This window comes from Halichoerus grypus, chromosome 7 (genome assembly GCF_964656455.1).
Source record: "Halichoerus grypus chromosome 7, mHalGry1.hap1.1, whole genome shotgun sequence".
NCBI classification, from domain to species: Eukaryota; Metazoa; Chordata; class Mammalia; order Carnivora; family Phocidae; genus Halichoerus; species Halichoerus grypus.
In genome coordinates this window covers 28121962-28266140 of record NC_135718.1, presented here as the reverse complement: position 1 = coordinate 28266140, position 144179 = coordinate 28121962, and the positions used below count along the sequence as shown (strand labels likewise).

At 39.4% G+C, this 144179-nt stretch overlaps 4 protein-coding genes, 1 long non-coding RNA gene, 1 other non-coding gene and 1 pseudogene across 17 annotated transcripts in view; 1 reads left to right on the top strand and 6 right to left on the bottom strand.

Annotated features, from left to right (window-relative positions):
- Window positions 1-12491, bottom strand: part of CPN1 (carboxypeptidase N subunit 1) — a 34397-nt gene extending 21906 nt beyond the window's left edge. Inside the window, exons 1-3 of one of the 2 annotated variants that reach the window (XM_078077247.1) lie at window positions 12420-12491; window positions 4360-4534; window positions 1-161 (exon numbers count right to left, since the gene is read on the bottom strand). The exon at window positions 1-161 is cut by the window's left edge and continues 36 nt beyond it. In XM_078077247.1, the coding sequence (XP_077933373.1) occupies window positions 1-132 (132 nt within the window). In that variant the 5' untranslated portion in view covers window positions 133-161; window positions 4360-4534; window positions 12420-12491. Of the gene's footprint in view, window positions 162-4359; window positions 4804-12419 lie in introns of those variants that run through there. The other variant, XM_036065104.2, reaches the window with a different exon arrangement.
- A 6967-nt stretch (window positions 12492-19458) lies between these two features.
- LOC118518333 (histone deacetylase 2 pseudogene) lies at window positions 19459-21087 on the bottom strand (annotated as a pseudogene).
- Window positions 21088-26920: 5833 nt separating this feature from the next.
- On the bottom strand, window positions 26921-65118 carry ERLIN1 (ER lipid raft associated 1). 3 transcript variants are annotated; one of them, XM_036065108.2, is made up of 12 exons: window positions 64972-65118; window positions 64564-64686; window positions 62784-62865; window positions 58671-58717; window positions 56450-56511; window positions 52932-53057; window positions 50359-50432; window positions 41950-42008; window positions 39975-40066; window positions 32527-32616; window positions 31402-31481; window positions 26921-29225 (listed from the first exon to the last, which is right to left on the bottom strand). In XM_036065108.2, exons 2-12 carry the CDS (start codon window positions 64674-64676, stop codon window positions 29004-29006), a joined length of 1047 nt encoding a protein of 348 aa, XP_035921001.1. In that variant the 5' UTR covers window positions 64677-64686; window positions 64972-65118; the 3' UTR covers window positions 26921-29003. The 3 variants fall into 3 exon arrangements, with proteins under 3 accessions (XP_035921001.1, XP_077933370.1, XP_077933371.1); XM_078077244.1 differs by lacking the exon at window positions 32527-32616; XM_078077245.1 differs by lacking the exons at window positions 62784-62865; window positions 64972-65118 and having other exon boundaries at window positions 64564-64681.
- Window positions 65119-65124: 6 nt separating this feature from the next.
- LOC118518342 (uncharacterized) lies at window positions 65125-66641 on the top strand. Its single transcript, XR_013449650.1, has 3 exons — window positions 65125-65223; window positions 65786-65853; window positions 66374-66641. It is a non-coding gene; the product is annotated as an uncharacterized LOC118518342 (long non-coding RNA).
- A 688-nt stretch (window positions 66642-67329) lies between these two features.
- Window positions 67330-114083, bottom strand: CHUK (component of inhibitor of nuclear factor kappa B kinase complex). 3 transcript variants are annotated; one of them, XM_036065093.2, is made up of 21 exons: window positions 113929-114083; window positions 107855-107949; window positions 105015-105129; window positions 104243-104312; window positions 103276-103364; window positions 102044-102133; window positions 101775-101899; window positions 101480-101587; window positions 100760-100895; window positions 88522-88716; window positions 87441-87543; window positions 84552-84675; window positions 84002-84153; window positions 81690-81751; window positions 80196-80305; window positions 79346-79395; window positions 73010-73106; window positions 72567-72714; window positions 71673-71806; window positions 69316-69415; window positions 67330-68551 (listed from the first exon to the last, which is right to left on the bottom strand). In XM_036065093.2, exons 1-21 carry the CDS (start codon window positions 114031-114033, stop codon window positions 68522-68524), a joined length of 2238 nt encoding a protein of 745 aa, XP_035920986.1. In that variant the 5' UTR covers window positions 114034-114083; the 3' UTR covers window positions 67330-68521. The 3 variants fall into 3 exon arrangements, 2 of the variants coding, with proteins under 2 accessions (XP_035920986.1, XP_035920988.1); XM_036065095.2 differs by having other exon boundaries at window positions 71690-71806; XR_013449649.1 differs by lacking the exon at window positions 67330-68551 and adding an exon at window positions 70618-70855.
- Window positions 114084-116530: 2447 nt separating this feature from the next.
- Window positions 116531-143952, bottom strand: CWF19L1 (CWF19 like cell cycle control factor 1). 7 transcript variants are annotated; one of them, XM_036065099.2, is made up of 15 exons: window positions 143789-143910; window positions 141204-141319; window positions 140924-141008; window positions 140014-140092; window positions 139160-139261; window positions 136372-136586; window positions 134125-134243; window positions 129963-130047; window positions 128613-128753; window positions 126948-127062; window positions 126105-126184; window positions 121783-121992; window positions 120832-120951; window positions 120276-120373; window positions 116531-116942 (listed from the first exon to the last, which is right to left on the bottom strand). In XM_036065099.2, exons 2-15 carry the CDS (start codon window positions 141206-141208, stop codon window positions 116798-116800), a joined length of 1599 nt encoding a protein of 532 aa, XP_035920992.1. In that variant the 5' UTR covers window positions 141209-141319; window positions 143789-143910; the 3' UTR covers window positions 116531-116797. The 7 variants fall into 7 exon arrangements, with proteins under 7 accessions (XP_035920992.1, XP_077933368.1, XP_035920990.1 ...); XM_078077242.1 differs by lacking the exon at window positions 141204-141319 and adding an exon at window positions 136684-136849 and having other exon boundaries at window positions 140014-140076; window positions 143789-143900; XM_078077240.1 differs by lacking the exon at window positions 141204-141319 and adding an exon at window positions 118796-118868 and having other exon boundaries at window positions 116807-116942; window positions 143789-143942.
- LOC118518349 (small nucleolar RNA SNORA12) lies at window positions 121160-121307 on the bottom strand. The gene has a single exon (XR_004908579.1). It is a non-coding gene; the product is annotated as a small nucleolar RNA SNORA12 (small nucleolar RNA).
- Window positions 143953-144179: the final 227 nt, after the last annotated feature.

Here is a 144179-nt window from a genome sequence, read left to right as displayed (position 1 = left end):
GGACGGCAGGATGTGCACGCGCGTGCCCTCCACCAGCCGCACGATGCGCTGGTTCCCGTTCCGGAACTCCTCGCACAGGAACTCGGCCAGCTGCAGCAGCAACTCGCGGCCCAGCACCTCGTTGCCGTGCATGTTTCCCACGTACTTGACTTCCGGCTCCACTGCAAGCGCGAGAAGAAGATGCAGGAAGAGAGAAGATGGGGAAAGCTTGCAAGTGCCAAGGACTCCTCACCGTGCAGAGGGACCTTTTCCCTCTTTCCCCGTAATGAATAAATGAAAATCTTACGCTTCTGCTGGGTCTTTTCCAGTGATTCCTGAGGCCCTTTTGGACAAATTGCAATGATAAATGCTACAGAAACCCATGCCCTGGAACCCCCACTGTGTTCATTACTTCTGATCTTCACAGAAAACCTGTGAAGAAGGCATGATTAGCCTCAGGAAGAGGGAGGAATGGAAGCAGCTGAGTAACTAGTTGTAGGTCACCTAGTTAATTACTAAGCTGGAGGCCCTAAGCCCAGGTGGTATCTATAGTAGCTTGGTACTTCTCAGAAACAACTCTTCTCAGGGTAAAAATGGTGTTTTCCCAAGACCTGCTTATATAAAGTCTAGGTTATGGCATAACAGTTCCCAAACATCCCAGTTCAAAACTTAATTTGCCTGGTACCAAGACAACTAAAATACATCTGAGAATGCCATGTCTTGAGGCACAGAGGAGGAAGGAGTGATTCTAGGCCTTCTCTTTGGCTGTGCTAACTGTTCAACTGCAGGAAGAACTGAGGGCAGGAAAAGAGCCTCTAGAACCACTTAAAGAAAATCATGCTTGCCTCCTTTTAAAAAGGAGAACAGCTCTTGCCACTTGATTTCTCCTCCACCCCACACTCTCCTGCTTCCATGACTTTTCTGATTCTGGACCTCTTCATCTCCACATTTCCAAATCCTCCTCACTGTCTTTCTAGGCTTAGTTCAAATGTCACTCACTCAGAGAAGGCATCTTGGGTTCTCCCTGCTGGGAGTGAACTTGTTATTGAACTTCCCTTTACTACTTAACATTTTCTACTCTGAGTTTTACCTAATTTTGCACATCTCCTGTTTCCTTTGCTAGACCTGGCCTTCGCAATGTATGCACATTTTCATTTTCCTTAGGATACAATCCACTGTATTTATCTTAGTATACCTACAGCAGTCTTTCCCAAAGGAATGTTTATAACCCACAAGGGTTGTGTAGTGAATTTTCTATACTGTGTATTTTTAAATCTTAGGGTATTTCTTTAATCTTAGATTATGTCTTTCTTATTTTTCTTGGCATTAAAATATCCCTTCTTTTAGGAAAGGATGGTGATAGCAGATGGCAGACAGTATTCTTCAACATCCTTGTTCAGCAAAATAAAACCTGGAAAATCTATGTTTGTCCCTTCCAATCTCTCTTATTTATTAAAACAATTTTTTTTAAAACTTAGGTGAAATCCAGGGGCGCCTGAGTGGTACAGTCGGTTAAGCGTCTGCCTTCGACTCAGGTCATGATCCCAGGGTCCTGGGATCAAGTCCAACATCGGGCTCCCTGCTCCGTGGGGAGTCTGCTTCTCCCTCTACCTTTCCCCCCTGCTCATGATCTCTCTCTCTCTCGGATAAATAAATAAAATCTTAAAAAAAAAAAAAAAAGGAGCCCTGATCCAATCAACCTTCTTAAAAACAAAACAAACAAACAAAAATCTTAGGTGAAATTCAAAAGTCTGGGAACCACTGCCCTATAGAACCCAGCATTATGTCTTGTACTTAAAGGTGCTCGATATAAAATTCTTTGTCCCCACTTTCCATTTATCCAGAATAAAACCACTTCTCATAACAACCCCTGCTATCATTTTGGTTCAAGCCCCATATGCTGACACCTGGTTTATTACAGGAAATCTCCTTCTCGAACCCCTTGCATCTGCCCACCTGTAAAATCTATTCTCCTGAGTCACTGGTCAGCAAGCTTTCTCTGTGCAGGGCCAGATTGTAAATACTTTGGGATCATGGGCTATATTGTCTCTGTCTAGCTACTCGACTCTTCCAGCAACAGCAGACAGTCAATACAAAAACAAATGGGCGGGGGTCTCTGGCTGGCTCAGTCAGTAGGGCATGCGATTCTTGATCTTGGGGCCATGAGTCCGAGCCCCACGTTGGTGTAGAGTTTACTTTAAAAAAAAGAAAATGGGCATAGCTGTGTTTCAGTGAAACTTTATTTACCTAAACAGGGGGCTGGCCCTCAGGCTACAGTTTGCTGACCCCCGTTCTGAGTGGTCTTTTACAAATGTATCCCTATTCTGAGTGCTCTTTTAAAAATCCTAAGTCAGATCATGTCATTCTTTTGCATAAAACCCTCCAGCGGCTTCTCACTTTACTCTAAAAGCCAAAATCTTTACAAAGGCTTATAAGGCACCACATGATCTCTTGCCCAGTAGCCCTATTCCCAACCATACAAGCTCTGACCTTGCTTTCCTGTTGTTCACCTTGCTGGAGCCATGGGGGCTTCCTTGCTGTTCCTCACCATGCCAAGCACACTCCTGCTCTTCCCTCTGTCTGCAAACATTTTCCTCCCCAATGATAGTACAGCATGCTCCATCACATCACCTCAAATGAGAAGCTTTTCCTAAACAGCAACAACCCCCTCCCCGGCATTGGCATTCTCTCTCTTTTCAAGGTTATTTTTCTCTATAGCATGTTTTTCCATCTGATTCAATATATATTCACTTAGTTACCCACTTGTTGCCAGTTTTACACTGATAGAATTAAGGCCCCTGAGGGAGGGGTCTTTGTTTTATTCTCTGTTTGTTGTATATTCAGAGTCTACAAAAGTGCTTGCAGATAGCGGCATCATCGGCAATATTTGTGGAATGAATAATGAATGTGTGAATGGATGAACAGCTGAAGTATAGGGCATCAGAGAAAAGAGAGATTAGTGAGGACTAGCATAGGATGAGAAAGCCTCAAGGAGGCCTTGAATGCTAGGCAGTGGAAGGGGGCATGGGAGTGAGGGCCTAACCCACAAGTATCCACAATGAACATACACCCCCAAAAGCATGGTGCTTTCAATGCAAGAGTGGCTTCAAAGCAAAGTCCTTATCCTCATTTAATGGCATAGATTTCCTTAAGCCAGCGCCGCCCCATCCTTGCCCTCCCCACTGGCCATGTAACATTCTGAAGCTGTCAGGGACAGAATCCACTGGGTGTGAGGTTGTCACCGAAGGATTTTAAGGAGGGCAGTGAGAGGATTATATCAGTATTTGGGAAAAGTATTCTGGCATCTGTGTGCTAAATGGAAGGGTTAGAGAGTGGTGGCAGGTAGGAGTTACAAGAGTCAGGAGCCTAGTGCAATGTTTTAGGCAGGTTGTAATGGTGTTTGGCTAGTGTGGGGGATGTGGAAGTGGAAAGGAAGAGAGAGATTTGAAGCTGACAAGATGAAGGAGGAACTGATATAATTTGGATGTCACAATTGCTGTAAGTAAAGAAGTGAGAAATTAGAAATAACTTAAATGTCTATAAATCAATGAAGAGTTACCTACAACCATGCAATGGAATATTATGCAGCCCAAAAATACGTTGTAGATGTACATTTATGGACACGGATACTATTTATAAAAGATGATGAGATGAGAAAAGCAGTTCTAGTATGATTCCATTTTTATTTAAAAAATATGTGTGTTGTGGGGTTGTTAAACATGCATACAAAAAAGTCTGGAAGGATATGCATCACTATGTTTAACAATGATCATCTGTGAGTGGTGGGATTATGAGTGAGTTTTGTTCTTGTTTCTTTATCTAATTTTTATTTCAATCTAAACACAGATTGCTTTTATAATAGAAACAAACTAACAAAAAGTAATCCAATGAATAAAACTAATACCCAAAACCTCAAGCTCTCTCCAGGTTCCCATACACTATCACGCTGTCATTCCCCAGAGAGATATCCCTAAACCTTTTGAGGTTTCCTGGCAGAATGAGAAGAGCTAATTGTTTCTGCTTGTGTTTCCTGAAGCACTGAATAAAGATAGCAAAATAGCACAGAAGAAAGAAGAGTTATGGGAGGGAAGGCAGGGGGATGGGGTGGGAGCAGGGAAGAAGACTCACCTTTTACCATGAAGGTCTTGAGCAAACAAAACCTCAAAAAGAAGAACAGACTAGAGCCTGAATTAGGGCTGCAGCTCCCCCAAAGCAAGGGCAATTTGAGGGCTAAGTAGGGAAAGACTTAGCACAGCTGGAGGAAGAGGTGATATTTTATAGGTGGAGGGGTCCATGGACTTCCTCAGAAACCACCCCAATTACTGGATTTGTAAGGGAAGGGTCCTGCCCCATCCACTCCAACAACTGCTCAGGGCTTACAGGGCTCGTGGATCCCAGGGTAGTCACTGAATTCCAGCACGTAGAGGTGTCTCCCCTTCACACTGCGCCCGATGCTGTACACCCGCGTGATGTAGGGGCATTCGTTGTGCACCTTGTACAGCGTCCGCACAAGCTCGTCATAGCGGTGGTGGCGGAAGGTCACCGGGGCAACCAACTTGAAGAGAAGGAGAAGATGGAAGGAGACTGAGAGCAGGCCTGACATCTTGCTGGGCTTTTTCAAAGAGACCTACTAAAATGGGCTCCACCTCTCCCAACAACTGTCAAAATCCAAGGGCCAAGAACCAGCTCTTCCTAGTTTCCCGCCAGTAAACACCAGTCTGACAGAACCTGGCAAGGAAATGCAGAACTGTCCCGTTCAGAGGGGAAATTATTTATGTAGCTCTGGAGCAGCCACACATCTCTCCTCCCCCATCACTCGGCTTCTCCTCATCCAGGGAAACCTTTTGAAAGGTTTTTGTACTCCCCCAGAATGGGTAGTTTCACTGATTCTGGCTTACTGATTAACTGGACTGTAAACAAGCTTCAATAAATAGTTGCTTATAACCCTTTGATTCCCAGAGAATTTTGAGAAACTTGGCCTGTGCTTATTCCCTATATTACAATTTAAGGAGATGTATTAATGAGAATTCTCTGTCCATTTCAATCAATCCCACACACAGCTGCCAGACTCTGAAGCACATCTCAGAGTCTTGTCCCTTTTCCCTCTCAAACATCTTTCAACAGATACCACTGAGAAAATGAAAAGATAAGCCACTGGTGGGGAGAAAACAATTGCAGTTCATAAATCTGATACTATACCCAGAACACATCAAGGACTCTTACAACACAATAATAAAACAAGCAATCCATTTCAAAAATGGGCGAAAGATTTGAATAGACATTTCACCAAAGTAGATATATGAATAGCTAATAAGCACATTTAAAGATGGTCACCATTATTGGTCAAAAGGAAATACAACATAAAACCACAATGAGAAATCACTTCATATCCACTAGAATGGCTACAATCAAAAAGTCACAATAACAAGTTTTGGTGAGAATAGGGAGAAACTGGAACCCTCCAATGGGAAAATAAATGTTGCAGCCACTAGAGAAAACAGTTTTCTTGCAGTTTCCTAAAAGGTTAAATATATACTTACTACATGACCCAGTAATTTCATCCCTATGTATCTACCCAAGAGAAATGAAAACATACATCCACACGAAAACCTGTACATGAATGTTCGTAGCAATATTATTCAAAACAGACAAAGTGGAAACATCCAAATGTCCATTAACTGGTGAATGGAGAAACAAAATACGGCGTAGCTGTAGAATAGGTATCATTTGACAATAAAGAGGAGTGGCATACTGATATATTGTGTAACATGGATGAACCTTAAAAGTATTATGCTCAGTGAAAGAAGTCAGATGCAAATGGCCACAAATTACATGATCCAATTCATATAAAATGTTTATAAGAGGCAAATGTATAGAGACACAGAGTAAATAAGAGGTTGCCTGGAGCTGGGAGCGGAAATGTAGTGACTCTAAGTGGGTAGAAGTTGTCTTTTTAAGGTGCTAGAACTGTTCTAAAATTAGATTGTACAACTCTGTAAATACACTAATTTACAGATTCATTGAATTGTATACATAAAGCAGGTGAATTTTTTGGTATATAAATTATATCTCAATAAAGCTGCTTTAAGAAAAAAGAAATAAAAATAATGAAGTAAGCCCCTCCTCCCAAAGTTAACTATAAATTTACCATACAACCCAATAATTCCACTCTGGGTACCTAGCCAAGAGAACAAAGACTTGCACGTGAGAATGTTTATGGCAGCCTACTCATAATAGCCAAAAGGTAGAAACTACCCAAATGTGCATCAGCTGGTGAATAGAGAAATCAAATGTGGTATATCCATATAATTGAACACTGCAGCATGGATGGGCTCCAAAGACACTATGCTAAGTGAAAGAAACCAACACGAAAAACCACATATAAAATGATTCTATTTCCATGAAATGTCCTGCAAAAGTAAACCTACAGAGACAGAAAGCAAACTAGTGATTGCGTGGGGTTGGGGATGGGAATGGGGATTCACTGTAAACAGGCATGAGGCATCTTGTTGGAGTGATGAGGAGGTTCTAAACTGGATGATGGTGATGATCACACAACTCAGTAAGTTTACTAGACATCATTGAGTTGTACATTTAAAACGGGTGAATTTTATGGCATATAAATTACACCTGTTTTCAAAGAACAAAGTTTCAGTGGATCTTCATATGGTATAGTGTAAAGTACAAATGCCTCAGCTTGGTTTTCAAGTCCTTCCTACCAGGCCCAGCTGTGACTTGCCATCCTGCCCCTCACCCCAGTGCAGCCTCACCACATGGCCTACTGTCTTCTGAGCATGCCCTCATTGCCTGCCTTCCTGCTTTAGCTCGTGCTGTTTCCCCAGGTAGCTTAACCCAGCTCCCAATCCTGGGTCTTCCTCACCTCCCCTTGCAATTGCTACTATAATCAGTCTTCGTATTTCCAATCCTTATTGCTTTGCCTATTATGCACTTATCACTGTGCTAGGTGCTCGGATATGCGGCAGCCCCACTGACACCCTGCTCCTGTTCTCTAGGATGGTTGTCAGCCTCGAACGCAGAGCCTGGCACAGGTGCACACTTGGTAAGTGAACGAACGAACAAACCCAATATTGACTTTTCCGCTTGCATCCTGCTGCTCTATCTCTAGCAAACTTTCCCAAGAGAATCTTATGCTTATATAACCTGTCAGTAAAGACCACTATTTCCTCTTAGATATGTTGGGTGAACACTATCTAGATAGGCCAGTCTAGCTCACACATAGTCCAGAGGGTTGGCCCAAGATAAGTACCAAATTCTTAGTATCACAGTGCTGCTGCCTTACACCCACTGCTAAAATCCTTAATAATTCTGATGAGATCCTGACACCCCAGGTCGTGAATCAAGAGAGAAGGCTGTGAAGGCATTACTAACGCTTTCACACATTAGGCCCTTTTTCTAGGACAACATCTACTGTGATTACTGGAGGTTTGGCTTGGCGGCCCTCAGAGAAGCCCAAATTGTTCCTCTGCAGAAGAATTGCCACTTCTCTGGCAAATGTGCCTTGAGTTATTATGGGGACCTCACTCATGCTAAACAGATGACCCCCCTTCTCTAGCAGAGGGATGTACCCGCCCCACCTGTTTGAACTTTGGGTTGTGGTAAACAGGGAATACCCCCTATATATCAGAGCTGGGGTTGACACTCCTTCCCTGGAATTCCACTTTGATACCCGAACATGTGCCCTAAAGCTGGAGTGCATGCAATGCCTCTCAAAATAACTAGAAGTGGAAGGAGCCTGTGTGTCAGGGGGATATGATATTTAAAAGTTTCCAGCTTTAATGAGATATAACTAACATAACATTGTGTGCATTTAAGATGTACAATGGAATGACTGGATACATGTATATGTTGCAAAATGATTACCACAATAGGGTCAGTTAACACTTCTGTCACCTCACTTAGTTATCTGTGTGTGTGCATGTAGTGAGAATATTTAAGATCTACTCTCTTTTCAAGTATATAATATAGTGTTGTTAACTACAGTCACCGTGCTGTACATTGGATCTCCCAAATTTATTCATCTTACAGCTGGGAGTTTGTGTCCTTTGACCAATATCTCATTTCACCCGTCCCCCAACCACTAGCAACCACCCTTCTACTTTCTGTTTCTATGAGTTTGGCTTTTTTAGGTTCCACATATAAGTGAGATCTACAGTATTTGTCTTTCTCTGTCTGACTTATTTCACTTAGCATGATGCATAAGGATATGATTTTTAAAAAAAGTTCAACTCCCTCTTAGGCCATTTGACCTTGGGCAAATTAATTAACTTCTCTAAACTTCAGTTTCCTTCTGTATAGGATGGAGAAGAAAAAGTTCCTTTCTCATGAGTTGGGTGGATCAGCTAAGATGATGCATGCAAGGCCTTTTGCACAGTACCTGGCACACTGCAAGGGCTCAGTGCATATTATTAGCAGTATTAATAGTAGTAGCAGCAGCATGAAGCATGTGTTCTGTGCTAGAGACCATGCTAGATGATGGCAGTATAATCCATTCATTCAACAAATATATACATAAGGTCTTTACTACTAAAGGCTAACAGCTTTACTATTATTATTTTTGATCTATTATTTTGATCTAGAATAAAACCAACCAAGACTCCTGCCCGTGGGGCGCTTACATTCTGGTGAAGTGACAATCAAGAGTGAAAAAGGCAGTCTCTATCCTCAAAGCTACAGATGAAAAAGCACAACACTGGGGGGAAAGTGATGGATGTAACCACTGGGGACCATTAAGCAGGGTCACCTAACTTAGCTTGGGAGGGTCAGGGACAGCATGTGGGAGTTGAACTAGATCAGAGGGTCCTGTCTCCCCCTGAGATAGGTGTAATAATGGCCCCCAAAGAGGTCCACATCCAAATCCCTGGGACCTGTGAGTATGTGATGTTATGTGGCAAGGCGCAATGAAGTTTACAGATGGAATTCAGATTGTTTATCAGCTGATCTTGAGATAGAGGGATTACCCAGGTAAAAGAGGAGGGCAGGAGCGTCAGAGCCATGGTGATGAGATGTGAGAAAAAGGGCGAATTTTAGGCATTTCCTTCTTCTGGGTTCTCAGTATCCTCAAAGCCGCCCCTGTCTGGACCAAGAAGTCTCCACTATTTTACAATTCTCCATTGCCCTACAGGGTACCAACTCGTTCCTTATATTTTCCACACAAAAGTCTGGGGAGGAGGGTGCAGTAATTCCCATTTCAGAGGAGGGATTTGCCCAGAGTCACATAACTAACTAGTGGGGGAGGGTCTGGACTCCACAACCCCCTGGCAGTGAGCCCAACACTCTACTCAACCAATTCCAGTGGATACATATATGCAGGAGAAGTAAGTTCCCACCAGGGAAATGTGAGCAAAGGAAGGAGTACATGAAAACTTGCAAAGGAGCAGGAAGAGGTAGAAGGATATTCACATCAAGTAGGGAGGTGGGAAGCAGTCATCCTTCTTCCTTATGTCACTCTTCCCTAGACCCTACACAAAGGAGAGAGGGAGTGGGGAAAGGGGGGAAGAAAGAGAGAGAGAAGGGGGAGGTTGTGGGTTCCCAACCCACACCTCCAGGTATCTTAGTTTTAAATTTTCTTTCTATCATGCAGCAGTAACTCTGAGTTTCTGCAGAGCAATCTCATCATTTAACCTGCTAAATAAATATTAGTGGGCTGGACCTATAGATGAACCACATGTCCAGATTCACATCAGCAACCACCCTCAGAGATTTGGGTTTTAAGTGTTATGAGAGAGCAGGGTGAAGAGAACCTGGCCAAGGGTGGAGAGTAAGGGAAGGCGATCCTCAGGAGAGACCAAGCCCCTTCCAATTCTCCTTGCTGGAATGTTCTTGCAGCTTGTGACCTGGGGACCTTCCCCTGATCACCTCATCTAAATAGGCCTCCCCTGGTTATACTTGGTCTTACCGCCCATTTATTTTAATCAGAGAATTTCATTTGTCTGTCTGTAATTATCTTGCTTATTTCTTTTCTTGTTTATTTATTTATTGGCTGTCTCCCCCAGTAGAAGGCAAACTCAGTGAAGGCCAAGACTAACTTATTTTACTGTTCACCATGTAATCCCTGGACAACGTGTTAGATAAATTAAAGAATGAAGGAAGTCAATAATGTATGAACTAAGATCTGAGATCTGAATGAGCAGATGTTGACCCAATAAAAATGGTGGAGTGTTTGGGGACGTTTTTGAGAGGGAAGAGCCCGTTATTTCCTTTTCATCCCAACCATGTGGAGTCTGCTAGGGTCTGTTCCTGGATTTCTTTTCTTTACCTGTGCTTACTCCCAGATGATCTCAGCCACAAATCCCAATATAAGCTGATGATTCTCACATTTAGGTCTCTTGCTCCTACTTCTCTGAACTCCAGAACTATATTTCCAACTGTCCACTTCCCATCTCCACTAGGATTTCTACTAGGCATTCCTGCCAAATAGCACCCACCCCCTCCAGTCTGTGAAGCCAGAGCAGAGCCTTACAGATACAAACTGTGTCTACAAATGCCTCCAAGTGATGGTGGGTCAACTGGATGAGGAGAAACCAGTCCTGCCCCCAGCACTCCCTTTCACCTTGCCCTGCTTAATATTTCCCCAAAGCACTTATTAACATCTGGCATACTGTGTATTTTTCTGTTTATTGTCTTCTCTCCCTGTAAGAATATAAACGCCTCATGGGTAGAGAATTGATCTCTTTTATTTTCTGATGTGTCTCTAACAACTAGAGCAGGGTCTGGATGTAGTAGGTTCCCCACAAATACTCACTGAGTGAGTGAATGATGGAATGATTCAATGTTCTTACTCACATAACCCCATCTGATCTTTACCTGAATCTTTCTTGGGGGACCATTATATCCCATTTACATATATGAGAACCCCTAACATTTAAATGATTTTCCCAGATCATATAACTTATGTTTGGCAAATCTGGAGATTAAATTAGCTTTCGGACTCCAGAGCTTTCTACAATGCCAGAACTATCACATTGGCCTGGTTACATTATGAAATGGCCTCCAATTTGGCTTCCTGTTCTTAAGGGTCCTTGAAAAGAATTCTCTTTTGAAATGTATTTATATGCTTATGTAAAAAGGAGATATACTTGTTATAAAAATGTAGACAACATAGAAAAGAATAAGGGTAAAAATAAGGTGCTACCCCCAAACCCCATCAACTAGGAATAACCACTGTTGGTGACAGTCAGTCCTATTGGGATGACTCAAAATCTGTTCCTTCTCTCCTCTGCCTCCTCCAACTGGCATATATTACCACGATTGACCCAATTTCTCAGGCCAAAACTTAGGACTCATCCATAATCCTTCTTTTTATCTCACTCCTCATGTCACCAAGTAATATGGACTCTGCTTTGAAATATATCTGGAAACTACTTCTCTCACCTTGACCACCATCATCCTAGGCTAGGCAACCATATATTTCTTGCTTGAATGATGACAATAGCTTCACCCTGTGTTTCTTGTTTGGATAATGACAATAGTCTCCTCGAATATTCTTGTTTCTATTTTTGCCCCACTAGTTTTATTAAATATACCATAGCCAGAGTTTGGGAAACATAAATCAAATTACTTTCTAACTCAAAACATTTCAGTGATTTCCCACTGTACTTAACATAAAAAATTCATACATGCCTAGTCAGCAACAGTAACAATGTCCTTTATATTCCTTGGACATACTAAGCTTATTTCTGCCCCAGGGCCTTTATACTTGCTGTTTTCCCTGCCTGGAATTCTCTTCTCCTACATCTTTGTGCGGCTTCTCCCTTTACATCATTTAAGTTCACGCTCAAATACCACCACTTTAGAGAGGCTGGCCCTGATCTTCCTACCTACCTAAACTAGTCCCTGGCCGCTTTGGAGTCAGAAGAAAAGAATTTCTTGTTGTTTTTTTTTTTTTTTAAGATTATTTAATTATTTATTTATTTAACAGAGAGAGAGAGCACAAACAGGGGGAGCAGAGGAGGGAGAGGGAGAAGCAGACTCCCTACTGAGCAGAGAGCCCGATGTGGGGCTCGATCCCAGGACTCTGAGATCATGACCTGAGCCGAAGGCAGACGCTTAACCAACTGAGCCACTCAGGCGGCCCCAGAATTTCTTCTTTGTAATACTTTCATTACCTAAAGGCATATTATGTAGTTAGTTGTTTCTTTTTTTGTTTGTTGTATGTACTACTAAGATGTAAGTTGTGTGAAGTCAGGATTACTGTCTTGTTTGTTTCCCTGCTTTTCCTCAATGCTTAGAATGATGCTTAGCACATACTAGGTGCTCAATAAATGTTTGTTAAATGAATTTGAAAATAGAAGGATAGATCAGTAATTGTATAAAAAAGGGGTTATAGACTTTATGCTTTTAAAAATAAAAATTACTATATTGAATATTTCTTATACTTAACAGAAAAAAAAAGTTGAAATAAAGCCAAAGGAATTGCTTACCTTTCAAAAAATGTCTCTTCATAAGATGAAATAATAGTTGCCAAACAATGGCTCTAAAGAAAAAGAAAAGCATAGAAATCATTAAGGGATGGTGATTGTTATGCTGTTAGGTTTTTCAACCACATATTTCACTTTCAGGTGGTACCTATTTAATCCATGCTGTGATAGATCTTTTTGTTTGTTCATTTATTCATTCAACAAAAATATATTGAATACTTCGTGTCAAGCTCTGGTATGGGGCTAGATAGTAAGACAGGCAAGATCCCAGTCTCATGGTCAGTGTGTGTGTGTGTGTGTGTGTGTGTGTGTGTGTGTATAAGAGGCAGAAAATAAACAGTGAATACCTAATGACTGAGACATTTTCAGGTTCTATTTATGAAGAAATAAACCAGTATGTGGTGATAGAGACTGGCCCAAGGTAGGCTAGGGTGGGTTGGGGTGGCTGATTTGGATTGGGGGTCAGACATGGCCTGTCTTGTGCAAGTGACAAATTTATTTGAGTTCTGCATCAGCAAAGGAGTCAGGGGAATCTCTGGGAACAGAGAGCAAGCAGTCAGGCAGATGCAGTGCCAGCTGGCTGGTCTGGGGACTGGAGAGCCGGCCAGTGCAGGAGCTTGGAGACCAAGGAGGCCACACACGTCTGAGAGGAGGGTAGGGAGGTGGCACATGCCTCGTTCATTTGGCAAGTAGTTCAGATTTTATTCCAAGAGTAAGGACAAGCTTTAAACAGAAGGATGGCATGAAGTGAGTGCTTCCTTCTCCTAAAAGCTCCTTTGCAGTCCAATGGCTCCAGATTTTTGTTAGTCACATTACTTGATGCTGTAAGATTTATATTCAGTTCTGTGTTCAATTCTCACAAGTGTTGAGCTGTCTTTTAGATTTAAAGTGGTATAGTGTTTATCATCATTGTTTAAAAACTGTGTCTTCTCTTTCTCACTTCCTCCTCCCTTGGTTTTCTTTCAGAAAAAAAAATAATTTTATTGTTTCCTATCATTACATATTAAAGAGCAAATCTGTAGAGACGAGAAAAGACCTCAACAGAAATATAATTTAAACATGAAAAAAGTTCTTTTTTCCAAGGTATTAGGTTGATACCTTTTCAAAGTGCATTTGTCTGGCCTTTGCAGTAACTTTTGTTTACTTGTCAAAGCCTGCCATAAAATCAAGCCTGTCGGTGTCTTGTCTATTCTACCATTCTTGCAATAGAGTCCTCATAAAAAGCCATGTACTGTTCGTGCTTCAAGGCTGTGCTGAGCTCTTTGTAATGGCTTTATTTTTCTCTCTTATTTTTCTTCTATAATTCTTCCTTCAGCCACCTCCCTGATATTCTGCCTTCCTGAATGCTTTTCTTTATATTCTGATTTTCCAGGAGTGTTCTCTGCCCCTCAACCCCCTACAGCCATTAGGATTAGATAGAAAAGTCCAACTGATTGTAACTTTACTTCTTTCTCAAGTGAATGGAGTTTGGAAGCAAGCAGTTCAAGACCATTGCGATCATCAAATGGCCCAGGCCCCTTCTAGTTTGTTGCTCTAGCAATCTTAGTTAACAGACATGCACCTTATGTGTGGACAGATGTTCCAACCCCACCATCATATTTACATTCCAGCCACTAGGAAGGAACCCACCTTCTTCCTTGAAAAGCAAACTTCCCACCCTCACACACTGCTGGTGGAAACAGATAAATGGGATGTGGTGTATACATGTTCAGCAAAAAAAAAAAAAAAATGAAGTACTAATACATGCTATAACATGGATGAACCTTGGAAACATTATGCTAAATGAAAGAAGCCAGTCACAGAAAACCTACATATTACATCACTCCATTTGTATGTGGTGTATGCATTATATCTCAATAAAACTGCTGAAACAATAAAAACAAAAGCAAATTTCCCAGTTTTACACATGGCTTCCACTTCCATCTCATAGGCTAGAAGGTAGTCACGTGGTCATGCCTATATGCAAGGGAAGCTGGTAAATGTAGTCTTTATCCCAGACAGCCATGAGCCCAGCTAAAAACCAAAAGTTCTGTTCCAATAAAAAGAGAGGACAGAGACTGCAGAACACTGATCATCTCTGACCCACCTTAGTCAGACCTTAGACCTTGTCAGTCTACCCACAGAGGGTCACTGGATGTACTTTCCAGGAACATGACACTTAATTTTAGGTAAATTGATCACTTTTCCAGAGTCTATGCAGGGATGTGTTGGCTTTGTGTGCTCACATATTTTAGATCAAAATTAATTTCATTTGGCAGTCATTCTTTATAGTTTTGTTTTATAACATTTTCCTTGTTTATTGAAAGTGGAAGGTGTTTTTAACTTTTTGCTTTCAGTTGGTTTCAAAAGTTGGAAGTGAATTCAAAATGCCCCTTTCCTACTATTTTTAACTCCAGTTTTTCAGGATAAATACTCTTGAATACATTTTTTTTTCTAAATGCAGCTCTTCTGGGATTTTGTAGAAGCTAAAGTCCTTCTGGGCTTTCCTCTACTTTTTGAATCCAGCCCAGCCCCCAGTGTTGGACTTTCAGTGCTCTCTAGAGACAGGCTGTTCTTCTCCAGATACACTCCCCTCCCACCTCACCTGCCACCCCCCACACACTGCTTGTCGGGTCTCACTTTTCAATAAAGGTTCTGTATAAGCTGTAGAGTGCTATGTATACATCGGCTGTATTTATTAATTTCTTACTGCCTGGATTAGAATGCTTTTCCCTTTTGCCTGTTCCTCAGGGACCTCAAATGCAACCCCTTTGAATCTAAACACAGCATTTCTTATCCCTTAGCCGCTCTTTTTGGGAAATGGCACCACCTGTTGCCCAAGTCGAAAACATGGGAGCCGTTCTGAATGCTCCCTTCTTACCCATTTGCCAAACGTACTCACTCACTGAGGCCTCTCCACTCTCTTTCCTGATGATCCTCACCACTGCCCTTGCTCTTCACCTCCACGGCCACCGCCTCGGTTCTGTTCTCAATCATCCTGGACTGGATCTGCCTTCCTGCCTTCCAAACCCCTCTGGCTGCACATGTCACACAGCAGCCAGCCCCATTTTTCTTCCGTGCAAACCACACCTAGTCTCCTGCTCGCCACTCCCGTCACTGTTCAGATCCTTTATTGGTTCTCCACTCTCCTCAGTTAAGTTCAAACCTCTTTGCCTGGCAAAAAGGCCCTCCAAGGCCTGGTGTTTACTGCCTGTCCCACATCAGATTGTCTCTCTTCCCCAATGTCTCTCCTTCCTGCTAACCATACCAAGCAACCCACAGTCTTGCAAAAGCCTCTGCGGTACTGCCCCCAATCTTTAAAAATTATGGTAAAATACACCAACAGAAAAGAGGTTGGGATCTCCTCTCTCTCCATCTGGAAGCTGACTCCTATTTGTGTTTCAAAACTAAGTTCAGGCATCATTTTCTCTAAACCTTTCCTTTCACTTACCCCTGGTCTGATTTCAGTGTCCTTCGTGTTTCCATAAAACTCTGTGCATACTTCTCTACAAACATAGCATGACGCCATAATTGTTGGCTTATTTGTTTGTTTTCCCTTAAGTCCATGGACAATATCTCATTTCTGGATTCCCAGTCCCACGCCTATACTTGAATTATGTAACAGAATTAAACAAATGTTGAAAAGCAATAACTAATAATGAACTATCTCCCCTGCATTTACATTTTGTTGACTTTAGAACAGGGCAGGAAATGACTAAGTGGAATTCCAGAAACCCAGGCTCTTCCATATGCCCCCACTAACCCTACTCCCAATAGGGCAATCATTGGTTCAGTGACATGTTGACTCAGACTGCCCTCCAGCCAGTGGAAAGCAGGCATAGCAAGGACTCTGAATCCGTTCTGTGTACCAGTATTGCCCAATTTGTCAATAGCCTGTACCTGTGTAATCCTCCTTGTTGGAGTAGAGTGGTTCTTTCTGAGTTTGAAAAAAACTAATGTAATGTGTGTTTACTGATATGACATCATATTAGGTATCAGGGTATTAGGCAGAAGGTTAACTGAAAAAGAGGAGCCTGACTCTAAGTGATCTGGTCAACTGGGATGAAGGGACTAATGTATGTCAAACTTTGAGCAGCCTGCTAACTGGACCAGTAACGGACCATGGGTCCAAATGTAGTAGGGGGCAACTATATTTTATTGATTATAAGGTGCTCTTATTTCACATTTTAATGTCTCTGAAACTGGAATGTATTTAAATTCAGAGAAACATAATATTATAATAAGAAGTATAAGAGAAATCCAATGTCACTATTATACCAGAGAAATATAATAACAAATATTAATTGATTGAATAGTGCCTAAGCCTGGAATTTCATACATTAATCCAGGAAACAGAGTGGGAAAAAACAATGAGTGGCTTACAAAGAATGTCTAAAAACTTAAATTTGCATTGACTATGGGAGATTTTTCAGTGACCTGAGAGTAAAAACCATCACTTATGAGCTCCTTCTAATTGTCAGAGAAAATACATACATTTCACTCATCCTCAACCTCCTAACCTTGGAAGGTAGGCGTTATTAATTCTACTTTTTAGTGAAGATTGAGAAAGTCTGGTCCTGCCCAAAGTCACATGGCTAGAATATGTCACAAACGACCAGATTTCAAAATCTGTTAGCTTTGTTTTATTCTATGGTCCCTCCTGAAGCAAGCACTAACCCTAAAGATAAAAATAATCGTTATCTAAGACTGGAAGAAAATTTTTTTCAGTTTGAGTAATTGGATCATCATTGAAGATCAAACCTATCCCTTCCATGTTAGAAACTAACAGAGAAGGTCGATAGGAAAGAGGCCTGAGCAAGCTTCTTGAGTTTGGCTTATAGGAGCCCTGAGAATGGAAATCCATGAGGGTTATTTCATCCCAAACAACCATAAATATGATGTTGAGTCCAGCTTCATGAAAAAATCAGAACTAGAACTGCCTACTCTGAATACAACGTTGGTACCAATTATGTAAAGGTCTGGAGACTTAAACTTTGACATCACTGAGACCAAAGGTATTTTGCCCTAAATCTTTCTCACTGTGATTGCAAATTTGTAGAATTACCTACTGTCTACCTGACAGGACCTATGCCTGGTATCAAATTTTTCTCTTATATCAACATCACTTCAGTCCAGCCAGAGTTCACCAACCCCCCTTGGAAACTCTAGATTAGACTGTTGACTCCCCAAAAGTGGCCCAATTCCTTCCAGTTCTGGTTGTGCCTGGTACTGGGATTTTTCCCTTCTCCTTATTGGCCTGTTCCAATTCTGTACTTCTGATTTTCCAGCATGCCTTCTGCTGGGATATTGTCTTGAACCTGAATCTTGACACTGCATGCCCTGAGGCAGGGTTTAGAAAATTACCTATGAAAGCCATGAAGTACTTACTAGCCATCATGCTTCTATTTTATCAGGACAATTTGTGCTAATTATTATTTTGCGCTTGTATATATATTCTTTTTTTAAAGAAGTTTTATTAAGATATAATTCACATACTATAAAATGCACCCATTTAAGTGTACAGTTCAGTGGTTTTTAGAAAACGAGTCGTACAGTCATCACCGCAATCTAATTTTAGAATATTATCATCACTCTGTTCCCCCTCCAACCCCCCCCCCCGGAGAAAACACTATGCTCATTTGCCATCACTTTCCAGCCCTAAGCAACCATGAATCCACTTTCTGTCTCTATAAATTTGCCTGTTATGGACATTTTACATAAATGGAATCATACAATATGTGATCTTTTGTGTCTGGCTTCTTTCATTTAGCATAATGTTTTCGAGGTTCATCCACATTGTAGCGTGTATCTGTACTTCTTTCCCTTTTAATGGCCAGATAATATTCCATTGTATGGCTCTTCTACATTTTGTTTATCCATTCACCAGTAGATAATAAACATTTGGGTTGTTTCCACTTTTTGGTTATTATGAATATCGCTATTATGAATACTCTTGTACAAGTTCTTGTGTGGACGTGTTTTATTTGTCCTGGGTATACACCTTGGAGTGAAATTGTTAGTCATATGGTAATTCTACACTTAGCACTTTGAGGAACTGCCAAACAGTTTTCCAAAGTGGCTGCACCATTTTACATTCCTAGCAGAAATTTATGAAGATTCTAACTTCTCCCTATTTTTGTAAGTACCTGTTCTTATCTTTATTTTAGCCATCCAAGTGGGTGTGAAGTGGTATCTCATTGTGGCTTTGATTTGCATTTCTCTGGTAACTAACGATCTTGAGAATATTTTCATTTGTTTATTGGATATTTGTATATCATCTTTGGAGAAATGTCTATTCAAGCCCTTTGCCCATTTTTAAATTGGTTGTCTTTAATTACTGAGTTACCAGAGTTCTTTATATATTCTGGGTACAAATCCCATATTGTATATGGTTTGCAAATATCTTTTCCCATTCTGTGGGTTGTCTCTTCACTTTTTTGATATTGTCCTTTGAAGCACAAAAGTTTAAAATTTTGATGAAATCTAATTTATGTTTTTGTTGTTGTTGTTGTTACTTGTGTTTTTGGTGTCATTTCAAGAACCTACTGCCTAACTCAAGGTCATGAAGATTTACTCCTGTTTTTTCTTCTAAGAGTTTTATAGTTTTAACTCTCACATTTAGGTCTATGAGCCACTTGGAGTTAATTTTTGTGTATGGTTTAAGGAAGAGGTCCAACTTCATTCTTTTGCATGTGAATATCCAGTTGTCCCAGCCCCATTTGTGGAAAAGACTATTCTTTCCCTATTAAGTTGTCTTGATACCTTTGTTGAAAATCAATTGACCATAAGTGTGAGGTTTTATTTCTGGATCTTCAACCTATATGTCTATCTATACACCAGTGTCACACAGTGTTAATTACTGTAGTTTTGTAGTTTGTTTTTTCTCCAACTACAATTTTTTTTTAATAAAGAGAATTACAAAACATGGAAAAATCAGCTCAGAAAGTCCACTTACTTCTTTAGTAGATCATTTTTTGACACAGTAACATGAATTTTAAATACTATTACATAAAGCATGATGGAGAAAAGAAATTTTGCTTTATAATTAGAAAAGTCACAATAAAACTTGCCAAGAAAAACAAAAACAAAAACAAGCCATTTTGAAAATAAACACAGTCCATGCCAAACTAGTATAAGATGAAGCCAGGAGTCTTCAAAAGGAAAAAACTTTCTTCCCAATATTTTCTCTCCTTTTTATGGTTTCTGAAATTGGGAGACTGTCAAATTCAAAGGTTGCTGAGCTGTTCTGATTTGGCTCTTTTGGTATCTGTTTTTTCACCACGCTTGTGCTTGGATTTATCTTCTTCCTTAACATCTACTTTTTTTGTCCTCAGTTTCCTTCCTGTCTTCTTCAGTTCTAGTTTTCTTTGCACTTTCCTTATGATAGCCATATTTCTAATGACCTCCTTTTCCTTCATCCTCAGAATCTGAGAAGCCCTTATCACAAGCTATCTGTTTATCTGGTATTCAAACAGAAATTCTCTTGTCTGAATCTTCTCCATCTTTATCTCCACTGTCTTCATGAACAGCATCTTCTGGAATAGTTTGTATCTGGATGCCAGGTACATGAGGTAGCATGTGTAAATTTTCAAAAAAATGCTGTTTTATCTTTTCTATATATTCCATAGTGTTCTGGTTTGTCATGTTTGAAGGACTAATATGTAGTTTGTAGTCTGGTCCAAAATACTAAAAGTAATCATTATATGGCCATTCACTGGGAACTTCACAATTGAGGGCAACTGCAGTTGTCCAATATCGAGCAACATTACATATTGTATGTCCAATATCGAGCAACATTACATATTGTCTATCCACCTCCCCCAAGCATCAGTAATGGCATATTGAAAGTTTTTACCACTTCTACACATTTAGCATGACCTTTGACTGTCAGCTTGAAGCAACCAAGTCTATCACCAGTGAGTCTGCACCACACTATGACACCACAGCACTAAGTTGATACATCTCTATCACTTTTAGGATAATAGGCTTACATAACTTCCCATGACTCATCATCTATACCATCTCTCACTGGAAAGTTGACAGCAGAGTATTTGCCTTTTTCTGTACCAATATCCCTAGAGTCTCCTGTTCCAGGTAAGTATTCCCCATATTTATGGAATAATAGTCATTAAATGATCTGCTGCTTAAAAGCTTCTTGAGTACCATCACCATGATGAATATCAATAATAATATATAAGACTCTGATGATACTTCAGTAATTCAAGGATGGCAAGTACAATATCATTAACACAACAGAATCCTATTCTTCTGATTTCTTAGTATGATGTAATCCTCCACCCCAGTTAACAGCCATGTTGGTTTGTTGTTGGTTTAACTTCACAGCCCCAAGCACCAGTTGAGAGCTTATAAAACACAGTCCATCAGACTCTGGACAATCATCTCCAACACTAAATTTCTGCATCTGCTTACTATACTCAGACATGTTATCTGGTCTTACTGAACGTAAACATTTGATGTATTCACCACTGTAGTATTTTGTCATTTCTTCAGCAGTGGTTTTATGGGACTGTATATTTCCATTTTTCTATATAAGCCATAATTTAGCAGCAAGTTACAGGTCATGAGGATTCTGAGGTTTCATGGGCTGACCCTGTCAATAATAATAATTTCCAGTATCACCATCATAGTAGTAGCTGACTTTCTTCTTGCCACCTCCCTTACACTAGGCCATGGACTCCCAGACCACAGCCAGCCCCCAGCTCTGGCTCCTTCTGCTCCTGCTGCTGGGCCTCAATCCAACTTGGGGGTGGCAGTGCCATAGAGAAGGGCAGGCTGGCAGATGGAGAGAAAAGGGTGATGGGAGGGCTCAAGAGCACCTAGTGTATACAGTAAAATATTGACTGATTATCTCTGTAGGGTAACATTTTCATTTTTTTGCTTTTTGCTTTTCTGCATTTTCCACTTTTTATGTTGAACACCTACTATCATTGTAATTAGAAGCAAAACATATCAACTGTTATTTTTGAAAATACTAACCAAATGATTGGGTGAGATAATAAGGGGGAAAAAATGTGTGCTGACCAATCCTGTTATTTTTATGAACTTATGGAAAATAGTAACTGGGAGCCAACCGTCTCCGGCACAGAGGCGAGGGTATATGGAGTTCTGAATTTCACAGAGGAAGAAAGAAGATAAAATGGCCAAGGTCTTTTTGATGGCCCCTGGCTCTAAGAATTAGAAAATTAATAATGGTTAATAGTTTACAAAAAAGAAAGGAACTTGTACATTTTGTTTTGGAAAGGTATTACAAAGGGGAGATCAACAAAAGTTTGCAGAAACAAATTCTTTTGTCATCTGGTAATACATGATATCTGATTTGGATTGACTTTCTTTGGTTTCTTTAAAAACCTGCATTGTACTCAATTACCAAACAAAATAGTTCCTGGATGACTTACCTGATCTTACTGGTGTACAGATTTAATCGTTTCATCCAGATTTGGAGAGTTCTAACAATTTGATTTGATTGACTTTGCTATCACCAGTGGATTACTTAGTTACGCCATAAATTCAGTGAAGCTAAAAATTGTCCAGAATGTGCACATGTATGACTTCGGTGGATTTATTTGTATTTACCATTGAAAAAAGGCACAAAGCATTCTGTTTACCTGAAGCTGCTATTTTTATCCAAAAAGTGTCCTGGATCAAACTTCTCTAGATTGGGAAACTCCTTGCAATTGAAAAAAACAGACAGTAATGCAATACAGTAGTGCCCTGGAACCAAGAAATGGGAGAGTAGAATGTTACTTTATCACACTTATCCTTGGTTCTTTAAAAAAAAAAAAAAAATCTAACACTCTTAATTATAGTGGATTGAATAGGACTGAGCACTCTTAAACTAGCCTCATGAGTGGTTGTCTAGTTATGGCTATTTTACACACACTCTCATACATTACCTTTTACTGAATAATAAGATGGTTGTCAGTGGGAAGAACAATATTATGGTCAATGTGCAATAATCAATTGTTGAAAAACTAGGGCTTGCAACCTATATTGTCTAGACAACGAACTTTACTGGAATTGCTGCCTCAAATCGGGAGCTTACATCTCACAATTTTTTTCTTTCTGAATCCAGATATGAATGAGAAAATGAGATATAAAATTGCTGAATCAAACCCTACTTCCCTCACTTATAAAATGGGGTGGGGGTAACCAAAACAGGCTTTCTTCTTTTTTTCCCAAAAGATCGTGAGGATTAAATGATAAAATAATAACGATAACCACAATTTATATTGGGGCCTTCACATTTACCTGATACTACACTTAGTTTTTTAGAAATCTCATTTAATCTTCACTTCAACCACATCCAGTAGGCTCTCTCTTTGTTCATATGGTATAAACAAGGAAACTGACATTCAGAAAGAAGAAATAATTTGAAGTTAGACTTTTAGCAAGTGGCATGGTTAAACCCGAACCAGGTTCTGATTATAAAGCATACCTACTATTTAAGTGAAAGCTTCCTTTTTCATTTTTACTTTATTTTGCATTTCCTTAAACATTACTTTACAATAATTGGAGTAGATAATACATGCACATGGTATAAAATATAAAAAAATGTACAAAAATGTGGAAAGTGAAAATGAATCTCTTCTTTTCCTATACTCTTTTGGTTTCCTTCTTGATATAATCACTGTTACCCACTTATGATATATCCTTTGGGAGATAGCTTACAGATTTAAAAAAAAAAAGACACATATATACATCCCCCACTATTTTCACACAAACAGCAGTATCCTATGGTGTTCTGTCACTTGCTTTGTATTCCACTTTATCGAAATAAGGGAATTTTAAAAATTCTTTGGAAATGAACATTCAGGGATCTTCCAGTCTTTAAATATCAAAAATACTGCTATGATGCATATTCTTACTTTGGGGGAGGTATTCATGAAGGATAAATTCCTAGTAGTGAAAGTGCTTTTTAAATTATGTTTTGAATTTTGATGAATACTGCCACATTGCCTTCCATAGAGGTATTTTACACTTTACAGTTTAACATTCTCTGTGCATATATTTGAGCCACCACGAATAAATTTTCGTGTAAGATGTGAGCTAGGGATATATATTTTTTCCAACTCCCCCAGAGTTTTCCGAACTCTATCGAATAATCCATATTTTCCCTCTGGGTTACAAGGAAAAACGCACCTTTATCATGTACTAAGTTTCCATATAAAGTTCAGTTTATTTTTATACTTTAATTGATCTATTAAAGCTATAGTACTCAGCTTCAATAACTGTGATTTTAAGATTTTATTTGAGAGAGAGACAGAGTGAGCAGGGGGAGGAGCAGAGGGAGAGGGACAAGCAGACTCCGCACTGAGCATGAAGATGGATATGGGGCTTGATTCCACGGCCCTGAGATCACGACCTGAGCAGAAATCACTACAAAAAACTTACTACATCCTCAATGCACATGAGTCGGACACTTAACCAACTGAGCCACCCAGGTGCTCCAATAACTGTGACTTTATATTTTAACATTAGGTAGGGCTATTGTGACTATTTTTTAAAAATTTTCCCTATCAAATTTGGGATGTTAGTTTAGTTCCAAAAAATACCTGGTTGATATTTTTGAGATTTCATAAATGTATAGATTGATTTGGGGATAATTGCTCTCTCTTCCTTCCCATAGAATAAGTTAATTTATTAAAAACCTTACATCCTCTCTTTAACAGCTTGAAGTTTTTTCTATAGATCTTGAAATTTCTTGTTTATTCCCAAGTATTTTATCCTGGTTTTTATTATCAAAAACTTGTCTTCATTATATTTTTTATTTTATATAGGGTAGCAATTGATTGTTTTAAAATAATAAATTTGTGGGGCACCTGGGTGTTGTTTAAGTGTCTGACTCTTGATTTCAGCTCAGGTCATGACCTCAGGGTCGTGAGATCGAGCCCCATGTTGGGCTCGTTGCTCAGCTTGGAGTCTGCTTGAGATTCTCTCCTTCTCTGCCCCTCTCCGTGCTCACGCTGTCTCTAAAGTAAATAAATAAAATCTTTAATAAATTTGTACCTAACCAGTGAATAATTCTATTTTTGCAATCATGTTCAGGAAATTTTCTTGTACTTTACAGGTACAATTGTTTCATCTACAAATTTGCCTTCTTTAAAATTTTTTCTTATCTCATTCCCTTTTTCTAATTCTAGTAATGGTAGATAGACTTTATTCCTGGTATTAATGGGGATCCTTTTAGTCTTTTATCAATTAGCCTGATTTAAGAAATGTTTTCTCTAAGGAGCTAGTCATCCATTCCCATTTTATTAAGGGTTTAACAAACTAAAAATGGATGTTAATTATCAAAACCATTTTCTATACAAATGAGACATCATGTGATTGTTCCCTAAATTCTATTTACATGGTGAATTTTTTTTTTATTTTTATTTTTTAGAGAGAGAGTGAGCTCAAGCATGTGCAAGCAGGGGCAGGGAGAGGCAGCAGGAGAGGGAGACAGAGAATCTTAAGCAGGCTCCATACCCAGTGCAGCGCCCGACAGCAGGCTCTCTCTCATGACGCTGAGATCATGACCTGAGCTGAAATGAAGAGACAGACACTTAACTGACTGAGCTATCCAGGCACCCCACATGGTTAATTTTACTAGATTTCCTAGTGTTAGACCATTCCCGTGTTCCTGATTATCTTCACTTGGTGGTGGTGTAGTATTTTTAATGTGATGCTAGACCATGTGTTAGTAGACTTTTGCACTGATATTTTTAAGATTGGTAGCTATTTGTTTTGTAGTGTTTTTGGTCAGGTTTGGCACCTTTTCCTCCTCTTCTATTCTTTATAACTGTTTAAATGTAAAACCCAACCCCTTAATCACTACAAAAAACTGACTACATCCTCAGTGTGCATGTCAATGTTCGGTAAATGCAAAGCGCTCTACAAATATTAACTGTTAGAAGCAGCAGTATCTCAAATGTCATGGTATGTGAGGTCCTGGAAGATAATTTGGGTTAAAGAAGGTTGACTGACACTTGATTACCTTATAGCTGCAGACACATTTTCTATCTCTTCCTCCTTTTTAAAATCCATAATGAAAAATAAGATTTCATGAGATTCTCATTATTGGAAATCACTGCCCCCTTTACACATTCTCTCTGAGAGTGGGAAGGGGCCTTGGCACCCTAGATCAGCCTCCCCCACTCTAGGAAGGCAGAAATGCACCCCAACAATCACCATGCAGAAATCATTACGCTAAGTGCATAAAAATATGTTGCTGAACCCACTGAAGAGCCCCGTGAGGATGTGTAAACAAGTTCAGAGATGTTAGGTAACTTCCCATGGTTACACATTAAGTCCTCACATAGACACTCTACCCTAACTTCTATGTCCTTTTTTCCCCACTACTCACTTTCCTGCATTTCACATTCATCCTTTTGTTCTTTCATGCAACAAAACTGACCAAAAACTCATATGGGCCAGGCATGAGCAATAGATACCAGCCCAAGAAAGAGCAGAATCACAGTCCCTACCCCTGGAGAGCTGAACATTTGTGAGGAAAGACATTAAATAGGTAAAGTGAGGTGTGTGAAATGTTCCAAGGCAGAAATGTGGAGTGCTCACCTGAGCCAACAGTTTAGGGTGACCTGTTTGAAGAAGTGAAGACTCATCAGGAGTTAGCAAAGGAAAGATGAAGTTATAAGGGGAAAAAAATTAGCCAGCTCAATGGAACAATATATATTAAGGGACATAGAGAAGGTACATTCAAGGACCCAGGCTGTAGAGGTCAGTGGGGGCCAGATCACAAAGAGCCTTCTATGCACACATCTGGGGCTTAATCACAAAGCAACCAGAGATCACAACTTCTAATTCACAAGATTCCTTTTTCACAGCAAGAGGCAGAAATTACTTAGTTCTAAATCACTTCATTTTAATACCCACCCAGACCTACAGGATAATTGGTTTGAATTAGTTAAATTTCCTTGGTCTGCAGCAGCAGACATAGGATACTATGGGGTTGGAGCCCATAGGAACCCAGTAAAGGGCTGCTTTCCCCAAAACTCCCAATTACCAAGCCCTGCTGTCCAACATCACTGTGAAATTGTTCCCCAGGAAAGAAAGGTTGAGAGCTGTGGAGAGCAGGTCCAGCCTTGGCTCTTGGACTAACATCTGAATTAGAGAAGTTAGTTACATCATACCACTGCCAGTTATAATTTGTACAATTTGTCCCTTCCGTCTGCCTCAGTAAAACCGCCCCACCTCCTCCCTTCTTAGACAGCCTCTGAAGGGCACAATGCTCCAGCCTCCCTCTTTCCTCCTCTGCTGCTGACCACATCCCACCAAGAATCAGAACATACCTTGTTAAATTCTGAGAGTCAGAAAGTGTTAACCCTGCTTTCAAAATTCTTATACCTGGGAAACAGTATTCTGAGAAGAGCGTAAGAAAAGCCTCTACAGTTGAGTTAAACTGTAAAATAAACTGGTTACCTAGTTGAAATGGGCAAGACAGCCTTAGGAACATGTTAAGACAACAGAAAATAATGGAGACAAAAGGAAAAAATACAAATCACTGATAGTAAAATAATTTTATTTGGTTTCTTTTTTTAAAAAAAGGTAGCAATTCACATATAAATTTAGACTTCAAGATTACAGTGTATATTTGCCAAAAGGAACATCCCTGCAGGAGGGATAGACTTAGAGCCTGAGCGAGCACTGGGAAGCACACTCCAAGGAGAGTTTAAGTGGAAGTAGTTTCTATACAACTTCACAACACTAGTTCCCTGTTCCTCAATTCTGCCACCAGGGGGCTTGTAAGAAAACCCACATCCATCACTTTGGGGCAACAGCTTTTAGCTCATGGGAATAGGAAACATCTCTAGGTATGAAAGCACAAAGGTCAATGACCCAAATTTCCCACAACAATCATTATCTATCTGCAGCAACAATACATGACAGATGAATAGTTTATTCTTATAGTTCAAAGGTTCTTTAAAGGGCTAGAGAACACAAGATCCATTCATAAAGAGAGTGTACACAATAAGCAAAAATTAAAAAAGGATTCTCTCCATTATTACAAATGCCTCTCTAGTATAAGGCCCAGGGAAAAGACCCACTCAAATTTGGGATTCCTTCCCCATAGAAAGTGTTTGGCACAACCCGCAAGCTGTCATGAGACTGACAGGACTGACAGCGGAAAGGTTTCTGGAAGTGGTCCCATGACTTCTCTGTCTGGCTTGACCACAGTATACATGAAAAGTGTCTTAAAAAGCTGCACACACTCAGGCCTAACTATGGGGCACACTGTTTCAGGAAAGCTAATCCGAAGGGAAAAAAGGCCCAGATGAAATAGGTCTCCCATAGCCACAGGCTAACTCATAACTCACTCTGTCATCCTCTCATGGGAGATTAAATCCCCTGGCTGCCCAGGAAGTCAGTCGAATCCTGACTTCCTAGGGAAGGTGAAAGCTGGAGAACAACTTTGATTTCAGCATCTCAGAGCCAGGTAAAAAAAAAAAAAAAAAAAAAAAAAGAAACAAAGATGACCAAAGATGCTGTTACTCTGTTCCACACTATGTAGGCTCCAGAAGAACAATATTGAGGAGAATCAGTGTGCTAGTAACCATGGCAGCCCTAGGACTTGGCCTTCAGGCAGAGGTACTGGGGCAAATAAATGTACCCCAAATCCAGTTTTAAAAATGAAAACTTCCTGCAATTATGATATAATACTGTGCAGTGAACAGCTGGGAAATTATATGCTGCTCCTCATTCTGGTTAAAGCCCTGCCCCGCTCTTGGCCAGCCAGAGCTGAGAGGTGACATATAAGGAATTGTCTGTGGCTAAAAACCAGGCACCTTCGTTATGAATGGCCTGGGGCAGTGACGCAGATAGTCATCATCCAATGGAGGGGAATGCAGGGCCCCAGAGCTTTGGTTCAAAGCAAAGGTTTCATCTCACCCAGAACTTCAAGCCAAGCTCTATCTCTGAGCCTACTAATGCAATAACTAGTAATTAGGAATCCCTGGTTGGGTGGCAAGGTACATATCCCAGCAGGCCACCAACTTGACTACAGGAAAACAAAAAGGTGCAAATAGTATCAAGTAAATGGTTGCTCAAGTGGAAGATCATTTCCTGGAGAACTTCAGTGGACTAGATGCTAATCACATGGATGAAGCTGGGACTGGACCCCAAAGAGAGAGCCTGGGCCCCAGGCGTAATCGGTCTTCTTTACACTTACCGCATCCTGGCCATCTTCTCTGACCTCCTATGTCTTGAATGGCTGAGCACACATTTCCCCGGGGACCAATGTAAACATTATTCAATAGATCTCAGCTTAGAAAAACACAGCTTGTTATATACTTAATGTCTCACATTCCAGTGCAGGCAGTATCTTAGCATCAGACTTTCCCTCATTCATGAGTACCAGTTCAGAAAGGAAGACACACAGGATACTTGATAAAACTGTGGCTGAAAAGACATTTGGGTGCCAGACAACTGGCTCTATCTTGCAATCGGCTGATAAACCAGGGCTACCACAGGAGAGGCAGAACAGACGGAGCACAGGTTCTCTGTGAATCTGAGGAGTCATATAACCATTGTTCCCACTTAACCCCTTGGGCCACGTTCTGATACGGGAGTACATTTCCACCACTTGCATCAACCTGTGCTCTCCTTGTTTTGGATGGGGCTCTCTCCAGAGGGTTCAAGAGTCTCCTCAGAGAGGAGAGAACTTTTTCTTCCAGTCCTAACATCTGAATATTTCGAAGCACAAGAGGAGTCCATGAACATGCTAGGGATGTTGCTGCCAAAGTAGATCTTACTGTTAGAAGCAATGGCCTGGTACCTTTTGAGCTCCAGATATTCCGGGGTCAATTTGTGCTGTGTGGGGGCAAACAAGAGCAAAGGAATCAGGACACTTTGGTCCAATAGTCATCTCTCTCTTTCCTTACACATTTTTCCTACTGCTCTTCTGAATCATTACTCAACTCTGAGTCATTGCCAATGACCTTCTCTCACTTTGACGTGTGGCTCTTACATTCACAGCTGTATTTTAGACTTGAAGTTCCTTAAACAAGCTCATGTCTTAATGCAGGGAGAAGCGTTCATTTTTTAATAAAAAAAGGATTGAGGAGGTGGGTTTTTGGGAACAATGATAACAACTAACATTTCTATAGTGACTTGGAGCCTATAAAATGCTGTCGTATCTACTTTCTTATTTCATCTAGCTGAGTTCAAACTGGAATCAGCCTGGAATCTCTGCAGGTTCTCTTAAGAGGTAAACAGGTCAATAGATGAGAGTGGCAGAGCTTCATAGGCGCTGGGCTCATAACCATCAACCATCTGTTATTCTGCTTCTCTTGACCACATTCTGAAAGTGGAAAAAGATCTCAAGAAATCACCTGGTCTGGCCTCATGCCTCTACCTAGAAGCTGGATGTGTAAACTGACTGTGATGGACACATGTTTGACAATCAAACAGTTCTTTCTCCCTGTCACAGTTTTGGATTTTTTTGTTTTTTTGTTTTTAATTTAAATCATGGTGCCATGATACATCCAACCAAAATCTCTCGAGGTTTGATCAAAATTTATTTCTAATATTCCCTGGAACATACTTCCCCCAAAGCCTCTTGGAACCTTCCCTAGTAATCCTTTCCTCATCTCAAGTCCCCAGCCTGTCCTCTAGGCCCTTCATAGCACCCCCAACACCTTCTACTCCCTGGGTCTACACTCTCTCTGCTGAAACACTGCCATCAAATCTGGTCACAGTGCATAACCAAATTACTTTCTAATGCCTTAGTAATATAGATCATGATCTGAATAGCATTTTTCAAAATGGCATAAAACTGCTGTCCCTTTCAGCATAAGGCTAACCTCAGTGACAAAGTCTTGATACTTGTGCCCAGCCAGCTTCTCCCATGACAGATTTGGATTGCTAGTTTTATACACAAGTTTCTCAACTTGTCTCCATCTTGACCAAATTCCATTCTGTTTCTATAGAGCTGTGTCTCTTGCAATATGCTAGATTTACTTCTAAATTTATATTGGATTTCAAAGTACTGACAATTCTCATTATATAAACCTATCATGTCTTATCATTTCTTCTGAACCCACAGTATGTTGTTCCTTTCGAAACTGAAAGAATTTAAGACCTGTCTATACCTTAAATCTTGACTCTAATCCTTTAAATCGCACCAAACACTGGCAACCTCTTTCTCAACTCTTTCAATGTTGTGATCTACTCTACAATTAATAATTTTATAAACCTTGGTCATATCCTTCCCTTCTCAGAATACCACAGGGGTTCTAGCTGCCTCTTCCTAATTCCTGCTAAGTAGGCCTACATTCTCTAAACCTAGACTGACCCGAGTCCCTATACAAACACTGTTCACCTGTATCACCCAACCTCCTTTCTCAAATTATCACACATAAAATTCCGCACAACTAGAATATTTTTAAATCCAGTTAACAAGCAGTACTCAGGGGCATTTGAAAACGTGTGTTGTGGGGAGCACTACTGATGCTTAGCAGGCAAGGGTCAGGGATGCAAAATAGCCCATAATGCATGGGACAGTCTTCAACAATGAAAAAGTATCCCATCTCATAATGCCAAGAAAGTTGCTGATGAGAAACACTAAATAAACTTAGCATTTATACAAAAAATTTACCTTACCTGGGAAGCAACTCTAAATGGACTTTACTCTTCTCCTGTTACTCCTGTCATTCCATGAGAAGACCCTCACCTTTCCTGATTACTGAGCCCTGATACGGCAGTACGGATAGATGATTTATGGTATCTGACTTGTGTTTATATATCTCCGTGCCTTTGTCCTAGCTCCCCACTTTTACAAGGAACTATACAAAGTTCTCTTCCCAATGAGTGTGCAATATGTCTTGATAAGTGATTGGCTATTTCCAGAGAGTGTGATGTCAAACTACCCTTCCTTGACACTGGATAGATCACCACTATCATATTAGAGCCCCACCCCCAACTCCAGCCCCAAAGAAAAGCAAAATCCCAAACACTATATTATAAGGAGTGGGTGAGAGCCAGTCACCTTGTTTGAGGTGGCATACTTGTGTGCAGCATAATACTCAGCATCTGCCTTTGCCTTCTCTCGGGCCAGGAATGCGGCATCTAGGAAACAAAATAGAGTCAGGGTGTTTAAAACAAAGGAAAGTTGTAATCTATTTCCTCAGCTGCGTTAAGAGTTCAGATTTTATGTTAAGTAGGGGTCTCTTTCTCCACTGCCTAATATTTTAATCACTTTATTTTTTTAAAGATTTTATTCTTTTTAAGTAATCTCTACACCCAATATGGGGCTCGAACTTACAACCCCGAGATCAAGTCACATGCTCCACTGACTGAACCAGCCAGGCACTTCTCAATCACTTAAAGGCATTTAACAACATTAGCAGTTTTCAAATCCCAGTCCCCAGATAGACTCTTCTCAAAGGGGAATACTCTTGTCAACGTCAAAGAACTCTCAGCTCATTTTCCACCTAATGCTGATCCTTCTTTCCTCTACCCCTCATCACTCAAAAAGCCTCACATCCTACCCAGGCTCTGGATTCAAGTAAAATAATGAAGTCTAGATATGAAAGCTCTGCTCTATTTATTGCACTGTCCCTACCCCCTCCAAATTTGATCCAGAATCAGTTAATGCAGAATGATAGGAAGCAGCAGTATACAAGCAAGAGGTTGAATGTCTGGTCTTCAAGACTGTGAGCCTAGAACATCAACATCTCACTCTATGAAATCAAGAAGTCTGAGAACCTCTATGAAAATTGGGGCTTTTTTTCCCCAGCTAATTTTTTTATTTTTTTGGTTGCCAGGTAGAAAAGAAACTGGTAGTGGTGGGTTTTTTTTTATCTTATTCGTTCTTTACAACTGGTTATGAGTAATTCTCATATTTTGTCTGCCTGAGAACAAAGTGGTAGCTAATAAGCCACAACTTTAGGACAAAAAATGAAAGGATGAGATACCTATAATCACAAACCAAACCAAGAGCTGAACATGTATTGACAATTTTTTAAAAATTTGTCTAGGGTCTGAGGGCAGCCACCTCCTCCAGACCAGATTATTCTGACTATGGCCCTCCCGCCTACCACAATCAAGAGCCTGATCTCTGAGGCAGACAGGCAGTTTGGGACAGTCAGAGCCTCTTTTCTCCCTGATGTACCTTCAATTTCAGAAATCCGCTTTTCAGTTTCTTTCTCCATCACCTTCTGCTGAAACCGAATTTTTGCCACCTGTGCAATCTTCTCCGCTTCTATAATTATACACAAAAGAAGACACATTCAAAAATATTTCTCGAGTTCCAGAAATACTTAGAATTAGCAGCACATTGTCTTAACATTTAATTATTTAGGTTTTTATGTGCTGTTTCATTAAGTTTTATCCACCCAGACTGTAAACTACTCAACAGAAAAAAGGGAATTTATTTCCTATTTCACTGTTCTGTTGACAGTGCTAGTTTTGTGGGAAAGGGGAATACAAAAGGTTCCATTCCTTCATAGGATTACACAGCAACGGTCCACAGGCTAATGGGAAAAATGATACTTCATGAAAGTACTCAGAACAAAAATAGAGCAACATAAATGCATGGTAACACAGAACAATCTTATAAAATGGCAGGAGAAAGAAAGAACAAGGAAGGTAAGTTAAACCAAGAAAGGCCTTCTGGAAGTAATCCTAAAGAAAATAATGGACATGACATAGGAGGACATGGCAGAAAGCATAAAGACAAGAAGAATGAATGAAGTCACAATGAAAAGGTGATTATGGAGGCAGGTGACAAGAGAAGACAACAAATAATTAGAATAGAAAGAAGGCTAGATGACTCCCATCCTCAGTAACAGGCTAAAGAATTTTATATACTCAGGATCAACTTGGTTGATGGTTAAGTTACCATCAGGGAAATAACAAGATGAAAATAATATCAGAGAAGTATAATTCTGACTGCTGTTGAACATAAAAGAGAAAGTTGGCTAATTCTTCTGGCACTGTAAAAACAAGTGTTGGGGATGAACAAGTTACCTGCAGCAGGAAAAACCAAACACCCTCAAGTAAACCAGTGGCCTAACCAAAGGATCCAGGACCAGGGAAGAAAGACTCTAATTACACTTTGAATTCAATCATTGCAATTCTTGAAGAACTTCCTCAATTCTCCTTTTCAGCCAAAGAGGGTTAGTATTTTAAGACATCTTATCTCTGACCCTTGGGGGAAGTGCACAGTAGAAAAAAAATTTCCAAGTGGCTTCTTATTTCCAGGAGATCCAGTATCCTTTAGCAACAACTCCGGCACATACTTTCCTATTTCCTCATTAGCATAAAATCAACCTATATCACACCACCCTCCAAATACACTACAATGTTCAACTGGACTAGAAACTTACCTATAAGCAGAAACTCAAGACAAAACTTGAATAACACTTAAGGCATCTGGAGCCTACAGCTAGGACCCAGAGAATGGTGTCTCAACATAGAGAAACTGTTGCAGTCATCCCATTTAACACTGCTCTCTGACGTACAGGGATAAACCAATAAAGAGCAAGAGTAGACTTACAGTTCTAGAAAAATGATGGAGAAGGCTGAGAAAACCCTTCAGCTAACAACACCTTAAAGTGCCAGACAAAATACAACTTTTTTTTTTTTTAATGCATGGCTAAGATCGTAAGAAAGGAGGAGAGCTCCTCAAGAGACATAAGCAAAGGGAGAGCTGAGAGCCAGTACAGTGGTGGCCTTGGTGGTGGTTATTAGACAAGTGAGGGAGAGGGACTTGGATTATTGCCCATGCAGGGCCAGGAGATGAGGCCTTGAGATGTTAGAACTGAGACTCCCGTATAAAATCGAGACCACTAGAGGGCTTCAACTCCAGGCTAAAAAACTCTACCCACCAGCCCAATGAGAAGTACGCTTTTCTCTACCTAGACACATCACAGTGAAATCGAAACACCCAAAAACATAGAGAAAAATCATAAAAGAAAAAGAAGAGGAAGCCAAACAAAAATTAAATAATACTGCCACAGGACAAAGAAAAGTAAGTTTTGTTGGGCTTAGAACCGTAGGCTAGATTACCATTCAAGAATGAAATAAAACCATTTCAGACCATAGAAGAATGATTAAGTATGTACTCCTTAACCTTCACTGAAAAAACAAAACAAAACAAAACAACAACAAACTAGCAGAAAAAAAAGAATGAACTGCCAAAAACAATGGAGAGGAAAAAATTAAGTAACACCTTATAAATCAAAATAGATGTTTACTCTAAGAATTGATGATAATGATAATAATTAATTGGGGAATAAAAAGAACATAAAACCAGAATACGAGGCAACAATATGTAAAACTGGGGGACAGTGATAAGAATTAAGGCTCTCTAAGGTTTTATTTAAGAGGATAGAAAGAATGATTAGCTTTAGACTTTGTCAAGTCAGGTATGCTTATTAACATTTTATAGGTATGACTGTACATTCTAGAAACAATATAAATCTTCTCATCAAGTAAAAGGAAGAAAAGAATAAAGAAAATCCAATCAATTCAATACCAATCAGAAAAGAGAAAAAAGAAGCAGAGGAAAAAATGCATGGTAAATAGCACAAAATTAAATGATACAAACAAATCCAAATACAGCGGTAACCACAATAAATATAAAAAGACTAAACTCACCAGTTAAAAGACAGATTCTCACATTGGATAAGATAACAAAATCCAGCTATATGCTGTTTACAAGAGACACACCTAAAACATAATGACATAGAAAAGTTGAAAGTAAAAGGATGGGAAAAGATACATCAAGAAAATAACTAACCAAGAGAAATCTGGCATAGCTATAATATCATTAGACAAAACAGATCTTAAGCTAAAAAGTGTGTCTGGAATAAAGAGGGTTATTACATAATAGGAGCAATTCTCCAGGGAGATATAACAATCCTGAATCTCTTAATGATACAGCCCTAAAATATATAAAGAAAAAAAAATTACAAGTCAACAAATCCACAGTCATAGTGGGAGATTTTAATTTTAACACACCTCTCTCAGTAGCTGATAGCTCAAGAAGGCAAAAATTAGAATACAGAAGATGTAAACAACACAATTCATAAGCCTGACCTAATGGATATATATATAGAGAAAACTGCATCTGACAAATAAAGAAAACACATTCAGTCTTTTCAAGCATACACAGAACATTTACCAAAAAAGTACCATGTATTGACAGGCCGCAAAGCAAATTTCAACAAATACTTAAGAATCCATGTAACAGATCATATTTTCTGACTATCATGCAATATTAGAAATCAACAATAAAGTGGTAGCCCCCTAAAAAACCATTCAATCTGAAAAAAATACTTTTAATACTTGATAAGTGAAAGGAGAAATCATAATGGGAATGTTTTTTAAAAACTAAAACTGAACACCAATAAACTACATTTCGAAACTTGTGAGATGTACCTAAGGCAGAACTTAGATGAAAATTTATAATCTTACATGTTTCCATCAGAAAAGACTGAAAACTAAAGAATTAAGTAACTCAAGAAGTTAGAAAAGAACCAATGAGAAAACTCAAAAAAGGCAGGAGAGAATAATAAGTGTAAATAATATAATTGAAAAGTAAGTGATAGTAGAATCAACGAAATCAAAATGCAGTTTTGTGAAAAGAAAGTATAACAGACCTCTGGGCAAAACTGATCCAGGAAAAGAGAAGGCACAAATAAACAATACTAGGAATGAAAAGGAGGCATGCATATTTGGTAGACAGTTTTAAAAATCAGAAGAAAATTCTGCAAATTTATGCTCCCAAATCTGAAATTTCAGATGACAATTTTCTAGAAAAATAAAACTGCCCAAACTTAAAGAAACAAATACCTGAAACTGACCTACAGTTGGTATACAAATTAAATCAGCAGGCTAAATGTTACCACAAAAAACAAACAAGCATACAAAAAAGCATAAACCCCACTAGACCAAGATGGTTTTTACAAGTGAGTTCCACCAAACCTACAAAGAGGAGATAATAACATATTTTATACAAAATGTTCCAGAACACAGAAAAAGAAGAAATGCTCTCCGACTCATTTTGAGGCTAGTATAACTGTGAAAAAACTAACAGTAACAGTACAATAAAAAAAAAAACTGTAAGCTGAAATGTATGAAATAAAAGTAAAAAAATAAATAAATAAAAGTAAAAATTTTAAAGAAATTATCAGCAAGACATAAAGAGAAACGTATTGGGGTGAATCTCCTACATCATGTTCAAGTGGGTTCATCCCAAGAAGGCAAAATAATTCAGTAAGAGAATCTATTAATATAATTCACCACATTAACAGCTTCAAAAAGAAAAATTATATGGTCATCTCAACAGATACAGAAAAAATTCTCAAAGTTTTAACAGCCATTCATGATAAAAACTCCCAGCAAGCAAGAAACAGAAAGAAACTTCATTAACCCAATAAAAATTAAGTACAGCAAACATCACTGGGACTATTTAAAGTTAGGGACAAGACAAGAATACCTGTCGCCATCTTTTCTTTTCAACACTGCACTGTAAATCAGAGCCTAAACCAGTAAGGTAAGAAGACTAAAAAGACGTGGAACTACAAAGAAAAAATCAGAACTGTCCTGATCTGAAGACAATGTGACTGCTCACACATGGGAAATTGGAGACTATTAGAAATAGCATTTTCAGCAAGACTGCTAAACAAACAAAATTAACAGCATACCTCTACAAAAGCAAAAACCAGTCAGAAAATGTGCCTTCAAAAAAGAGACTATTTGGTGCAGCTGGGTAGCTCAATCAGTTGAACGTCTGTCTGACTCTTGGTTTCTGCTCAGGACATGATCTTGTGATCTCAGGGTCGTGGGGTTGAGGCCTGTTTGGGACTCTGTGCTCAGCGGAGTCTGCTTGTCCTTCTTCCTCCCTCTCTGCCCCTTCCCCCGTGCTCATGCACGCACTCTCTCACTTTGTCTCTCTCTCTCGAATAAATGAATAAAATCTTAAAAAAAATAACCTATTTATAATAGCAAAAAACTTGAGGAATATATAGGAATAAAACTCTAAGAAAGAAAGTGCCAGAACTTTAAGAAGAAAATTTTAACACTTTTTTGAAAGGCATTTCTCATAAACGGAGAAATATAAACAGATTTATAAGTTTCAGTATCACAAATATTGTAATTCTCTCCAAATTGACATGTACAGATAATGTAATTCTAATCAAAACCTCACCACAGCATTTTATAGAACTTGAGCTGATTCTAAAATTTATATGGAGGAATGAAGAGCCTAGGATAGTCCAAGACAATTTTAGGAATAGTTAGGATTTGTTAAGAGGAATAATTAAGGAGAAACTTGCTCTCCCAGATAGCAAGATTTAACATAAAAAGTGACAGTAATTGAAACAAGGTAATTCTAGAGAAGGACAGACCAAGAAATTAAACCAGAGACCCTAGCAACAGAACAATTTATATACAGTATCCTGTTATAAGACAGATGTGGCATTAGAAATAAATAGAGGAAATAATGAACTTTTCAGTAGTCTAAAATAATTGGCTTGCTACTTGGAAAAAATAAGCTAAATTCCAATGTCACACTAAACCCTAAAATAAATTCCAAATGGATTCAATATCTAAATATGACAAGCAAAACCGTAAAACTTTTAGAATAAAATTATTACTTTGAGGTTGGGAAAGAACTCTTAAATGGGATAGAAAAAGCACAAATCAGAATGGAAAAGACTGATGAATATGATTACATGAAAATTAAATATATATGAATGTCAAAGACATCATAAAGTTCAAAGACAGGCCACAAAGTAAGAGAAGATATTGTAATGCATAAATCTGGGAAAGGATTAATATCCAGAAGATATAAAGAACTACAAATCAGCTCAAAAAAAGTAACTGAACAATGGGCTAACAGTATACTATAACAGGCAATTCACATACAGAAAAAGAGAAACCTGAATGACCAATAAACAATATTGAACTTTCCTAGTAATCAGAGAAATACAAACTGAAATTATGTGATATGTGTCCACCATCACACTGACATAAATTTTAAAAGGTCTAATAACTCTAAGAATTGAAGAGGATATGCAGAAATGGGAATTCAGTAAGGCAACAAAGGAATGGGAACGCAGACCCTACTGAAGAGAAGGTAAGATGGTAGAATCACTTTGCAGAGCAATTTGGCAATACTGAATGTTATAAATTTGAAGATGTATGTACCCTATGACCCAGCAATTCTACTTTGAGATACGTATTCCAGAGCAATGCTTCTCAAACTACCTATGGGAAAGCAACCTCTCCCCTTATTTGTATTTCAGTCTGTTAAGAAGCAATATTTTATAAATTATAATAAAAATTACTAGGAAAAATATTAGAAACAAAAACACAGGCTCCAGTTTTTTATTATTAGACTCAACAGACATAAAATTACTGTGTAATACTGTAAAAACTTCTAAGCACTCATTCTCAATTTCTGTAGTCACCTCATTATGGATCAGAAACAAAAAGCTGGTGATACAGGGCACTGACTGACACTACATGCTGAGTAGCACTACCACAGAAAACTCTGAATGTGTGTACAAAGAGACATGGATACGCAGCACTGTTCATAATATGGAAAAACTAGAAACTACCTAACTCTTCAACAGTAATCTATCGGAATGAACTGAGGTTCACTCACAGAATGAATGCACAGCAGTTAAAAATTAACTAAATCTACACATTATCAGTATGAATAAAACTCAAACAATGTTGGTAAAATAAAGGCAAGTTGTGGAATAAAAGGTAAGAGTTTGATATCATTTTTATGGTTTAAGACAATTCTATGAATTGTTTATTGTTACATATTTACAGTTACAGTATAAAAGTATGGACAGAAAGATCTGCATAAAAACTTTAAAATAGAAGCTACTCAGAGAAGGGAGGTCAAGAAATAGGACCAGGTAAGGGTACACAGGAGGCTTCAAATGGATAAATCTATTCTTAAAAGAAAATATGATCTGAAGAAATGTGGCAAATATTAAGCCTTAATTTTACTATTCTCTGTGCATTCCTGCATATTTGAAATAGTCAATGAAGCACTTCTTAAATTTTCAGCATCCCAAGGAACAAATGACTGAGAGCCTAAGAGGGCAGTCCAATATACAGTATCCTGGAATGTGAGGGAAATCACTGTGATTCAAAATAAGCTATAAGCAATCCTACCCTACTGTCGGAGAGGACATCTATCCATCCAGATAAAACTCGGTGCATGTCAACAGCAAGGATGCATACTATAATCCTGAGCTTTGGCCAAAAAACTTCCCTATTCTTAAACTGTATGAACAAAACTCTACCACACAGAGGCTAGAGTTGCCCAAAAACCCTATCCATTTTTCTTGTCCTTGAAAAAGCAGTAGCGGCCAAAGACATGGTGGAGAGCCAAAGCACTTCATTAAGTACTGGCACCATCTAGTTTTAAAGGCTGTAGGACATCTGAATATACAAAAGAGTTTCTAGAATTCTCCACCATGTATGATACAATCTTATTTGATCCCATCAATCCAGAGTCAGACTGACAAAGAACAGGACAAACTCATAACACATGTACTTAGAGACATCCATTTCAGAAAGAAATCCAAGTACCTATAACAGCCTTTTTCCTCTCTGTCTCAGCTTCTTTCTCCACAACCTTTTGTTTCTGTGCAGCTATAAGAAGCTTTGTCTTTTCAGCCTCCCTGTGAAGCAAAATATTATAAAAATTAGAAATGATGTGCAGTCACAGGCAGTAAATCTAACTCTATGGTGGGTCAAAGAACCATTTGCAACACAAACTTTCTGATCCATTAAGGTGCCTAGAGAGGTGTTACCCCATTTTACTTATAATGAATCTGAGGCTGAAAGGTTAAATGATTTGCCCAAAGTCACCCAGATATAGGAATCAATTTATACATTTGAATTTCAGTCTGACCTTTTCCTCTAATTGTATCATGGAAAGGCCTGTGATCTGCAAGTACCTAGAGTATATAAATGCTTCCTTTGTTGTTAGGCTTCCAGCTAGCCCATATAGCACCTGGCCAATTAGCAAAATGCAACACCCTCTGGGCAGATGCAGTCCCTCAGGTGCATAGCCTGGTAAGAAGAATGGAGCTAGATTTCAGCCCCTCCTCAGGCAGACACTCTTGTGCAGTTACCCTATTTGTTGTATGGGAGATATAATTAGGTGGCAGTTATTAGGTGGTGAACTGGGGCTCAATGTAAGGAAGAAATTTTCTAAGAATCTGAGCTTTCTAATAATGGAAATGGCTGGCCTATCACTAAGCATGTACAAGTGGTTACTGGGCAACCACAGGGCAGAAAAGGTATAAAAAAAGATTACTATTACGTGGGTGGGAGGTTAGACCTCAAGGTGGCTTTTAAATTTGGGATTCCAATAGTCTACAAAATTAGGAAAGATCTAGATTTATCTGAAAAGTAACTCCAACAGTTCCCCCAAAACATTTCCCCCCAAAGATCTCTCCTTTCTTCCTGCCAAAATTGGTAAAGACACAAAATGCCATTCTGGATACTAGGAGTTATTTGAGGGCAGAGAACATATAGTCTTCATGTTTCCATCACTAGAAGCTATCATATTGAAAGCCTAAGACATCTTGAGCCTTCAATCAAAAAATGTTTTTATACAAATGGATCAGATCCATGATCTATCCAGCCTGGCACTCTATGCTGTAGTTTTAAAAGAGGAGTTCCTTTTCTACAAATGAAAAGGGAAAATAAAATTCTGCATAACAGAAGATAGAGACGGGAACAGTAAGGACTCAGTAGTAAATCACCCCAGGAAGAAGTATTATTATTTCTTGGACCCCCTATACTTATACAATCTGTTGTATTCCTGACTTTTGCTAAGTTATTTTTCCAGCATTTCATATTTTTCCACTTAAAATACTAGCCAAATTTCCTAAAGACTTTTGTTTCTTTTCAGTACCTGTCATACAAGAATAATACTGCCATTTCAACCACAGTTGGTAGTCCCCTAACCCATGTTCTTCAGAACACTAAGAAATTAATTTCATGTCAAGCAAGTAACTTCTCATTCCCAGTCAGCCCTGGACCCAAAAAAGAGAAGACTACCAGGAGTCAATTCAGGCAAAGCTTCCCAGAAGCAAATTATAAAGATCCAGGTGTAATTTTAGAGTCACTCACATATAATGGAAAACCAAACTTTATACCAGTAAGGTGTCTATTCTTACCACTGTAACACAGTGACACAATATAGGCACTCTCTTCAACCTTAGCAGCTAGTACTCCCTCCTCTATTCATACTTAATTCAAGATATTCATGTCCAAATTATAGCTCCTTAGCCTTCCAACAACAGTTCTACAGCAAATTGCATCCTTAGCCACTAACACTGCTCCTGAAATGTTCATATATAAAGAAAAACCTAAGAATAATCTAGTGAATTAAAACACAAGAATAGATAAATTATCAGAATTAAAGTATGGAAAATAGATATAAACCCCACCCCAGAGTGTAACATCTCACATGTAAGTTTCCTCTACACTGGTATATTAATATGTAGACAGCCCTAAATAAAAATTTTGGGATCCCAAGCATATTACTCACATTAACTCAAAATTTCTTCTTATGGCTTCTGGGATTTTAGGTTTTGTAACACGCACAGCCTGAAAAATAAAAGTGAAAAGCCAAAATATATTTGAAAAATAAATCTTCAAACTAAATCTTCTACAGAAAAGCTCCTCAAATGAAACTAATGAAACAACTATGACATAGCTGCCTACTAACATGTGTGGAGATTCCACTAGAAAATCTATTCTTCATGCCATCACACCAAGAATCAAATATATGCTGCTTCTTGTTTCCTTAAAAAATGCTTGCCTAGGGGAAAAAAAAATCACCCTATCCCCTACAGAAATAAACTCCTTTAGGGAAAAGGTTCTCCCTTAAAAGACCTCTACAAAGCTCTTCAGTTGGATACTTTTGTTTCCTTTTCAAGCCTGCAAACCAAAGAAACAGAAGGAAGGCAAAATTCCAAGATTTAAAATTGTAAAGTAGGAAACAGTAAAAACAAAAATAAAAGCAAACAAAGTTCAGGTCAGTATATGCAACTTAATACAATAAATGTATTTACTACTTCCTAAACCTGCAATCACTCAGTACTGACTATACATAAACAGCCCAAAGTTTAAGGAAAACAAATACCAGTTAATAGATTACATTCTTTCTTCCTAGAATCTCACTTAGAACAAAGTCTACTAGTCTTTGTAGATACTGTTTACTAGACACTTTGTTTCCCTAACCATAGTGTACTTTGACATTAATTAAGATTATCTACTCAGGAAGTGCAGCCTTTTGAAGGCTAATCTACATCAGGCAACTGATCTCTCAAAAGCTTTTGATTTAACTAGTTAAACATCACTCACCCCCGACCTATACTGCAAACACACACAAAACACTGCTGATCTGAAGACAGTTTTAGTTTCTCTTCAAAAATTGGCTAAACTTTTAAGCAACAAAGCCTTTAAGCACATAACCTTTTTATTTAATTCAATTAACATACAGTATATTAGTTTCAGAAGCAGAGTGCAGTGATTCCTCAGTCTATATAATACACAGTGCTCATTACATCATGTGCCCTCCTTAATGTCCATCACCCAATTATCCCATCCCCCCCCCAACGCCCCCCCCACCACCTTCAGCAACCCTCAGTTTGTTTCCTATGATTAAGAGTCTCTTAAGGTTTGTCTCCCTCTCTGGTTTCGTCTTGTTTTATTTTTCCTTCCCTGCTCATGCTCTTTCTCAAGCATATAACCTTCTTTTAAGGCTTTTGAAAGAAGACTTTTAAGCAACACAGACTTCCCTACATGAAAGAGAATGGTCAAATCTGTAAAGATTTTGAGAACTAGCATAACTAAATACAAGTAGTGAAATGGAATAAGAAGCTGGGGACTGTAGTGAAAAAACTCACTATATGCTGAAGTTGAGGCATGTGAGGACATAAGGAACAACTCATGGAGGTATCCAGAAGACAAAAATTTATAACCAGCATTTGTGAAAGATGCCAGATTTCACTATGTGACTACCAGAAATACAGATGACTTCCAATATGTTTTAATATGATTCAGAAGGAAACACTGTCATTTTGCATTTAATTAAGAGACTGGCCATATTTCTTTTTAGTCTTATTTTTTTAAAAAGCATAAAATAGGACTGTTTTCTGAAGACTTCTATCTTGCTGTATGAAGCTGAAGAACATACTACATGCTTGCCAATCTTGGGAATCTCAGAATTTTCAAATATGTGTAAAATAAGCACCTACTGTAACAGATAATGTAAGTTACATCATAACAGATTTAAAAAGTAAAATGACGAGGCGCCTGGGTGGCTCAGTTGGTTAAGCGGCTGCCTTTGGCTCACATCATGATCCCGGGGTCCTGGGATTGAGTCCCACATCAGGCTCCCTGCTCGGTGGGGAGCCTGCTTCTCCCTCTGCCTCTGCCCCCTGCTCATGCTCTCTTTCTCACTCACTCTCTCAAATAAAATCTTTTTTTTTTTTAAAGATTTTATTTATTTGAGAGAGAGAATGAGACAGAGAGAGCATGAGAGGGGGGAGGATCAGAGGGAGAAGCAGACTCCCTGCTGAGCAGGGAGTCCGATGCAGGACTCGATCCAGGGACTCCAGGATCATGACCTGAGCCGAAGGCAGTCGCTTAACCAACTGAGCCACCCAGGCGCCCTCTCAAATAAAATCTTAAAAAAATAAATAAAATGACAACATATCCAAAAACAATGGCCAAAATACACACACACACACACACAGAGTGGAGAGAGGGGAAAAAAAGCTGATGAATATATTTGAAAGTGACCGCCGGGTTATAAGCATATATTTTAAATGGAAAGCCAGCATATAACATAGTCACTCTCTTTAATAACATAGGGAAAAAATATCAAGGATGCATATTTTCACCATTCAAATTTGCCACAGTAGTTGTTCAAGAAAAATGGAGTATAAACACAGAGAAGAGCAAAATTAAAATACTGATTGTTTCAGAGAATGTTTATTCAACAAGTATTAACTGGGTGCCTATCTGTGGCCAAGTGCTGTTTGTTCTAGGCACTATGGATACAGCAATGAACAAGGCAAGACTGCTCTCATGGAATTGAAAATTTTAAAGGGAGTAAATACAATAGATAACAAAAAGCAAATAAATGAGTAAGAAACTGAGAAAGGGGAACCCTCCTACACTGTTGGTGGGAATGCAAGCTGGTGCAGTCACTCTGGAAAACAGTATGGAGGTTCTTCAAAAAATTGAAAATAGAGCTACCATACGATCCAGCAATTGCACTACTGGGTATTTACCTCAAAGATACAAATGTAGGGATCCGAAGGGGTACGTGCACCCCGATGTTTATAGCAGCAATGTCCACAATAGCCAAACTGTGGAAAGAGCCAAGATGTCCATTGACAGATGAATGGATAAAGAAGATGTGGTACATATATATACAATGGAATATTATGCAGCCATCAAAAGGAATGAAATCTTGTCATTTGCAACGACGTGGATGGAACTGGAGGGTATTATGCTGAGCGAAATAAGTCAATCAGAAAAAGACATGTATCATATGATCTCACTGATATGAGGAATTCTTAATCTCAGGAAACAAACTGAGGGTTGCTGGAGTGGTGGGGGGTGGGAGGCATGGGGTGGCTGGGTGATAGACACTGGGGAGGGTATGGCTATGGTGAGCGCTGTGAATTGTGTAAGAGTGATGAATCACAGACCTGTACCTCTGAAACAAATAATACATTATATGTTAAAAAAAAAAAAAAAAAGAAGAAGAAGATAGCAGGAGGGGAAGAATGAAGGGGGGGAAATCGGAGGGGGAGATGAACCATGAGAGACTGTGGACTCTGAAAAACAAACTGAGGGTTCTAGAGGGGAGGGGGGGTGGGAGGATGGGTTAGCCTGGTGATGGGTATTAGAGAGGGCACGTTCTGCATGGAGCACTGGGTGTTATACGCAAACAACGAATCATGGAACACTACATCAAAAACTAATGATGTAAGGTATGGTGATTAACATAATAAAAAAAAATGTAAAAAAAAAGAGTAAGAAACTTTCAGATAGTTATGAGTGTTATGTGAAGAATTTAAAATAGGATGATTTGGAGACTGGAAAATGGTTACAGAGGGGAAAATCAAGATTTTTACTTTGGCATAATTATATAAAAAATCTAAGGAAATTCATAAAGTTGCAGTCAAGCAAGATAAATTAGCTCTAAAAGATCTATTGTATAACACTTTACCTACAGTCAATAATAATGTACTGTGCACCTAAAAATTTAAAAGGATAGATTTCATGTTAAATGTTTATACCACATACACAACAAAAAATCCAAGCAAATTAACCCAAAAAATTTATTAGAAACAGTGAATTCAGCAAACTAGTAGCTCCACAATAAATTCACCAAGAATCATTTGCATTCCTCAATGATTATACAAAAAAAGACTACATATTTAATAGCATTAAAACTCAGTAAATCCATGAGTATTAACTTAATTTGAGATATGAATTTCTCACCTGGTCAGAAATTCTAAAAGACACAAAAATGGTATGATTAAGTAAAGCCATAAACTATGTTCCCAATTTTATTTATTTTCTTTTTTTTAAATATATTTTTAAAGGATTTTATTTATTTATTTGAGAGAGAGAGAGAATGAGAGAGAGCACATGAGAGGGGGGAGGATCAGAGGGAGAAGCAGACTCCCTGCCGAGCAGGGAGCCCGATGCGGGACTCCATCCAGGGACTCCAGGATCATGACCTGAGCCGAAGGCAGTCGCTGAACCAACTGAGCCACCCAGGCTCCCACTATGTTCCCAATTTTAAACTTATGTGCCAATTTAGGTACCTGATATAGCTTGAAAATATCAATAATGAAAACTCATCTGGAATAATAAGCTGGCAGAAATACATCTTACCAGATTTTAAAAGTGAATAAAAAGTTGATTATCATAAACATATAGTAATGTGTTAAAAAAGGAAGGCTGACAAATAGACCAGAAGTTCTAAAAATGCATTTCAGCTCTCGTAAGAAACTTTTATGGCAAGACTAAAGCAAGCAAAACAATGGAGATCTTGATCTACCAGTTTAAAAACATTATGAAGTGACACGTTTTTCATTCAGTAATTGTTTTTATAAAAACAACAAGTAAATGTAACTAAATTTAAAAGATCCTTCTCACTGCTATGCAGAAAATGATGTGGATGAAGATAAAAGTCAAACTGGGGCAACATGGTAGGAGACTACTGTTGGAAGTCCAGGCAAGAAACGGTGGCTTGGCTTAGGGAGGCAGCAGTGAAGATGGAGGAACAGTTTTACATGGATTTTGGTGGTAAAATCAGCAGGATATGGGGTCCAATTAGATGTTAAGGGTGAGAGGGTTGTTAAAGATGCCTCCCTCACATCTAGATTTGTCTGGAGGGAAGGAGGTGTCATTTACTAACAAGAAGGAAAAAATAAGAGAAGATTTGATGAGAAAAGACTAAGGGCTCAATAACTAATGAAGGAATAGGAAACAAAAAGATCAATGGAACAAAGTCCAAGAAACACTATATATACTATATAATGGGATTTAGCATACAAAAGAAATGGCATTTCAAATAAGGGAGATGGGGACATAAATTATTCCATAATTCTTTTTACTACCAAGTTGGGGGCTGGGGAATTAGAGCCTACCTCACAACTGACATCAAAATGGATTCCAGATGAATTAAAGATTTAAATCTAAAAACACAACTGTAAAGGGGTGCTTTGGTGGCACAGTCAGTTAAGCATCCCGACTCTTGGTTTCCGCTCAGGTCATGATCTCAGGGTCATGAAATCAAGCCTGGGGTTGGGCTCCACGCTCAGCACACTCTGCTTAAGTTTCTCTCTTCCTCTCCCTTTCCCCCCGCATTCTCCCCCTCCCCAACCGCCCAGCCCACATACTCTTTCTCACCCTCTCTTTAAAATAAATGAATCTTAAAAAATAAAAACACAACTGTAAAAGCAGAGAAAAATGTTGTAATTTCCAATTTAACTTAAATTTCCATATTTTAAAGTAGTGAAAGTGGCTTAAAGCTTGCAAACACTGCAAAACACCATAAAGAAAAGATACTAAAATTTCTACGTAAGTTTAGAACTTCAGAATTGCTAGGGGGAAAAAGACATTAAATGGTAAAGAAAAAACTAGGAGAAAATGCTTCCCATACATTTAAGAGTTGTAATAATTAACATATTAAAAATAGTTTATTTATTATTTAAATGAGAAAAAAATAAATTATTAAAAAATGAGCAAATACAACAAACAACTCACAAATGTAATACAAATGGCCATTGAATGTCCTAGGGCATTCAATCTCAATAATTAATACAAAATACCAGATTAATTTCCCTAAAAGGATTAAGAGAGTCAGCATGCATCTGTTAATTATCTGGGTACAATCACAAAATCAAATGGGTAGGAAACTATAGCTCACCAACACTGCTGATGAGAGAATCTAAGATGCTAAAATTTTTCTGAAAGGCCGTATTTGGCAGTATTTATCAAAAAGCCTCCAAATGGGGCATACACTTTGACTCCTCAATACATTTAAGAATATATTTTAAGGGAAGGATTTAAAAAGATGTATGTATAAGCTTGTCACTGCAACATGTGTGTAACAGTGAAAACTGGAAGCCACAGATTAATTAAAGAAAAACATTAAAAGTGATGATGTAGTGAATCTGTATTTTTGACTTGAAAAGATGCTTATATATACTGTTAGGGAAAAAAGCAGCTATGGTACAATCCCACTTTAGTTTAACATTGTTTATACCTGTAAACAAGCATATGCTCCTCTAGATTAAGAAGAGTCTAGAAAGATAAAACAAACTCTTATCTCTGCATGGTACGATTACTAGTGAATTTCATTTTGTTTTTCATCTTTTTCCCAATATCTAATTTTTTTTACAACATATAGAACACGTGTGTATAAAAATATTCAGAATATACAAAATACTACTACAAATCAGTAAAAAAAAGTAAAACAACACAACAGAAAAGGGGGCGAAAGACTATGAATGAGCAGTTGACAAAGTACAAAATGGCCAAAAAAAAAAAGATGCTCACCCTCATTAATACTAAAGAAATGCAAATCAAAGAGAGAGAGCAAAAATTAGCATGTCTCACTGCTTCAAATGCTGGTGAGGTTTATGGAGAAACAAGTATTCACATATATTGCTGATAAAAATACAGATTTGTGCAGGTTTTTGAAAGATAATTTGTACATACAAGGAGATGTGCCAAGAATATTCCTACCCTATTGTTTATTAATGGAAAAAAATTGGAAACAACAGAGAGATGATTGTGTAATATAAGGCAAAGAATTGTAGGCAGCTGTTAAGAATGAGCTACGTCTCCCAAGTAATAACGTGAGCAGAATCTAAGAATCTGTGACATTCACATTTATCATCTTTTTTTTTTTTTTTAAGATTTTATTTATTTATCTGACAGAGAGAGACACAGCAAGAGAGGGAACACAAGCAGGGGGAGTGGGAGAGGGAGAAGCAGGCTTCCAGCTGAGCAGGGATCCCGATGCGGGACTTGATCCCAGAACCCTGGGATCATGACCTGAGCTAAAGGCAGACACTTAACGACTGAGCCACCAAGGCGCCCCACATTTATTATCTTTAAAATTGAAAACAACTCTAGCCAGAACTGAATGGACAACCAGCCAGATTTTACAAAGTTAGCGCTGGACTTTTCAAAGGACCCCTTAACTTTGGCAGTTTCCCCTCAGGCACCAGTCAGAGATAATGGCATGGCATGAATAAGGACAGGGAAAACCCTCACCATCTTTCCAGTCTTGTTTATGAGATCACACATGGTCACTTACACTGAATGCACACTCTCAACAGTGCAACACTTGAGACACGTGACACCAAAGTTTTCTCTTTAACTGCAGTAACATTTGTTACCACAACTGATCTCCTAGAAACTCTAAGAAAGGGCACTAGAGAAGCCATATTACCACTTCTCAGGTAATCCAGACCTACAGCCATAGCTTTTAAACGTTACTGACCATGACCACTGTAAGACATGCATTTTACATTGACACCCAATATAAACATCTACACCACACTTAGAGAAAACAAAAGTTTTACAGAACGATACTTAAATTAAGTACATGTTATGTGCTCTGATTTCTTTTCTTATTCAATTTTATTTTATTTAAAATGCTGTCATGATCCACTAAAGTTGATTTTAGAATCACTCATGGATTTCAACCCAATCTGAAAAAACACTGACCCAAAAAAGCCGGCCTACAACCCCTCACCATTCTATCTCCTAATGCTGCTGCCACTGCCACCACCATCACCACCACCAAATTCGTCTGCTACCTTACTTTTATTCAGGCCATTCTACCCATTTGAAATACCTCCCCTACTCCTTCCCCATCATCTAAATCCTGCTAATTCTTCCAGACCCACCTAAAATCCCAATTCAATTACAGTCATTTCCAGGCAGACTCTCCTGAAATGTTCCTGAACTCTAAAGACTTACAGCAATAATCATCCAATCAGTTCATCTGTCAATTAATCATATGTGACATCTATTTTGCTAAATTATTGTTCAAATCTTATACTTGAAATCCTTGTTCATAATCTTACCGAGACTAAAGCCTTACACTTACACAAATGATTTATAACCATTACTGTATCTTAATAATGCCTCACAATTAGCAGTACATGGATTTCATTTCCTTGTAAGAGTCTCAGCTTATCTGCTTATCAGAAGAAAATGCCACCCAGGGCAAGCTACAAGAATATTTTATTTTGGCAGAGACCTAAAGTCAAACTGAGAAAGCTATTCTATAAAATCCCATAGCATTTCAATTAAATAACTGCTGAATAAACAATGTCCAATGAGAGAACAATTAAATTCAAAATTCTCAAAATTCCTAGAGAATTTCCCTAGGAAAAGGGCTTACCTGTATGGTGAGGCCTGGGGCCATGACGTTTAAATCTTTCTGGAGAGCTTGCTTCAGGTTTTCATCTATTTGATCTGTTTTTGAGGCCAAGAACAACAGCTCTCATGATACTCAAAAAAAAAAATTTTTTTTCATTGTATTAATATTGGAAAAAACCCAATCATTATTAGACCTAAAGTTTCCATGGTACTACTCTATAGAGCTTAAACCACTTCATATATATATGGAAAAAAACTAATTATATTATTATAAATATATAAATTATTACATATACATTTAAAACACATATTTAGTTTTCCTTTTATATGGGAAAAAGTGTGAAGAACTGTCAAAGAAATTAAGGAAGAAAGATGAAAAACAGGTTGTTTATCCAATAAATGGAGATTCTAGGTCTTTAATATCTTAATTCAGTGTGGTTACTATGTGTCCTGATTCTCATAAAAACCAAATTCCCATTTTCAGTCTTTTTTTAAACATTTACTTATTTGTTTTTTAAGATTTTATTTATTTATTTGAGATAGAGCTAGGGAGAGAGCACAAGTAGGACGGAGGGGTAGAGGGAGAGGGAGAAGCAGGCTCCCCGCTGAGCAGGGAGCCTAATGCGGGGCTTGATCCCAGGACCTGGATATCATGACCTAAGCTGAAGGCAGATGCTTAACCGACTGAGCCACCCAGGTGCCCCTAAGATTTATTTGAGAGAGAGAGAGAGAGAGAGCACACACAAGCAAATGAGCGCGGGGAGGGAGAAAGAATCCTCAAGCAGACTCCCCATAGTGTGTGGAGCCTTAAGCAGAGGTTGATCCCAGGACCCTGAGATCATGACCTGAGTCGAAATCAAGAGTCGGCTGCTTAACCAACTGAGACACCCATGTGCCCCTCAGTCAGTCTTTAACCCAAATCTCCAAATAACTAAATTTCATTTCCATGGATCTCTGCTAGTATTTTGGATTTAAGGGGGGCAGGGCACAACTGGGTGGCTCAGTCGGTTGAGCAACCAACTCTTGATTTCGGCTCAGGTCGTATCTCAGAGTTGTGAGACTGGCTCCGTGGCAGGCTCTGTGCTGAGCATGGAGCCTGCTTGGGATTCTCTCTCTCTCTCTCTCTCTCTCTGCCCCACCCACCCCTCCCTTGCTCTTGCACACACTCTCTCTTAAAAAAAAAAAAAAAAAAATTTAAAAAAGGGAGTGGGGAGGCTCACAGGAAGGTCTTTGAAGTACACAAGAATGGACATTAAAGCTATCACTTCACTTGGCCTTGTAACTCATGAATTTTCTATCCACCTCAACATACTTTCACCATTACTAAAACTGGTGATATGAGAAATGAGGACAGTTTTCTCATACACCTAGTAGTTGTCAATCATCAATGAGGAATGAATCGGTAGATCTCTAAAATGATTAACCATCCCTATGCCTGCCTATAAGAAATTCACTAAGAATTCTGGGGGGAGAAGTAAGCAACCAACAGCAACAACCCTATCATAGGTCATAGCTTTCTCTACCACAAATGAAAAGTAATTTGTGCAGAAAAGAGTTAACATAGCAGGCCTGAAGCTGTGATCCTTAGAAAGGCCTGTTTGCAAGCTGGCCTTTGGCTGTCACCTGGAACGTGGATCTGGAAAGGATTCCCACTATTCCCAGAACTGGTAAGAATGACTCACTCTGCCTAAACTGTTTATACAAACAATGTGGTTTATGCTGAACACGTGCCTTCCTTCTGGGAGTGTGGAATTTTGGTATGTGCTATAGGCAGAGGATGCCTTTATGTTAGCCCCCAGTAAAAATTCTGGGCAGTGGAGCTTGTGGGTGGCTCAGTCGGTTAAGTGTCTGACTCTTGATTTTGGCTCAGTTCATGATCTCAGGGTTTTAAGATCGAGCCCCGCATCAGGCTCTGCACTGGGTGTGGAGCCTCCTCAAGATTCTCTCTCTACTGCTCCCTCTGCCCCCCACCTAAAAAAAAAAAAGAATTCTGGGCAGTAAGTCTCTAATGAGCTTCCTTCTCTAGCAGACATTTCACATGTGTTGTCACACTTTAATAGTGAAGTAAGTGTATCCCACATGCCTCCACTGGGAGAAAACTCTTGGAAGCTTGTGCCTGACTTCCTCCGGATTTTACTTTGTATCCTTTTGTATCTTAGCTCTGAGAACATATACTGAGTCCTGTCAGTCTTCCTAGCAAGTCATCAGACATGGAGGTGGGTCTTGGGAAACTCTAAGAAAGATTTCTAAATTTCCCCAAATTATCTATTAAAATAGCAACAAAGCTAATTTTCACTAAGTTATCATAGTAAAAACAGAATATAGCCTGCAAATAACCTTTTTCCAATCTCTATTAAGTTACATATAATAGATTTCAGAAAATTATCATTCTTAAAATATCTTTTAAGTATTTACTTAGTTTAATCATAAGAAATTTTAAACTTAAAGAATATTTTAAAGATAAATGCTCTATTATAAATTCAGAAGAAATGCTGAAATAGGATAATGTTTACTAATATTAGAGAGTCCATAGAGTTGACTAAGATTTCCAATTGGTTATTCACATATTTAATTTACAACGAGTAAGACACTCACCAAACAATTCAATGTAAACTTCTTGAAGTGTGTGGGCACTACAAAACTGGTTCAGTTCGTGGTGGATTTTATTGAAGATTAAGGTCTTGTCATAATCTGCAGTGTAGTTCCTCACGATATCAAACACTGAAGGAAAGGTAAAATCCATTTTTACCCATGTATCTTCTAATTCAGCCAATGTAAAAGTTACAATATACATGAGGAAAAGTGACAACAAAATAGTGGAAAAATGAAACACAGCTCACAAACCTTGATGTGTTCCTTGTGCTCAATTTTCCGAATATTACTGCATTTGCAATTCTAATGGGCAAATTTTGAGTTCCATACTAAGGAGAGTATACATTATCGTGGAGATAATAAGAAACTGTCAAAATGTTCAAGCAAGGCCATGACACAATCGCATTTGTACTGTGGCAGCAGTGTGAAGATGAATTGTGAGGCAGGGAAAGTATAAGGCAATTACTGCAAAGCAAAAATTTAGCAAGGAGCTAAAGAAGGCCTGAATTAACTGAAGAACACTGGAAATAAAAGAAAGAAACTGCTGCCAAAGACCATTTTCGAAAAGGTAGTTTTTAAAGGCTATAAAAAGGGACACCTGGGTGGCTCAGTCAGTTAAGCAGCTGCCTTCCGCTCAGGTCATGATCCCAGGGTCCTGGGATGGAGCCCCGCCTTGGGATCCCTGCTCAGCAGGGAGCCTGCTTCTCCCTCTGCCTCTGCTCCCCCTGCTTGTATTTATCTCTGACAAATAGATAAATAAAATCTTAATAAATAAATAAATAAATAAAGGCTGTAAAAAGCCACCAAACTAGAAGGAAAAGAAGTGAACCTTTACTGGGCCAGGTTTTATATCAGGCAATTTACATACATTACAACTTAATATTCACAAAAATATTTCCTAATTTTGCATAATAGGAAACAAACAGAATTTCAGAAATGTTCCTAAGCGCACATACTAGACCACACCAGAATCTGTGCTCTACCTATTAAAACATGTTGTTTTCTTCCTTCAGACCCAAGGAACCAGCAGTATCTTCCCTTCATCTATTTTCCCAATCATAATCCATTCCACTGATTTATAACCAGGGAAAGTAGATGAGAAAAAGACAAAGAAAATAATCACAGAAAAATATAATCCAAATTCACGTGGCAGTAATACAGCTTGCTCTCTACTCTGATATCCTTTTCCTTTTTGTGCCTGTATCAGTGCCATGAAATTTAGCATGAACTTACATGCCTATATATATATTTTTTTTAATTATATATATATATATATACACACACACACACACACACACACACACACACACACACACATATATATATTTAGGTTGGTATCATGTCTTCAGAAGTAAAATAAAAAAACCCTTAAGGAAAAGGGTCTAATTTCACCTTTTTAAATTGTTTTTGCCAAACACAGTATCCTGTACATATTAAGCATGCCAATTTTAATAAGGACAGAATGGCAGCTCTTTCAAATGAAAGCAGGGTCCCAAATAGACCCACATACACCCATGTTCATAGCAGCATTATTCATAATAGCTAAAATGTGGAAGCAACCCAAGTTTCCATCAATGGATAAATGACCAAACAAAATGTGGTATATTTATACATGGAGTATTAGCCTCAGAAAAAAAGGAAATTCTAACACATGCTACAACATGGATGAACCTTGAGGACATTATGCTAAGTGAAATAAGCCAGTCACAAAAAGACAAATACTATGATTCCACTTATATAAGGTACTTAAGAGTAGACAAAATCATAGAGACAGAAAATAGAATGGTAGTTGCTAGGGGCTGGGGAGAGAGGGAAATGGGGAGTTAATGTTTAATGGGTATAGTTTCATTCTTGCTAGATAAAAAAAGTTATGGAGATGGATGGTGGTAATGGCTGCCAACAATGTGAATTTCTTTTTTAAGATTTTATTTTTAAGTAACCTCTACACCCAATGTGGGGCTCAAATTTACAACCCCTAGAGCAAGAGTCACATGCTCTACCAACTGAGCCAGCTAGGCACCCCTGTGAATGTATTTAATACCGCTGAACTGTATGCTTAAAAATACTTAAGATGGTAAATTTTAAGTTACGTGTATTTTGCCACAATAAAAAAAAAAGTTGGGAAAAAAAATCAAACATTAAAAACACACCCACACACACACACACACACACATACACTACCTCTTCTTTATCTATTCATCAGTCTATGGACACTTGGGCTCTCTCCATAGTTTGGTTTTTTTTTTTTTAAAGATTGTATTTATTTATATGCCAGAGAGAGAGAGCACACAAGCAGGGGGAACGGGAGGCAAGGGGAGAAGCAGACTCCCCGCTGAGCAAGGAGACTGATGCAGGACTCCATCCCAGGACTCTGAGATCATGACCTGAGCGGAAGGCAGACACTTAACCAACTGAGGCACCCAGGCGTCCCCATGGTTTGGCTATTGTTGATAATGCTGCTATAAACATCAGGGGGCATGTACCCCTTCGAATCTGTATTCTCCTATCTTTTGAGTAAATACCTAGTAGTCCAATTGCTGGATCGTAAGGCAGTTCTATTTTTAACTTTCTGAAGAAACTCCAAACTGTTCTTCAGAGTGGCTGCACCAGTTTGCATTCCCACCAATAGTGCAAGAGGGTTCCCTTTCTCCACATCCTTGCCAACACCTGTTGTTTCTTGTGTTAATTTTAGCCATTCTGACAGGTGTGAGGTGATAGCTCATCATGGTTTTGATTTGTATTTTCCTGATGATGAACGATGTTAAGTATCTTTTCATCTGTCTTTAGCCATCTGGATGTCTTCTTGGAAAAGTATCTATTCATATCTTCTGCCCATTTCTTAATTGAATTATTTGTTTTTTGGTTGTTGAGTTTGATAAGTTTTTACAGATTTTGGATACTAACCGTTTATCAGATACTTCATTTGCAAATATCTTCTCCCATTTCATAGGCTGCCTTTTAGTTCTGTTGATTTGTTTCCTTTGCTGTCCAGAAGCTTTTTTTTTTTATGATGTTATGTTAATCACCATACATTACATCATTAGTTTTTGATGTAGTCCAGAAGCTTTTTATCTTAAGTCCTAAGAGTTCATTTTTTTTTTTTTTTTTAAGATTTATTTATTTATTTATTTGAGAGAGAGAGAATGAGAGACAGAGAGCATGAGAGGGAGGAGGGTCAGAGGGAGAAGCAGACTCCCCGCCGAGCAGGGAGCCCGATGCGGGACTCGATCCAGGGACTCCAGGATCATGACCTGAGCCGAAGGCAGTCGCTTAACCAACTGAGCCACCCAGGCGCCCCCCTAAGAGTTCATTTTTGTTTTTGTTTCCCTAAATATTCTAACTATAAAAACAAGAGAATAGGGGCGCCGGGGTGGCTCAGTCGGTTAAACGTCCAACTCTTGATCTTAGCTCAGGTCTTGATCTCAGGGTCATGAGTTCAAGCAAGCTCTGTGTGGGGCTCCACACTGGGCATGGAGCCTACTTAAAAACAAAAACAAAACAGAAATATATGGGTACCATACCTGCACAAGGGGCCAACATATTAACCACTTCTATTCGGTCAATATAGATCATGACCCCACCACTAAAAACAAAGAAATGGAAAAAATGTGAGCCAAATAAAATTACAATCCCAGATTCCCACATTGTCAAACATATCCCACATGATAGAAATTTAGAAGGAAAATCTAAAGACATACACAACTCACTGATTAAAATGACCACCAACCTCTACCCACTCATCACTCAGATGTCCCTACACACACTTAATCTACCTCCTCTCATAACCAAGGGTCACCTCTATAACTGTTGTAATCAAAACAGCTCACATGAAGACTAAACCTATAACCTAGGGCTACTTAGCACCTTGCCCTTACTAACTGAAGCTAACAACTAAAGCACCGCCCTTCTCAAACTTTTCCATCAAAGAACCAAGTAAAATCGTTCCCCAAGAGGTATGAAAGCCAGCCATGGGCTGACATTTTTTTGGTTTCCTGACTTATCTTAATAATTCATGAAGAGTTTTGATCTACTTTTTAATCTGTATTTATTCAAACATGAAAAAAAGAATTTCCCCCCAAACCCTCAAGTAAAATTGACACTTCAGAAAGATAGGTCTTGTTAATTAATGGCTTCCTATACCTCCTGGCCTATCAGCACAGACCCTAAGGCACATGTGAACCTCAATTTAAGATACATGAAGTTAGAGATTTTGAAACTAAACAACCAAGTCTTCCTAACAACTTATAATGACATTTTTTTCCTGATAGAAAAGGGGAGTAACTGCTCACAGAAAAAAATCTGAGAAAATAAGGGAAGCGTGAAGATGAAATTTACCCCAAATCTCATGAGTTGCCAATTCTGAGTCCCCTCTAAGGGGAATCCATAGAAGAGAGTTACAGAAAGACCTAGGAAGAACTTAATATCAAATATGTAAACTTAAAACAGAGGGAGATTCTCCCTTTTTACAAGCATTCTGTCCTTCCATAGATGTCCAAGCCTATTTTACAGGCTTGTAAATACTGATATTTTAGTCATTTAAAATAGAGCATTTAAAAAAATACCTTGAATTTTACATTCTTCTTTTGATACAATTCAACATACTGATTATACTCTAGAAATAATTTGGGCTTGGCTTGCCGTTCTTCCCCTAAAACTCTATACAGCAGAGACTTTCAAAGTAAGGTCCTCAGACCAGCAGCAGAAGCATCACCTAGAAACTTCTGCTAGAGATGCAAATTCTTTTTGCTTTCTTTTTTTTTTAAAGATTTTATTTATTTATTTGAGAAAGAGAGAGAGAGAGGGAGAACGAGGAGGGAGAGTGAGAAGGAGAAGCAGACTCCCCGCTGAGCAGAGAGCCTGATGTATGACTCGATCCCAGGACTCTGAGATCATGACCCGAGCCAAAGGAAACCGAGCCACCCAGGTGCCCTAGAAATGCAAATTCTTGAGCCTAATTACAGACCTATGAACCAGAAACTCTAATTAGATGGCATTTAGGGGACGCCTGGGTGGCTCAGCAGGTTAAGTGTCCGACCCTTGGTTTTGTCTCAGGTCATGATCTCAGGGGTGTGAGACGGAGCCCCACATTGGAGTCTGTGCTCAGCATGGAGTCTGCGTGAGATTCTCTCTCCCTCTCCCCCTGCTCACTCACTCTAAAATAAGTAAATAAATAAAATCTTTAAAAAAAATCTTTGTTAGATGGCATTTAGTACTACAGATGACAAGAAGGTGAGAATGATTTCATCCAAACTGTTTGTTATTGAGTACCTAGTCTGAGTCAAGTGCTGGGTAAGGCAGTTTACATACACTAATCCTAATCCTCACAATAACTCTGCAAGATAGGTCTTATTACCTGATTTTTACAAACAAGGAAAGTAAGCTTAACAAAGTCAATAAATACATGTATGGGGACAAGGAGTATATGGGAACTCTCTGTCCTTTTGCTTAGCTATGAACCTGTAAGTGCTCTAAAAACTAAAGTCTATTAAAAAAAAAGTAAAGCAGATGTGGCAGTGCTGATATACGAAGTTAGGTCTGCCAGCTCTGAAACTACTTTTTTCAATACCCAAGTAGCTTCTAAGATGGAAAGCTTGGAGACAGGGCTTTACTCAAATAATGCTCAGAAGAGAAATCTCCGTGGATTACTACCATATCTATCTGAAAAATGTTTAAATAACCAGAGTTTATGAACAGAAACTCCATCTGAACTAAAGGCAGGTTGGTAAGCAAGGGAAAGCTTACCTTGTTCCACAAGGCACATTTTTAACTTCATCGGTTTGTAGTGTTGTCTGGGGGGAAAAAAAAATATTTCATGAATATTCAGGACACGTATCATCAAAAAACTACTAGTCCCAGAGGAAAACCTCCAGAGAACTGCTAGGAGGTAAGTACAGAAGAGCTCCATTACAATTTCAGTCCCCAAAGATTAGCTATCAGAGTAATTTCTTTTCGTATCCTAGTAGACATGAAAAACAAGACAAAATATTTTATAACTAATGTCCCAATGAAGATGCACTTGCACAACCTAGAGTGGAGAGGTTAATTGGGGGTGGGAGCTGGGGCAAAGAAAAAAAAAAGTACACTTGGAAAGTTTCAATGTTCAATCTGAAAGTTTCAATGTTCAGTCTTTCAGAGTCCCTTATTTGCATAGAACTGGCCTGGGATTGGAAACTACATGACTTACCCTTAGGACTTTGCTCTGAACTTTAATTCCACTGCATATTCTGGACACACTGAACCTTATTTAAGGATACAGCAAAATATTACTTTATGGAATATAAGCAAAAAAGGAAACACAGTCCTTGTTTCTAAAAAGCTCACAATCCAACACAGGAAATAAAATCCTCATAAAACAATCTATAACAAGTACAAAATAACAGAGTATATTGTTAGGTTAAGTGATAAAGAATAAAAATAAGTTTGGAAAGCTCTCTGCGGTGAAGTATTTATAAGCCAGGTCTAGAGGGGGAAAATGAGAAAGATGAGGTAGAGACACATCTTAGGTTCAATAGCTCCTCATGCCAGGAGCTCCTTCAGGCCTACATATATAGACTGTACATTATGAAGAATACATAGGAAGACTTTGTGACTGTCACCTGCTTTTTTCTTTTTTTAATATTTTATTTATTTGAGAGAGAGAGAACATGAGTGGGGGCAGGGAGAGAGGGACAAGCATACTTCTCCAGGGAGGCTGACGTGGGGCTCAATCCCAGGACCCTGAGATCATGACCTGAGCCAAAGGCAGACGCTTAACTGACTGAGCCACCCAGGTGCCCTGCTTTTTGCTTTCTCTGTGCCTTGGCAACAAGTGTTGGCAAGTGAGACTTTCTCCTGGCCCCTGCCCACTGGGGACCTTCCAGTCTAAACCATCCATCTTTCTCTTGCCTGAGTGCCAACGTGGTTGTCCTTCCAGTCTAAACCATCCTTCTTTCTCTTGCCTGAGGAAGGGAGGCAGGCCAGGCAGAGGACAGAACTGGAGGCAGTTCATCTAGGAAATGGGACCATGAAGCCACACATGTAGAACATTTGGATTGCTAGTCTGCAGCTTTTATTTCTGGTGTGTTTGTTGCATAGCTGTTTGAAAATGTTTAATAAAGCTTTATAATCTAAAAAAAAGGAGCTATCCTATTAAATATACAAAGTTGAGGACAAATTGCGTGTACAGATAACAGGAAGTGAGCTGGCTTGCCTGGAGCAAAACAGGCAATATAGAGGAGGGCAAATTCTGCTAAGAGAATGTGATATTAGAGGGCCCAGGATGTTCGCTGGGGGCTTGGGCTCTCCATAGTCCATCTTACATTCAGCCACAAAATGGACCTTTCAAAATGTTTTTTTCCCCTTAATTCCTGTACTTCCATGTGATACGGTTCTCATTATCCATCTTATCTGGAGGCCAGAAAACCAGCTGGGAAGCTAAAGTATTAATTTATTTAAATTAATTTAGTAAAGGCCATGGAAATTGAAGGCTGTCAGTTCAGGAGACGTAACAGGAAGGATGTAGTAAGTAGCTACATATTCCATGAGGGAAAAGAAAAGAAGATAACTCTAGGGTTGAGAGATTAGGGGGACGGTAAACATTAATGACAGGTTCTAGACAGAGCGAGGGGAGTTAATGAAGAGATGAGTTCAATTTATTTCCTTCAAAATATTAACCAAATTCAATTTCCATATCCCATATCAGCTTTTAATATACATTCCTATTTAACCTAGAGGATGTCACCTAGCCAAGAACTCAGAAAGAGTTCAAATGTTAAATCCTCTACTTAATATCCTATCTTCAAATACTTTTATACTTCTTTTCTATCAACTCCAAAATTATCTTCCCAGTCTTTGGTTATATTATATATGCTTTAAAGGGTGAAGGTTTTCATATTTCTCTAAGCATACGTTTTGGGTTTTTTTAATATCATATGCAGGATCTCACATTTTCCAAGATGCTACTTATATATTCCTTTCAACTGCCAAGTTTGTTAAGCCATTTGTTTACACAGGTTGTGTTCTCATGCGTTCCAAAGATTCCTAAAAATAAATTTATGTCTCATTCTTACAAGAACAATTTCTTAGAAGAGTTTTATTATTGTATTTCTTTCCTAGAATGTTACTGTGTCACGTATAAAGAAAGAACATTCCTATTTAGCCGCACTGGCTCTAGCCTTTAATATTCTGTATATGTGACGTATATTAGTTTATACTAAAATCTTTTTACTAATTTCATGTCTTATAAGTATGACAATTTATTACTATTTATGTATATATACATACACACTATATGTCTGTTGTATGATGTTAACTTCTACATCTGTTTTAATGTTTATTGACTGTAACTCTTTTATATATCTCTGCATCAGTATGACTCAAAATAATAAGCTCCAAGAAAGCAGAAACAGATTTGCCTGGCTTTGAACAAGATTTTTAAAAAGCTCCTTATCTCTAAGGGTCTGAGGATGCCATTGATAACATCATTACTAACTGTTTGGGCTGTTGGTGAGGTCATGTAATTAAAACCCCTTCTTTCATGGAGGAATAACCGAAGTCTACAATGGTTAAATGTTCTGCAAAGTCATGTAATCAATTAGCAGCAAAGCCAGAGCCAGAACCTAAGTCTCCAGGTTTCTGGCCTCATGTTCACTACACCATATTGCTTCCTAAGAAATCAGCTCAATTTAACAACTTTCACCACAAGCAGAAAGGTCAGAAATATAAATGTGTTACAACCCAATTCAGGAAGTTGGGAAACTTTCCAGAAAGAAAATACACAAAGAAACTTAGAGAATACATCAACAGTATTAAAGGAAACATGACAAGAGCCAAAATTTACCATACAGACTTTAGGAGCTATAGATTAGAAGAAGAGGGATTTGCAATGAGACTTTAAAAGACTGGCAAGATTGAGATAGGAGAGCAGTAATGAAGGGAGAGATAGTGAAAGAAGAGGTGACAACATGAACCAAGGCAAGAGTGAAAAAATAAACACGGGAAAACAATATGGAAATCAGTCGGACTAGGGAAAGAACACAACATTTCATTTCGACAGACACAATTCTTGCCCAAAGCCACCTAAAAGGAAATTGGAGGGAAATCTGGAGGATTTAAATATTCATGATGAAATTCTCACTAGCACAGAGCCTAGACTTAAATTACAAGATTAAATACATTGAATTTTCCTGAGTCCTGGAAAAATCAGCAGCAGACAGTACACAAACTTCTGAATCCAAAGATTTATGATCACACTGAGCTTGCAAAAGCAGTCATGATCTAATCCTGTTTTGTCATCTTGTTGTATCAAAAGATATTTACTAAGTGTCTCCCATGGCCAAGATACTGTTTTCAATGAACAGATGCTTATTTCAAATATTCTGGGATGCTGTCAAAATAGAACATTCACTAAGGTTCCACAAAAAATTGTGCTTAATGTCCCAGGCAAAAATGTTAGGCAGAAAAGTTGTGTATAAAAATTTAGATCCTCCATGTTAACAGTCCAGGACCTGGCCTCTATGGAAATCACACACCATTCTAAATGAAGTAATCAATGGTTTGTATTTCTAGTTGTGTTTCAAAGTCCTGCTTTTATTTTGACAGCAGGAACAAAAAACCTGCTGTATAGCACTATATAGATGGGGGAAGTCCTCAGTCCTTCCAAGTTGCCTGGCTCATACTTCTAACATACTTCAAGAGAGTGAGGTGGTTCAAAATCGTGTACTGTGACAATTGTACTCTGAACTTTGTAACTCCTGTATTTAAGTAAATACCACCATTTGCTTAAGCAATAAGGAAATCCAACTCCACCCAAAATGTGGTAACTGTTCCTGTCACACCTGTCTATCCAGTGTGGGAGCTTCCCTAGGAATCACTCACCTGCACAGATCTGAACGTAGTAATGAAAGGCAACATGATATGATAGCCTGGTCCACTGGGGCTAGTTAGTAAAGCTCCTCCCCTGCAAAAAGATGTTTCAATTTAACAAGATTATAAAGAGAGAAATCCTCTTTCCAAATCTAAAATGCTGTAATAAATATTCACTCTTACTCATGCTACTGACCTACTAAAACCTCACTAATATGAGCTATTCATTATGAACAACTACCGGTCCCTAAAATATCTGCCAAAGGTGGAAAAGATCAAATTAAACTGCCAATGTTACACTTTGTTTCATAAGCTCCAACAACGATACCTCTGGGTCTCCAGCACTGCTCTCAGGTACAAAGGATTCTCCTTGGTCTTTAAGCTTCTGAGAAATAATTGTGAAAAAAATTCTAATGGCTCTCAGCTGTTGTACTTTAATTGTACAGAACACGAACCGAATCAAAACATAATACATTTCATTAGCAGGTTGAAAAAAGAAGATAACACAAAGTTTCAAAGAATGAGAAAATTTCTGAGGCTCAAGACTCTTTATCTACCTATATTAAAATACTGGAGGACTAAAGTCTCTATTAAAAATAACAAAAACTTAGCATGGAAAGATGAAGGGTAGGGGATAAGACTATAAATAAGATAGTATATAACTGTGGAGGTGTTCACCAAATTCTGGAATGTGAGAAATATGAAAGTACATCTTAAAAATTCCACAAAGGAGGCATTTGGGGGGCAAGTATAAAAAAGAAGTCCTATTTTATATAGTGAATAATAAATTTCTAGAACTTACTTTCTTATCTTGAAAACATAAATACGTTTCAAAGAATTCACAACAAATAACTAAGAAAAGTTGAACTGAGGTCCATTCCTAATTCTTTGAGAACCATACCTTGAAATGTTCTTTCCTTGGTTTTACTGTCAGGAAGACAATGCTGAACTAGGTGGAAATATGGACTAATCTGTCATTTGTTATGCTAGATTTCTTTCTACTAAGACCTATCACTAAAATTGTATTTGAAACTAGATTCAGGATGGATGTTAAAGTAGAAATATCAGTTTGGGGGGATAACAAAAACAAGCAGAAAGTTGAAGCTCTTTCAAATACATTATAATTGCAATTTCTCCAAAATGTTGTCTGTCTACACAAAAGGAACTGGTTGGAACTATGCTGAAGGAAAAACTATTCCGCCTCACCCAGAGAGCAACACATCCCACGTTATTCCTTTCCTCAACTTGAAAAGAAAGGGTAAGGTGGGAGAATGGTGGCCCATCAATGCTGTATTTGTCCCTCAAGGTCCAGGGATATAACAACTGTCATGATCATCATGGCCTCCTAAGCCAAAACCGGTCACTATTTCCATTATTAGAGGGAAAAAATCTAAGGAACAACCACAAACAGGAGCAGAGTTTCTAAATGACATCTCTAACTACAAACTAAAAGCCTGTCCAGCGGTGTGATTTATCCACCTCTTCAGTCACAGTGGAGTTTCTTTCACAGTGGACTGCCTTTCTTTTCTTCCTTCTTCGTTTTTCCCACAAGTAACTGGGTTTGCGGTCTGCTCGGAAGACTTCTCTGGAGGAAGTCTTAACGTCTGCACAAAATGCACAGAGCACTAGAACTAATACCTAGAGGGTGCTCGGCCTCCATACTCCCCCAGGGCTGGGACGAAAATCACTTCCTAAGACTGGAAGAGTTCCCCGATGCTGCAAGAGGGTACAACTTCGTAGACTCACTCTTTCTACCTGTTTTAGACCCGAGCTGCCTGCACACGCCGCTCACCTGTAGTACACAGCCAGGTGTCCTTCCTCGATCTTGTGGATGGAAGCGTAGAGAAGGACAACCACCAGACTCACCACTGCGGCCACCAGAACCCGGGCTTGAGTCATATTCATCCTTTTCCTCCTAGATGAGGGAGGAAAGGATCCCCAGCCCCGTGAGTGACAGGCCCACCCCCCCCAGTTTCCACCCTCCCTCGGGAGAGCTGGCGTCCTTCCGCAGGCCGAGCCGAGGAGTCCTGTGCCCCTTGTTTCGCATTCTTCCCTCCTCACACAGCCTACTTCCCCTAGCCAACCCCTCAGCCCGAAGCGGGCCGTGGGCCGCCCCTACTCGGTGGGCGTCCTGACACCCCCCTCTCTCAACGGCCGCTCCCACCCTCGCACCCACCCAAACCCGGCGGATGGCACTAACTGAGAAGGGGCCAGCCGTAGACTCCAGAGGGAGGCCGACCCTAAGGCCGCGCCTCACGGATCAGTGACGCATCGCCCCCGCCTGCACGTGCAGCCGCCTCCCCGGCCGCGCCAACCGCCGCCAACAGCCAGCCCCGCCCACTCGCCCGGCACTGCGGCTGCGCAGCCACGCACGCCGACGCAGCTCTCACCGCGCCACCAGAGAGACGGGGAGCAGGCAGGACAAAATTCTCCTGGCCTCCCACCTTCGGAGGTACGGGAGCTCTTGTCTGCGTAGTACTGGTTTCCTGCTCTGGAAGAGAAAGGAAGTCGGCCGACTGGAGTAAGCAGGGATGTAGAGGAAAGGAGATGGCACCTGGGACGAGGGACTGGTCAGTTTGTTCTTGTGCAGAAACTCACTCCTGCACTCAGTGTGGTAGCTGTTTATTCATACTGTGTGACAAGCACGTGCTTCAGGCACGGATCCTGTGCGAATTCAGGAGCAATAGACCTGTTGCAAGAAAAGTATTGTGGAAGTTCAGAAGAGAAGGATACTCAATTTGACCACGTCTTTCAGTCATCAGGTATTTTTCTGAGCACCGATTAATGTGCCAGAATATTGATCCAGTGAGGGCTTCATAAAGGTCATCCCAAATAGGAACAGAATGAGCTAAGCACGTTAAGAGTGGTGTGCGTGTGTGTGTTGGGGTGGGGTTGGGGGGCTCCAGGTAGGCTCAAAGAGCATTGCAACTTCCTTGAAGCCCATGTGATGGAAAGGATGTTATAGGCTACACCAGGCCCAGACTCTGAAAGGCTTGCATGCATTTTTTCCGCAGGGAGAGGGAGCTGGATGACTGGAGAACAGAAAGACTTTTTTTTTTTTTTACTGGAGTCTTCTGTTAAGGTATGGATTTTGTGCCTGCATTACCAAAACCAAAAAGGACAAAGTTAAAGAGTAGAGATGGGAATGAGATGGATGAATACAAGGAAATAAAGGCAGTGTATTTAAAGTAGGTTGGGCAGTAATCCTGTAAACCTTGAAAGGCTAGTGGGACCACAACTGGACAAGGGAGATTAGCATAGCAGGGCTCTGTAACCTTGAGCAGGGAATTATGGGAAAACATTACTTTAGGGCCAGTGAGTCTGCAAAATGGCTTAGAGTGGAAACAGATTGGAGGCAGAGAAGCCAAGTGGTTAAGAAACTGCAGGCCCAAGGTTACAAAGGTAGTAACTGTGGAAATGAGAAGTCCTAAATAGGACTTCAAGTCTTCATTAAAGCAAGCCCTCTCAGGCCACTCTGCCCTGTCCTTTCAATAAATGCACTTACCTGTATTATTCATAGGACTTTTATTACCTACAAATATCTGGGACCTTGTCTGCTCCAGATAAATTATATTAGTAAAACTTAGCTATTTTACTTCCAGAAAGCAAAAAGAAGGAAAAACAACTTGTTCCAGCCCATTTTCTAGATGGATTCTCTTCGTTTTTCGTAATACTGCTGGAATTAAAGAATGAAATGTATACAATTCACAATTGCCATTCAACTATGAAAAGGTGTGACCCAATAAAAAATAGAGTATAGAAACAAGTCTTAGGTGATCTCTCACTATAACCTGTTCTGACTCACAGTATCTGCCCATATCCCCCCAGCCATACCATAAAATGGCCACATCCTATAACAGATCTTTTATCAGTTATTACAGTGATATATAGAAAATATGCAGTCATCTAAACAAATCACTTCAGGCCCAAGGTTACAAAGGTAGTAACTGTGGAAATGAGAAGTCCTAAATAGGACTGCAGTTTCAACAATCACTTCAATGTTTGGATGGTTTGCAATGTTCAGACTCCCAGTTAACAAAGGCAGTACAAGAATGCTTAACTGTTTCTGATCTTGCCATCTAGCTGTCTTCCAAGCAACAGGTACCCAATACGTGTTTTATTGATTAAAACCTTCTAGAGCTAGAGAAGCAAGAGATAACTGCCTATTAAAATAGCTGACAGTCAGAATTTCCATATTTAGAGAAACAGTAGTACCAGATAACTAAAAAGTTAGGAGGGGACAGCCCCAAGATTTCAAACTAGATTTCCATGATGGAAAATGACACTACTAGCAAAATGAGGTTGGGGTGACTAAGACCTCAGTTTATAGAGCAAGATATGAGCATGGTTTTTAGACATGGAAAGTGGTGACAGGACATCTCAGAAGAAAAAGACTATATTAAGAGAAGCTACCCAATGCTGTTTTTACTATAAGTCCTGTTTAATTCCTAAGGAAAGTACACTGAAGGTCCATTATGTTATTCTGTGCTCCAGTTCCACTTCATGGAATTCAAACATTCTATCATAATCTGATTATAATGAATAGAGATTCTAAAAGTAATTTAAAAATCATTTAATACACAAAGTGGAAAACTGTCTAGAATATAAAAGCATTTCACATTTTTTAAAAAACACATAATACGTTCTAAATTACTTATTTAACAGATGATAGATCCACAGTCCTTTATCTGAAACCCTTAGGGCAAGATGTTTCAGAATTATGAAATTTTCAGATTTTAGAAAGGTAATTCAGTACATATACGATACTACATAAACACCCAGGAGGGTCTGTGTCAGTCCCCCCCCCCCCCGCAATAATCAAATACGTTAATATTTCCACAGCAAAGTAAATGAATATTCACACTAAATGGGATAAGTAGATTCAGTGTCAGTTCAGATTAGATTTGCAAGCAAATGAGTTTTGTTACCAAGCTTTTGAAAGACCTTGCTTTCAGAGCTTTTTAGACTTTTGGAATTACAGATAAGGGAGTGCAGATCTTTATAAAATTTGTAGGATAAGACATGAAAAATTCATTAAACAAATGACCCATTTTTACAAGTCGAAAAACAACAGTTTCCAAACACATTATAAATTAACAGGCATCTTCTTGATATTATTAAATGTACATCTTAAATACATATACACATAGCACATTTAACAAGATTTGTGAGAATCAACTCATATTAAACATACAGATGCACAATTCCTTCTGTAGGAAAGGGATACCGTCAAATGTGCAGTGGGATTAAACTCCTTATGTTGCCAGGAAGAGCATTTCTGAATGCAACACAAGGAGGTAGAGTTTATTCTTCATGAAGTATAGTTTTACTTGAAAGTAGTCTCTTCCACAGAAACAGGCAAACAACTTTTACTTAGAACACATACGTTAGTTGAGGTTTTGTTTTCCACATACAGATATTACTTTTGGCCTTATGCCCAAAAGTTAAATAGTAAAAGATGTTTTTAGTCAGTTAAGTGTTGTATCACGTTTGAAGACAAATAGATTGCCATGATGTGCTTAAGTAGCTATCATATTTAAACAAGTCCACTGACATAAAATTCTGTCTGTTCAGATGTTAAAATCTCCTAAAGTCAAAATACTGTGCTTGTAAAATCATGCATATTTTCTGATCATAGCCATTTCTTCCATTTGCTGGTATCTGAAGAATGGTTTCATAGGAGAAAAACAAATTTCCAACACGTGCACCAACAACTTCCATAGGTTTGGGGACAGTGAATAAGTAGCAAGTCATTCTGTTAACCATCTCCAATCAAGATTCTAAAACCAGGCATGAAAAAGTTACAGTTAGATGTTGACTATAAGCAGTAGGTTTATGGGTGTTACTTTTTGCAAGTTTTCTGTGTGTTTGGACATTTTATAATCAAAAGTTGAAAAAATCAGAAGTATAAGTTACAATTAGTTTAGTTTTACCTTCTTTCCTGCCAATTAAAAAAGTATTTCAAAGAGTTTTCATAAATATTTGAAGTAAATAATTAATGAAAGGAAATACAAACAGTTGACCTTGAGACTAACTGTAGTAAAGTTAATTCAGTAAACATTTTATTGTGGTTTCTCTGAGTTTTAACAAATCAGTAATTCACAGTAACCAAATCTTCTTAATACTTCTAATTACAACTGTATTAACATTATTCATTTTGCATACTATAGTTACTATATTTGAATTATAGTACAAATCCTGTCCCATCTTATTGGAGAAAATTGATTGCTGAACCAAAAAGGTACAAACCATTCAATTTCAGTGGTCACATTGCAAAAAAAAGTTCACCCTTCATTTAATTTGACGAAATATGCTACTGTTGAAGATTACTGATGACATAATCCTAGTATATCCATGAGTAATATCCGTAAGTAAGAGAAGATAGGGATTTGAGGTCGAGGATATAATGCAAATGTTCTTTGTCTTTCTTCTGAGTTCTTCTTTTCCCCATATGCATCCCAAATGCCAGATGAGGCTAGCATGGAAAGTTAAAACCCTTTGCACCCAACAAAACCTAAAACACCCATATCCATATAAAACTTACCATCATACTATTGCCCTGTTCCTCATTTGCTTCATGAATAATAGTGCTTAAATGGCCAAGACAGTTCAAATTTTCTTCTATCATTTGTGCTATAGTCTCCCTGTATGATGAAAAAACAAAGCCTTTTCAAATGCAGCAAAGAGGCATATGTATTTCCTCTACCTTCTGGTCTTCAGGGTCAGGATGATCACTGCCCTTTCCGCAGCCCTGCAAGCCAGCACCCCAGTGCAGCTGATTCCTGTAGTCTTCAGTTTCCTCCTCCCTCCCACCCAGAGGCAGAGTCGTACTTGTTAATCCAGGCTGTTGCCTCTGCCCAGCTCAAATGATAAGAAGTCCACTAGAAGTCCAATCTCATTTTCCTCTGAAACAAAAGTGGCACTCCCATACAACATTTCCCGCACCGAAAATGCTTGCTGGGAGGTGGGGGAGATAATTATAGCACAGATACATGAAAAATCTCTTTTTGTTTCTGGACTATTTCCCTTTCCTTATAAGTAGTAGAAACATCAGTATGCTTATTTCAGAGACACAAATGTAGGGGTGAAGATAAAAAAGTACAATCTGGTCTGCAAAGATGAGGGAAGGTGAAAACTCTGGTTGGAAACTACAGATGACAGCAATGAAAAAGAAAACAGGCAAGCTGATTCCTGAGGACAGCAGAAGAAAATAGCATCACAGGGGAGCTCCCCAGAACCAACAAGTATCCCTGGAAGTTTATATTTGAAGGAAATCCTGATTCTGGTTTCCACCTTCCCCACTTCCCTCTGCCATATGGCCTCTATCCTTAACCTTTTACCAACCCTCTGTCTCTACTTACTAAAATCAGTTCTAGGCCATGGATGGTAGCCACTATAAGCTTAGAACTAAATTTAAATTTAGCTTGTATTCAAAAGATGGAAAAATTGAGGCCAACAGATTCCAATCCTTGGCGGTTAAGTACTACGTGTACATTATAATTGAAATCAATTTTACTTTGTAACGTATTCCTACTGGAAAACATATTTAAAATTCCTGTCTGACATGCTTTTGCTAACAACCACAACCTCAAATTAGATATTACCTGTATAGAGGTGACATTTGCAACCATTAACATCCCCTAACAAACCTAAATGCCTTTAATAAAAGCAAAAAGGTTAGTAATGTATTAAATTTTATTTGCTTCAACTCTGATTAATGGAATATTTCCTAAAGTCAATTAAATTACAGCCTGTGCTGTACCTGTGGATGTATTACATTGGGCCAAATCTCTAATGACCCCAAGATATACCCTGTAACTTGCTTTCTTTAAAAAAAATAAAATACCTGATATCAGCTTTCCTTCCTGCCATGTGCTTTTCTCTCATAAAAGTAGAGTACAGAATGTGCAACTGCATGACCTCCTGAGCAGTGATGTACATGGGCTGCACTTCTGCAAAACTAATTATGGGCAGAGTTTCCAGGTAATGCTGGTGCTGCTGTAGAGGCCTCCATGAGTTGTGAAAAAAGCGACAATACACAAGCTAGCAAAGAGCCACTGGCTCTGGATACGGCACATCTTATGCTGAGAAAAATAACAGAAATGGATAGTCATTCAGCTTTTACCAGAAGAGTAGGAATTAATAAAAGAAAATATAGGGCTTCAAACTTGAGTTCTTATTTGCAAAACTGATTTAAGGCATTGAAAAAAGTCTGATTTTAGAAATACTAAGTTATAAAATAGAGTAGATTAAACTCAGTCATTCTTTAGAGGGGTGATGATCAAGGACCCCAAAATGATAAATGCAAAAGAGCATAATTTCTGACATAAATGGTTATGGAAGAAATAGCTTGGGTAAAAGAACTGATAAGCCAGTAACAGAGAAAGAACTTAGAACTTGGATTGAGCTAAATAAATAACATTTGCTGATATTTACTTCCCAGGCACTTCACATACGACATCTAATTCAATTTTCACAGCAGTTCCCATTTAACAGGTGAGGAAAGGTGAACATTAAAAGAATCAAGTTAAGGGCGCCTGGGTGGCTCAGTTGGTTAAGCGACTGCCTTCGGCTCAGGTCATGATCCTGGAGTCCCGGGATCGAGTCCCACATCGGGCTCCCTGCTCAGCAGGGAGTCTGCTTCTCCCTCTGACCCTCCTCCCTCTCATGCTCTCTGTCTCTCATTCTCTCTCTCGCAAATAAATAAAATCTTAAAAAAAAAAAAAATTCATCTTTAAAAAAAAAAAATCAAATTAATTTGCACAAGGTTATTACAAAGTGACAGTCAGGATTCAACCCTGGTCAATAAAGCACTAAAGACTATGTCTTAACCACTACGCTCTACCTCATTCCTACCACTGCTCTTGAAAACAACTATCTATTGTTGCAAAGTGAACCCACCCATCTTGAGGAGTTACCACGCATGACAGAGGATGTTCACGTTCTGTTGAAGTTGGGGGAAACCATGCTGATGCCTGAGGGGTTACTGCACCTTCTAGACTGGATACTACAAGGGACCGGGCAGAACTCTGTGTCTGAAGGGGAAAAAAGTAAATAAAAAAATTATAGGCAAGCATCACCATTGATTCATACAATTTCCTACAACATTCCTAAGATTTACACTTCTACCACTACTTATATACACAACCAGAATATTTCTGTACAAAACTATCCCCATCTTTATGTAAGTATTTCTGTACAAAACTGTCCTGTCCTTGACCCCTTTCTTGACTAAAATGGAATTTATCTGCCCTTCTCATTCCACTTTAGTTGGAGGAAAAAAACCCAGTTGAACAAGGAGTTAGTTTTATTAACTGGTCAAGCACATCTACCCCCAAATTGGGTTGGGATACCACAGTGGTCTAGGGCTGGAAGGAGTAGATAAATATGAGACCAGAGAAAAGAGAAATAATGAAGGATGATCATGAAATCCTGCATCTGAATTGCTAGTGAAACACCAAGCAAAGAACATGTGCATCAACCTAACACAAAATGCACACATCTTTAAAAGGACCCAGGTCATACTGATAAAAAAAATCCCTTTTGCAGGAAATACCAGCAAATCAATGTCACATTAAAAGTTGGGGTGCCTGGGTGGCTCAGTCGGTTAAGCATCTGCCTTCAGCTCAGGTTGTGATCCCAGTCCTGGGATCAAGCCCTGCGTGGGGCTCCCTGCTCAGCAGGGCGCCTGCTTCTCCCTCTCCCTCTGCCACTCCCCCTGCTTGTGCTCTCTCTCTCTGTCAAATAAATAAAATCTTTAAATTAAAAAAAAATAACTCATTAAAAGTTACTTACACAGGCAATTTTAAGGAGATGCCATATTTCTTTCTGTCTCTTTCCCTGCATAAACATGACAGTATTGTCAGCTTCTTTGATGTTACTGAGGGCCATTTCCACCTTGGGCAGTAGATCAATAATCTTCTGCTTACAGCCCAATAACTTGCTGGAGAGATGAAATCAGCGTCAGATAATTACACATCTCCCCCAAGACTGTACACCATACTCCCACACCCAGCTGGGAAAATGAACCACAATCAGCACCAGATTTAGAGACTGATCTCCACAGTGATGCACACAAATAGGACACCTAAATGCACACAACTGGGGTCAAGCTACCCAAAGTATCGCCAGATATCTTCCTAGGTCTAGTATATTTACCAGTAAGGGATATTATACTTTGAAAGGAACATGATAAAAGTACCCTGGCTTCTCAGTAGGAAATAAAACAATTTTTCTACCTTAGATGACCAAACAGCTCCTTGAGAACCCGGTCCTGACTCTGAACAGTATGTACAATGATCTTCACCATTTCCGTGCTGTCGCTGTAGGAGTGATCTATAAAAGATCTCAGTCAGTGGGTATAACTTCTCTTCTGCATGAATGTATCAGCCTCCAAATAAGAAATTCCTAAAAATCTAGAACTAGTTTTAATTAATAAACATCTCCATTTAAACTTAAAATTGGATTAAAATTTTAAGATTATATAATATATAAACAATTATATATCTAAAAACAAAGTACGTGTGTTTGTGTGTATATAATACATATATATATTTATCACTGTATCTTCACAGAACTTAGTTGCCTGTTTTGAGAAGAATAGGTTTACCCATCTTTAACCCATATTAACCCAAATCCCAGATACATATGCAGCTTTCTGTCTGAAAGATCAATTTTTCTTGGATGATTAATAACATTTATTTAAAAACAGTAGGACAGGGGCGCCTGGGTGGCTCAGTCAGGAAAGTGTCAGCCTTCGGCTCAGGTCATGATCCCAGAGTCCTGGGGTCAAGCCCCACATCCGGCTCCCTGCTCAGCAAGGAACCTGCTTCTCCCTCTCTCTCTGCCGTTCCTCCTACTTGTGCTGTGTGTGTGTGTGTGTGTGTGTGTGTGAATAAATAAATAAAATCTTAAAAAAAAAAACAGTAGGACAATTCATCAAACTTTCACTGGTTCAAAAGGAGGCCCTCGCCCCATCTAGGTTGCTTGAAATTTCATGTTTATCCATCTGTTTACAGCCCATGAAAACTTTGAAAAAAGCTGACAGACTTAAGACAAATCTGATGCACTAATAAAAGGACCTGCAGACGCCCTGAAAGTTCAGTTTGAGGGTAGTATGATATTATAAACTGGAAGCTGACAAATGTTCTCAAATAGAATGTGTGTGGAAACAGTGAGTTCGTTCTACAGTTTATAGGAGATGTACCTCAATTAAAAAAACAAAACAAAAACAGGGTTTCTGGGTGGCTTAGTCGGTTGAGTGTCTGACTCTTGATTTCAGCTCAGGTCATGATCTCAGGGACATGAGATCAAACCCTGTGTCTGGCTCTACGCTGAGAGTGAAGCCTGCTTAAGATTCTCTCTCTCCCTTTCCCTTTGTCCAGCTTACGCTACCTCTCCCTCTCTCTCAAAAAAAAAACAAAACAAAAAAACAAAAAAAAGCATTGTTATATTTTAAAAAGTGGTATTTAAAGTTTTTAAAACTAGAAGACTGCTCATAGATCATGCTGGTTATTTCCTTGGACAATAATCTCAAATGCAAAAATATTATTTGCTATTACCTACTTAACACTTCTCATTTAACCCTCGTAAGAGTCCTGTGAGATGGCTACTATTATTACCCACATTTTACTATGAAAGGGGTATCAAAAAAGGTTTTTAAAAAGTTCAGTGTCCTTTGTTATTACTGCAAACACCTCTCCCCCATAGCTCAAGTTTATTCCCCACACATGTCCCTCTTTGTCTCTCTCTTATTAACAACCAGATACAGAGATTCCAAACAGGCTCCTCTCCCAAAAGCACTCCTTCCTAAATCCCATAGACCAGGAAAGCTTCCCCATATAACTAGCTCATTTAGATGGTCAGAGACCTCAGAACATTCACCTTCTCCAGCATACAAAATGAAAAAAGTTGTTTTTCACCATTTTTAGCTTAACAAGAGTCTCAAATCAACTCTAAGCTAGAAAAGACACCAGAGACCATGTATCAACTATGACTACATAAGCTCCAACAATAGACAAAACTTCTTGTTACTAGTTTGTCACTCAATGTAATGATCAAAAGAAGCTACCCAGATACGAAATTTCTTTCTAGGCTCTATGATATGCTAGTATGCTGACAGGGCTACTGCAAAGTTTTTATAAAAATAATCCAGGGGTGCCTGGCTGGCTCAGTCGGTGGAGTGTGCAACTCCTGATCTCAGGGTTGTGAGTTTGAGCTCCACATTGGGTGTGGAGATTACTTAAAATCCTTAATAATAATAATAATAATAATGAGGAGGAGGGGGAGGGGAGGAGGAAGAGGCGACAACAACAAACAAATGCTATCACTGACTACAGGAAGTTAATTTGACTGAGCCAATGGATGGAATTTTATGTATCTTTATCTGCAATACCCAATTCATTGGCCAGAAGACTGGGAGTAATGAACATTGATTAAAGGGAAAAAAAGAATTAGACTTGCTCTATTGAAATCTTAAGTTTCAATTATTTAATTCTAACCATAACTTCTATCACTTATATCACTTTCTGCAAAATCCTAAACCTGGATCAGTCTAACCATCTGCTCTGTCAGTTCCTGCAGCCAAGCCACTAAACACCACCAACAAAAAAATTATACTACCATTTCCTCTGTTGTCACTACTAAACAGGTTTTCACTTCTGCTCTGGATTCTTAATAAATGTTCTGGGTCAGCAACATATTCCACTGCACACACCAGCTTCTAAAAATCTTTAGCGTACTCTTTAAATCTATGTAGTCATCACCTCTTCTGTTCCATCACCTCTTCTGTTAACAGTTAACCCCACTTCTTACTTCAGGATGGGAGGCCACAACAGTAAGAGCCTCACCTTCCAACCCCTACACCCACAAAAGTGTTAGTATCCACACCGTCAATCCCTCTAATATCAGTGGAAGCAAGCCTAATTGAGTCAGCCTCTCAAGCTTGTTTAGGGACCTCCCTCTTCACAGGCTTTTGGCCCCAAGCACATAAATATGCTCAAGTCTACCTTCTGAAGACTGACCTCCCCTGATTCTACATCACTTAGCTCCTCACCTCTTTTCTTTCCTTAACAGCAAAGCTTCTGAAAAGAATAGCCTAGATAAGCAGTTCTCAAACTTACTGGTCTCGGGATCCCTATACACTCAAAAATTCTTGTTTAAAAATATTTATTTAAAAATAACAAAATGGGGCACCTGGGTGGCTCAGTTGGTTAAGCGACTGCCTTCGGCTCAGGTCATGATCCTGGAGTCCCTGGATCGAGTCCCGCATCGGGCTCCCTGCTCGGCGGGGAGTCTGCTTCTCCCTCTGACCCTCCCCCTCTCATGTGCTCTCTCTCTCTCTCATTCTCTCTGTCTCAGGTAAATAAATAAAATCTTTAAAAAAAATAAAAAAATAAAAATAAAAATAACAAAAAACTCACTACCTGTTAACACATTTTTATTAAAAATAACTATTTTCCAAAAAATGTTAGTGAGAAAACTGGCCTTGTTTTACATTTTCCAAGTCTTTTTAATATCACCACTGATCTCATCAAAAAAGTTTAAGTACTGAGAAGCTGACAAATTTCAGTTGATGGATACAAGTTTTCCTAAATTCTATTTTTTTTGCCTGAAATATGGAATTTTATCTTTGCCAACTAACATTTTTTTTTCCCCTTAAAGTGACAGTCATGCTTCATTAACTTTTTTTTTTTTTTAAAGATTTTATTTATTTATTTGACAGAGAGACACAGCGAGAGAGGGAACACAAGCAGGGGGAGTGGGAGAGGGAGAAGCAGGCTTCCCGCGGAGCAGGGAGCCCGATGTGAGGCTCGATCCCAGGACCCTGGGATCATGACCTGAGCCGAAGGCAGACGCTTAACGACTGAGCCACCCAGGTGCCCCCATGCTTCATTAACTTTTGAGAAGACACCTGCCACAGTGGCTTTCCTGAGAAAAACAGCAGACTTCAGTATGGAGCAGAAGTGCTCTAGGGGCACTTCCCGTTTCATCACACAGAATATTGAAAAGACATGTACCCAAGGGTTGAGATTTAAATAGAATTCTTATTACTTTATCAAGGACATACTTAAATGAAACTTTTTTTTTAACTGTGAATGCATAGTGGTGAAAAGTATATGACTACTTGCATAGTTTGGTACTAGTGCCATGATCCATGCTAAGTAAGGTATAAGCTGTTTACATACCAATGCTTTCACAGCATCAGTGAAAATGTCAACATAGGCAAATGTCTTAGGGTTATGAAAATAGTTTTGTCCTCATTGATCCTCAGGGGTTCATAAACCACGATTTGGGAACTGCTGGTCTAGACTGACTTCTCTATTTCTTCCTGTCTCATTCCTCCCTCAGCCTCCTATAATCTGAGTTCTGTTCCCAAAAGGCCATATTTTGCCAAGATCAACAATGATGTCCAAACTGCTAGTTGAATGAATATTTACATCATCATTTTTATTACCCACACCTCTGAAGCATTTTACCCGACTGATCACTTTCTTCTTGAAACTCTCTCTGTCCTGTTCCTATCATATCATTCCTTCTATATATTCTGGTCATTTCTCATCTTCTCTGCTGGCTCTTCTGCTTCTAGCCATTTCTTAAATGTTGGTATTCTCTGGGATTCAATCCTTGGCTTCCTTACTCAACCTACTTTTTCAAGATGATCACTTTACTCTTATGGCTGATCATTCCCAAATAGCTAAATATCTAGCCCCATATTCTCTACTAAATCCATATACATACGTACATGTGTATATATGTATGGGTGTTTATATATACATGCATACATATACAATACCTACATATATATATTTAATACTGTTCATTAGACATCTCTACTTCAATATCCCACTGACACCCTAACATCAACAAGTACAAAAATGAATTCATCTTCTTTTCCCATCAGGTCTGCCATCCTTTCTATACTTCCCATTATGGTAAGTGGTCCTACTGACTATGCACCCAGCTGCCGTAGCCAGAATCTTGGGAGGTATCATGACTCCCTACTCCAGCTCCAGCCATCCATATTCAATCCATCACCCAACACTATCAGGTCTACCTCCTAAATGTCTCTCTCACCCTTACCCTCCTCTGTCCCCATCTCCACAGTTCAGGCTCTCTGCCTTAACTCATGGCCCACCCTATACTGAGTTATGATTATTTCAACAGCCTTATAACCAATGCCTGTCTTCAATCTAGCCACACTTTAATCCACTATGTGCACTGCTACCAAAGCTGTATTTATGAAATGCTAATCTGGTCGTACCATTCCCCTGCTTAAAATTTTTTAAGGTATCTCTTTGCCATCATGATGAAATCCAAACTCTACCATAACATACCAGATCATTTATGATCCAGCCACATCTGATCCAGCCTCTCTCTCCCAAAACTCTACAATCCAGTCACTGCATTTCCTCAAACATGCTAAGTGTTACACATACGTGTCTTTACGGACTATACTTGTATATCCAAGAGCCCAGCTCCTTTCACCTAGCTACTGCTACTTATCCTTTAAGGCTTATCTCAGATGTCATCTCCTGCAAGAAACCTCTAACCATCCCTGACCCCAGGCAGGGTTAGGTGCCTATTTATATGTACCTCATAAATGTCTGTAGGAATAAACTTAACAAATTCCACTCCAATAAAAACCAATGTAGAGGAGATCACATTATTTGTTAAGATAGACTTTCATATGGATGGATATTAATTTGCATATGTTTGTAAATTTTAAAGTATAAAACTTACGTCTTTTGTTTCACTTATTTATTGGTAATTTAGGTATATATACCAAATTAAGGCACAGGCTTCACCTTTATTTCTTCCATAACCCATCAGAACAAATCAATTTTTAACAGAAGGATAATATCTTGCAGATACATAATACTTTATACTTCTCAAGGCATTTTCACAAACAGCCTCTCACATACATTGCTACACACACTCACTGAGTTAGGAAAGCTGGGTTTCAGCCCCATTTTACAGAAGAGGAAAATGAGTTACAAGAAAATTAGGTACTTGGTCAGTAAGCTACCCAATCTAGAATCCAAGCCTTCCAATTACCACTCCAATGCTCTTGTCAACAGACCATGTTCTGTATTCAGCAAATGTTCAACAGGAATTGTTTTGCCAATGAAATAAGCAGTAACCAGGTGCAGATGAAGGCATAATTTTCAAAGTACACTGCTTTGGCCTCGCACACGGGCCTTCCCTCTGATCATTCCACACCTGAATCCATCATATCAAATTCTTTCCAACCTCTCTAATATTAAGCAGCACTTATTTTTTCCATCTTTCCACACATTTTCTTGCTTCCTCTTCCTCTTCCTTGAGTTCCTTTTTTCTCTTTCATTCCTTCCTTTCACTTCCCTTTAAAAAGTTTTCAATCCCAATTTTCTTGTTACTTTGCCTTCCTAATCTCTCAAATTCTCACCAACTTAAAAGCCATACCATAAACAGCTCTATGGCAATACCAAAACTGGAATTTATTCTGCAGCTTGTTTTAAAATCCAATCCCCTGGATTTGTTAAGTTTGTGATGGTTTCCTAAAATGCCTTTGTGTACAGTGATAAGTGTCTTACCTGAAGGTCTGTGCTTTAACTGCTTATACAGATCAATGGCACGCTGTTCCCTATGAAAGAGAAAACATGCTTCCAAAAGTGAAGATAATTCAATGACTAATAATTAACAACTTGAAATGAACAATATTATTTGAATAGAGTATAAACCTATTTTAAAGCAAGTACATATTGCCAATGAACATTTTACAGAGCATTTCACTGAGTAATAAGCAAGATCTAAAAATGCAAAGTTTAGGTGCCCCTGGCTGGCTCAGTCAGTAAAGCATGCAACTCTTGATCTTGGGGTCATGAGTTCAAGCCCCATGCTGGGTGTAGAGATTACTTAAAAATAAAATCTTTTTTAAAAAGTTTAAAAAATAAATAAATAAAAATGCAAAGTTTAATATACTTCATATCTGCTCTGATCTACCATCACATATACAACATCCCTGTATCAGAAACACTTAAATGGGCAAAAATGAAGGCCTGTGATTAGGGAAAAAAATCTGAAATTTCTATCCAGATTCACTTAGGAAGTTAACCTCATTTAGGGCATTTAATGGACAATAACTTGGGCCAGAACTATGGCAAGTAGGGCAATAGTTTGTAACTTAGAATACTTGAAAATTTATAACACTCACATGAAAAGGTGCTTTGATTAAAAAAGCAAAGGTCATCCCTGAAGTTATTTCCAAAATTTCTGTGACTAAGAAAAACTTCCTTTTAAAATATGATGGCAATATATTTGGAGAAAGAAAAACTATAGAAAAGAACAGATACAGGCTTAATCTGCCAGATATACACAGAAAGAACCAACTGAGACAAAAAATTATAGACACCAATACCAGCAACACAAGACTTCCTTACTTACAGAGATTCCATTAAGTCTGCCTGACGTCTTCCATAAGGGCTCTTCTGCAGCTCCATGATTTCAGTGTGCAGGGACATGATCTGATCCTCTAGGTAACCAATGACACCCACCTAAAATATGATGAAACACAAAAGAAATGACAGGCTCACCACCACACAAAACAGAAAAGAACTCAAGAGAATGACTTGCTACAACCGTAGGGGAACTAAATGATTTAATATGAAACACTGATTTTGTCCAAGCTTTTTTATCCTTCAGATTCTGACAATCTTTCATGGAAAGACAGACTTAATACCTATGCTTCTCTCTTTTCTCTTCTGACAACAGTAAACTACTAGCATTTGCTTTCTCCTCCTGAGAAGCAAAAAGATAGAGGTGTCACTAACAAGAGAGAGAAAAAGTGGCCACCAAAACCACTGCATCTCAGTTCTATGATTTTCACTGCCTCTTGTTCCCAACTGCCTTGAATAAGAATGCAGAAAGATAAAGATAATGGGTTTCCTACCCAAGGATATCAACTGCCTTACACATGTCCCTGGGGTAAGTACTGGCATCCAGGAGAGTAACAATTTAGTGGGACCATGGAAAGATGTAATAGCTGAGGAAGGAATATGCCTCCTAGAGAATGAGCTAAAACTAGCATGACCATATATATAATTTATTGTCCAACAAGCATAATTTTGAGAGTGAAAGGGAGTACTATTGATAATTATGGCAAGGCAGGTATAAAGTAGGACCATTTCAGGTAACCAAGATGTATAGCTATCCTATCTAAACCACTCATAAAAATAACAGCAATAACTACCATTTATTATTTACTCCCATTTAATCCGCATAACCCTACTAAAAAGGGTAAGTCCACATAATAGAATATGGAAACAGAAGGGTTTTTTTATTCATTTATTTGAGAGAGAGAGCGAGCACAGGCCGGGGGAGCGGCAGAGGGAGAGGGAGAAGCAGGCTCCCCACTGAGCAGGGAGCCCGATGCGGGGCTCGATCCCAGGACCCCGGGATCATGACCTGAGCCAAAGGCAGACACTTCACCAACCGAGCCACCCAGACACCCCTAGAAACTGAAGTTTAGTGAGGTTTCAGGTTTTTCTTTTTTTTTTTTTAATATTTTATTCATTTATTTGACAGAGAGAGAGATAGCGAGAGCAGGAACACAAGCAGGGGGAGCGAGGGAGAGGGAGAAGCGGGCTCCCCGCTCAGCAGGGAGCCCGATGTGGGGCTCGATCCCAGGACTCTGGGATCATGACCTGAGCTGAAGGCAGACGCTTAACGACTGAGCCACCCAGGCGCCCCTGAGGTTTCAGTTTTATCTCATTTGCCCAAAGCCCTTATTTTTATCAGCTATGGTACACAAAGCATCTACTAGATTTTTTCTGATATTCAGGAATAACATGAAAAATATTCTACATACCAAAACCAAAGACAATTTCTAAAAGAGACCTCAGGAATTAATAAGCATATAGAATGAACTAGTGATCTTACCTCAGCATAGTGGATAGCCTTTTCTTCCATTTCCTTCCATGCTTTTAACATTTTTTCTGAGGCTAAAAAAAAAGTCTTAATTGGTTATCTCAGAAATAGCCATAGCTTTAATTACTGATCTATCCACCTCCTTGCCATATCAACATTAGAAATGGTATTATAGGTTGAACTGTCCCCCAAAAAGGTATGTTGAAGTCTTAATTCAGTACCTCAGAATGTGACCTTATTTGGAAATAGGATCACTGCAGATGCAATTAGCTAAATTAAGAGTAGGGTTGATTAATCCAGTGTGACTAATATCCTTATAAGAAGAGATTAGAGACCCAGGCATAAGAAGGGAGAGCTCTATTTTGATAACAGAGGCAGAGATTACAGTGCTGCAGCTGCAATCCAAGGAGCCAAGGACTGTTGGCAAACCATGAGAAGCTAGGAAGAAGCAAGGAAGTATTCTTCCCCATAGCTTTCAGGGGGATCATGACCCTGCCAACACCCTGATTTTGGATTTTCAGCCTTTGGAACTGTGAGACGGTAAATTTCTGTGGTTTTAAGCCATCCAGTTTATAGTAACTTGTTATGGCACCCCTAAGAAACCAATATAAATGGTTTTCTCTTAAAAATGACAAAAAGAAAAATACATGAACGTGATTTTTTAAAAAATCAAACACTATAAAAGGATATAAAAAGAAAAGACTCTCTCTTCCTCCTCTCCACTCTAAGGATCTTACTGTTAATCATTTGTTCCATACACACATACCCTTTTCCCTCACAAGTGAGGCCATCTCTATATGCTTTTCTTTCTTTGCTTGCTTCCCCAACTTAAAACATCACTGCTATTAAAGACCCGAGTGATCTTCTAAGATCAGTATACAGGTCTATGCCATTCTTTTTTAACATTTGTATAAAATATACAACTGACTAGTCAAAGATAATTTGGTGAAATAATTATAGTGTTTTGTCACTCACCAGAATGCCTATTATACACAAATAGAAATAAAACATCAATCATAGAACCAGCTCCAGTGGGTAAACTTATTCACCCAACTGGACACTGCTGATCATTTATTCAGCACCTATACTTGCTCAAGTATACAAACAAGACTTGTTTCCCAAAAAAGAATTTGTTTTATGACAGAAAACAGAAATATTGGCAGTGACCCCTTCAGCATCTTACATTTCCTTAATACATTTGAAGGGAGAGAGCTTGGAGTCAAATACTGAGAAGCTGGAGGCTGTGTACTATATTAAAAAAAAAAAATGGGACTCCACAGTAGGCGGTTTGGGGGGGAAACTCCTGGAATTATTTGTGTTATTATTTACAGAAAGATAAGTAGTTTAAGATTTCCCTGGTTAAGGAGTCACCCCAATACAGGCTTTGTATCTATTTTTTTAAAAAGATTTATTTAGGGGTGCCTGGGTGGTTCAGTCGTTGAGCGTCTGCCTTCGGCTCAGGTCATGATCCCAGAGTCCCGGGATCGAGCCCCGCGTCGGGCTCTCTGCTCGGCGGAAAGCCTGCTTCTCCCTCTCCCACTCCCCCTGCTTGTGTTCCCTCTCTCGCTGTGTCTCTCTCTGTCAAATAAATAAATAAAATCTTTAAAAAAAATAAATAAAAAGATTTATTTATTTATTTGAGAGAGAGAGAGAGCGTGCACAGGGGGGAGGGGCAGAGGGAGAGGGAGAGAAAGTCTTAAGCAGACTCCATGCTGAGCATGGAGCCCATTGTGGGGCTCAATCTCAGGACCCCAAGATCATAACCTGAGCCAAAACCAAGAGTTGGACACTTAACCAACTGCGCCACCCAGGCGCCCCAAGACTTTGTATCTATTTTAAAAATGAGGCTTGAGGGGCTTCTGGGTGGCTCAGTCGTTAGGCGTCTGCCTTCGGCTTGGGTCGTGGTCCCAGGGTCCTGGGATCGAGCCCCACATCGGGCTCCCTGCTCTGCAGGAAGCCTGCTTCTCCCTCTCCCACTCCCCCTGCTTGTGTTCCCTCTCGTTATGTCTCTATCAAATAAATAAATAAAATTTAAAAAAAAATGAGGCTTGAAAATCAAAAGTTCTTAAATTGCTTTTGAATTTTTCTGGAGCTAAACAATTTTAGTCCAATTATAGTCCAATTATGGGGAAGTAAAGTTGGTAAACGAAAGGTTAAAGGAGCTACTATTCAGTACAAACACTGTTTATGATGACTTGAGGCAACCTGTCTCTTGTTCTAATGTGAATATAAGTAAAACAATGGGCTATGAGGCAAGAAGGCAAAGTAGCAGACAGCTTCAAGAGATTCAACACTTCTTTCAAACATGTTACCCGAACACTCACATATCCCATAAGTCATCTGCTCACTGTATCTTTCCAAGTCAAGCTGAATGCTTTTGTGGAAAAACTCCAATTTAGCTTTCAGTTGCTGAGATGCTGAGATCAAAGTGTTCTTCATTTTTGTCAAGTTAGCATTGTATCTAAGAAGACTTAACCTAAACCACAGCCAAAAAAAAAAAATCAGTATTTCAGAAACACTGGACAAAAATTTAATAGCTTAAATTGCCATAAATCCAAAGCCTAAGTTTCTATTATCAATCTGTGAGAAATAGTTAATCTCTAGAATCTAATCTCTAAAGACTCCCTGCCTGTGATATTCTAAGATAACACAATCTTCTTATACCAGGACCTTTCAGGAAATACTCTCAAACTATTGCAACTGGATGGTTTCAGACCATTAGTAAGAATTCTGTAAGTCTGGTCAGAATATTACACTTCAGATCAGCCCAATATTTCAGTATTGCATGGAATACTGATTAGTGAAAACAGCAAGATTAATTCTTGAGCATTAATGCACATGACATTGCACCTATAAACAACAGAATCCACTTACATTGCTGCTCTTTGTCCCTGAAAGAGCCTGCTGTAGTCTTCTTTTAGCCCAGACACATAGTGTACTGCTTCAGCCCATACTTTACGCAGCTGTATAATTGGAAGCTGTATTTTGCTGTCCCGTACTTTATGTAAAAAGATGGAAAAAAGAGGAGGGAAGTTACTTTTTAAAATTTTAGAGTTTGTCTATCATTCTTTCTGATTTCCTGTCCATACAAATATCATTCCCATAGATTCTAGAACCTGATGCTAGAAAGAATAAATTCTTACTGTTTAATTCAGTTCAATATATATTTACTGACCACCTGCAATACACAAGCCCTATTCCAGGTATGAGGGGAAATAAAAATGAATAATCACTATATAATCACAAAGCTCGCAATTATTCCTATATCTTTTTTTTTTTCTTGCATCTAACAGGGAATACTCCCTTTTTTCTCCATAAATCCAAATTCTTTATTTCTTTCAAGTTCTAAATAAAGTCCCATGTCCTCCACAATCTTTCCATCATCTTTCCTGCCTTTGAATAATAAATTTCATCTCCTGGACTACCAACCCAACTTGAGAAAAACATATAGGGTAAATAGCAATTTAGTAAAATATGCTTTCTTCAATGCCAGATATATAAAATTATTTATTGATGGTTATCTCTTGCCCTTAGTAAAGGAAATGCTACTTTCACCCATGGGAGGGGCGCCTGGGTGATGCAGTTGGTTGGGTGTCTGCCTTCGGCTCAGGTCATGATCTGGGAGTTCCAGGATTGAGCCCCACACTGGGATCCCTGCTCAGCGGGGAGTCTGCTTCTTCCTCTGCCCCTCCCCCTGGCTCATGCTCTCTCCCTCTCACTCTCAAATAAATAAAGTAAAAAAATAAAACTATGGCAGATATATGTTAAGTTCATTGAAATTCCATTTTAACATTATGAAATTCTCCAAGATTGAAAGAGATTCATCCTATCCTTTAAGGTGGCAATTATAGTCTCTGTTATTATTTTCCAATGAAAACATTCAGAGAAATGATACTACACTGGGTTAATACTGAAAAACCACATTATCTGAAGCAGACTTAAAAAAAAATAAAACCATATATCTGGAAAAATCTTTATCTCCCCTAATAATTGTCTAAAGTAACGTTTCTTCTATTCTTATATACCCATTCTTACTCCTGAGACTTCCTACAACAGACAAAAAAAACCCAAACCAAACAAAAACAAAATAACCCAAACACTTTAAAGAAAAAGAGTCTAGGGGAGGGGAGTCTTTTCACACACACACACAAATCATATATTTTAAAAAATGAAAGGGCCTAAGAAATGATACTCCAGTATCAAGAAGCACTCCTAGTGTCCAGATTTTGGTTTCTAACACTACTCTCCAAATAAAGCAAGCAGGGCTCCTTGGAGAAATGGCTGATCCTAGGACTGGGGCAAGAAATATACAAGATAGACCTGGAACATGTTTTGGTGCCAGAAAGGAAGTGCTAAAAAAAAAAAAAAAAATTGAAAAGCCCTAATTGATGGCACAAGTAAAAGAGGCAGAGAAAGCCAAATGAAAGAGCTCCTAGTGACCAAAGATGCAACAATTTGAAGAACAAAATAGTCTTGGGTTATAATCAAAGTATAAGATAAAATCCATGTATACATATTGATAGAATAAATAATAAATGGGAGAGAAGAGACAAATGTCACATGCAAACGAATTCCAAATAAATTATGTACTATATCCTTAAAGGAGGGGGAGCATAACTCCCCATTCCTTGGGTTCTACATAGTGACTTCCTTCAAAAGAGTACAGTATGGAAGCGGGGGGAGAGACTAAACTTTAAGGTGGAGAAACCTGAGAGACACTACTTCAGCCAGGTGATCCAAGGTCATCACCAAGAGTCATAAATCACACTGAAAGTATGTACTCTTCATATAATGTGATGAAAATGACACTTTACTTCTGTGATCTTTCTCTCAAAACCCTAATCCTACTCTAATCAAGAGGGGAAAAAAAAAAAAAATCAGACAAACTGCAACAGAGGAACATCCTAAAAAATACTTGACCAGTATTCCTCAAAGCTGTCAAGGTGATCAAAAACAAGGAAAAGTCTGAGAAACTGTCACAGCCAAGAGGAGCCTAAAGAGACAAGACAACTACATGTAATGTGATATCCTGGAGGAGATCCTGGAACAGAAAAAGGACACCAGATAAAAACTAAGGAAAAATGAATAAAGTATGGGCTTTACCTAATAATTACATATTGGTTCTTTACTTGTAACAAATGTACTATACAATATAAGATGTTAACAACTGGGGAAACGATACGTGTTGGGAAGGGGAATAACATGAGAACTTTGTACTATCTACTCAATTTTGCTGTAAATTTAAAACTGTTGTTAAAAAAACTAACAAAAAGGTAACACAGAGGAAAGATTACATATTTTTAGCCCTATGCCCAGTTTTGTTCTTGATTTTACAATGTTATGCTTGATTTTAGTTTTGGGTATACAGAAATTGATCACTTCTTCCAAAGAAAATAATTTTCACAGGATAAATGAAAACATTTGAACATTAAGCAGTATTCATATGATAAAATGAAATACATGAACATGCTTAAATAATGAAGGAATAACTAGAAAGTAGGCTTAATTAATAGTGGAGATTCATTCTTCTGCAAGAGCCCTATCCTGCGGAAAGTAAGTCTTCTTCCAAATGAGGATCTAGAGGTGACTTGAAATCTACCATTTCACCTTCCAAACTATATAAATTCATTTTTCACCACACTTAAAAACCCAAAGTATGAGATATAGAACAGAAACACCAAAAGACCATTTCTACTAACCATATTGAGTCAAAATTATATTATTTCAGGTTTAAACCTCAGTCAGTAAATGAGCTATACTTACCAATATAATTTACACAGTCAGATAAACTTCTGGAAGCAAATGGTCCTTCATATACAGTCTTACTTTTATCGAACAAATACACCATATAGCTATCACAGCCTCTCTGAAAAAGAAACAATTAAAAAAAAAAAATGCTTGAAAATACTAGGTTCTCTAAGTACTTAAACACACATTTCCTAATGTGAAATGCAAATGAATAATGTCAATGTTTATCAGCGTACACCTTACAGATTTAAGGTCTAGATTACTATTTAGGAAAAATAAATAACTGTAGTATGGGCTAAAGTGAAAAACAATCACCAGACCCAAAAGGACAAAAGCAAAAAGTCATAACAACATATATCCATATAATGGGAATATTCAGTAATCAAAAGGAATGAAGTTCTGATACATGCTAGGACATGAATGAACCTCCAAAACATAAGCTAAATGAAAGAAGTCAGACACAAGAGACTACAGACTGGATGATTTCACTTATACGAAGTGTTTAGAAAAGGCAAATTATAGAGATAGAAAGTAAATTAGTAGTTGCCTGAAGTGAACAGAATGGAGATTAAGAGTTAGTGGACATGAAGGATCTTATTGATATGGAAATTTCTTAAAACTGATTTATAGCAATGGCTGCACAATTAGGCAAATTTACTAAAAAAAAAAAATCACTGAATTGTACACATGAAATGGGTAAATTACATGATATATAAAATTTGCCTCAATAAAGTAAAACGATGACAACAACAACAAAAGAGTCATGAGCACAATATTTTACCATCCATCTATCCTCTGGCAGGATCTATGACACTGCTGGTCTAATTTCAAGGTTCTAGGCTTTAAGTACAAAAGGGGAAAAAAAGAAAGGGGAGAAAACTGGCACCAAAGAGAAAGTCATACAAAGTTTAAAACATATTTTGTTCACCTTGCAAAGCAATGATAAGAGTAATGAGGATAAAATTAAAGTAAGAATTGTAAGGTGCGCACCACCCACCCCAAGGGGATTCCGACTAAGCATCAAAAAAATGCAGGCCATGCAATCCCTCTATGCTAACAGATTTCTTATACTCTAGGTATATTAGAATTCTCTTACGACTCCATCTAGAACACATTGAGAGGCTGGTTTCCGAGGATCCAGAGAAATTCCTGTCTCTGAAAGAAGCTCTTGAGAACCAGTATTTATTCCAGTTTCACGCTCAATACGAGACTGTAGTGAATGAAGACTTTCATCAGGTGGTAACAAAAAAGAAATTATCTTTGCAGAAGTCATATTTAGGATGTGTACTATCTGTACAAATAAGAAAAAAATGATTATTGATCATTTACTACATAAAAGATTCACTGCTAGATACTAAAGGGAATATGAGCAAAAGGCTAAAATTATCTCTATACTAAACAAGGTTCGATCATTTTCCAAAATGAGATCTCCTTCCATAATTATGAAAACTGAACAGCAGAGTTTACTTTCCTATAGCAGATGTTAGATCCAAAGAATAAAGTTTCAAAATTATAGGGATGTACAAAATCTAGAAATAAAAACCCCAATTTTAAAAGGCAACACTTAAGGGTGCCTGGGTGGCTCAGTCAGTTAATCATCCAACTCTTGATTTCAGCTCCGGTCATGATCTCAGGGTTGTGAGATCAAGCCCTGCATGGAGCCTGCTTGGGATTCTCTCTCCCTCTCTAAAAAAAAATTAATTAATTTTTTAAAATTTCAAAAATAAAAAATAAAAAGGCAACACTTATTTATTCTCAGAAACTTATCGTAGACCTGGAAGGAAATATTCACATTTATGAAGTCCCTAATAGATGCCAACCACAGAGTTAAGTGCTTTCACATAACATCCTGTTAATTAGATCTTCTAAGCTCCATTTTGGCAGAGAGAAACCAGAGCCCTGAGAAGTCTTTTGAAAACAACATGATTTTAAATCCTCTTCCTTCTATTGTCCTTAGATAAGCCATACAAATACCTATGTTTCTCCAGTGCATTATATTGACTAGTATATGCAAATGATTAAAATATTTTTCTTTAAATTCAATTAACATACAGTGTATTGTTAGATTAAAATTATTTCTGCTAGAAATGCTTATTACCGAGGTAAAGCATTAACTTTCCTTTTAGAATAACCTTTATGTTTGAAAAAGGTGAGAGGAAGAGAAAGGAATTGTCAAAGTTGACATGGATTTACAGAACCAGTATCCCAACTGAGACCTCCCATTCCTTCCCATCCTAAGCAGATTTTATGACAGCTGCCACTAATAGCAAAAGCAGAAATTCAGGATGGATATCCTAAGGTGGATATATACTTTTACACAGGGTTTATGTCAAACTAGGTAAGTAATCATGGAATCCTACAACCAAAGCCGAACCATAAGAGAGCAAAAGAAAGAGAGAGGAAATATAATTTTGTTCCTCAAGTATTTAATGAGTGACTACTATGGTAAATACTATTAAGTGTGTTGTGGTGGTAGTGGGTATGCAAATTGAGTAACTTATGATCCTTGCCCTCCACGGGATAATAGCCAAATAGAAGATATTAAGAAACATTAAGAGAACTAAAATACAAGGCAAAATGCCACATGTACTATAATAATGTAAAGTATTGTGCAGGTTCCAATGGAGTTTACTTGGTGGGAGGAAAGGGACGCTTTATAAGAGAGGCACTATGAGCTAAACTTTGGAAAGGAAGGAAGATTAGAACAAGGAAAGATTAAAGAAGACAGGTTCTTCTAGGTAGAAAACGAGGTAGGCAGAGGCAGAAAGGTAAAAAGGGATGAGCATAATCAAAGAATATAAATAATCCAGGGGCACCTGGGTGTCTCAGTCAGTTGAGCACCCGTCTCTTGATTTTGGCTCAGGTCATGATCTCAGGGTCATGAGATGAGCCCTGCATTGGGCTCCATGCTCCCCGTGTTGAGCTCAGGGAGTCTGCTGGAGATTCTCTCTCTGCCCCTCCCCCTGCTCGCTCACTCTCTCTCTCTCTCATATAAATAAATCTTTTTTTTTTAAAGATTTTATTTATTTATTTGACAGAGAGAGAGACAATGAGAGAGGGAACACAAGCAGGAGGAGTGGGAGAGGGAGAAGCAGGCTTCCCACGGAGCAGGGAGCCCGATGCGGGGCTCGATCCCAGGACCCTGGGATCATGACCTGAGCTGAAGGTCGATGCTTAACGACTGAGCCACCCAGGCGCCCCTCTCATATAAATAAATCTTAAAAAAAAAAAAAGTATAAATAATCCAGTTCAAATGTACCTAAAATGATGGCCCCTTAGGGTATAATAGGAGATAAGGCTGCAAGTATAGGATGAAAGGAGACCAAGACAGATACTGAATACTAAATGTAAAGATTTGGACTTTATTCAATAAGCAAAGAGGAACTATGGAAGAAGGCTTTCTAAATTGAGAACCTGACAAGCTCAGAATTGTTAAAACATTCAAAAGATAAATCTTTTATCAAAAGATAAATCCAAGTAATTGGATATGCCACTGGAAGAGAAGGAATAGTCAGACAAGCCATCCCACTTAGGTAGCTGGAAAGATGACAGTGCAAGAGGCATAGGAAAAGCTGTAGGAGAGATTTAATGGAGCAAATGTGTTCAGTTTTTAATAAAATAAGTTTTGGGTGCCAGTGAGACTATCAACTATAGTTATATAGCAGTTATAAACACCCTGCAGAAAAGTGACAACCGAAGAAATAAATTTGCAAGTTATCCATATTCAGTTTATAGGTAAAGTTCTACAACTAAAGATTATAAAGGAAGAAAAAGTAATATGGAAAAAGAGAAAACCAAGGAGAGACACTTAGGGTATAGTAACATTTAGGAGCATGAAAAAGGTGGCAAAGAAGGAATAATTAAATACTTTGTTTCACCATCATCTTCAGTGGCAAGTTCAGTATACTTTTCTCAGCTTTCCTATATAAAGTTTTTCATAATACACTGTTGGAAAATCATGCAATCAGATTTTAATCTTTTTAAAAAGAAGTATTCTAGTAGCCGTTTTGTTGATTTCTTTTTTAAATGAAAATCAAACAGATGTCATTCCTTCTTGGAACAATACAATAAGCACCTTAGAAAATGTCCTACAATACAAACTGTTTTGCAGTTCATGTTCCTGTGTTATTGATATTCCCGTCTGTAAGTCTTTCCCCCTACCCATTCCCCTGATTAATTCTTATCTTTCAAAATTCAGTCCTATTATCATGTCTCAGAAGCATCCCCGAGTTACTACGAATAGTACCCTATACATACCTTATCCTGTACAACCTCCCAATAACATTGAGCCTTTAAAGAAGATTATTACTGTACCTGAGCTAAAAAGAGATAGATAGATCGATAGACAGATATTTGCCCCAGATTCACAGACAGGTAAATAGTGGTTCTGCAAACTGAAGTCTACAGACCACAAAACATATAAGGAGGACTCTTTCCCTATGCTCTATAACAAGCACATGTCCACAGACCCCACAGAAATGATGCTACGATCACCATGACAAGCCTGAAAAAAATCTGGGATAAAAGACAAAAATTTTCAGGGACAACAAAAAACTAAAAGGTGTCACCAAGTCCTGCTGGGCTAACACACTAAGGAATGATTTATTCCTTGGCACAACAGAAGAAAACCAAATCAAGAAGCCAGATAACTTTTCAGCATTAGCCAAGAATGACATCAACGTGGCCCCAAGTTCCTATTTAATAAGCTATGCCAAGATTACAGTAAAACCTTACATGATTATAACTTCTCATTTCAATTTTTTTTTTCCGGAAAATAAAATGTAGCCCCACCCCCAACTAGCCTCCTCCTGAACCTCCTCCTGCTTCAGGACGGCCTTGGATGCTCACCACCGAGCCCTCACCATAGATTGTTCCAATTTTAGAAACCCTATCTACTACTACCCAATCAGTAACTATGGAAAGACTTCAGATGAGAGTTGTTTCTGGGTATACTAATATAGAGCCTCTCATTCCTACCAATGAATATTTACTGAGAACCTGATACATGGCCTCCTTTGTACAGAACATGGGGGTAGGGATAGCATGGTGGTATGTTGAGTGACTGTTAATAAAAGTAGTAAGAACAGGGTGCCTGGGTGGCTCAGTTGGTTAAGCGACTGCCTTCGGCTCAGGTCATGATCCTGGAGTCCCCGGATCGAGTCCCACATCGGGCTCCCTGCTCGGCAGGGAGTCTGCTTCTCCCTCTGACCCTCCCCACTTCATGTGCTCTCTCTCTCTCATTCTCTCTCTCTCTCATAGATAAATAAAATCTTTAAAAAAAAAAAAAGTAGTAAGAACAAGGGCGGAGCAAGATGGCGGAGGTGTAGTAGACCTGGATTTCCTCTGGTCCCAGGAATTCAGCTGGATAGGGATCAAACCATTCTGAACACCTACGAACTCAACAGGAGATGGAAGAAAAGAATAGCAACAACTCTCTGAACAGAAAAGCGACCACTTTCTGGAAGGTAGGACGTGCGGAGAAGTGAATCCAAGGTGATATTCGGGAGGATAGACGGCGGGGGAGGGGGCCTCCGTCAGCCTCTACCGGCAAGTGATAGAGCAGCGGAGCACAAAATCGGAACTTTTAGAAGCTGCTCCGCTAAGGACGTCGCTCCAGTGGCTAAGCGGGGGGTGGAACCCTCGCTGGGACAGTGTGGTCTCAGGACCTGCAGGGTCACAGAAGGACCGGGGGTGCCTGAGTGCAGCAGAGCTCCCAGGTATCGGAGCGGGGAAGCCGGCTGCAGAGACGGAGCCGAGGCGTGGGTTCTCAGCTCAGGGTTGCCATAAACCTTGATCCGCGGCACAGTCGGGCCACTGCTCCTCCAGCAGGGACCCAACAAGCGGCAGATCCGGGGAGACTCCCCTTCCTCCCCCAGGAGGAGCGGCGTGGGAGCACACCACAGAGATCTGCGGGGTTTGGAGACTCCACACGGGGGTCATGTGCCAGAGACAGAAACGCTCGGTCACAGGCCGGGTGAGCACGGAGTGCGGCCAGAGACTGGGGAGACGGGAGTGACTGACTGCTTTTCTCTGGGGGCGCACTGAGGAGCGGGGCCCCGAGTTCTCGGCTCCTTGGGGCAGAGATTGGGAGGCCGCCATTTTCACTCTCATCCCCCAAAGCTGTGCGGAAAGCTTGCAGGGAACAAAAGCTCCTGAGAGCAAATCGGAGCAGATTACTTAGCCCAGACCGGCAAGGGCGGGGCAATTCCGCCTCCAGCAAAGACATTTGGAAACCACAGCAACAGGCCCCTCCCCCAGAAGATCAGCGAGAACAGCCAGCCAAGACCAAGTTCACCAATCAATGAGAACGGCAGAACTCCAGCACTAGGGGAATACTGCACATAGAATCCATGGCTTTTTTCCCATGATTCTTTAGTCTTTCAAAGTTACTTTTTTTTTTTAATTTTTCTTTTTCCCTTTTTCAAAAATTATTTTTTATTTTTCACTTTTAGAGTCATATTCAATCCCTTCACAGTAGTTACCCTTATTTTTGGTGTATATATATATAAGCTGTTCTCTCTTTAAAATTTTGAGATACAGTTTCTTCTAACAGATCAAAATATTCCCTAAATCTCTAGTGTATGGCTTTGTTCTAGTCTCCTGCCTGATCACATTCTCTCCCTTTTTTTTTAAATCCTCTTCTTTCTTTTTTCAACCAATTCTTATCAATTCCTTTTATAAAATCTTTTATAATTTTCATCTTTACAGTCATATTCCATCCCTTCATCATATTAACCCTTATTTTTGTACATATATAAGTTTTTCTTTCTTTAAAATTTTGGGAGGCACTTTCTTCTAAAAGACCAAAATACATCCAAAATCTAGTGTGTGACACTGATCTATGCACCAGCCTGATCATATTTGATCATATCCTGTTTTTGTTTTGTTTTGTTTTTGTTTTATCTTTTTCTTTTTTTTTTTTTAAAGATTTTTTATTTATTTATTTGAGAGAGAGAGAATGAGAGAGAGCAAGCACATGAGAGGGGGGAGGGCCAGAGGGAGAAGCAGACTCCCTGCCGAGCAGGGAGCCCGATGCGGGACTCGATCCAGGGACTCCAGGATCATGACCTGAGCCGAAGGCAGTCGCTTAACCAACTGAGCCACCCAGGCGCCCTTTTTTCTTTTTTCTTTCTTTCCCTTTCTTTTCCCTCTGTTTCAGGTCTTTTCTGATTTGTTTAGTGTATATTTTCTGGGGATGTTGTTACCCTGTTAGCATTTTGTTCTTTCATTCATCTATTCTCCTCTGGACAAAATGACAAGATGGAAAAAATCACTTCAACAAAAAGAACAAGAGGCAGTACCGACTGCCAGGGACCTAATCAATACGGACATTAGTACGATGTCAGAACTAGAGTTCAGAATGATGATTTTAAAGATACTAGCTGGGCTTGCAAAAAACATGGAAGTTATTAGAGAAACCCTTTCTGGAGAAATAAAAGAACTAAAATCTAACAAAGTTGAAATCAAAAAGGCTATTAATGAGGTGCAATCAAAAATGGAGGCTCTAACTGCTAAGATAAATGAGGCAGAAGAGAGAATTAGTGATACAGAAGACCAAATGATGGAAAATAAAGAAGCTGAGAAAAAGAGAGATAAACAACTACTGGATCACGAGGGCAGAATTCGAGAGATAAGCGATACCATAAGATGAAACAACATTAGAATAATTGGGATCCCAGAAGAAGAAGAAAGAGAGAGGGGCAGAAGGTATACTGGAGCAAATTATAGCAGAGAATTTCCCTAATTTGGGGAAGGAAACAGGCATCAAAATCCAGGAGGCACAGAGAACCCCCCCCTCTAAATCAATAAAAATAGGTCAACACCCTGACATCTAATAGTAAAACTTACGAGTCTCAGAGACAAAGAGAAAATCCTGAAAGCAGCTCAGGAGAAGAGATCTGTAACCTACAATGGTAGAAACATTAGATTGGCAACAGACCTATCCACAGAGTCCTGGCAGGCCAGAAAGGACTGGCAGGATATATTCAAAGCACTAAATGGGAAAAATATGCAGCCAAGAATACTATATCCAGCTAGGCTGTCATTGAAAATAGAAGGAGAGACAAAAAGCTTCCAGGACAAACAAAAACTAAAGGAATTTGCAAACACAAAACCAGGCCTACAAGAAATATTGAAAGGGGTCCTCTAAGCAAAGAGAGAGCCTAAAAGCAACATAGACCAGAAAGGAACACAGACAATACACAGTAAAAGTCACCTTACAGGCAACACAATGGCACTAAATTCATATCTTTCAGTAGTTACCCTGAATGTAAATGGGCTAAATGCCCCAATCAAAAGACACAGGCTATCAGATTGGATAAAAAAACAAGACCCCTCGATATGCTGTCTGCAAGAGACTCATTTTAGACCCAAAGACACCCCCAGATTGAAAGTGAAGGGGTAGAAAACCATTTACCATGCTAATGGACACCAAAAGAAAGCTGGGGTGGCAATCCTTATGTCAGACAAATTAGATTTTAAACCAAAGACTGTAGTAAGAGATGAGGAAGGACACTATATCCTACTTAAAGGGTCTATCCAACAAGAAGATCTAACAATTGTAAATATCTATGTCCCTAACATGGGAGCAGCCAATTATATAAGCCAATTAATAACAAAAGCAAAGAAACACAACGACAACAATACATTAATAGTGGGGGACTTTAACACCCCCCTCACTGAAATGGACAGATCATCTAAGCAAAAGATCAACAAGGAAATAAAGACTTTAAATGACACACTGGACCAAATGGACTTCACAGATATATTCAGAACATTCCATCCCAAAGCAACAGAATACACATTCTTCTCTAGTGCCCATGGAACATTCTCCAGAATAGATCACATCCTAGGTCACAAATCAGGTCTCAATCGGTACCAAAAGACTGGGATCATTCCCTGCATATTTTCAGACCACAATGCTTTGAAACTAGAACTCAATCACAAGAGGAAAGTCGGAAAGAACTCCAATACATGGAGGCTAAAGAGCATCCTACTAAAGAATGAATGGGTCAACCAGGAAATTAAAGAATTAAAAAATTCATGGAAACAAATGAAAATGAAAACACAACTGTTCAAAATCTTTGGGATACAGCAAAGGCAGTCCTAAGAGGAAAGTATATAGCAATACAAGCCTTTCTCAAGAAAGAAGAAAGGTCTCAAATACACAACCTAACCCTACACCTAAAGGAGCTGGAGAAAGACCAGCAAATAAAGCCTAAACCCAACAGGAGAAGAGAAATCATAAAGATCAGAGCAGAAATCAATGAAATAGAAACCAAAAGAACAGTAGAACAGATCAATGAAACTAGGAGCTGATTCTTTGAAAGAATTAACAAGATTGATAAACGCCTGGCCAGACTTATCAAAAAGAAAAGAGAAACGACCCAAATCAACAAAATCATGAATGAAAGAGGAGATCACAACCAACACCAAAGAAATACAAACAATTATAAGAACATATTATGAGCAACTCTATGCCAGCAAATGTGATAATCTGGAAGAAATGGATGCATTCCTAGAGATGTATCAACTACCTAAACTGAACCAGGAAGAAATAGAAAACCTGAACAGACCTATAACCACTAAGGAAATTGAAGCAGTAATCAAAAATCTCTCAATAAACAAGAGCCCAGGGCCAGATGGCTTCCCAGTGGAATTCTACCAAACATTTAAAGAAGAATGAATACCTATCCTTCTGAAACTGTTCCAAAAAATAGAAATGGAAGGAAAACTTCTAAACTCGTTTTATGAAGCCACCGTTACCTTGATCCCCAAACTAAAGACCCCATCAAAAAGGAGAATTACAGACCAATATCCTTGATGAACATGGATGCAAAAATTCTCACCAAAATACTAGCCAATAGGATCCAACAGCACATTAAAAGGATTATTCACCACGACCAAGTGGGATTTATCCCTGGGCTGCAAGGTTGGTTCAACATCCGCAAATCAATCAATGTGATACAATACATTAATAAAAGAAAGAACAAGAACCATATGATCCTCTCAATAGATGCAGAAAAAGCATTTGACAAAGTACAGCATCCTTTCTTGATCAAAACTCTTCAGAGTATAGGGATAGAGAGTACATACCTCAATATCATAAAAGCCATCTATGAAAAACCCACAGCGAATATCATTCTCAATGGGGAAAAACTGAGAGCTTTCCCCCAAGGTCAGGAACACGGCAGGGATGTCCACTATCACCATTGCTATTCAACATAGTATTAGAAGTCCTAGCCACAGCAATCAGACAACAAAAAGAAATAAAAGGCATCCAAACCAGCAAAGAAGAAGTCAAACTCTCACTCTTTGCAGATGATATGAGACTTTATGTGGAAAACCCAAAAGACTCCACCCCAAAACTGCTAGAACTCATACAGGAATTCAGTAAAGTGGCAGGATATAAAATCAATGCACAGAAATCAGTGGCATTCCTATACACCAACAACAAGACAGAAAAAAGAGAAATTAAGGAGTTGATCCCAGTTACAATTGCACCCAAAATCATAAGATACCTAGGAATAAATCTAACCAAAGAGGCAAAGAATCTGTACTCAGAAAACTATAAAATACTCATGAAAGAAACTGAGGAAGACACAAAGAAATGGAAAAACGTTCCATGCTCATGGACTGGAAGAACAAATATTGTGAAGATGTCAATGCTACCTAGAGCAATCTATACAATGCAATCCCCATCAAAATACCATCCATTTTCAAAGAAATGGAACAAATAATCCTAAAATTTGTATGGAACCAGAAAAGACCCCGAATAGCCAGAGGAATGTTAAAAAAGAAAAGCAAAGCTGGCAGCATCACAATTCCGGACTTCAAGCTCTATTACAAAGCTGTCATCATCAAGACAGTATGGTACTGGCACAAAAACAGACACATTGATCAATGGAACAGCATAGAGAGCCCAGAAATGGACCCTCAACTATATGGTCAACTAATCTTCGACAAAGCAGTAAAGAATGTCCAGTGGAAAAAAGACAGTCTCTTCAACAAATGGTGCTGGGAAAATTGGACAGCCACATGCAGAAGAACGAACCTGGACTATTTCCTTACACCACACTGAAAAATAGACTCAAAATGGTTGAAAGACTTAAATGTGAGACAGGAGTCCATCAAAATCCTAAAGGAGAACACAGGGAGCAACCTCTTCGACCTCAGCCGCAGCAACTTCTTCCTAGAAACATCGCCAAAGGCAAGGGAAGCATGGGCAAAAATGAACTATTGGGACCTCATCAAGATAAAAAGCTTTTGCACAGCAAAAGAAACAGTCAACAAAACCAAAAGACAACCGACAGAATGGGAGAAGATATTTGCAAATGACATATCAGATAAAGGGCTAGTATCCAAAATCTATAAAGAACTTCTTAAACTCAACACCCAAAGAACAAATGATCCAATCAAGAAATGGGCAGAAGACATGAACAGACATTTTTCCAAAGAAGACATCCAAATGGCCAAAAGACACATGAAAAAGTGCTCAACATCATTCGGCATCAGGGAAATCCAAATCAAAACCTCAATGAGATATCACCTCACACCAGTCAGAATGGCTAAAATTAACAAGTCAGGAAACGACAGATGTTGGCGGGGATGCGGAGAAAGGGGAACCCTCCTACACTGTTGGTGGGAATGCAAGCCGGTACAGCCACTCTGGAAAACAGTATGGAGGTTCTTCAAAAAGTTGAAAATAGAGCTACCATACAATCCAGCAATTGCACTACTGGATATTTACCCCAAAGATACAAATGTAGGGATCCGAAGGGGTACGTGCACCCCGATGTTTATAGCAGCAATGTCCACAATAGCCAAACCGTGGAAAGAGCCAAGATGTCCATCGACAGATGAATGAATAAAGAAGATGTGGTATATATATATACACACACACACACACACACACACACACACACACACAATGGAATATTATGCAGCCATCAAAAGGAATGAAATCTTGTCATTTGCAACAACGTGGATGGAACTGGAGAGTGTTATGCTGAGTGAAATAAGTCAATCAGAAAAAGACATGTATCATATGACCTCACTGATATGAGGAATTCTTAATCTCAGGAAACAAACTGAGGGTTGCTGGAGTGGTGGGGGGTGGGAGGGATGGGGCAGCTGGGTGACAGACATTGGGGAGGGTATGTGCTATGGTGAGCGCTGTGAATTGTGCAAGACTGTTGAATCACAGATCTGTACCTCTGAAACAAATAATACATTATATGTTAAAAAAAAAAAAAAAAGAAGAAGAAGATAGCAGGAGGGGAAGAATGAAGGGGGGAAATCGGAGGGGGAGATGAACCATGAGAGATGATGGACTCTGAAAAACAAACTGAGGGTTCTAGAGGGGAGGGGGTTGGGAGGATGGGTTAGCCTGGTGATGGATATTAAAGAGGGCACATTCTGCATGGAGCACTGGGTGTTATGCACAAATAATGAATCATGGAACACTACATCAACAACTAATGATGTAATCTATGGTGATTAACATAACATAAAAAAAAAAAAAATGGTAGTTAGAACAAACCCAGCATTAAAGAAGAAGATAACCTATATGGAAAGGCATGAGTGGAAGATGAGAAACAATTAGAAAATATAATAAATATGATTTAAATGACAAATTATGTGACAGAGACCATTGAGAGAAAAGGAGAGTTGAATATATGCCAGTGTAGCTGAGGAGATACACAGAGACCAAGATCATTCTGGGCAGAAGGACAGCATCTGTCAAAGCACAAAAATGGATAATGTGCTCGATGGCATAAGGAGCAGTGACAAGCTGGACCTAGCAAAGTAAAAGGTAAGAGAAGCAGGTCCGGGGCAAGCACTTGGTTGGGGTGGACCTGCATGGGGAAAGCTCCAAAAGGCAGGCAGATCAGTTTAGACTTGACTGGTAGGCAAGAAGAGCTATGTTGGTTTCTTGGACAGGAGAATAAAAAGCATTTTTAGAAGATGAGATGGGTAGTTCATGCTGCATGGACCACAGGATGGGGAGGAAGTATAGAGTCATGAAAGTCAGGCAAGAAATTTCCTCACCAAACCAAATCCAGTATGATTACACCCAAATGAATGAGGTCTAATGGCACCAATCCAAGGAAGAGGAAAATCCAAAAGATGTTTCATAAAAGCAATCAACAAAGACCACTTAGAAGTAAAACTGAGAAGGCTTACTAAGGACGTAAAAACACATCAGCTCCAAGAATATAATTTTCTTTTCAAATAAGCATCAGAAAAGATTATTAAAATGTTTATGCTTATTTTCCAAATAAATTTGTTAACTTCAATGCAAGTCTTATGAGGTAGACTACATTCAAACTAACCTTCAAATTCAGAATGTGATCCATTAATACAAAACATCTTGGCTGCTTCAAAGTAAGATCAACAGGTCCTCCTCTTTGCTGAGGATCCCAATTCAGCATCAACTGAAGCCAGTTTTCCATGGGTTCTACTATTAAACTAGAAAGCATACAAAAATAGGGTGAAAATCATTATGTTCCAGTTTTCCTTTAGTATTGTGAAAAAAGGTAATTTTGTAAGTTGTCCATGTCCTTTCTCATTACTCAGCTGTATCCTTTTGTATCTTACTTTCAAGTAATTCATAAAATGACAGGGGACAAACTTTTTTCCATAAAAAGCAACCCAAAACCTACATATGTAAGTACTGGCAACTTCAACAGATGAGTCCGGTTCCATTTTCCAAGGAACCCATTTATTTCAGTATCCCAAGAATCTTCTTATAGCAGGAGTTCTTATTTCTACTAGACCTGTGCTGTCCAATATGGTAGCCTCTAGTCACAAGTGGCTATTTGCATTTACACTTACATTAATGAAAATTAAATAAAATTTAAAATTGAGTTCTTCTGTCACATTACAACCTTTCAGGTGCTCAATAGTCTCATGGGGCCATCACAGATATAAAACTTTTTCATCATCACAGAAGGTTTCACTGCACAATCCTACTTGAAACAGACAACAACTCTACGGTTCTTTTATAACCCTAAAGAAACTGAGGTGAACTTCCTCAACTAAAATATACTTACCTACAAAGGCTATTTGGTTGAGGTAAATGGCTACTAAACCGAACTTCTCCTGTCATCTCTTCACATGCAAATATACACTTTGGATCCTTCTTCTTAATCTTCTCATGCCTATAAAACAAGTTACCTTGTTGACAACTGATTCCCACAAACACTAAGATTTTTTGTCATTTAACTTTATTCAATTATGTGCTTAAAAGGCAATTATACCATATGAAGGGGTATGGAAGGAAAAAAAGCAGGTAACTGAATATTTCCATTCCCATCAAGCACACCAAAGTTCTCTTCCTTTTCTTACCAGGTAAATGGCTGCAGATGATGCAAAAAAGGCCTATATCCAGCAATACATTCAAATACCATGGTCCCAAAGCTCCAATAATCAACAGTGGCTGTGTAAGGTTTATTCTCAAAGAGTTCTGGGGCCTTAAAAAGAAAAAACAAAATGCTTTAAACATCAACACTACAAGAGAAAAGCTACTTTATTTTTGAACTACTATATTCATGACCTTCAGAAAAAAGAACATGAACCCTGTACACTTAAATTCAAAGAAACAATCCATGTCTCACCAGATACTGCAGTGTTCCCACAAAAGATGTACAAAGACTTCCTTGATCAACATCTTTGGCATATCCCAGATCAATTATTTTATGCATAATCTGCAATACAATAAGTATTAAATGACTGAGAAATTTGAAAAGGCAACAATGTCCTTATAAGGCTCTGGATAGCGTGGTGGGGAAAAGCTTGGGCTCTGGACTATCACAAATGTATTTCAAGCCTGAGCTGCACCGCTTATGTGACCCTGATCAAGTTACTTAACTTCTCTCAGTTTCCTAAATAATGGTATTACTAACAATCCTTACTTCACAGAATTATTATTAGGATCAATGAAATAATGAAAGAAAAGAATCCAACAAAGTACCTGATACATGGTAAAAAAATGTTTAAAAATTAAGTATAGATTAATTTTTATTTTGGTATATTCAGAATAAGCTTGATCCATTAAACCAGAAGGGAAAGGTAAGGATGATTCCAAACTTGAAAAAGCATCATACCACTGAGTGAGTCTAACTTCAAGAATATCCTGAAGTCTTTGGATACAAAAAAAGCAGCAACAGTTGGTGCCAAGCATATATGAAAGGCTCCTAAGAAAAGAGGCACCATCAAGGTTTCATCACCTCCAACTGACCACCATCATTGCTAACTAAAGACCACACAATCTAATTCAAGGTTCAGACTCTTGGCTTTACATCTTTATTGGACTGGAACCTGAGTGCTAGTCACAAGAAAACTGTTCAAATTATTCTGATAAATACAAGTATTCCAGGAGTCAGTGCATAATTTCTCATTCTCCTCAAGATGATTCATTTAAGAATCTGAGAAATCAAGGTTTTAAATTTTACTTAAATATAGAACTTAGGACTTTGGGGGGAGGAGAATGAGTTTGTTCTTTCTTAAATAAGAAACATAGTTAAGTAAACATACTTAACTAAATCCAGGATGTGTGCATGTGTTGGATGTGCTTTGTAAGGGATTAACAAATTATTTTTACTCACTGCCTATTATCTCTACTAGATATTTTATTAGAAAACAGAAGTGAGCAAGATAGGCACAGTTCCTTCTCTAATGGAGCCACTGTGTTAGCAGAGGAGACAACTAAACACAAAACCACAGTTCAGTGTAATGAGGGCAGGGATAGAAAAAGTACAAAACGCTATGGAAAGACAACAGACTTCAAAGACTACACCAGGGAGACTGTATTCAATTGGCATGTAACACTTCTTCAGGTTTCACCTACCTTTCCACCAACATCCTGAAGAACTATGTTTTCAGGTTTTAGATCACGATGTATAATTTTGTTTTCATGCAAATATCGGATCCCAGACCCTAAATAAAGTTTAAAATGTATTTTGAGGTAACAGAAATACTGAATTAAAAATAAATTCATCTTACATTTTGTACAGATCTACTCTGACATTCAAACTTTTTTTTCTAAGTTTTGTTTATTTAAGTAATCTCTACACCCAATGTGAGGTTTGAACTCACAACCCCAAAATCAAGCATCACATGCCCCTCTGACTAAGCCAGCTAGCCACCCCTCCAATGCTCATATTTATATGGACCATCATAACTATATGATTAATGATATTATACCAGTTAAGATTCTCTCCACAGAATATCCAGTTAACATTAAAAAAATACTCCAGAATTACATATATCCCTCTAGTTTTCCCTTCCACCTAAATCATCTTTTTCAACTAGACTTGACCTCCATGACCTAGGAAAAGCAGCAAAATCAAAATATATAGGGAAACATATTCTTGGCTTCTGACCTTCTTCCAAGGACCCAAGTGCAGGTAATTTTAGGGATTTTTCAGGAGTAATTCTTATTAAAAAGAGATTTCATCCTAAGAGTTGACTTGAGGACCGATAACCATGAGATGCAATGCCACTGGTAAATAAAATTACTATGTTAGGCAGAGAGGGATGGAGAGTAAAATTGAATAAGGTCATTTTACACCATTTTTTGTCAGCAATTGGAACATCTATTAGTAAAAAATGGACTCCTAGCAAAAAAACAATAAAATATCCTAGTTTTAGCATCAACAACAACAGTTAAATTTTTCTGATAATTTCTTACAGATGGTAAAAGTGTATGCTTTGTATAGTACATCAAAAATTCTCAATTCCCAAGTAGTATATAGATCCTTTTATAAACCAAAGGGGCATTAAATTATGATGGTATTTTCAAATTGATTACATACCTATATCACTCAGTAAAGAAAGTATCTGGCTTTCTTTAAGTCCACAGCAATTTTCTGGTTTGTTGAGTAACTAAAGGAAAAAAAAAAAAAGAAGTCTTAAGAATGTATACTGCCAATACTGCTGGGCAGTAGTAGCAACACATCAATCACTATATACTATCAGAAAATAAGTCACAATTAAGAAAATGTAAGAAGGGAAAAATTACAAAACCATACTGAAGACAAATTAATTTCATGACAAGACTTATGCAAGTAAAGATAAAGAGGGAAAGTATGTGAAATTGAAAAAGATTGAAAAAAACCTCACATATTTAAAAATAGCCATACGACAGATATAAAATGAGATGAGAAAGACCTGCAACAGAAAAAAAAAAAACCACACACACACACATACACACACACACACAAACCCTCTTTTTTTTTTTTTTTAACACAACTTCTTTATAAACACCTTAGACATTGATATTTTGGTCTAACACAATCAATTCACTCCCATCCTGCAAACACTACCACCTACAAAAAAATGCATGTTCTCAATCAGGGGTTAGCAAATGTTCCCGGTAAAGGGCCATACAGTAAATACTTTAGGCTTTGCAGGCCACAGATCTCTGTCACAATTACTTAATTCTGATGTTGTAGTTAAAAAGCAGCCACAAAAATAGATAACAGGCCATAGTGTACTGACTTTTATTCTAGATTATCATATTAAATGATTCAAGCATTGCTAAGGTTCATGATTTACTATCTCATCATCTCAAAACATCCACACTACCTTTCGGAGATCTCCTCCAGAACAGTATTCCATTGCTAGAAGAGGCACATCATTAATTAAAAAATTCAATTCCTCAGGTACATCACAGGCCTTCACAACATTGTTGTGGTTCAACCTAACAAGAAGGGGAAAACATTATAATAAAATTTTTTTTTCCAATGAAAAGAGATTGGGTTTGAAATGGTAGTTAATTGGGGGGCAGTGGAAGAAAGGCTGGCATTATTTATAATCTAATTTCTCCTTTGTATAATGAAGAATTAATAATTTTCAAAAATAAAATATAGATGGGGCACCTGGGTGGTTTGGTCAGTTAAGCATCCAACTCTTGATTTTGGCTCAGGTCATGATCTCGGGATTGTAGGATCAAGCCCTGTGTCAGGCTCAGCAAAGAGTCTCCTTGGGATTCTCTCTTTCCCTCTCCCTCTGCCAACCCCCTCTAAAATAAATAAATAAATCTTTAAAGATAAATAAAATATAGAAAAAAATACTATCACAATCACTACTATTACATTTCTACGTGCCAAACAGTACCCACATACTTTAACTCATTTACTTGTCACAATAATCCTACTATAGGTAGATTTATTAACAGTCTCATCACACAGGAGAAAACTGAAGCACAAATTGGTTAAATAATATAGGATCACACAGCAAGGAGGTGGTCAAGTAAGGATTCAAATCTGGCAGTCTGGCTCCAAAGCCTTTATCATACTGGTTCTCCCACAATCACTTACAATGCCACCCATAGGTAATATATTAAAATGTTGGCATATTTCCTTCTAGCTTCAATCTGTACATAAATATATTTGTAAATAAATGTTAAATCTCACTATATATTGTTTTCTAACATCTTTTTTTTTAACTTAACAATATATCATCCCAGCCATCATCATCATCATCATCATCAATGCAACGGATCTCAAAATTGGAATAGATTAGGGACGCCTGGGTGGCTCAGTCGTTAAGCGTCTGCCTTCGGCTCAGGTCATGATCCCAGGGTCCTGGGATCGAGTCCCACATCGGGCTCCCTGCTCAGCGGGAAGTTTGCTACTCCCTCTCCCTCTGCTGCTCCCCCTGCTTGTGCTCGCTCTCTCTCTCTCTCTCTCTGACAAATAAAAAAATTTAAAAAAAAATCTTTAAAAAAAAAAAAATTGGAATAGATTACCAGGTCCTAGAGACCTAAGGAAACAGAATCTCCATGTGTAGGGCCTGAGAATTTATACTGTTAACAAGGTTTCCTGGTGATTCTGCCACATAGCCAAGTTTGAGTACTTTAATAGTGAACTGAGCAAAGACACTGGAGTCAGAAAGTACTTATTTCAAATCCAGACTCTATTAGCTACCAGTTCTATGACTCTATGAGCTTCAACTTCCTCATCTTAAAATAGGGATAATACCTAAAAAAGGGTTGCTGTGACAAGTAGAATTATTTGTAAAGCACTCAGTACACTACTTGTGCAGGTTTTAAAATATGCCCACTTCTCCCTTTAAGAGCTTAATTCTTCTCCCACCCTTGAGCGTAGGCTGTACTTAGTGACTCATTTCTAATAAATAGAATGTGGTAGAAAAGATATTACTTCCGAGGAAAGATCATAAAAGATAGTCAGCCTTCACTTTGTTCTCTCTCCTCAGATCACTCACTTTGGGGAAAGCTAGCTACCATGTCATGAAAATATCCAAGCTTCCCTATGCAGAGGCCCATATGATGAGCAACTGATACCTCTAGCCAACAGCTATATAAATGAGCTTGGAAGTGGATACTCCAACCCCATTCAAGCCTTTGGATGACTGTAGCTCCACTCAACATTTTGGGGTGTCTCAGGAGGGATCTCCTGAGTCAGAATCACTAAACTAAGTCACTCCCCAAATTCCTAAACCACAGAAACTATGAGATACTAAATGTTTGTCAGGTTTTTTTTTTTTTTAATTTATTTAAGTAATCTCTACACCCAATGTGGGACTTGAACTCATGACCCTGAGATCAAGAGTCACAGGCTCTGGGGCGCCTGGGTGGCTCAGTCGTTAAGCGTCTGCCTTCAGCTCAGGTCATGATCCCAGGGTCCTGGGATCGAGCCCCGCATCGGGCTCCCTGCGCTGCGGGAAGCCTGCTTCTCCCTCTCCCCTCCCCCTGCTTGTGTTCCCTCTCTCACTCTGTCTCTCTCTGTCAAATAAATAAATAAAATCTTTAAAAAAAAAAAAAAAAAAAAAAAGAGTCACAGGCTCTTCTGACTGAGCCAGCCAGGGGCCCCCAAATGGTTGTTGTTTTAAGCCACTAAGTTTTGGGGTAACTTTGTACGAAGCAATAGATATACTATTCAACAAAAGTAGGTAAGAATAAAGAAATGAGAGTAGTGATTATATTTAACGAGAAAGTATAATGGATGAACATTGCCCAATATCCAGAAGAAAGATTCTGCCCACAGAAGAATTGAGTCTGATAATACCTACTGACTTTTTTTTTTTTAAGATTTTATTTATTTATTTGAGAGAAAGAGTGAGCATGAGTTGGGGGAGAGGGGCAGAGGAAGAAGCAGACTCCCACGGAGCAGGGAGCCCAACTCAGGGCTCGATCCCAGGACCCTGAGATCATGACCTGAGCCCAAGGCACCTGCTTAACTGACTGAGCCACCCAAGCACCCCTTTAGCTGATTTTTAAAACTAAACTTACTTAATCATAATGTGATGTTATTATTTGAGATAGAACATATACATTTGATGAGAAAGAAAAAAACACATTCCCCAAAAGATCCTGAAAAGAACAGATTCCTACCCTCCTTCCCTATGAGGACATCTGCCTGGGCTGCAGAGCTGGAGAAATACAAGCCATCAAATACACTTACTTCTTCATGATCTGGATTTCATGGCACCACCGTTCTCTGTTTTTGGTACTTAGTTCTAGGCGACATGACTTAATTGCTATTTTGACATCAAGTTCCTGTCAAAATAGAAAATCAACAGAGAAAAATATATTAATTAGGTTCTTGTGTAGATTTACTTGCTATCAAAGAAATGCCAACCTGGGGAAACAAAATACTTTAGCTTTACTAATTAAACAGATTTATCCACAGCTCTCTTGAGCCAATGCTTTTGCTAGGCAAACCATGAGACACTATTAAAGGAATGCTTCAAAACTGACCTTCACCCCAGCCTCCATAATATGAAAAACCCACAGTGAACATCACACCCAATGGAGAAAAACTGAGAGCTTTTCCCCAAGGTCAGGAACAAGATAAAGATGTTCACTCTCACCACTTTTATTCAACATAGTACTGGAAGTCCTAGCCACAGCAATCAGACCACAAAAAGAAATAAAAAGCATCCAAATTAGTAAGGAAGAAGTAACATTTACACTATTTGCAGATGACATGATACTATACACAGAAAACCCTAAAGATTCCACAAAAAAGGACCTTGAATAGCTAAAGCAATCTTGAAAAAAGAAAAATAAAACTGGAGATATCACAATTCCAGACTTCAAGTTATATTCAAAGCTGTGGTAATCAAAACAGTATAGTGGTACAAAACTAGACAAATAGATCAATAGAATAGAATAGAGAGCCCAGAAATAAACCCACAATTATATGCTCAATTTATCTATGACAAAGGAGGCAAGAATATGCAATGGGAAAAAGTCTTTTCAACAAATGGTGTTGGGAAAACTGGACAGTTACATGCAAAAGAATAAAACTGGACCACCTTCTTACACCATACACAAAAATAAACTCAAAATGGATTAAAGACGGGAGCCAGAGTGCCTCAGTCAGTTAAGCATCCGGCTCTTGATTTCACCTCAGGTCATGATCTCAGAGTTGTAAGATGGAGCCCTGTGTTGGGCTCCAGGCTGGGCATGAAACCTGTTTAAGATTCTCTCTCCTTCTCCCTCTTTCCTCCTCCCACCACCCTCCCTGCTGGCGCATGTACACGCTATAAATAAATAAATAAATAAACAAACAAACAAACAAACAAATAAAAATAGGATTCAAGACATAAATATGAGACCTGAAACCATAAAAATCCTAGAAGAGAACACAGGCAGTAATTTCTCTGACATCAGCCATAGCAACATTTTTCTAGATAGGTCTTCTGAGGAAAGGGAAATAAATGCAAAAATACACTATTGAGACTACATCAAAATAAAAAGTTTCTGCACAGCAAAGGAAACAATCAACAAAACTAAAAGGCAACCACTGAATGGGAGAAGATATTTGCAAATGACATACCTGGTAAAGGGTTAGTATCCAAAATATGTAAAAACTGATATAATTCAACACCCAAAAAACAAATAATCCAACTAAATGGGCAGAAGAAAGGAATAGACAGTTCCCCAAAGAAGATAAACAGATGGGCAACAGATACATGAAAAGATGCTCATCATCACTCATCATCAGGGAAATGCAAATCAAAACTACAATGAGATATCATCTCACACCTGTCAGAATGGCTAAAATAAAAAAACACAAGAAACAGCAAGTGTTGGTGAGGATGTGGAGAAAAACCTCATGCACTGGTGGGAATACAAACTGGTGCAGCCACTGTGGAAAACAGTATAGAGGTACCTTGAAAAGTTAAAAATAGAACTACCCTATGATGAAATAATTGCACTACTGTGTATTTACCCAAAAACTACAAGAACAATAATTCAAAGGGATACAGGCACCCCTATGTTTACTGCAGCTTTATTTACAATAGCCAAATTATGGAAGCAGCCCAAGTGTCTTATCAATAGATGAATGGATAAAGAAGATGTAGCATAGGGGCGCCTGGGTGGCTCAGTTGTTAAGCGTCTGCCTTCGGCTCAGGTCATGATCCCAGGGTCCTGGGATCGAGCCCCACGTCAGGCTCCCTGCTCAGCGGGAAGCCTGCTTCTTCCTCTCCCACTCCCCCTGCTTGTGTTCCCTCTCTTGCTGTGTCTCTCTCTGTCATATAAATAAATAAAATCTTTAAAAAAAAAAAGATATAGTATAAAATGGAATATTATTCAGCCATAAAAAGGAATGAAATCTTGCCATTTGTAACAACATGGATGGAGCTAGAGAACATAATCTAAATGAAATAAATCAGAGAAAGACAAATACCACATGATTTCACTCATATGTAGAATTTAAGAAACAAAACAAGCAAAGAAAGAGAGACAGACAGACAACCAAGAAACAGACTCTTAATTACAGTGAACAAACTGATAGTTACCAGAAGGGGGGTAGGTTGGGGGATGGGTGAAATAAGTGATGGGGATTAAAGAGTACACTTATAATAATAAGTACTGAGTAATGAACAAAATTGTTGAATTGCTATATTGCACATCTGAAACTTATATAACACTGTATGTTTACTGGAATTAAAATAAAAAGCAATAAAAAAAAGAAAAAACAAAGAGAGGGGGAAAAAATCTTGACAGGTCAAATGCCCAAGAAGATCAGACAATTTTTTTCTCTCAGAGGAAAAAAAATAAAAGACCTCTTGTACTAACATACTTAGAGCTGAGATTTCCTGTCTCCCCAACAAACCCCTTTTTGAGCTTAGTCAAGACAGCTAACAAGGGCCCCAGCCATCAGCATAACTAGAATGAAGGTGATAATTTAGGGTTACCTGGCCTCAGGAGCAAGAAATAGTTTCAATATAACCAAGCTTAACAAAAAAACCTCCAAAATTTGTTCCTAATCTTTACATTTCAAATGACATTTAAAAAATCCTAACAATGGCTATATTTCTATTTCTATATCTATAAAATGAACTTAATAGCTCTTGCCTATGACTAGTAATTTAGCCAATTCTGACTGAAATTAAACCCCACCTGATGCACATTACAGGAAATAGACCTCATCACATTCTGGCAACAGTAATAATGCAGCCCAGGAACAGCAGTCAGGACCAACAGGAAGAAAAAAAAAATACAGTATATAGATGAGGAAGCAAGACATTAACTTGTATGGGATATTCTAAATGGGGGCAGAGGGATGGTGAAGGGAAGAAGCTAGAGATAAGACAGGCTATGTACAGAGAAAGAAGAAAGGAAGTAGGATACACTACAATCTAGCTTAAATACAGTCCTCATTCCCTTCAACCTTTCTTTTGTTTTGAGCAGGTACCTGGCTGTAGCTAGGTCCCACGTAAACTTTTACCACCATGGAGACAATTAAGTATAACCACGAACAACATTAAGCCCTAAAACCTGGGAATATTTCAGAGACAGATAGTGGCGATTGTTGCACAACAATGTGAATGTACTTAACGCCACAGAACTGTAAACTTAAAAATGGTAAATGTTATCTATTTTACCACAATAAAAAAATTGGAAAATACAAAGTTAGTTTCTTTACTAAAGTACTTCTCAGAGCTTTTAATATGCTAATGTGGATTATGACTCTCCAAGTGAAACAATATTTTATACAGCATTAACCCAATGTATTTGACCACAGTATTCTTTTTTCAAAGCATTTCACACGATTAATTTTCCCAAACACACTTTGAGAAGTGCTACCCTATTCCCTAGGAAGAATTCTTTGGTTATTTTTGCCAAGCTTCCATATTACTTTATAAATACCTTTGTTATATAGGTTACCACATTGTACTTAAAGTGTTTCTGTGTCTGCCTCTCCCACTAGACTTGAAATCTCCTTGAGGGCAGAAAATACTATTTTTATTGACTTGGGTACCACCAGCACCCAGCATAATAATCAGATAAATAAACTATCTCACATCCTTTTCTCTTCCTCACTGTGATTTAAGAGACGTGGATAAAATACTGGGACATGGTTTCCACCAAAACACAAAGATCTTGAAAGCTGTTAAAGGCAAATACGAAGTCAGACTTAGAAAAGTAATGATGCTGTTTCCAAGTCTTAGGACAGAGTATTTCTTTTCTTTTCACTACAGGCCCAGTTATCAAATGTCCCAATTTGGGGGAAGAGCCAGTCTAGACACCTGGAAAGTTTTCGAGAGATTTCTAGGATTCTAGAAGAACCCAAATCTCTTCCATTTAAAAGATAATGAATTCCAGAGTAGAGACTGAAAGTAGAAGGGTGGTTGCGGGGGGGGGGGGGGGGGAATGGGAATTTATCAGGAGTTATCATTTAATGATTACAGAGTTTCAGTTTGGTAAGATGAAAAAGTTCTAGAAATAGATGGTGGTAATGGTTGCACACCAATGTGAATGTACTTAATGCCATGTACTGTACACTTAAAAATGGTTAAAATGGTAAACTTTACATTATATATATCTTACTACAATTTTTTTTTTTAAGTGATGTGTTGATCTATCTCCAGTCAGGGACCAAGAAAAGCAGTCACAAAAGCAGGCTAACAAGCGTATTTTTTCTTACGACCAGGCTGATGGGCAGGCTTAGAAAACAAGGCCATAGGCAACATTCCACTGGAAGTACTTGGCTCCCTCTTTTCTCTTTGAGTGCCTTATGTCCTCTCTGATGATCAGAATTATTAAATTTACTACTTGTCTAGCTGTCAAAGCACTCAATGCCTTAGTCCTTCACCTCCCATTCTCCCTCTCTCCAAGATGTCCTCCTATGCTCTATCTAGAAAGCTGCTTCGCAAAATTTCCTCAGTTCCATCAGTGACATTTGTCATTGTGACTGCCACAGAAACATGCCTATTCCTCCCAGGTATACTCCCATGTCCCCTACCTCCCACCCTATATTATCGGCTCTCTATCCATACCCCTATTCCTTAAGACAGCAAATCTTGAATTCATTTTTCCATTCACAGGTCAATTGCAAGCATTTTAATAATATTTTAACTGCTCATCTTCCCCATGTTTTTCACTCAGTTTTATCTTTTACAAAACAATCTTCCAAAGACACCACTTTTATCTTGACATTTCCTTTTTTAAGGCCAATTAATAATGGTAAAGATGATGACAACAGCAACAATACAGGAGCAGCAGGAGTTAACATTTGAGGGTTTAACTTAGGACAGGTACTGTACTTAGCTTTACACATATTATCTTATTTAACTCTCAAACAGACCCATGATGTATATAATTACTTTAACTATTTTACAGATGACAAAACAAAATCTGCAAGGATTATTAGTCAAGGATGTATACCTCTAAAAGGTTTGTGAATGTCCTTCAGGAGAGCATGACCCCCCTTCAAATGGCAATGCATAAGGTGGTGGGGATGTGCAACTGTGCATTTTGCTGGGAAAAGGGTTCATAGCTTTTATTGGTATATTGAAAGATGCATATCTCAAACATGATTATTAACTGCTGGTAAATGGTTAAACATTTTCAATTAAATTAAAGCAAAATTCCTGAGTCTGAAGTTAGCTGTCTTCACCGACTAGAACACCTCACACCCAATCTACTTCCTTCCCTTAGGAAGCCATGATCATTTCACCAGCTGATCCTTACACCGTTCCCTACCCAGAACGCATCCCCAAATCTGAAGCCTACCCGATGCCTCCAAAAGCTCAACTGTGGACCCATGAAACCTTCCGTGTCTATTCCAGCCCCTACAGGTATCACACAGCCTCCAAGCACACACGTGAACACACACATTCCAACAGTCAACCCCCTTCTTCAGTCCCATTTTCTCACCCATTCATGCTCGCAATACACACTTTAATGTGCATCTGCCTCGCACTCCCCGACACACTCTACATTCGGAGACACAGACGCAGTGTCACACTCTAAACAGTTTGTCATATCTTGGCATTCATACCAGAAGTTCCCCCTAAGAGCTCTATCTCACACACACTGACCCAGGACCTCGGATACAGCCTCGGACTCAGTCACCAGACTCTCAGGCACAGTATTACACATTCACTCATTTACACAGGCTTACTGGCCCACACTACTGCCCAAAGTCTCACCGACAGTCCCTCACGTACTGACAGTCGCTGTGTTCCACAGACGCTCTGACAAACACCCACCGCCGCTCCCTCTCGCGCCCCACCTCACCCGATGCTGATACAGGCAGACGTTCCCAAAGCCGCCGGTGCCCAGCCGCTCCCGCATCTCCCAGGGCCCGCCCGCGCCCGGCCGCAGCCCCGGGGGCCGCTCCATGGGGCGGGAGGGCAAGCGGCCTCAGGTTCCGCCACTGTTCCCAGGCCGGTTCCGGGCCGCCGAGGCTCGCGCGTCTTTCTTCTCGCGAGATGTATGCGTCACTTCCGGTAACCGCCACACGGAAAGCCCTGCCCCAGCTTCTGCCCCGGGGCATACAGGAGTCCAGCCAGCGAAAGGATCGGGAAGAGTGGAGCTCGCCTTCAGTTCGCTAAGTCCCCTGGGCATTTTCCTGGCTGAGAGAACCCACATATGTTTTCCCAGGCTTCCAAAACTATAACCTCTCCATTCAAGTCATTTTCTAAACTTCACATCGTCTCCACCCCGTCTCCATTTCACCTTTCTTCCGACCTCTGCCATCTATCCTCCAACCCCACCACCCGCTGAACTGGCACTGGCAAAAGCCACCAATGATTCAAATATTGCGGAATCGAAAAACTAGAAAGACTCCTGCGCTAACAGGTCTACTGATGCATTAAATTTTACAGTCTTTTTTTTTAATGGTTAATCATCTTCCATAAAGTCAGGCTCAGCTCTTCTTTTGCTTGACTTCTCGTACACCTGTTCCAGGATCTCCCCTGTAATCACAAACGACTCAAGGATGTGACGCTGTTGCGAAGTAAAGAATATTCCTCCTGATTTCGGGAGCTTTCCCCTAAATGCCTCACGGAGCTTGCAGTCCAGTGGTCTTCCATTTATGGGTTTGCCAGTGCAGTAGTTCCTCATTGCGGGAATTGTTTCTGATGCGTGATGCAGGGCTGCAGATGCAAGCTTCAGGAATGCTGTTGGTGCAACAAGAAGTGCTTCCCAGTGGCGGATAGCCTTAGCATGGAAGAACCAGCTTTCCATTTTCACTTTGAGTTGGTCATATGCCTCAGCCTCACAGAACTTGGGGATGTAGTCAGTCACTCTGGGTGTAAAAATCACTGTGGCGTCCAATTCTCTGAAGAAACATATCAGTTGCATTAGTGGTCATTTGAAACCCCTTTGAGATCATGTGCGCTTGGACCATCGTTTGCACAGCCCCACCTGTGGTGATCTCAGTACTTAAATTCCAACTAACACTTTGTGACCCACAAACAGATGTAACATGCTGAGATGCCTAAAGGTGGATCCAGCATGTGCACCACAGCAGTGTTGCTGACTGTTCTGAAAGCACTGAACTGGCTTCTGGCAGAGCACATGGGTCTATTGATTGAGAATCCCTGAATAGTGCAACCAGAATGTTGAACACTGCATGTACAAGCCATGTCATGGTGTTGGGCCTCAGTAATGTGTGGTAGCAGATTCTGGATTCCCACATGTGCTTAGTTGCCATGGAGCTGGAGTTGGAGGTGATGGCAAATGGTACCTCCCAAACACATCTGTAAGAGTTGGGCCGACTGCACTGATGATTGCGGTACTGATTGCCCCTAACAGTATAAAGCCCTTTGTCTGCTAGGTGTACTGCATAGCCTATCACCGGAGTGTGTCTGAGCTCCGCGCGTGGGGGGTGGGCAAATTCTTGTAACACTCACTTGGAAGAGCTAAGGAGCGATGCTGAGGACCTGAGGATACTGATGAGTGGGCTGACCCTACATTGGCCATTTTTGCAGGAATCAGATTGTTTCTCATAGTTCACTCTTTGAACATCCCCATTCTCGGGGATGCTGCTTAGCTTGTTTTTAAATTCTGGGATGGTCCACCTCAGGCTTCACGATCTTCAAGTTTGAGAGTCTGTTTTTTCATGTATAAAATGGAGGCAATAATACCTCAATAGACATTTTGTGAGGATTAAGTGAAACATTGTCTGGGCCATAAGTGCCCAATCTAAAGGAACAATTATTTTTCTTTTGGCTTCCAAGATACAGCATTCTCCTGTGATCTCTCCCTCTCTCTTTTCCATGTACTTGTGGATCGCTCTATTTCCAAGGACTCCTTAAATATTGATACTTAGGTATTCATCTTCAGCTTAGGACTGTATTCATCCTATCTTATTTTCATAATTTCAGCTATGGCCTACACCCTGATGATCCCCAAAGCACTATCACCAACCCAGGTCACCATGAGTTTACAACTACCCAACAGCATACTGCAACTATCCTAAGCAGAACTCATCTTCCTTCTCTTAAAATCTGCCCCTTCTCTTCCCAATTAGACTGTAAACTCTGGGATAACGGGGACCATGTTGGGACATGGCCATACTCCTGGAGTCTAGAAAAATGCCTGGCACATAGGAGTTAAGTATTTGCTAAAGGGCTGAAAGAGCTCTTTTATATCAACAAGATGAATGCTATTAAGAGAAAAATGGCAAAGGCCTTAGGTCCCTTTTCTACCCTAGATTGTTCAGGGAGAAGGCACCTGTGAGATCCTGGAATAACAGCTGGGTCTAAAGCCCTGGACCCTATTACACACATACACACACACACACACACACACACACACATACACACAAACACACTACTTCATTTAATGGTACAGGTAACATGAACATAAGATACTTCCCAACCATGGAAAAGCATTTGGATTTTGATAGTTTAATGTTTTTGAAAATGTTGATTAACATATGCTGTACTTGGAGCTGGATGACAGACATGCTTATTTTAACAGGATTTTCATCCTAGAAATATTTTCAAAAAATACTCAATCTTAGGCCTCTTGCTGCAGGCAGGTTCCATGGGAATGCACAAAAAAGAGGCAGAAAAACAGTCCCCATGGGAGACTGCAGTTCCTTTAAAAAAGCAGGCTACTACTTCCTGTCAAGTTCATAAAGTGCCTTTCCCTTTGCTTAGTCATCCAGAGTGAAGTCAAAGGGCTCGAAGTCTTTCCGGAAGCGGCGAGCCAGCATCTCTTCCTCTTCCTTGCTGACCTGACAGTGCCTCCAGTCAGACTTGTCAGGAATGTTAAGGATGGCTTCACTGGCCAGAACCTCCCTGCAGAAAAAAGTGTAAACAGTATCAGCCTGAAGCCCCCTCTTCTCTCTATTCCTCTCCAGCTAGAGAGCCCCTCTCAGCATCCCCCAAAGAAGGTATGCAGATTCCTCTGATTTTATTCATACTATTTTCTCTTGCCCAGAAGGCCATCTCTGCCATTCTATCAAAATCATATTCAAGTTAAGTGACCAGCTCAGGTCCCACCTCTTTTCTAAACCTTCAAACCCTATTTATTTCTCTCTCTTGAACAAGCTGGAACATTACTGGTACTTATAAAAGCAGCACTGACACAGTACAAAGACTGGGCCCTGGTGTTAGATCAGAGGCTGGGGGCGCCTGGGTGGCTCAGCTGGTTAAGCGTCCAACTCTTGGTTTTGGCTCAGGTCATAATCTCAGGGTTGTGAGATCAAACCCTGGTCAGGCTCCACACTCAGCGGGGAGTCTGCTCGAGATTCTCTCTCCCCCTCTCCCTTACCCCTCCCCCCCCCATGCACGTGAGCACACTCTCTCTCTCTCAAATGAATAAAACCTTTTAAAAAAGATAGATCAGAGGCTTAATTCCATTCCTAGTTCAACCACTTGCTGTCTCTGACTTGAATATTACTTCATCCCTGAGTCTTGATTTCCTCACCTATGAAATGCAGTAGGGTTTTATGAGGTAGGAAGATAACACAATCCAAGCACCAAACCAGCTATGAATACATCTTGTCTTAAACTCTAGTTTTGTCATCCCCATTAGACCATGACTTTGCTGAGGGCATCATGCAGATCACGCCTAGTATCATATACCACTGACTTTCTGCCTCTCCTAGAGGACTCAGGCCTACATAGGCACAACAGCACAGGCTCAATGTCAACAAAATAACTTACCTTGGCTCTCAGGACTAAAAAATACATACTGACACGCACACTCACATACAGGCTACCTTCTGTCCTGCTTTACATTTTTATTTATTTTTACACTCATTTTGATATATTAGAAATAACTCGGGGGCGCCTGGGTACCCAGTCGTTAAATGTCTGCCTTTGGCTCAGGTCATGATCCCAGGGTCCTGGGATCGAGCCCCGCATCAGGCTCTCTGCTCAGCGGGGAGCCTGCTTCTCCCTCTCCCTCTGCAGCTCCCCTGCTTGTGCTCTCTGTCTCTCTCTCTGTCAAATGAATAAATAAAATCTTAAAAAAAAAAAAAAAAAGAACTCTAGTTGGGACACCTGGGTGGCTCAGTCAGTAGAGCATGTGACTCTTGATCTCAGGGTTGTGAGTTCGAGCCTCACATTGACTGTAGAGATTACTTAAAAAAATAAAATCTTTTTTTTTTAAAGAAAGAACTCTATTTGTGTATCTATATGGTTCATTTTCCACTTTGAACTACAATAAATACAAGAGTTGAAAACATCACATGAGTCTTCTAAAAGTCACAGGATCTGAGCTCAAGTTCTAGCTCCCTGGTCAAGCCTTGAGCCTACTTCTTCATCTATAAAATGAAGACAGGGGGCGCCTGGGTGGCTCAGTCGTTAAGCGTCTGCCTTCGGCTCAGGTCATGATCCCAGGGTCCTGGGATCGAGCCCCGCATCGGGCTCCCTGCTCAGCGGGAAGCCTGCTCCTCCCTCTCCCACTCCCCCTGCTTGTGTTCCCTCTCTCGCTGTGTCTCTCTCTGTCAAATAAATAAAATCTTAAAAAAAAAAAAAAAAATGAAGACAGAACCATCTTTCTTGTACAGTGGGGAAAAAATATATTTTCAAGTATTTTGTTAACTATAAAATGTTATGTAATCGTATATTAGTATTTTGAAAAACAGTCAACATTGAAAATACAAAGGACTATCATGAGCACAAAATCATTCAGAGAACCTCACCTGTGGGCTCACATGCCTGTGTCTATCTGCAATTATGTGCCTACATCATCAGTGTCCGCATCTGCATCTGTTGCTAAGGCAACAACAAAACGATAATGTGAGATGTCTGAAGTCCCTAATCACACCTATTCTCTTAACTTATCAATCATCTTTTTGAAAATGTAGACAACCATATTTCCTGGACTTATATTCAATGGTAGCAATCTCTTGGAGGTTTCCCAAATTAGTCCAAGAAGGGTGCAAAGTTGACTCAAAGTTCAGTTCTAACCAGGAAAAAAAAAACAACTGTCAATCAGATACCAGCATTAGATAATCTGTTCTGCACCTCTTCTACTGCCCTCCCTCCATACTCTATTTCCTCTTGCCAGCAACTTCCTATCTTCAGTTTGCCTATGATAACACTCCCTATGTGGTTTTACAATCACGTTCTGTCTAATATAAGAAGCATAAATGAAGGCTCCTCTAGGCCTTAGGACACTACACAACAATGAGGTTAAAAACCTCATGTTTTAGAGTTGAACATACCTGGGTTTGAATCTACCGTGCGTGCTCATGGACAAGCTACTTAACCCCTCTAGAGCCATGCCATCCACTTTAGGAGCCACTAGCCAGATCTAGATATTTAAATTTTAATCCTGATTAAAATTAAAAATTTAGTTCCTCAGTCATATCAGCCATATTTCAAGTGCTGAGGAGCCACGTGTGGCTCATGACTACTCTACAGGACAGCGCGGAGTTATAGAACATTTCCAACATCACGGCAAGTTCTACTGGGCACGGCTCTGGAGCCTGAATTTCCACTCTGGTAAACTGGGATGAACGGTACCTATCTTCCAGAGCTGGGAAGATCAAATGAAGCGATGCGTGTAAAGCTCCTGGCACAGTGCCTGGCACAGAGCATATGCTCAATTAATGGTAGCACTTTATTCCTCTGGGCTAGAAGGCCCGCACTCTAATATTTGCTCTCTAAATCTATCTCTCACGTTCAATGTCAACCTTTTCTTGAAGCCTTTCACAAAGTAGAAATAAGCTCTCCCTTTTCTGAATTTTTTTTTTCTTTTTAAAGATTTTATTTATTTGACAAAGAGAGACACAGCGAGAGAGGGAACACAAGCAGGGAGAGTGGGAGAGGGAGAAGCAGGCTTCCCGCTGAGCAGGGAGCCCGATGCGGGGCTTGATCCCAGGACCCCGGGAAGATGACCTGAGCCGAAGGCAGACGCTTAATGACTGAGCCACCCAGGCGTGCCCCCTTTTCTGAATTTCTAAAGTCCACTATTCCTCAAAACTTTCTTATGGTGCTTTTCACATTCTGCATTACATTACTGTCACATATGCAAATATCTGACTTGCCCTAAGACTATAGGTTCCTTGGGGCAAAGACTTTCCTACTTGGCTTTTTATTCAATTGTCTATGCAGCCCACTGATCTGTTCATAGTAGGCCTAGTGAAAACACATTTAAAATAAGAAAAATATACAAACCTTCCAAACTGTAAAGGAAAATTCTTTTTAATTCTATGGAAAAGCTTCTCTCCTGTGTCAAGTTCAACATAAAAATATGCTGCTCCTGGCTGTGCAATCTAAAGTAAACAGAGTTGTATGAGGACATATCATAATGCTTTAAAAATCTAAAACCTAGCTCATCTCTTATATAAACTTTTATTTGGCAAAGAATTCAGTCTAGAAGCACAAGAAAAAGAATGTGAGCAGTACAGATCCCAAGCCACTTAATGGAACACAGTTTAAAAAGCCAAACTACCAGATATTACAAAGATCCTCCCAGTGGCACCCATCCTTCAAAGTTCCTGCCTTAGGAAATTTCGCATTTTTTGCTCTTCCCAGGAATGCACTGAGGCATTGCTGTAATGCCACCCTCATCATCTCCAAGATCCAATCAGTACCCCACGCTCTAGGTCCAAACTGTCCAGCTGCCTATTTAACATTTTGGGGATGCCTTGATATTACCTCAGGCTCAACATGTCAGAAACCACGTTTTACTTCTCATCCTTTACTTTACATCCTTCCCCTCCTGTCTCACCTGCTTGACGTCAGCGTGCTCTGGGATTTCCAACAGCTCAATCTGCTGCTGCTCTGCCTGGGTAATGAAGGCATCTTTAATGTCATCTGTACTGCAGCAGCTGAGTGGCACAGGAATGACCTGGGGGGCGGGGGGGCGGGGGAGAGGCAGACAGATAGAAGAAACTCTTTGTACAGGTCCCTGAGAGGTCATGCCTCCCGCACAGTCCCTGAGAAGTAGCAAATCCATCACAGGGGTGGAGACATACCCCTCAGCAGGGATTCTCCTCAGGCCAGCCAGGCTTGTGTCAGCCTGTCTGTAAGGACTTAAACTTACGAGATAGCTTGCCACATGTGGGAGCCAATGCCTGATGCAGGAAAGGCTAGAGAGAGATCTCTCTGTCATCAAGCCCTTGCTGGCTCCTGTGTAATCTAGGTGGCAGAGTCAGGCCCATTTGAAAATTTAACAAATGTGCCAGAAAGAAAACCACCACAACTACAAACCAATTATCCATAAACAATCCCCAAATTTCTGAGCTGAGAGCTCCATCAAGGCTCTGGGACTATTTCTCACCTCTAAGACTTCACTCATGCTGGTGAAATAATACCCACTCACATAAATACCCACTCTCTTCCACCCCTAACAAGGGCCCAATCTTTCTTGAAACCTTCCTCAATGTACCCGTTTCTTTTCTAAACAAGGCACTTACTATCTGTGCTGGCCCATTCACACTGACCATGCACTTCCCTGTGAAATCTCTGGATTTATCATCAGAGAATCTTTAACCTTTTAAATGAACATTAGTCAAACATTAATATGAAAATTTGTATTAACTATTTTAAATACTAAAATTTTAAATATTTAATTTTAGATTGGACTTATATATTGAACTCTTAATTGATGTTATTTAAATACCTGTCAATATCCAGGTCCCACCGGGTCCTTCCAAGTTCCTGGGTGGAGGCCACCTACCTGTAGCTGAAGGTGATGGCTCTTATAATTTCTCTCAAATAGAACACACCGTTTCCCCCGACTCTTAAAGAACCGCCTCAGTGTCGCCTTATACTTCTCCACCTCTTCTACCACCTCTGCTGAAAGCTCCACCACTGACTGGTAGTGGCCAATGGGTAGGACGAGGACATGGTCATCAGATAAGCCTCCTTTGGCCAGGGCAAGGTAGCACTATGGAGGAAGCACACAGAATCAAGACATCAATGCCATATGTATGATTCTTCAGGGAGAAAAGCCTATATAAAGAGTGACCATGAGGGTGTGGACAAAGTGCTCGAGAGGCTATCAACAGAAATTCTCCTACTTTAAAAAACCTGATTTTAGAGGTTATAACAAGAACCTGATAGAAGAATAAAATTAGATGCAACAAATCTCTATCCAACTATCAAATGAACTGGGAGCAAATGAATGGCACACCATCAGGCTTTTGGCTTTGAATACACCAAAGCTGAAGGAGACAGGAACAGTAGTTGGTTTTTCCCTCCCAGGATCCAAACTTGAAAGCGATTTTTCAGTTGTTATTGCCTTCAGCCACAGAAAGATAACACTTGATTTCAAAATGACCACTTTCCCTATGATAACATCAAATCCCACACGCCCCCCCCTAAGTACACCCTCTGGACTCACAAAAAAGGCAAAGATGTCATGATTAGCATCCAGTGTCCCTACAGCCTTAAGCTGCTGCCTAACCTATACAAAATGAAAGCAAACAGATAACCTAACGGGATGGAAGGAAGAAGGAGAAACCTCAAACTCAGACACATCCAAAGAAGTAGAAAACTATGGCTCCCAACAGTGGATATCAGCAGCTAAGCAGCAACTAAAAATATTTCTGTCAAAACCAAAACATGCAAGACTGCTCTACCCTCAGATATTCTTTGAAGGGAAAACACTATGAGTAGAGAAATGGCCAGTGACTATCACCATAGGCAAATGAAGGTACTACAGCTTTAGAAAAAGCAATCCAACATTTCCTTTTAGTGTCATGAGTTCAATGTTAAGACTGAAGGAATGAGTCATTTATCATTAACACTGAGACAATCCAACAGAATGACAGAAGAGGTATCTGAAACAATCTAAAGCATGATCATCCTTGATTTACTTGGCATAGAGGACAGAACACATCTACAAACTTAATCTTCCAGATGACAAGTCATCAAAGCCTCATAAGCACTAAAATATTTTCCTAGTTTCAACAATAACTATTTTGGATTGTATGTTTTTTTTTTTTTTTTAAGATTTTATTTATTTGAGAGAAAGAGAATGAGAGAGAGAGAACAAGAGTGGGGAGGGTCAGAGGGAGAAGCAGACTCCCTGCCGAGCAGGGAGCCCGATATGGGACTCGATCCTGGGACTCCAGGATCATGATCTGAGCCAAAGGCAGTCGCTTAACCAACTGAGCCACCCAGGCGCCCCTGGATTGTATGTTTTAAAAGATTACTCTTGAAACCTGAGTCTTCTAACCTTTTCTTCATGTCAAAGGGTCACTGCCATAAACATCAGTTTTTATATTGTAATGTGCAGTAAAGCTATTGAAGGTTTCTAGTCCAGACTAAAGAGCACCTCTCACACCCAGTGCAGTACCTCCCAGTACTTGTGAATAGTTTCACACTTGCCCAATCTCCTCCTTCCTTTCAACTTCTCATCTTTTGTTCTATACTTGAATTATCTCTAAAAATGTATAAATAATACCTGAATGAATGTTTCTCCCATAAGTAAAATGCATGAATTTTGCAACAATTATTTTGGACTCTTAGCAGCCTTTCCCTCCTTTTACCAGTTTGTGGCCATGGGCCATTAACATAGTTCCATGTATATCCCTGGAGGAAGGCATGGCAAAGACAGAGAAAGTCAAGACAAAAAAAAGTAGTGAGAGGAGATCAAGAAGAATGGTTGCAGGGAGGGGATTCTAAACCCTCTGCCAGATGCCCAAAGGTCCCAGAGATTCCTAAGAGGTTTCTACCAGACAAAGAACAACAGCTAAGTGTAGACTTGAATACTAGGTAGTCTAAAATTTTCATGTGGCCTCCTACTTGGGGTGCTGGGCTGGGCTACAAACAAGACCAGAGATATTTTTTGCCCGTGTGGTTCAGGCCTAGATGAGAAGGAAACAGGTTTCTTTGATCATCCCCTAGTCTCATACCCTGGGCTAGATAACCCTGGGCAATTAAAAGGTGAATGGAAAGGAAAGGTCATTTCTCCCTGAGGCCTAGAGCAGCCCTGAGCTAAGTCACCTGTTCCAAATCTGTCTTCCCCTGTGTGCCATTTTGAACTATTGAAGCTTCCCCAACAGAAGGCAATCCAAAGCCTGCCTACCATACAAGCTGTGTGGGAGAGCAGAATAGCATAAACTAATCCAAAGAAGAAAACAAGGTCCAAGAGAGAATCCAAAAAGGGCATTCCTGTAAAACCAAAAACTTTTCAAGTTTGCTCTTCTTCCTACTGAAGAGTTCATCCATAGACTCCATGGCCTAATTAGGTCCCAGGCCTTGACCCAATAGTGCTCCCCCTAGGGACAGGAGTGTGCCAATAATCAAGACATAAAATTTAAATGTAGAAGACTGGGACTCTTCAGTCTGAAACTATAAAGGTAGAGAGGGATGTGACTTAAAAAGGGTACCATGATGAAACTGAGACTCTGGTCAGTCTATAGGAGGCCACAATAAAGGGTCTTCAGATTGTGAGGATAAGCTGAGGAAATGCTCACCCTCAGAAACCAAAATTAGAATAAATCAATGAAAAAGAGATGAAAGTATCTATTTGCAGAAGCACTACACACTGAGAAACGGTCTATAAAATATTTCCATCAAAAGCCATGGGAAACAGCCAATTCTGGTCACAGGTGACTAGGGTGCAACTGTAATCCTGAAAATTGAGCTTTCTTCATTCTAAGTGAATGAAAAAGAAGGATAATGGTCTATATAGATGCCAGGAAAATGAGGGTCAAAGACCAGTATTATTCAATACCTAAACAAGTCCCGCCCAAGGAAAAATATCTGGAGAAGTCTGAAATGGGACAACTTTACTGTGAGACACATAATTCATCAGTTTTCCACAGCCTGAATAAAATCATCCTCAGGATCATCCAGTTCTTTGATTCAGTGCTTACCAAGCAACCCTTTAATTATTATCTTGGGTTCCCAGTTACCCACACTAAGAATGTAGATACGGGTACTCCTGTCTTGGGATGCTATATCCTCTATTACTAGGCAAAACTGAGAATTAATCACTTTAGTCTTTTATATAATTATTTAGTATGAATCTATTCCCAGGGTTGAATAATTATAGATAAAAATTAATAAACTCAGGTTTCTAAATCTGAAGGTAGAAAAAAAGAATATCAACAGTTTTCACCAATGAGTATATAGGCAACAGAGGACTCCCTTTTTAGGACAAAGAAAATCCTCTTTTAAATACTGAGTAATTAATGAAAGCAACTCATCACCTCTAATTTGTATGGACCAAAAAAGGTCAAGAAGTGTATGAAGGCATCACCCTAGGAGATACACCTATTTGTCAGAGAGGGAGGAAGGGAGGGGGCACTGTGGCACAACAAAACCACAGGAGAATTAAAATAATTAAAACACAGACAATAACAAATGTGGGAAATGTCGGAAAACAGGAACCCTCATACATTGCTGGTGGGGATGTAAGATGATACAGCCATTTTGGAAAACAGTTTGGCAGTTTCTTAAAAAATTAAATATAAATTTACCAGCAATTCCATTCCTAGGTATCTATCCAAAAGAAATGAGAACATATGTCCACGCAAAGACATGCATACAAAGGTTCGTAGCAGCATTATTCCTAATAGCCATAAAGTGGAAACAACCCAAAAGCCCATCAACTGATAAATATGCAGAATATATAAAAAGGACAATAAAAAGGAATGTAGGACTGATACATGCTACAACATGAATGAGCCTCAAGAATATTATGCTGAATAAAAAAAGCCATACACAAAGACCACATATTGTATGACTCCATTTATATGAAATGTGCAGAAAAGGCAAACCTATGGAGACAGAAAGTAGACTAGTGGTTGCCTGGGGCTGAGGATGGGAATGGGGAGTCACCGTAAATGGGCACCAGTGAAGGACATGTTCTAAAACTGTGCTATGTGATGGTTGCACAACTTGGTAAGCTGACTACAAACCGGTGAATTGTACACTTTATTAAAGTGGGTAGATTTTATGAAATGTAAATTATGACTTTATTAAATCAATGAAAGACAAACAAATAAGGGTGTCCTTCTCTGTAAAAGGTCCACGGAAGTAACTCACATGTGTGCCGATGTTGACCACCAGATGCTTTTCCACTTCAGGGCTGGCAAGGCAAAACCAGCAGGGTCCTGGAGGCTGAGCTTTAGACGGAAGAAAGCAGATGTTACTATGGTCCAAGCACTCCAGCATATATATAATCACCCTAGAGAACTCAGCCTTATCTGATCTTCAGACATCGAAAAGACTGGTACACAGCACTGCCACAAAGGGCTGGCCCTGCTGTGCTTCCACTGTGTCCCCCCACTCCCCATCACCATTAGCAAGGAAACGGACCACTACGAGAAGAGCTCTGAATTTGCAACCATTCACAGGTGGATAACCACAAGTGGATGACCACATACTGACTGAAGTAGCATCGAACTGGCAACGAGCTGCAATGGAAGAACACTGAACTGGATGTCAAGAGTCCCAATTCTAGCCCCAGCTTTGCCATGAGCCAGCCAGAGGACTCTGGGTAATAAGTTTACCCCACCAAGGTCCACTTCTTCAACTTTGAAACATAGCACAAAGGGGTGGAGAAAGTGGATTTCAATGAAATAACCTTACAATCCTTTTTACCAGTTTGATTATTCTATGATTTTATGAACCTCATTGGTTTTGTAGGCTCTTCATATGTTTTACAGACCTGACGGAAGGAAAGGAGCTTTCTCCATTGTTCTTTCAGGAATAGCCTCAGATACCCTCAAAATCAGGCCATCTCAGTATTATTTTATTTTTGGTCTTAATGACCCATTGTACGGTTTTCCTTTTCCAGAAGAGGCTCCCTCAGCAATGCCATGTCCCACACAAGACCTGCAGTAAGTTACTGCTCACACAGAAGACCTCAGGAACCAAGGTACTTACGAGGTTTGCGAGGCTGCTTTGGGTGAGGAGAAGACTTGCTATCTCTGCCTGTAGATGAACGCTTCCTTCCCTGCTTTTCATTTAAATCAAAGAAAAATTGACAGGCTGCTTCTTCCTGGAATGGTCAAAGGCAGAAGAGAAAATGTAATTAAACTAATCTTTAGACAAGGAGCCAACCATTCACATACAAGGGAACATTCCTGCCACGTCACATCTATTTTTCCTTCCAGTCCTTTCTACCTACTCTAGATAAGAAAAATATCTTCCTAATCCTGATGCCTGGACTCTCGGTCATACTTCTCAACACTTAACCAAATCCATCTTTTTGTAAAAGCAAGTTAAAATGCAAGTTATAGGGGCACCTGGGTGGCTCAATTGGTTAAGTGGCTGCCTTCAGCTCAGGTCATGATCCCAGAGTCCTGGGATTGAGCCCCGCGTTGGGCTCCCTGCTCAGTGGAGAGCCTGCTTCTCCCTCTCCCTCTGACTGCCACTCTGCCTACTTGTGCTTTCTCTCTCTCTGTCAAATAAATAAAAATCTTTAAAAAAATAAATAAATAAAATAAAATAAAATAAAATAAAATGCAAGTTATAGAGCAATCCTTGCCTAAAACAGAACAGTATGAACCCACCCAAACACCTTCTCCTATCTCTCTCAGTAGGGCCTCAGTGTAGTCCTACAATTTCACAGGTCAAACAAGTCTAACTGAACTTTAATTAAAAAGATGAGGAGGTTGTTCAAGAAGAAAAAAAAGTCTGAGAAAGCAAACCATGCATACTAGTAAGGGAACTTGACATTCCTTATTTTAATGAGGGAAAAATTAGTTTCAGAAAAGTCTGCTATTAAGCAATGTCTTCAAAGTGAGTCCTCTTGCTAGCACTCATTATAAAATCACAAATTACATTGCTACCAAGCAGTTGGATCCTTGCCTGAAAAGTTAAAAATAGGGGTGCCTAGGTGGCTCAGTCAGTTACACGTCTTCTTGATTTAGGCTCGGATCATGATCTCAGGATCCTGGGATTGAGCCCCACCAGGCTCTGAGTTCAGTGGGAAGTCAGCTTGATATTCCCTCTCTCCCTCTCCTTTTGCCCCTCCCCCTGCTTATTCTCTCTCAATCTGTCTCTCTAAATTAAATAAATAAATATTTTTAAAAAGGTTAAAAATAAAGACTCAACTTTAGACAAAGAAAGATTTAACATGTGTAACTCCAACACATGAACCAAGTTTAGACAAAGAAAGACTTAAAATAAGAAACTGTTAACCTCGGGACACCTGGGTGGCTCAGTCGTTAAGCATCTGCCTTCGGCTCAGGTCATGATCCCAGGGTCCTGGGATTGAGCCCCACATCAGGCTCCCTGCTCCGTGGGAAGCCTGCTTCTCCCTCTCCCACTCCCCCTGCTTGTGTTCCTGCTCTCACTCTCTGTCAAATAAATAAAAATTAAAAAAAAAAAAAAAAAGAAACTGTTAACCTCAAACTACAATAAAAAACACTGAGCTTACCTGAAATCTGCTAAGGCTTTCTAAACACCATGATGATTTCCCAAGGAAAAAAAAAGATTTAGATTCTAGGGATTAAACTGGTCTTATGAGCGAAACTATAACCAGGAAAAGTATACGTGTAATGGGCAATCCAGCCCAGAAAATGCCACCTCTCAAACAGCACACACCTCAGGGGCAGGAATTTGCTTTCCCATGGATGCTTCCTTCCCAGATTTCCTATAAGGGTTTTCAGTAACATCTGGAGGTTGTTTTACCAGTTCCGCTGCATCCATTAGTTTCATGGGAACAATACTGAATGCATAAAGATACTGTGAAAACAAACAAACAAACATAACATTAGGGGAAATCCTGTTTATCCAAATGTAATCGACATATTTTATTCACAGAAGCTTCAGAAACTGAGTAAAAGAACAGCAACTGGCGTGTTTATGGCTCAGAGAATACACAGTAAATCAAATATCAATTTAGTGATCTCTGTAGGGGTTAAGCAAGGGCTGATCATGTCACGAACAAAGAATCAAAGCCCTAGCCCTTACAAAAATCAGCTCTTAGACAAAACAACTGTCACTACAAGGCCCGGGGGAGACTTGTTCCAAAACCTTTAAAGACAAACTGCTTATACGTCTAGTCCTTTATCTTTGTGTACTTTGTCAACAGAATTGTGGTACTGCCATTCTTTTTTTCTGATGAAAACTAAATTGGACACCATAATGTTTCCCTCTGATATTATACAATTTCTGCTGCATATGCTGATGAGTCTTCTTAGGGACTAGTAGCAAAGAAGTAAATATTCATACAGATATCTAGACTCTCACACTAATGGCACAGATACTGAAAACTTTAGATGAGATATGAATAGATATTTAACCTCAGTACACTGGGCTTAAAAGCTTAAATATAACGGAAAAAACAAAATATGTATTTGCTTATCTTTTCTATGCACGTTTATGACATGTTCCAGGATAATCTTCCCATAATTCACCTGCCTACCCTTCCTTTGCCTGACAGTTCTAACTGTAGCTGTCTCAATTCACAGCATCCTGCTTTTGGCCCTGGAGAATCAGAAATGCTCAAAGGGAAATGAGACAACATACTTTTCTGGTATATTCTTTCACTTACCTGTACTGTTTTCCAGTACAAAGATAGATTCCAGGTATCACTAAGATTTTCCAAAGCCAAGGAGGGGTTACGTAAATCCTATAAAGGCTATTATTTCTGCTAAATGAAGGTGCTAAAAGAAGCAAAGCAGGAGTAGCATCTGAGGGCAAACTCATGAATACCTACAAAGACAACCACATGGATATGGGAAGAAAGGAATATTATTCCTTTGAAATTCTTCCTTGGTTCCACTGGGCCTATTTTCCCAAACCCTTCTTTAAAATCTCCTACAAAGGACTCAAGGAAACCTGACCTTTCATTACTGTATCTTCACAAAGGAGTCACTGAAGTGCTAGGAGAGAAACATTTATCAGGCAGACAATGAATATTAACCTACGACCAAATACTCAAATCTTTACCTTTTTCTTTTCTGGATTTCCAACATTCGCCAGAGCTATGAACCTGGTGGCATGCTGTGCATTTTCCTGTAGGACGACGTGGTTTCTAGAATACATTTAACAGGCAACAGGTCACCAAAAAAGTTTAATTTTGATTTACAATTATGAAATATGTAGACTCCGTGGAACCATGAGAGAGCACAGATCCTAAGTCCATCACCACCAGTAACATAATCTCAGATGTCACCTGAAAATCCAGTAGGATAATCATCCCTACTTCACAGGAAAAAATGAGATCACATATCTGAAAAGCACAGAAACTCCAACATTTGGTTTTAGAAGAGTGTAAAATTGGCAAAATGATAATAATTGCTGAAGTTGGGTGATGGGTACAGGAGGGTTCCCTGTACTATTCTTTTCTCGTGAATAATAAAAAGCTGTCAGAAGGGATATAATAGGGCGGCTTAGTCAGTTAAGTATTGGACTCTTGATTTTGGCTCAGGTCATGATCGCTGGGCATGGAGCCTGCTTAAGATTCTCTCTCTCCCTCCCTTTGCCCCCGGGGACACTTGAACGTTCTTTCTTCTCAAAAAAAAAAAAAAAAAAAAAAAGCTATAATAATGAAAATCAAATAGAAGTTTTAAGAGGAAAAAGTATGCTTCAAATAGTAATTTATAGCATGATTTCATTTTTCTAGGAAAAATATAAAAATACATGAGTGTGTATATTTTACAGAAAAAAAACAGAACTGAATACACCAAAACACTTTTTTGAGTTTTTCTGTTTTACAAGTATTCTACATTGAGCAACTATTATTTATAATTAAAAGAAAAAAGTTATGGCATTATATACATTTTTTATTTTTAGTGAGTTGACTATTAATACAGATACCAACCCTTAGAGCTCTTTCCTTTCCTCATGCTACAGAAATTTCCCCGAGTCTGTCACAAAATATAATTTTATGTCAAAAAAATCTAGCATAATACCATTGTATATAAACAAATACACAAATATTTGTTTTAAATTCACATTACTGAAAGGAAATAAGCCAAAATACAGTTTGTTGGGGAGGCTGGGTGGCTCAATCGTTAAGCGTCTGCCTTTGGCTCAGGTCATGATCCCAGGGTCCTGGGATCAAGCCCCACATCGGGCTCTCTGCTCAGCGGGGAGCCTGCTTCTCCCTCTCCTACTCGCCCTGCTTGTGTTCCCTCTCTCGCTGTCTCTCTCTCTCTGTCAAAATAAATAAATAAAATCTTTAAAAAAAAATAGTTTGTCTGCTATAACCTGTTTCTTTAAAGAGAGGAAATACAGTCATAGTTGGTAAATGGGACTGATGTCAGTATAAGATGAAAGTCATGCTCTTTCACATGCAACTTTTAAAATGATTGAAACAAGTTTACTCATAGTTAAATAGAAGCTTTAACAGTACACGAAGACATTAAGGAAAAACAGCTGAATGTCCTGCAAAGTGCCTTTCTTTAGTGCAAGTGGTGACTAGCGCAGTGGCTTCTAGAACTGCTAATACTTCCCACTGTTAGGCTACCCAGGTGTGATGGGCAAAAAAAAAGCTCCCCAAAGATGTCCATGTCCTAATCCCCATAACCTGTGAATTTTAGCTTTTACAGCAAAGGGGAATAAGGTGACAGTTGCTAATCAACTGACCTTAAGATAAGGGAGATGATCCTGATTACCTGGGTAGACCCGACATAACCTGGCCAACACTTTGATTTTAGCGCAGTGAGACCCAGGTCAAACTTCTGACCTACAGAACTGTGAGATAATAAATGGGATTGTTTTAAGCTACAAAGTTTGTGGTAATTTGTACAGTAGCAATAGAAAACCGATACTATAGGGAAACCGCAAGTGCCCACAAAAAGCCATGGAGATGTTTCCCTCATTTATTTTAAAATAAAGATGACTGATGAAGGATGCTACCCCCAAATGGTGGGTTGTTTTTTTTTTTTTTTAAGATGTATTTATTTATTTATTCGAGACAGAGCGAGCAAGCACAAGAGCACATGAGTGGGGGGAGGGGCAGAGGGAGAGAATCTCAAGCAGACTCCCCACTGAGCACAGAGCCTGAGCGGGGCTGGATCCCACGCACTACCCATGAGATCATGACCTGAGCCGAAATCACGAATCAGACACTTAACCAACTGAGCCACCCCCAGGTGCCCTTGAATGGTGTTTTTAATGATAATAAACTGCTCCTCAAAAGAAGCAAAACACTTAGAATAATACAATATAGGAAAGCAAAGCATGGACTGACTGTAATTCTAGGTTCAAATGTTAGTGGAAATTTACCTATATTAGTATTTTTATTATGCTGGTTATGGGTTTTTGTTACAGCTCTGGTTGAAAAGTTGCAGAGGTTTTTGTTTTTAACAGCTTTATTAAGATCTAATTCAAATACTATACAATTCACCCATCTAAAGTACACAATTCAATACTTTTTAGCATATTCACAGAGCTGTGCAACCATCACCACAATCTAATTTTAGAACATTTTTATCACCCAAGAAAGAAACCTTGTACCTATTAGCAGTCACTCCCCATTTCCCCTCCAAATAGCCCCATACATATCTCTATGTATGTGCCTATTCTGGACATTTTATGTAAATTTTTTTTTACGATTTTATTTATTTATTTGGCAGAGAGAGACACAGCGAGAGAGGGAACACAAGCAGGGGGAGTAGGAGAGGGAGAAGCAGGCTTCCCGCGGAGCAGGGAGCCTGATGCGGGGCTCGATTCCAGGACCCTGGGATCATGACCCGAGCCGAAGGCAGATGCTTAACGATTAAGCCACCCAGCGTCCCCAACAAACTGTATTTTGGCTTATTTCCTTTCAGTAATGTGAATTTAAAACAAATATTTGTTTTAAATTGAGCCACCCAGGCGCCCTTCCATTCCTTTTTCTTGAATAACATTCCAAAGTATGGATATATCACTTTTTCTTTACCCATTCATCAGATGATGGATATTTGGGTTGTTTCCACTCTTTGTCTATTATGAATAATGCTGTTATGATCATTTGTGTACAAGTTTTTGAATGGGTCAATGTTTTTACTTCACTTGGAACAAGTGTGGAATTGCTGGGTCAGACAATAACTCTATATTTAACCCTTTGAGGAACTGTCAACAGTTTGGCAAAGCATCTGCACCATCTTACATGCCAGCAGCAATGTAAGGGTTCTAATTCCTCCACATCCTTGTCAACACTTATTATTTGCCTTTTTGATTGCAGCCATCTTAGTGGGTGTCAAGTGGTATCTCATTGGATTACCCTAATCGCTAATGGCATGAGCATCTTTTCATGTGCCTATTGTCCACTGGTAATATGTTCTTCAGCGAAATGTGCATTCAGATCCTTAAAAGCTGGCGAGGTTAAAAAAAAAAAAGTCGGGACAGGTCTTGAGAGTTTTGTTCCCATAACCTCTGTTTTTAGTGCATGGTTTTAGAGAACAATAGGCTTTTCTAGAATGCATACGTGAAGATATAACAGAAAAAGCTGTATTATTTATGATTATATCTTAGGCTTTGGGATTATGGAGGAAGGATAGGTTTGTTGGGTTTTTTTTTTGCTCGCCTGTATTTTTTGAACTTTCAACAACACTTTTTGTAAAAAAAAAAAAAAAAAGTAAGGTTTTTATAGTTTATTTTAGAAATTATCCATGCTCTTTACCAATGAAGATAATTCAGAGTTAACTTAATTCTATCACTTATAAAACACTGGTTTTGTCTCGGCAAGACGTGCTTTAAAAACTCCACCCTCAAACTCAAACTAAGATAAAAGGGGGAAAAAGTTTGATACAAGTTCTTGAGTCTCAAGTTGAAATACTTCTGAAGTGATTAGGCTGAGACATGAGTTTTCAACACTATACAAGGAATACTGATTTGACCTGACCAAAATAGGACCATACTGTGTGACATGAAGCTGTGAGGATTAAGCAGTATTGTTACTTCAGATCTGCACACCTTTAAGGGGCTGTATAGAGTCCAATCCCTTGTATTTCAAATTAGGAAACAAACTGAGAAGAGTTGAATAATTTGAGAGCCACTCACTTCAGTGCCTGAGTAACCAAAAGGAATTAAGATGTTACATGGCTAAGATGAACAAGAGAAGGTCACACAGAAGATACATGCCAAATTCTTTAAAAAGCCAAAATAATGCAATGCCACTCACCGATAGGGAAGCCTCTCATAATAGGTCTTTTCCAAAGCAGCAAAATGGTATCTTGGTTTCAAGTCTGTGGCCAGACTAGAGACCAAAGCGGAGCCACATTTTTTGGTATCCACTTCTCCCTGGTAAATAGAAATTCAGTCATCATAACAGACCTAAAAGTTATCAAGAAAAGCAGGCAAGTAACAAGACACTTTAAAATGACTTTGAAATTTCTATGTCAATACAAATGCAGGCAGTAGGATTTGGATAGTGAACTGCATACTTGTGGCAATTAGAGAAATCTCAAACACGTAAGAGGAACTGGGCTATTATGAATGCAGAGACAGGAATAACTGCTGGAAGCTGGGGGTTAAAAGGTAAGGAAAGCCCTCCATACTAATACCCAAAATAGGATTTATTACGATCTTTTTAAGAAACTGATCTCTCTCTCTGGAGCCCACAGACTATGCTTCTATAATATGCTTTGTTGTGCACCTTTCCAACAATGCAGACATAGTCAATGCAAAAAATAAAAATTAAAAGCTAGCTTTCAGGGCCCCTGGGATCCACAGATTATTTGGAATGGAATATTCAAGGACTTCATGACATAAGCATGCAATCCTTTATTTTGCTTCAGTCAAGAAAGGTGTGGTTTGTGGAAGGACACAACTATGCCCTTGTTAAAGTCTGTAACATAAAGTTTGTCAAAAATATTAGGCTTATTCCCACACATCCCTAGCTTTCATTAACAACAAATTATGCAATCTCTCATCCATAATATTATTTATGAACTTAAGAGAAGGTACTAGCTGGAAATAAAGAAATTACCAAAATTAGTTTTCCACTAAGTAAAGCAAGAATTTCTTCCTTATGTGCTCTGCTTGCTTCCTTCAGATTTCTGCTGAAGCGCAGGGAATCAGCCTCGAGGTTAGTTGTAGTATCTTAAGAGACTGGTAAACTATATTGTTTTCTCCCCTATAAAGGTCTTATGTAGTAAACTTTATAAACTTTAATCAAAATCCTTTTGTTAGCACCCCCAAAATGAAGAGTCCTCATTTTTCTCATCTTTCTTTCTCCCTTCTACCGGCAACTTAAGACCTTCTCTGCACCTTCCCTAGCTTCGCCTTATCTTCTCACTGCAACCAGCACTACCCTTTGAATTCTAGGTGAAGAACAGCCATGGATTTATAGAAGCGGAAGAGAGCACGGTCCCTTTTCCTTTCAACATCCCCCCGACAGTGCCTGTGTCTTGTTGGCCTTTTTGGTCACAGACACATTGTGCTGAAGTTGGCAGAAGACCCTTTTCTGGATCATTACTGATTAACTCTGCCATCTATTAATTGAAATTTGTCTTTAAATGCACTCTTATGTTTCCCTGCACTGAAACTCAGCTGATGCCTTCTGCTCTCACATACAACCTTTCAAGATCTTCCTTAGGCTTATTTCCACCAATGTGATAGCTGTCACTCACCAGCCTTGTATATATCCTCTTCTAGATTGCTTAAAAAAATATTAAGATCAAATGCAGTGGTGAGCTCCAAGACATCCCAACATTAAAGCTTTCACATTTGAAAAATACTAAGTTTTCAACATCTCATTTCCCATCTTTAAATCACTATCTCTTATCCCATAATAATCCCATTAAAAAAATATTTTGAAAGCCAAATGCTACAATGTGGAACGGAAGGTAAGAGAAATACAACTGCAGAGCTGCCACTAGCTGTAAATCTTTTCACTAAAAATTAGTGAACCCTCAAAACATACTAAGAGGAAGCCTGAAAGAAGGCACTTGAAGCAGAGAATATAATTTAAAGAATCATTCATTTATAATTGAGATTTCAGCAATCTCGTCTGTGAATTGTGCTTTCCTAAGATCAACCAGTTTCAAAGTTTTTGCTTTGGTCAGTTGATAGAGTTTTAAGTATCCTGAAATAATTTACAAAAAAATTTCTACTGAAAGGTACTAAGAGCTGAAATACTCAATGTAAAGTACAATATAAAAAACAAAAAGGGGTGCCTGGGTGGCTCAGTCGGTCTGCCTTCAGCTCAGGTCATGATTCCAGCAGCTGGGATGGAGCCCCACATCGGGTTCCCCGCTCAGCGTGGAGTCTGCTTCTCCCTCTGCCCCTCCCTCTGCTCATGCTCTCTCTCTCACTCTGTGCACTCTCTCTCTCTCAAATAAAAATCTTTAAAAAAAAGGAGCAAAAAGCCCAAATTAAGCCAGTGCAATTTGCTTATAAAAATTCCAACTGAACAAGCACTACTCACAGAAGAATTCCCAAAGTTTCCCACATATTTGGGCCATGGGGATGTGAGCAAGATATCAACACCCTTAAACTGGGATGTTGAACACAGCATTGTCCTCACGGAAGACACATCCTTGGGACTAAAACTGTAACCTGGGACCGGCTCATTTAAGGACTCTGTCCCACTGAGGTACACAATCTGCAGCCCGGAGCTTCCAGTGAAGATGCCTTTACGACCTGGGTTCAAAGAAAAACAGACAAGTTTTAGTCAAAACTGCAGAATGAAGTATTATTATGGTGATGAATCTCTCTCCCCATGCCATGAGCCCCCTACCTCCCTGCCATTCAGCAGGTCTGAAGGAGCACAGACTCTTCTAGAGCTCCTCTTCTGGCTGCAGGGTCTCAGTGGTGGATGGCTACAACCATGTTCCCCGTCAGGGAGAGCAGCCCTTCTGTGGAGGCTGCTGGAGCCCACGGGCTAGTCTGTTTACCTGAGGTGCCTTACGAATGAAAAAAGTTGGGAAGCACTGATTAAGAAAAAGCCTTCCTGCCTTCTAGAAGAGACTCTACATGGATTAAAAGAACCCAGACACCTGGACCCAGGGAGAGGCAGTGAGAAAAATAAGCAGCAGTTCTGAGGAAAAGTACAGTCTAGAATGCATATGCTCTTCACGTAGGCAGCAGCTTCCGATGGAAGGAAAACATGTGGAAACAGCAACTGGGAAAAACTAGAGACTCTACTCTCTTTTAACTTTATTCCTGGCTCGGGCCCTTAACCCCACTTCTTCCTGTTGCCTTCAAGACCTTGCTCCATCGACTTTCACCTTCCTTTCACCTACTGAATCTCTTCTTCTCAGCTGGCTCTTTCCCCTCAGAGAAGAATAGAGTACTAAACATACTAAGAGACATACTAATTAATAAAGGACCATGCCAATTAACACACATATGAACTGATAAAGGAACACACACACCGAAAAAGAAACCTAAGAAAGGAGCACACACACTAACTGAAAATGAAACTTCCAGGGCGCCTGGGTGGCTCAGTCGGTTGAGCGGCTGCCTTTGGCTCAGGTCATGATCCCGGAGTCCTGGGATTGAGTCCCGCATCGGGCTCCCCGCTCAGCGAGGAGCCTGCTTCTCCCTCTGACTCTCTCCCCTTTCATGCTGTTTCCCACTCTCTCTCAAATAAATAAATAAATATCTTTAAAAAAAAGAAAGAAACTTCCTTCTCTTCTGTTTCCAATTTCTTAAAAGAGCAGTCCATGCTCTCGAAGTGCTTTACCTCTTAGTTCCTGAGACCACTGCACTCTGGTTTCCCACTCCCACCATTCTCTTAAAGGTCACGAATCACCCTGTAACTGCCTATGGTCTCTCCTGGTCTCCAAAACCAGTCTCTCTTCATTTAGAGTCTACAAACTTGGTATCTTTACCTCTCCCAACACTGCTCTAACCACTTCCAGCTCTCGTTGCCTACCCCCTAGATGAAGATATATGCCCCCACCAGAGTGGCGCTTTCCTTGTCATTCTATTTCCCCTGAAACAATTTGATCCTACTCAGCTTTGTTTTTCATCTTTATGGGACCAACTCCCCAAAGCCTACTCTTCCACATTGACATTGCTTATATACTCTATAGAAAGATCACTTCCAACTATATGTTGGATGTTCTGCCAACACTTCACTATCACATGTTCACTATCAAGTTCATTATTTGCTCCTCCTACTGGGCCTCAAAAAATATCTTTCACAGAAATAACCCAAATACCTCCATGCTCTTTCCACTCCTGGCACTAAATTCATATGCAAAATGGCTACCATAAATATCTATAGCAGCGATCTTAATCCAAATCTAATAACTACTATAAGAACTGCCACAAGTCAGGCCTATGTTAAGATCTACAACAAAAGGATTTCAAAATGTATATCTCACCACAGTGGTTAAAAACAACAAACAAAAATCTGTCCCTCAATTTTTTGCCTGAAGGAGCCCCAGGTGATTGAAGCAAGGGGAGAGAAGATTGCTTACATAAGGGCCAAAGCCAGCTGCAGAGAATAAAGGCCAAGATGGACGATGATGGGGAAGGATGGGGAGGACACAGACAGCAAAGGAATTACAGAAGCTTTCCAGAGAAGTAAGAGACCAAGAAAGAGGAAATGTGAAGAGCAGTGGAGTCATTTTAGACAAAAATAAGTCGAATGATCCAAGAAGCCATAGACTGACAGCAGGTGAAGGGAAAACAAAAACAAAATCTGAGTGTTTTTTAAAATGGCCAGACATTAAAAAGAACCACTAAAAGAGATTCAGGGGACTAAAGAGGGAACAACTTTAACCTGAAATTAAAAAGTGGACTGGGAACCTAAGAAAAAACAAAGGGAGTGAGAAAGGTGAGGATCAACACTAAATACTTCAATTTCCAAAAGCTTAGTGAGATATAGAGCGATAGCTAGTTAGGAATCTAACAAACAAGCTGTATGTATCTAGCAATGTTACACGGTGAGACCACATACATGGGAATTTTTTTCAACATAATTTATACCTTAAGTACTCCCTATACCATAGTCAAATAGTTGATTCCTCTGGTTGGCTGCAGGAGTATTTATTGGGTTGTGGGAGTACAAGGAGAGTAGGGAAAGGTGGCAGACTACAAAGGAAAAAAATGCCAGAGTCTCAAGGGTATAAGACATAGACTTTGGGAAAGAAACCCACTCTCTCAGCAGTAATGGCAGAAGAATCCAGCCACAAATTTCCCAGGAGACTAATTCCTGGGACACTTTATTATGCTGATTACAAACACACAAAATTTCAACTTACCCAGATAAGTAATGTTTTCAGCTAACTCACACCCATCAACATCTTGGAAGTATTTTACTGTTTCCTGGTTATTAGCACCCAGCACATATGTCTGAATAGGAGCTAGTGAGAAAAACAGACATGACACCATACAGTTACCAGATCTGCTTTGGAATTTGAGAAATATTTCCCCATAGGAAAAATAATCATAGCAAAAGCAATGAATCTGCAATCCTATTTGTGGAATGTGCTCACCACTTAGGATATCCTACCCAACCTGTGGCCTATTTAATAGTATCAGTGGTTGATGAAGTGACATCTTAAAGAGGATGGTTAATGTATAATAAGGAAAACATAGACCCTAAAGAGCTTTATAAAAAAACCATTCAAACTGGAAAAAGGAAAGGACACATGTGGTTGAATTTCTTCAATTCCTGCCTACTTAGAAGAGAATTATTTTTCTTCTTTTTTTTAAGATTTATTTATTTATTTGAAAGAGAGAGTGTGTGCGCATGAGTACGAGTGAGGGAAAGGGCAGAGGGAGAGAGAGAATCCTCAAGCAGACTCCCCATTGAGCACAGAGCCCAAAGCAGGGCTCAGTCCCACAACCCTGAGATCATGACCTGAGTCAAAATCAAGAGTCAGACGCTCAACTGACTGAGCCACCCAGGCACCCCGAGAATTCTTTTTCTAAACCAAATCCAACCGAATTCAAAATGTGAACATTTAGATGTATAGGCATCTTTCCCAGCTCAATGAGGAGCTCAAAGGGAAATTCTTAAATAACTAATATGTGTGAAAAACAACCCAGCAAGAATTATATAACCTTGAAACCTTGTTAGAAATCATTTGTTAAATAAAAATAATTTCTATACCTTTCTTGATGCCAGTTTTATACTCCTCCCATTCAGCATCTGGAGTGGAGCCAAAGAAATTTCCTACACACAACAGCAGCTAAAATGAGTTTTTTAAACAGATATATGAGATTTTTTTATCAAATAGTACATAATTGATAGTAACATAATTCAGCTAGTTATCCCACTTAATGGCCTCAAAGTAGGTTTTTTTCCTTAATCAATCTGCAGACTCTCAAAACATAATTCTTCAGCAGCAATTGCAGTAGTTGATCTGATTCTAATTACTAAATTTTGGCTCACTGGCCATCAAATTCAAGTTGGGATGGGGAAGAGGGAGTCAGGGAAAAATGGAGAAATCTACTTCCAAGAATCTCTCTCGAAACACAAAACATTAAATATTAGATACCCTGAGAGATACAGGACACAAAAAACACACTTCCTGCCTGTTGTCTTTACTCCATCTTTAACCCAATGAACAGATTGTCCCCATACCTAGAATACTCTTTTGTTCGCTAGGGATTTAGAGTCTAGTTGGCAGCCCTACATAACATTTATATAAGGCTCTTCAGTTTGTGAAGCATTTGTACATGGTATCTGACTTAATCCATACCAAACATCCATGAAATACATCTGCGGTTCCCAAACCCAGGGGTTAGAATCACCTGGGGAGGTTTTGCTCCTCTGTTTTCAGTTTTGTGCATGGTAAGAAAGTAACTAGATTCAAATTCAAAAAGTATAAAAAGGTAAAGAGGTCTCCCTTTCCCTACCATTCCACGGCTACTAAGTTCCTATGCTCACAAAAGGAACTCAGTCTCACAAAAAACGAGAGTGTGTGTTCCATCAAGAAAGGAATAAAGGAGTCCAAACTTTATTTTAGTGTGTTTGACTATAACAGTAAAATTAGATTCAGTAACAGGAAATGTCTTACATCAAAGTTTCCACTTTTCTTCTGAATTGCTCGAACTCTGTTGAATAAAACATCAAACTTTCCTTCAACATCTCCACAAGCCAAGCTGCAAACAAGAGATACATGTTAAGGCAATTCAGGAAACATGAACGGGCCTGCCGGGTTTAGTACATAGTGTCTTCCTGGATCGGGTAGATAGGTCACCCAGTCTCTCTGAGGTTACCGGAGAGGTTCAGTGCATGTGAAGTATTACTGACCACGGGGCAGCTCCACCTAAAAGTCACCAAAACCTTCAACTCACCACATCTACAAGTCAGCTTATCACTTCCTCCAAAATCGAACCAGCTTCTTCTCCTCGCTTCCCAAGCTTTGTGGATGGCTGTATTGCCAAGTTGGTCTCCAAGAGTCAAAAATCCCCTATCCGGTCATCAAGTCTCATCAATCCCCTTTTCCAAACATCTTTCACATTCATTCCACCCTTTTCCTTTCCACTGCCACTATCAATCATCCATCCAACAACCACGTACCAGACACCTACAGTACGCTAAGGCAATATGCCCCGTACTAGGCTAAGAACCTGCTAGGAGTACAAAGAGGAAAAAGACTCAGTTCAAACCTCAAAAAGTTGACAACCAGGGAAGGGGAGATACCCTGATAAAAATGTACATGAAAGAGGCTACAACAGGAGATATGTGTACAGTGCTAAGGGGCAGACAGGTAGAAAGTGGCAAGAGCTGAGGTTTGTAAGACAGACTGGCCCTAAGCTGTGAAGTAACTTGTTCTATCAACTCACTTCTGAGTTTTTATAATTCTGACTTCCACGGTTTTTCTATTTCTCATACCACTTCTTAACGTCTTTGAACTCATCTTAAAATATTATAGTTCTTATTGTTTTGTCAGTATGTCTTTCTGGGGTGTCCGTATCACTGAACATTTTCAAGCTGGGTAGTGAGCTGTTTTAAAAAGTTCCTCTTAGCAACAGTGAAATATGGTCTGCAGGAACAAGTAACTATAAGCAAAATATCAGCAAAAGGGCAATATTGAACGAAGATAGGAAGGAGAGAAAGGGATGAAAAATTTAGAATTCTGAACACTTGAACACAGTTTGAACTGGGGAAGTAGGGTGGGAAATGAGGGAGGAGGGAAGAACGGAGGACACTCCGAGGCAGAGCCACTGAGAGACCTGTGATATGGCAGAGGCAGAATCGGAGAGAGATCTAATGAATCAGGTACTGGATACAACGTAGGGAGTACGCTTACATTTATTTCCTCTAATGCCTACTTTTCTTCCTAACCATCCTATATAAAGCCAACAATTTAATGTTCTTTCCTCAAAAACATTAAGAGAACTCCACTGCCTCCAGAGCCACGGCCTTCTACAAGTCTTTGGGCCCTCTCCCCAGGGCTTTCTCCAAGTTTCCATAACAGAAACCTCCCCTACTGTCAGTCTGGTCACTCTCCGCCTCTGCCATTCCCTAAGGTAGTTACCTCTCCTAACAGCCCCACCCTAGCCACTCTGAATCTAAATTTTTCCCATCCTTGAAGGCCCAGCACATCTTTAAAGCCTTCGTGACTGGCTCAGAAAATCACTCTCTTCTCAAACTTCAGAAACCCATATAGCATCTCAGAGCAAGCGCTGTAATAAACTACCAGGTGTTTTTTATTTACCTCCAAGCACCACCTCCTCTAGGAAGTCCTCCAGTCCCTATCAGTCACCAATTCCAGGTGTTCCCACAGGATCCTGACTTCCTCTATCATAGCAGTTGTCACATGGAATTATAATTGTTTCTTGAAGAGCCATCATCCAGTCTGTACATCACAGGACACCTCAAAGTTCGTCATCTCCCCAACTAGGCCCTTTTTCAGTGTTTCCTATCCCACTGAAGGGCAGAAATTTTGGACCCCACAGTGCCAACTCCTTTTCACAGCCCAACCACCTCCAAGCCCTGTTAATTTCATCTCCTTAATAAGCCTTGAATCCCTGCACTTTGCTTCTGCCATCACTCTACCTAATCCTAGCTGCCCTCTTTTTTGGCTCTAATTTGTTCACATTGCAGAATCGCTTTCCAAAACAAAAATCTGATCCTGCGAAGGAGTTCTTAAACATTTCAATGACTTTAGAATAAAGACAAAAATATTAACCAAGCCTCAATCCTCCCTCTCCTGATTCCTCACAATAAGCCATACACCCCTGTTATACCTGCTTCCAGAACCGTGAAGCTTTTCTTCCTGATATTTATCACCACCATAATTTTATATTAATCTGGATTCTTTGATTAATATCTACTCAAGACTCTAAGCTCCATTAAGGCAGGAACTCCAACTGTGCAACGTCTAGCACAGTGCCTGGCACGCTGCAACTGTTCAATAAATATTTGTTCAATGGATGGATGGATGGATGGACGGACGGACGGAGTCTCTTCACTCCAGCGCCGCCTCCTCCCAAAAAAAGTGCGCCTGCGCAGGAGCCCTATCTAGCTCGTCTGTTCACAACTGACCAGAGCCCACCAATGGGGCCCACGCCTAGGAATTTTCGTCGATAAATAAATGGGGTGTGGGGAGAAGTGAAGGGGAAACGTGTCAGGGTCCAGGACGGCCTAAGATGGAGGAGGCCTGACGCTGGGAGCTTCCGCCTCTTCCAGCGTGTGTCTCCGAGAGTCCCCTCTCGGAAGCGAAAGGAGACCGCCTCCGGCCGAGCAAAGACGTGATCGGAGCTCACCAGCCGCCACCACGCTCCCACCCCCGCCTTTTCCTCCTCCCGTCCAGGCACGAGAAAGCCCCCGGCCAGCACCTAGGCGCGCGCGCACACACACACACGCACCCGCGCGCGCGCACACACACACAGACACACGCGCGCGCTCGCGCTTCTGAGCTATGGTCACTCACAGACGCAGCGGTTTCTCAGCCATTTGTTCCGACAGCCTCGACTGGGACGACCACCAAAAATTGGAACCCTGAACCCACACTCCTCCGAAAAACGCGGCAGCACTACACTAAGACGTGAGTGCACCCAGCCAATGAGGGTTCGCTTATCTACGGAGAGCGCCGAGGGACACACGCTTCTCTCAGGTGACTTGGCCTCCAAGAGGAATGGAGGAAGAGCAGTAGAGGAAGGAAGGCGTAATGGCAAAAAGGATTCCAATTATGATTTTTTATTTCGGAGCAACTGAAGTTATGGAGCTGCTAGAAGGTTCCCAACACAGTGGGCCCTAACCATATCAGTCCAGTGGGCAAGACAGACTCCCTTCGCACACACTTTCTTGGTTAAGTTTTTAAC

Coding starts and splice junctions, on each gene's coding strand:
- ERLIN1 (XM_036065108.2), bottom strand. CDS start 64,676: ATGAATATGACTCAAGCCCGGGTTCTGGTGGCCGCAGTGGTGAGTCTG. Junction 32,617..39,974: donor GAGGAAAAAGGCTGTTATAG/GTACTTGGATTT, acceptor GTATAATTATAG/AAGCGGAGAAGATTGCACAG. Junction 29,226..31,401: donor AGTATGCCACCTCAAACAAG/GTGACTGGCTCT, acceptor GCCCCCACACAG/CACAAATTGACCCCGGAATA.
- CHUK (XM_036065093.2), bottom strand. CDS start 114,033: ATGGAGCGGCCCCCGGGGCTGCGGCCGGGCGCGGGCGGGCCCTGGGAG. Junction 104,313..105,014: donor CTGGAGGAGATCTCCGAAAG/GTAGTGTGGATG, acceptor TTTTTCCTTTAG/TTACTCAACAAACCAGAAAA. Junction 88,717..100,759: donor ATCACATTCTGAATTTGAAG/GTTAGTTTGAAT, acceptor TTATTTGTACAG/ATAGTACACATCCTAAATAT.
- CWF19L1 (XM_036065097.2), bottom strand. CDS start 143,811: ATGGCTGAGAAACCGCTGCGTCT. Junction 121,993..126,104: donor TGGTCAACATCGGCACACAT/GTGAGTTACTTC, acceptor CTTCCTCCATAG/TGCTACCTTGCCCTGGCCAA. Junction 120,374..120,831: donor AGCACGCTGACGTCAAGCAG/GTGAGACAGGAG, acceptor TGTTTACTTTAG/ATTGCACAGCCAGGAGCAGC.